This window comes from Dendrobates tinctorius, unplaced genomic scaffold (assembly GCF_039654945.1).
Source record: "Dendrobates tinctorius isolate UK_male_01 unplaced genomic scaffold, ASM3965494v1 ptg000211l, whole genome shotgun sequence".
In the NCBI taxonomy this organism is placed as follows: domain Eukaryota; kingdom Metazoa; phylum Chordata; class Amphibia; order Anura; family Dendrobatidae; genus Dendrobates; species Dendrobates tinctorius.
The window spans coordinates 17,253,493-17,396,648 of record NW_027361878.1 but is presented as its reverse complement, the minus strand read 5'-3'; the positions used below and the strand labels follow the sequence as shown (position 1 = coordinate 17,396,648).

Genomic DNA, 143,156 nt, shown 5'->3' with positions numbered 1-143,156 from the left:
GCTGCACTGGCGAGATGGCTGCACTAGGGAGATGGCTGCACTAGGGAGATGGCTGCACTGAGGAGATAGCTGCACTGGCGAGATGGCTGCACCAGGGATATGGCTGCACTGGGGAGATGGCTGCACTGGGGAGATGGCTGCACTGAGGAGATGGCTGCACTGAGGAGATGGCTGCACTGGGTAGAGGGGTACACTAAGGAGATGGCTGCACTGGGGAGATGGCTGCACTGGGGAGATGGCTGCACTAGGGAGATCGGTGCACTAGGGAGACGGCTGCAATAGGAAGATGGATGCACTAGGGATATGGCTGCACTAGGGAGATGACTGCACTGAGGAGATGGCTGCACTAGGGTGATGGCTGCACTAGGGAGATGGCTGCACTGAGGAGATGGCTGCACTGGGGAGATGGCACGGCTGCACAGAGGAGATGGCTGCACTGGTGAAATGGGTGCACTTAGGAGATGGCTGCAATAGGGAGATGGGTGCACTAGGGAGATGGGTGCACCAGGGATATGGCTGCACTAGGGAGACGGCTGCACTGAGGAGATGGCTGCACTAGGGAGATGGCTGCACTAGGGAGATTGCTGCACTGGGGAGATGGCTGCACTAGGGAGATGGCTGCACTAGGGAGATGGCTGCACTGAGGAGATGGCTGCACTGAGGAGATGGATGCACTAGGGAGATGCCTGCACTAGGGAGACGGCTGCACTGAGGAGATGGCTGTACTAGGGAGATGGCTGCACTGGGGAGATGGCTGCACTGGGGAGATGGCTGCACTGGGGAAATGGCTGCACTGGGGAGATGAGTGCACTGGGGAGATGGCTGCACTGGGGAGTTGGCTGCACTAGGGTGATGGCTGCACTAGGGAGATGGCTGCACTGAGGAGATGGCTGCACTGGGGAGATGGCACGGCTGCACAGAGGAGATGGCTTCACTGGTGAAATGGGTGCACTTAGGAGATGGCTGCAATAGGGAGATGGGTGCACTATGGAGATGGGTGCACCAGGGATATGGCTGCACTAGGGAGATGGCTGCACTGAGGAGATGGCTGCACTGAGGAGATGGCTGCACTGAGGAGATGGCTGCACTGAGGAGATGGATGCACTAGGGAGATGCCTGCACTAGGGAGACGGCTGCACTGAGGAGATGGCTGTACTAGGGATATGGCTGCACTAGGGAGATGGCTGCACTGGGTAGATGGCTGCACTGGGGAGATGGCTGCACTGGGGAGATGGCTGCACTGGGGAAATGGCTGCACTGGGGAGATGAGTGCACTGGGGAGATGGCTGCACTGGGGAGTTGGCTGCACTAGGGTGATGGCTGCACTAGGGAGATGGCTGCACTGAGGAGATGGCTGCACTGGGGAGATGGCACGGCTGCACAGAGGAGATGGCTGCACTGGTGAAATGGGTGCACTTAGGAGATGGCTGCAATAGGGAGATGGGTGCACTATGGAGATGGGTGCACCAGGGATATGGCTGCACTAGGGAGACGGCTGCACTGAGGAGATGGCTGCACTAGGGAGATGGCTGCACTAGGGAGATGGCTGCACTGGGGAGATGGCTGCACTATGGAGATGGCTGCACTGAGGAGATGGCTGCACTGAGGAGATGGCTGCACTGAGGAGATAGCTGCACTGGGGAGATGGCTTCACTAGGGAGATGGCTGCACTGGGGAAATGACTGCACTGGGGAGATGGCTGCACTGGGGAGATGAGTGCACTGGGGAGATGGCTGCACTGGGGAGTTGGCTGCACTAGGGAGATGGCTGCACTAGGGAGATGGCTGCACTAGGGAGATGGGTGCACTGAGGTGATGGCTGCACTGAGGAGATGGCTGCACTGAGGAGATGGCTGCACTGAGGAGATGGCTGCACTGAGGAGATAGCTGCACTGGCGAGATGGCTGCACTAGGGAGATGGCTGCACTAGGGAGATGGCTGCACTGGGGTGATGGCTGCACTGGGGAGATGGCTGCACTGAGGAGATGGCTGCACTGAGGAGATGGCTGCACTGGGTAGAGGGGTACACTAAGGAGATGGCTGCACTGGGGAGATGGCTGCACTGGGGAGACGGCTGCACTGGAGAGATGGCTGCACTGGGGAGACGGCTGCACTGGGGAAATGGGTGCACTGGGGAAATGGCTGCACAGGGGAGATGGCTGCACTGGGGAGATGGCTACACTGTGGAGATGGCTGCACTGGGGAAATGGGTGCACTAGGGAGATGGCTGCACTGGGGAGATGGCTATGAGCACTAGGGGGGTGGAGAATGAGCACCGGGGGGGCAATACGTGCTGGGGGGTGGAGAATGAGCACCGGGGGGAGGGAATGAGCCAGGTGGAGAATGAGCGTAGCCTGCACTGGGGAGACGGCTGCACTGGGGAAACAGGTGCACTGGTGAGATGGCTACACTGGGGAGATGGCTGCACTGGGGAAACGGCTGCACTGGGGAGATGGCTGCACTGGGGAGATGGCTGCACTGGGGAGATGGCTAAACTGGGGAGATGGCTGCACTGGGGAAATGGGTGCACTGGGGAGATGGCTGCACTGGGGAGATGGCTGCATCGGGGAGACGGCTGCATCGGGGAGACGGGTGCACCTGTGGAGACAGTTGCACCTGGGAGATGGCTGCACTGGGGAGAAGGCTGCACTGGGGAGACGGCTGCACTGAGGAAATGGCTGCACTGGGGAAACGGGTGCACTTAGGAGATGGCTGCACTAGGGAGATGGCTGCACTAGGGAGATGGGTGCACTAGGGAGACGGCTGCAATGGGGAGATGGGTGCACTAGGGATATGTGTCACGGTCATGCGTGGCTGGACTCAGCGCCTCCAGCAGGGCAGATTTAGATGACACACGTGACTCTAGATATACTGGCTCCAGAAGGGCGAATTTAAGTAATAACACTTGCAGCTGGATACGCCGCCTCCAACAGGCGAATTTCGGAAATACACGTAAGTCTGGAAACCCCGCCTCGAGTTAGGCGAATTTAAACAATAAAGGGAAAACCTGGGTAACAATAACAATGGTGGCCCTGCGATAGGGAAACTGGGAAGTGGAGACCTCCTGCACTCCCCTGAGTCAGTGTCTCTACACTCCTAACATTCCCTAGGCTGGTTTCACACCGGGCGCCGCTCAGGATACCTTTAAACCCTAGCTCGCCCTCCACCTAAACCCTCACTAGTGAAGTGGACGGTGCAGAAACTAATCCCACCACTGCACTAAACACACATAAGGAAAAGAGACAAAACAGGGGAACACCACTTAGCTTTGCTCTGTTGCTTACGCTCCCAGCAACAGAGCCCACCACCTGCGTGCATCTTTTCCTCCGACCGGGTCCAACATCATAGTGCAGCCTTGGAGCAAACAGAGTCCACCACCTGCGTGCAGCTGTCCAGAAAACAGAGTCCAGCATATGAGTCCAGCTTTCCGCAAAAGAGTCCAGCATCCAGCATCTTGAGTCCAGCTTTTCAGCAACTGAATCCAGCATCATGAGTGCAGCTCTACACAATAGCTGCCACTCCACCAAGCCATGCAAGAACTCCTTGCTGACACCATAACTGCAACTCCACCAAGCCATGCCAGCCCTCCTCGCAGATACCATAGCTGCTACTCCAGGACTTTCACTGAGCTGCCCGGGACTCCCCTTCAGCTCCATCCTTCACCCAGGATTGCATGTAACTGAGGACTAATCACCAACCGTGATTGACAGACCTGACACTCTCTTATACAGCAATCACACCTGTTACATAATTGCATGCACAAACTAAAGTAACCAAGTGCAGTGGCGCTCACTACCACTGGGGGGCAAATTTAGAACAAAAGACACCACATTGCAATAATCCTAATGGCCACCGGGGGCAAAAACCAAACCTTGTCACACAGCTAAAGGAAAAAAAGGTTACTTTGTACATTTAAACTGTCAGATCCAACCTGGATCATGACAATATGGCTGCACTAGGGAGACGGCTGCACTGAGGAGATGGCTGCACTAGGGTGATGGCTGCACTAGGGAGATGGCTGCACTGAGGAGATGGCTGTACTGGGTAGAGGGGTACACTAAGGAGATGGCTGCACTGGGGAGACTGCTGCACTGGGGAGACTGCTGCACTGGAGAGATGGCTGCACTTGGGGAGATGGCTGCACTGGGGAAACGTGTGCACTGGGGAGTTGGCTGCACTTGGGAGTTGGCTGCACTGGGGAGATGGCATGGCTGCACTGAGGAGATGGCTGCACTGGCGAAATGGGTGCACTTAGGAGATGGCTGCACTAGGGAGATGGGTGCACTAGGGAGATGGGTGCACTAGGGATATGGCTGCACTAGGAAGACGGCACTTAGGAGATGGCTGCACTAGGGAGATGGCTGCTCTAGGGAGATGGCTGCACTGAGGAGATGGCTGCACTGGGGAGATGGCTGCACTAGGGAGATGGCTGCACTAGGGATATGGCTGCACTAGGAAGATGGCTGCACTAGGAAGATGGCTGCACTTGGGAGATGGTTGCACTGGGGAGATGGCTGCACAGGGGAGATGACTACACTGGGGAGTTGGCTGCACTGAGGAGATGGCTGCACTGAGGAGATTGCTGCACTGAGGAGATGGCTGCACTGGGGAGACGGCTGCACTGGGGAGATGGTTGCACTGGGGAGATGGCTGCAAAGGGGAGATGGCTGCACTGAGGAGATGGCTGCACTGAGGAGATGGCTGCACTGGGGAGATGGCTGCACTGGGGAGATGGCTGCACTAGGGAGATGGCTGCACTGAGGAGATGGCTGCACTGGGTAGACGGGTACACTGAGGAGACGGTTGCACTGGGGAGACGGCTGCACTGGGGAAATGGCTGCACTGGGAACACGGCTGCACTGGGGAGACAGCTGCACTAGGGAAACGGGTGCACTGGGGAGATGGCTGCGCTGGGCAGATGGTTACACTGAGGAGATGGCTGCACTGGGGAGACGGCTGCAATGGGAAGACGGCTGCACTGAGGAGATGGCTGCACTGGGAAAATGGGTGCACTTAGGAGATGGATGCACTAGGGAGATGGGTGCACTAGGGATATGGCTGCACTAGGGAGAAGGCTGCACTAGGGAGATGTCTGCACTAAGGAGATGGGTGCACCGAGGAGATGGCTGCACTAGGGAGATGGGTGCACTGAGGAAATGACTGCACTAGGGAGATGGGTGCACTGAGGAGATGGCTGCAGTAGGGAGGTAGGTACACTGAGGAGATGGCTGCACTGGGGAGATGGCTGCACTGGGGAGACGGCTGCACTGGGGAGATGGGTGCACTGAGGAGATGGCTGCACTGAGGAGATGGCTGCACTGAGGAGATGGCTGCAGTGGGGAGATGGCTGCACTGGGGATATGGCTGCACTGAGGAGATGGCTGCACAGGGTAGACGGGTACACTGAGGAGACTGCTGCACTGGGGAGACGGCTGCACTGGGGAAATAAGTGCACTGGGGAAACGGGTGCGCTGGGGAGATGGCTGCACTGGGGAGATGGCTGCACTGGGGAGATGGCTTCACTGGGGAGACAGCTGCACTGGGGAGACGGCTGCACTGAGGAGTCGGCTGCACTGGGGAAATGGGTGCAGTTAGGAGATGGCTGCACTAGAGAGTTGGGTGCACTAGGGAGATGGGTGCACTAGGGATATGGCTGCACTAGGGAGACGGCTGCACTAGGGAGATGGGTACTCTAGGGAGATGGCTGCACTAGGGAGATGGGTACACTGAGGAGATGGCTGCGCTAGGGAGATAGGTGCACTGAGGAGGTGGCTGCACTAGGGAGATGGGTACACTGAGGATATGGATGCACTGGGGAGATGGCTGCACTGGGGAGATGGCTGCACTAAGGAAATGGCTGAACTGGGGAGATGGCTGCACTAGGGAGATGACTGCACTGGTGAGATGAGTGCACTGGGGAGATGGGTGCGCTGGGTAGATGGCTGCACTGGGGAGATGGCTACACTGAGGAAATGAGTGCACTGGGGAGAAAGGCTACTTTCACATCGGCGATTTTTGCAAAAGTGTCTGCATTAGTCATACTCACCAATGGGGGAGGCAGCACTAAAAGTGCCTAGGGTAGCATAAACTCTAAATACGGCCCTGGCTGGGACCAAAGTCTGTGCTGAGCAGTTGGGTCGCCCTCCCAGGGCTGTGGGGTACTCGGTACCTGGCTAGTAGTGATGGTCCCCTCCTGGGGTTCTAGAAGCTGCTGATGGGGTACTGCTACCAGATGAAATACTTTGGGTGTCTTCATCCTGTTGATTACTGGCTAATTCTGGTGTGCTGGTGCGTGGCCTAGCACCGAGGGATGCCGCAGCTTGTCGGTGTTGATAAGCGACTATACAGGGGTTCGGCAGCCAAGGGATCCCGAGGTCACTATCCCAAAGCGACTGAGACTCATCCAATCCCCGAAGATGCCGAATCGTGTGCGCCTGTTCTAGCCGTACCCTTCACAGTGGGGACCTCCTCCACCTCCCCATTTTCGACAGTCAAATGCCCCCGGCTGACTCTTCCAACTGCCCCATTTCAAGTTCCCACAAGCCTGCCTCTGACAATGTGAAATCGGAGGGCAACCCATAAGGAGGGCCGGGGTATATACCTGGTGCCTCCTGGCGGTGCGCTCCCTGCTCTGATGCAGGCAATAGCGACAGTGGACGCTGCTTGGTGGAACACCGGGGATGGCGGTGGAGCTACCGGCGTCACCGGGTCCGCGGGGGTCTCTGTAGGGACCTGCGCAGCCGTGTCAGGTCTGGACGGGGGCTTCTCTTCCGCTGCTTCAGCTCCCTGTGTTGTGTACAACTCCTCCGGTAGTAGCGGCAGGGAGGGAACAAAGTACGCTGCCGGTGGCATGGCAGCGGCTCCAGGTTCCACCGGGTCTGCCTGGAAGAGGTCCGGTGCAGCAGCGGTGGTTACTGGTGTCGCGGGTACCGCAGGTGTAGGCCCCTCCTGGGCGCGCTGCAGGTTCAATGTCCATAGTGCTTCCTGCCTCAGTTGCAGGCGGTGCGTCAGCTGGGCAATTTCGTCCTCCAGCTGCTGATGGTTCATCTCTGCTATGGGGTTGGAGCCTTCAGCCATGGCGCTGGGGAGATCCACTTCCCCGCGCTCCGCGGGCCTCCTTCCCTCTCTCTCCAAGATGGCGTTCTGGCATTTGTCTCCCTCCTCTCTCGGCCCCTTTCCTGCTACTGGCTTCTGCCCCTCCTTCCGGGGGCGGCGTCTTCTTCCAGCACCTCCATACCAAGCCAGTATACAAACCCCTCGGGGGTGGGCCATGTTGCTGTTACATAGTAATTCAGGCAGGGGAGGCCCAAGACTCTTCGCGGTCTTTTCCTAGGACCTCCCATCTCTTCACGCCCTTCTTCTCCACGCCAACGGCCATTTTTAAGGTTCATTTCACAGTCTATTAAACTGGGACTTCTGCACTTTCTCAAAAGTTTTAAGTCCAACAAATCTTAGGCACACAGAACCCGATGGCATCGGGTCTCGTCATCCTGTTCGTGACGCCAAAATTGGGTCGCCCTCCCAGGGCTGTGGGGTACTCGGTACCGGGCCGGTATCAGTGAGATGTGTCACAGCAGCGGTGACCCGGACCGTGGCCCTGGGTGCCCAAGTAATTGGAAGATGTGAATGGTGGAATGTAGTTAGATGAATAGTTCGTGACGCCACCTGTGGTGTTCGGCAAGGGAGGTGTTAAGCCGACGCTGCAGACAGATCCTCTGGGACAGATGGTGTGGTGCAGCAAGGATGTTATAGCCCTCCACAGGCAGGGCTGTTGTCCCAGGGCAGTGTAGATGTGGAGACACTTAGATGGTGTAGTGTCCTGCACAGGGGATGTAGCAGTGTCAGGTGGACGGACGCAGGAAGGAATGGAGGATACCAGGGCATGTAGTTCCAAAGCTTTACTCACAGTCTGTAGTGCCCGCTTCTGTGCAGTGTCCTCCTGGTCAGGGACTCAGTCATCCTCCAGGCAAGATGGAAAGCTCCCTTCCACTCTCCGCCAACTTATGTGCCTTTCCTGAACGTCTCCTCTATAGTGCCTTTAAGTGTGAAGATCTCCAGTACCGTGTTACACTGGAGTTCCTCCTGACAGATGTTCCCAAAAACTCTACTTGCACGGCAGACATCTGTAGCCTGCTTCAGGGACTCTCTACTCCTAAGTCCCGGCTCTCTATCCGTATTGCTGTTGTGCCCTCAAGTCTTAGATGGGAGTAGTGCATTTACAGCTCACTACTCCACCGGTGTCTGCTGCAGAACCGTTAGTGTTCATGCAACCTCGGGGAACGGGCCCCGGCCTTGCGCTAAGAACTTCTAGGCAGGGCTCTTCCTCTAACCCACGTCCTCTGTGTTCCCTTTTACTCCTAGGTTCCGTACTTGTCCTTTCCCTTTTGTGGAAGCTCAGGCTTCAGGTCAACGTCCTTCTCCTTCTTTCCTTTTCTTTCCTGTGTCAGCTGGCTCAGGTCACTGAGGCAGCTGCAGCACTCCTTCCTCCATCTCTTCTTCCAGGGATCCCCACTCCTCCCGAGCGGCTTCCTTCCTCACTGACCTTCTGTCAGACTGACCTGTCATCCTAAACCATCCCACTCTTATATATATATTCTGAACTCCACCCACCTCCCAGCACGTCTAGTGTTCCAAGCAGGGAACCACCAAAGGTGCTCTGCCTCTCTCTAAGCAAGGAGCCGCAATGTGGTTATGCTGAACTACTCTATTGTGTGGGGTGCGAGTGTTGGAGCGCGGTCAGGAGCCCCCAACTTACCTGGATGGTGGCGCACCACACCTTAGGAGAAGGTGCAGTGCCTCTGTGGCGACTGAGCCTCAGGGGCGCCACACAGTCATCCCAACAGCCGAGCCTGAATGGGAGATCGCAGCACCAGACAAGGCTTCAGATCCATCCCGTGTAGCGGGAGAATCCCGGCGCATAACACACCCACACACCTTATGTTCGGTTGAACATTCAGATGGCAGCTACCTTGCCCATTTCCTCCATACACAGAAGCGTTCACTTTCTAAAAAAATGCTAACAGACATCTCTGGTGGCTTCTCTCATGGAAAACAAAATGATCTACACTCAAAACATACAAGATCCTTATCTTGCCCGACTCCCTCTGTCTGGGGCTTACATATATAACCCATCAATATCAGTGGGTTCGGAAAACATTATTCTGTTGTGTATGGGGGCTTTTATATTGTGTTGTGTAACACAGGCCTGTTTTTCACTTCTTACAATGTCCTACAGATAACAACTATAACCCAAACTTCACCCTGATTCACTAGGGCTTGTATTCTCCCTCAAAACCTCAATTCATTCAGAATAAGTCACACAACTCAATTAGCTAATTGTCTCAATGTTATTACACCATTTAATGAAAACTACCGTATCTAGCCTCTTACCAGTCCTCCAAGAAACCAGTGCTCAAAACAGCTCCTTCTCAACGCCACAAGGCCGAATAACGCACCACAATCAATCTCCCACAGTCATCGCACATATTCCCACTAGAATGGACCCAGGCCAGCAATCATCTCAGCCTACAATTGTCCAGTTGCAGGCTGAATAGTAATGCTGCGAACCAATCTTAGTCCAAGATGTACAGTACATACAATGAGTATTTGAAGGAGATTTTAATTTGAATTTTGAAGCAGATCTTCTTCAAAATAACCATAAAAAACTCTGTATGAACAACCCTTTAGGCTTCATTCATGTATGCAAAAAATCGACCAACTGTAATCAATGTTTTACATACATTTTTCATCAGTGTTTGGTCAGTGTTTCAGTTTTTGATATTCATGCTTCATCAGTGATTCTCAAGTGTGAAAAAAATTTAAAAATTGTGAAGGTTCTGTTATTTATTACAATCAAAGATGATCAAGCCATTTGAAATTCAAATTCACCGATTTAGCTGAATTTTCCTAAAAAAGTACTACAAAGTTTCTAATTGCCTTGAAAATAAGCATATAACACTTGGATGTCTCCTAGGATGGTAATGAATCCTTTTGAGTGTTTTAATGCAAAATCAGCCCTGTTAACCTCTTACATTTGTGAATTCTATATATATGGTTCCTGCCTATGACACACAAGCCTAGGTTTCAGGATTCTTCTTTACTATCAAAATTAGGACAAAGGGTAGTATACTACCCTCCTGGTTTGCAATTGCAATGTGTTAATATTTTTATTTTTTTAATTTTTTTAAAAAGGCTATTATTAAGGTGCTGTACTAATACTGCTATATATCACAGGTCAATCAATTCATAGTCATACTACGCAGGTGCAGTGCCTACCTATCTCACTTGAATCTTTGAATTGTCATTCACAGAGTGATTACCACTCATGTTTTCAATGTGCTACAACACTAGTGCAGTAATACAACACAATCCAATTTTAGCCTTTTTTTACCCTTCTGATCTACAATTCCTACACGACAAAAAAATAAAATGGTGCTGCTTTGGCTGTCATCTGCTTTTATATTGGCTGTGATAGGCCATGTTACTTGAGAGTTGTAGGGCATTATGGGAGGCCCACCTGGCCATGCCTGACGTCATTAGCCTCCTCTGGGACTATCTTTTGTGTGAAATGGTGCTGACTTTTTGGGGGGCTCAGCTGCGCAAATCGAATTGCAAACTGTTTAAATTCACGGGGACCTGCGAATTTCAGGAAATTCGACTCAATGATGACTCTCTGAAGATGAATAATCCCATATATGTATGAGTAGGGGTAAATAATGCAATACCTACTTAAAAATAGAAGAAAATACTATAAAGAATGAGTGCAAGGCACATGAACATACAAATAAAAATTACAATTTTTATTGAAGACTTAGTTAAAAAGGATGAGACACAAGATAATGAAAATTGGTGAGCTTAAAAATAGTAGAAACAACATGATTCAAACATGAGATCATAACACAGGAGGCACAGAGGCTGCTGTAGATACATAACATAGGAGGCACAGAGGCTGCTTTATATACATCACACAGCAGACACCAAGACTGCTGTATATATATATATCACGCAGGAGGGGCATGCACATGACAAGAGACACCGGGGTTGGGAAATGCACATGACAGGAGACAACGGGGCTGGGGCATGAACATGAAAGGAGACACCTGGGCTGGGAAATGCACATCACTGGAGACGCTACTGCTGTTCTTTTCTGTAGATCAGGAGTGCATTGCATGATAACTCTGCCCACAGAGTAAGCCGTGACCAACATAATCTTTCATTGCACGCGCTACAATGTCCTGTAGTGAATGCTGCATGCATGTGCTCCCAGAGTAATAAGACATTAAAGGGCCAGCAGCCGTCAAAATGCAACTGCTGGATAGAGCACTTCGGTCCCTGGGAATTTACCCTGGAGCTGGAGAAAAGGCAATCGTGGGCTGGAGGTCCCCACCTCTGCTGTAGTGGGTGCATGCTCTATCCATGAAAACCAACTTTAGGATTTTTGTCATTAAAGGTGCTGTCACACTTAGCGATGCACAAGCGATCCCGACAACGATATGGATCGCTGGCTGGTGCATCGCTAAGTGGTCGCTAGTGAGCTGCCACACAGGCAGATCTCACCAGCAACATAGCAGCGGTCTGGGGTCGCTACTTACTTGTCAGGCGAGACGATCCTGACGTCCTCCCGCCCGCGTCCACGCGTCGCTCGTCGGCACCACAGGAAGCCCAGCAGGAAGCCGACGATGAGAAACGGCCCAGGACATTCTCGCACGATCAGCGATGAGCAGCGGGGGAGCCGGTCAGAGGTAAGTATCACACATAGCGATATCACTAGCGATATCGCTGCTGTGTCGCAAAACCAGTGACGTTACAGCGATATTGCTAGCGATATCGCTTAGTGTGACGGGGCCTTAAGTCTTTCAGTTGTAAGAACAATACAGTTTGCAGAGATATTCTTACTGTCAAAAATACAAGAACCTTGATGGATCCAAATAACGTCAAAAGGGTTGAATAATTCATGTCCACTTGTCTCAATCCAAAAAGAGATGCGTGAACAGAGTCTAAGAATGTGAACAAGTCAACAGTCACACAGAATATTAACAGATATTAACAGATAAGCAATTTACACCCAAAAAACATCTAAAGTTAGAGATGTTAGTGAACTTTGAAAATATAGAAAGAACACCGTGAGCACAACTCAAGATGGTGCTAAGGTTAGGTTCCCAAACCGTTAAAGCAACAAATATGAACCTAGCACTCAACTTAAAGGTATTTGTAAGGCGGTTTATTGTAGTACACGAAAAAAGACGTTTCGGTCAATGTGACCTTCTTCAGTTACGTGTGGTATATAGATTGTGTAGAGCTTATAGGCATCTATCAGAAAGGACGGTGGTGCTTTAGGCATTGAGGAGAGTGATCTCTCTAAGGTAATGAGATTGTCAGTATATAGGAGAGGGGTGGACACCGCATCTGGAGGCACGTTTGCCCCTCTCCTATATACTGACAAGCTCATTACCTTAGAGAGATCACTCTCCTCAATGCCTAAAGCACCATCGTCCTTTCTGATAGATGCCTATAAGCTCTACACAATCTATATACCACACTAACTGAAGAAGGTCACATTGACCGAAACGTCTTTTTTCGTGTACTACAATAAACCGCCTTACAAATACCTTTAAGTGAACTTTGAAAGACACACAAGAACTTTTGAATTATTTAATTTTCATTATTACTATCCTTCACTGAACAAAAAATGACTAGGAATGAAAAACATGTGTACGGCAGGGTGCTTGTAGGCTTTTTTGTCATTGATGTACAGTAAGTCAAAAATTGTCCTTTGCCAAATGTTTAACAGGTTTACGTTTAATTATTTTTCTTTAAAGGGAACCTGTCATTAGGTGTGTCCCATATGAGATACAGCCACCACCTTTCAGGCCTGATATACAGCATTCTATAATGCTGTATATCTGCCCCCAACTTGACCTGAAAGGGAAGAAAAAGAGCTATTATACTCACCTCTGGGGCGTCCGGTCCGAGGGGTGTCAGTGTTCTTGCAACAGCGCCTCCCGTCTTCTTACAATCGCCATCCTTCTTCTGTCCTTCTTGTGGATGATGTTTCCCTATGTCATCCACACAGTCTCCAAGGCATCGCGCTCCTGCGCAGGCATACTTCTCTGCCCTGACTAGGTATTGCAATGCACATGTGCCGGGGCTCTTTAACCTTTCCCGGCTCCTGCGCACTGCAGAACTTTGCTCTACCCTCATCAGGGCAGAGAAGTACGCCTGCACAGGAGTACAATGCCATGGAGACTGTGTGGATGATGTAGGGTCACATCATCCACATGAAGTAAGAAGGAGGACGGCATCGAAAGAGAAAAGGAGGGCTGGACCAAGAACATCGACACCCCTTGGACTGGTCTGCCCCTCAGGTGAGTATAACAAAAGCTCTTTTTCTTCTCTTTCAGGTCGAGTTTGGGGCTTATATACAGCATTATAGAATTGTGTATATGAGGGCTGAAAGGCGGTGACCATATCTCATGTCGGCCAAACCTGGTGACAGGTTCACTTTAACTGTATAGGAAATCAATCTGATCCCAAATCTATGTAGCTGTGTACCAGCAGCAAAGTTTGTATGCCAGCTCCCGATCATATACAGCTTTTCATTGCTATGTAGTATACATTTTTTTTGATAATATACAATTGATTAAAAAAAATGAAGAAAAAAAGGAAAAAGATACATAACTGCCATGACAGCCTTTATTTGCCCAGTTTTTTTTCACAGAGATGCCTCTCCTCATAATGTCAAATACATGTAGTCTACTAAAGGATATTACTACCTTCAGGAGAATTTTTTTTTACTTAAATGGGTTGTCCTGTTTTAGAAAACCTTCTGCTATATGCTGATAAAGTTCTAAAAAACAAACTGAGTATTACATACTTTCCTCATGTCCAATGCTGGCATTCCACAACTGCCATGGCCTCTATTGTTTGGCTGCCGCAGTGACATCATGTCAACAGTGCTGCAGTCAATTACTGAACCAATCACACATGTAGAAGTTACGAGCCGCGGGGCTCAGTGAATGGCTGCAGAGGTATTGATGTGACGACACAGCTGCAGCAAGTTACAGAGACCAGAGCAGCAGCGGAGAGCAAGCAATAGACCTGGGGAGAGTAAGTAATAGTGTTCCTGTTCATGACTTGAGAACAGTCAGCATCTGGACTTGGAAGAGGGAGAAGTTCAGGTGGAGGTGGAGGACATGATTAAAATGCATAGCTGTGTTGGTGGTGATATGTTTGGCATTTGTAGCCATGTTGTTGGTAGTAGGAGCAGCTGTGGTTGTAGGGACTATGGCAACCAGGGTTGTCAAGGTGGAATGGACAAAGTCATCATGTCTGTACCTGCATTGTTCTTGATTGTCTCTACCCTGAGATCCTGATTTTCTCCACCCTTAGTTCCTCATTGGTGCCAAACACCCAAACACTTAAATGCCCTATTTAAACCTAGCATTTCACTCCCTTCCTTGCGAGATTCTTGAGCTACCAGCCTCTAGTCAAGCTTTCGGACGGCCCCGGAAGGAGCCATTGCGAAACGCACGTTGGGGTGGAGGAGGTCACGTTGCTGTCTTTACTGCTGCCCTGCCAATTTTTGGTATATATTGTCATTATACTTTATTTGGCTAAATTCCCATTGATATGGTCCTATCACATGCATGCACTTTTTCATGAAGATTGACCGTCTTTCTGCTACATTTGCACATAATGCGCATTTTCCATATACACAGCAGTCACTTTAGTGAATTTTGTGATCTCTAAGCAATTTATTTTCATACATCTGCTACATTTGCACATTAGAGAATTATCCTTCATATGCACAGCAGTCACTTTAGTGAATTTTGTGGTCTCTAAATAGTTTATTTCTATTCATCTATTATATTTGCACATTAGAGTATTACCTCTACATACATAGCAATCACTTTAGTGAATTTTGCGATCTCTATGTAATTTATCCCTATTAAGGCTGAATTGTTATTTGTACTGTGAGATCGCTTATTTATCTATTTAGTCTGTTAGCTGTGCGTGCATTTGAGATCCATGAATTTTTACTAATTTTTAATTGGGATCTAGCCTTATTATTATTTTTTTGGGGGGCTCAGTAATTCATGTGATTAATTTTTGCAAAACAGCATATTTTTGTATTGGGCGTTTCATATCCTCCTACTGGGTTATTTTGTTGTTTTAAATTTATTTTAATATTTATTAATAAAATAATATTTTAATCTTATTTCTGGATCTCTTTATCAGCAACTATATGATATAAGTCCGTTTTTTTGTTTGCTTATGCTTTGAAGTGCCAGTTTATAATAATTTTCTTCATGGACTAAATTGTGCATTTGCATTAAAAAACTAACAGGAAATGGAAAGTGTGCCTGAACCTATGCAAATTGATGTAATCCGAAAACCTCTATCTGCAGTAGAGAAGAAGAGGCGGCACACAGAGAACCTACGCCTCAATTGTGGAGGCTCTGGACATTTTGGCATTAATTGTCCTAATAAAAGCATCATAGCGTTCAGAAATGCCAAAAAGTTAAGCAATTTGGACCTTTCAGAATAGCTAGATCTGGTTATGCAGACCATCTCATCTGTAATGGAGGATAAGGGCAAAGAGCAATCGCCATCTTCTCATTTTGTCGTTCCCATACAGGTAGTAATTGGGAGCCAAAAATACAATGCTCTGCTATGTTAGATTCTGGAGCAGGAGGGAATTTCATGGACTTACAATTCACACTAGATAATAACATTGCAAGTAGGACAAAATCTATGCCAATCGATATGGAATCGGTGGATGGATCACCTTCATCATCTGGACCTGTTACGAGACAATTGATCTTGAAATCTTTATTGAACCAAATCATCATGAAGCGGTTAAGTAATTCCCTGGTTTTCAATCCATAACCCATCTATCAACTGGGCATCAAGGACCATTACCTTTCCCTCTGAGTACTGTAAGAACAATTGCCATGCTAATGTATCTGTTTACAAATGAATTCAAGTATCCGAGATTCCTCATCAGAATTATGATAACCTCTACCACCTCAGTACCAGCAGTTCAGTGAGGTCTGCAGTAAGAAGAAAGCAGATCAACTGCCTCCTCATCGATTTTACAAACTGTCCCATTGAACTGCTTCCTGGAGCGTCCATTCCGTTTGGGCAAATTTATAATCTTTCCAAGCCAGAATTGAAAGTACTAAAAGAATATCTAGACAAAAATTTAGACAAAGGTTTCATTCAACCTTCTTCTTTGCCAGCTGGTGCACCCTTGTTTTTTGAAAAAAAGAAGAACTCAGCCCTTCGGCCACATATTGATTATAGAGAAATCAGTAAGATTACCATTAAAAATCGCTACCCACTCCCCTTAATTCCTGAGTTGCTGGAGAGACTGCGTTCTGCCAGAATTTTTACCAAATTTGATCTAAGGCTGGTTTCACATTAGCGTATTTTACATGCAGCGCACGGCGCTGCTAAGCCCCGCCCCCTGCCCGCCCCATCCAGTCATCGCCTCCTACTATCGCACACGGCTGCATGCGATCTGCGCACCCTATCTTTAGCATAGGGTGCGCAGACCGTGTGCTGGCCGTGCGCTAGTAGGATTTTGGCGTGCGTTGTGCACTTTTGAAGGTGCGCCAGTGTGCCCCAAACGCACCATGTTGCATTTTGGAGCTCTTGGCGCACCTTCAAAAGTGCGTGCCAAAATCCTACTAGCGCACGACCAGCGCACGGTTTGCGCACCCTATGCTAAAGATAGGGTGTGCAGATCGCATGCCGCCGTGTGCGATAGTAGGAGGCGATGACCGGATGGGGCGGGCAGGGAGCGGGCAGGGGGCGGGGCTTAGCGGCACCGTGCGCTGCATGTAAAATATGCTAATGTGAAACCAGCCTAAGAGGGGCTTATAATCTCATGCAAATTCACCAGGGAGATGAGTGGAAAATTGACTTTAGAACTCGATATGGACGTTTTGAATATCTGGTTATGACTTTCAGCCTTAGCAACGCCCCTGCCACCTTTCCGCACTTCATCAATGAAGATTTCTTGGGTCAATTTGTTGTTGTTTATCTCAATGACATTGTTATATTTTCTGATTCCTTGGAGGAGCATCGCAGACATGTCCAGTTAGTCCTGGAACGTCTACAGGAGAAGCATCTCTATATCAAACTGCTGGACAAGTAACAGAAGCATTCTTTCTCTACATAAAAATATTCCTAGAATACAGTAGATTTTGTTTTAGTTTGGAAAAATATATCAGTATAAAATTATATAAACATTTTTTCTGAAATATAAGTAACAAATTTGTGGCGCTCCCCAAAATTATAGATGAATCCTCATGTGAAAGGATGAAACATAGTATATGCAATTGCATTACTAATAATAATATAGTTTTATGACACTGGAATTTTTAAGCAAAAGGGGCGACATTAACAGCTAATTCTAATATTTCTTATGTTTTAAACATGACATACATAAATAAATAAATATGTTATATCCTTGTTTATATTCCATATCTATGTTGGCATCTTTTTGTGATGGCATGGATGTCCTTTTCGTATCTCCTATGAAGCGGCTTATCAGCACAGCAAGGTATTCAGCCATACGGCGTATCGTCAAGTCGCCTTACTAATTAGATGGATGACTCACTCATTGCAAATAAAGAGGCATACAAATTAGCATATTTACTCACGGGAATCATCCTAGGAGTTCATTAAATTTAATTATCAATTTAAAATTGTATTTATTATGAAGTCATCGATTTGATCTACACATTTTTATATACAAATTTGCAATTGTTCTATATTTATGAACAGCATTGCCAAAAAAGGATTCACTGGATGTCGTTTGTATTTGTGACTGACAAAATGGTTCTTGTTCCTTAATAACCGACTATTAAATTTTTTTTAAATAAAAATCAATTTTTCATCAGACTGTTACTAATATGATTTGTGAAAGAATTCACTCAAAATGAGTTATTTGCAGGGCACTTATTTTATTACTAGCTATGAACCCATTCTACGCCCGGGTGGCGAGCATTTTTATTGGTACATGGTCTCCTATCCTGGTATGTGCTGCCCCCTCCTATCCTGGTATTCATGGTCCCCTCACCCCCCAATCCTGTATGGTCCCCTCACCCCCCAATCCTGGTATGTATGGTCCCCTCACAACCCTATCCTTGTATGCATGGTCCCCTCACCACCCTATCCTGGTATGCTTGGTCCCCTCACCCCCCTTTTCTTGTATGCATGGTCCTCTTGCCCCCCCATCCTGGTATGTATGGTCCTCTCGCCCCCTATCCTGGTATGCATGGTCCTCCTGCCCCCCTATCCTGGTATGCATGGTCGCCTCACCCCCCTATCCTGGAATGCATGGTCCCCTCACCCCTATCCTGGAATGCATGGTCCCCTCACCCCCCTATCCTGGAATGCATGGTCGCCTCACCCCCCTATCCTGGAATGCATGGTCCCCTCACCCCCTATCCTGGAATGCATGGTCCCCTCACCCCCCTATCCTGGAATGCATGGTCCCTCACCCACCTATCCTGATATGCATGGTCCCCTCACCCCCTATCCTGGAATGCATGGTCGCCTCACCCCCCTATCCTAGTATGCATGGTCCCCCTCACCCCCCTATCCTGGTATGCTTGGTACCCCTCACCCCCCTATCCTGGTATGCATGGTCCCCCTCACCCCCCAATCCTGGTATGCATGGCCCCCTCACCCTCCAATCCTGGTATGCATGGCCCCTCACCCCCAATCCTGGTATGCATAGTACTCTCACCCCCCTTTCCTGGTATGCATTGTCCTCTCACCCCCCTTTCCTGATATGCATGGTCCTCTCACCCCCTTTTCTGGTATGCATAGTCCTCTTACCCCCCTATCCTTGTATGCATGGTCCTCTCACCCCCCTATCCTGGTATGCATGGTCCTCTCACCCCCCTATCCTGGTATGCATGGTCCTCTCACCCCCCCTTCCTGGTTCGCATGGTCCCCTCACCCCCCTTTCCTGGTATGCATGGTCCTCTCACCCCCAACCTTGGTATGCATGGTCCTCTCACCCCCCCTTTCCTCATATACATGGTCCCCTCACCCCCTCTTTCCTGGTATGCATGGTCCTCTCACCCACAGTCCTGGTATGCATGGTCTCCTCACCCCCCTTTCCTGGTTTGCATGGTCCCCTCACCCCCCTTTCCTAGTATGCATGGTCCTCTCACCCCCAATCTTGGTATGCATGGTCCTCTCACCCCCCCTTTCCTGATATACATGGTCCCCTCACCCACCCTATCCTGGTATGCATGGTCCCCTCACCCCCCTTTTCTGGTATGCATGGTCCTTTTGCCCCCCCATCCTGGTATGTATGGTCCTCTCGCCCCCCTATCCTGGTATGCATGGTCCTCCTGCCCCCCTATCCTTGTATGCATGGTCCTCTAGCCCCTCTATCCTGGTATGCATGGTCCCCTCACCCCCCTATCCTGGAATGCATGATCCTCTCACCCCCAATCCTGGTATGCATGGTCCCCCTCACCCATATTAAACAGCACACATACAAAAAAAAATTATACTCACCTTTCTTCCCTGTGTTCCAGCGCTGTCACATTCTGCTGGAGGCCGGAGGAGGATTGCGGCGCTGGACTCCGCGCATGGCCATACCGCGCTGTCCGGAGCCATATTGCTGAAGACACACTGCAAATGTGTCTTCAGTAAACTGGTGCTGGATAGCGCTATGCGCATGCACGATACTCACTCGCACTCCGGCCCCATTCTCCGGCCGAAGAGAAGCGCCGCGGCAACGCTCCTCGCGGTCAGGTAAGTATGCAAGTATGGCCCCGGAAATCGCGGTATGCAGTGTGTATGGTACCGCCATCTCCGGTGCCATAGATACACACTCCTCACCGCTGGATGCCTCATTCTGTCTGGAGCCAGACTGCGCAGACGCGTCGCGCTTGCGCACTCTATAAAGGCTTCAGACAGAGTGACGCTTAGCCCGTTATATTATAGATTTATATATTATGCGCTACTTATATAGTGCCATCATATTCCACAGCGCTTTACCAACATTATCATCACTGTCCCCATTGGGGCTCACAATCTAGATTCTTTATCAGTTTGTCGTTGGATTGTGGGAGGAAACTGGAGAACCAGGAGGAAACCCACGCAAACACGGGGAGAACATACAAATTGTAATCATTGTACGGTGGCAGTTTTAATAATTTGTCCATTACCCGGCCATCATCAGGATTTCCTTTGTAGGGTCTGAATATTTGGATCTGTAATTGGAATTATAGGGTTTGCCCTGGCATCTGAATATTGGGGACTGGGGTACAGTATAAAGTCTGAATGTTGGGGTTCATTCTTATTAAGTTACAGCTCCAAGATAACATTCAAAATGCTTTATTCAAAAACACAAAAATAGCATGGCACTAGGCTTGTAACGGCAAGACGAGAGAGAAAAAGCAATGCGTTTGAACCGCAATTGCAGTATTTATCTGAGGTGCTCTTGAATCTGTCTCAAGATTGGAGCCCCAACACACATTGCTTTTCGTAAAGAGGGGGATGAAATTCCCATTCATTTGTATAGGAATTCTGACCACCTTTGCACTCACAGGAAGGGGAAACACAGCCCCGTTGTTTAGATAGATGCAGGTTGTGTTGGTGGAATTCGTAACTACTATACACTTATGGCATTTCTTCTGGCTATGCTATATATGTATGAGATAAGTATAAACCTTTGAGAAGGTTGTATGAGTTTACAAGGAAACATCAGCTATTACTTCCCCAAGAAATAGCACTACGCTTGTACATGAACTGTGACGAGTATTGCAGCTAGTGAAGGGACTAAACTGCAATACCAGATGCAGGTGATGAATAGAGTTGAGCGAATATGTTTGGAATCGGTCACTGAATCTGAATTTGCCATATTGGTACCCTATTTGTGCCGAATTTATGTTTGATCATCAGTTCCGAACATATTCGTTCATTTCTATTCCCATTGACTCCAATGACGTTCGGATGTGTTTGGCGAATATTGCAAAAACAATATTCGTAACCGGAACTGGATATTGAAAAACTCTCTCAACTCTAGTGATGAACAAGAATAGCGTCGGTTCTAGGGAAGAATAGCTAGGTTGACCCTTTTTCCCTAAACATATACAATTCTTTTACATTTTATGGGGCAGGTTAGTGACTCCTTAAATAATTCTCACGGACTTATTAAACTTCTGGCAAAAGTCTATGAACAGCACGGAATTCACACCTCTAAGCATTCTGCATTTTAGAAAATACTTGGAAGCTGCCTAGATATGATGTACTGTTCTAATTATTATAAATGCGACTGTGGAGATTCTAAAATTTCCCATAACTTCCCTGCAGATGTGTCAGTAATCTGTATTATTTTATTACCGTCTGAATCACTGAAATCAAATGATATAAAAGGTAATTGTGTATTAGTAACTTACAGAATAAGCCCCCTAAGGTGTCCAAGTCTTCTTTTTATTCCAAGGGATGTACGTTGCTTGCTGTTTTCTTGTTCTGCATGTTTTACCTAGAGTTTGACAATCCTAGTACATTGGTTAATAGGTTATTTTTATGTTTAGCGTTGGAACTTGCCCTATAACAACCATTAAGTGTTGCACTTTATCCCTAATTCAGTAGTAACTCTTTTCTCCACAAGTTAATACTTTGCTGTATCAGTAAAAGTTTAACACGCGGATAGTTGGTCATGAGCCTTCACACCCACAAAATGTGGTGCGCCGCACTCATATATAGGGCTGCCAGCCAGTTTCTCGATGCACCATTCACTGACTTTGGAAATGCCATTTGCATCCAAGCTTCAATGTCCGTAGCTGTTCATGTGGAAATTGGGAACTTTCTGATTAACCATGGCATTTCAGGAAATCTTGGAGAGGTTGGGTGGCATGGGACGATTTCAAATCATACATGTCCTTCTGTTGTCCTTGCCAATTTTCATGTTAGCCAGCCACAACCTCATGCAGAACTTTACTGCTGCTATTCCAAAGCATCGATGCAAACTTAACGAATTCTGGGAAGAAGGTAATTTTACCGGATTTTGGCTACATGCTCATATACCGTTGGCGTCCAACGGAAAATTCTCCAGCTGCTTAAGGTATACGAGCCCCCAATTCAGTTTGCTTAATTTTAGTTCCACAAGCAATACTAGTGACTTGGAGACTGAGACGTGTGCCGATGGCTACATGTACGACGACAGCGAATATTCTTCAACTATTATAAACAAGGTGAGAACTTCTTAATTCTTTACATCATCATCCTGTCCTTCCTTTTTGCTCAAATGATGGTTGAGCAGTTTCACCTTCTAATATTCAAGAGTTAATGTCTTTTTAATAAGTTAGCAAAAAAATGAGACCTCCATGGAAATAAACAATGCTAAAATCCAACAAGCCAGATTTTATCTACTCCAGAAATATTCCACTTGCAATAGATGAGACCCATGCACCACTCTGTTGTCCGTGCACACTTGGTGTAACCCTCCACAAGGTTGTTGCAGTACGGAGAAATCAAGGTTCCAGGGCACCAGACGTTCTCCTTCTCATAACTTTATTAGTACAGAAAAGTCACAACGTTTCAGCCACACAGGACCTTTATCAAGCCATCTCTTTCTTTTTTATGGCTTGATAAAGGCCCTGTGCAGCCGAAACTTTGTAATTTTTTTGTGCTAATAAAAGGAGGACATTTGGTGTTCTGGTTCCTGGATTGCTCTTCTCCTAACATCTTCCATCAGGAAGAGTCTTGATAACTCCATACCCATTAGACAATCAGCAGATGTTACTGAAATTTGCAGGTCCAGCAGTGTATGGCAATGGATAAAATAAAGGGATATGGGTAAACATGTAATTTTTTTATTTCCTGTATTCATACTTTCAGACTGCACCAGAATTATGATTTATCTAAATTGTCTAAAGCAATACCAGGGGCACGTTATAAAGTGCTGAAAACTATGTGAGCATGATATATATAAAACATTACAAATAGTAATACAAGCACAATTATGGTATTTATTACACTATGCAAAATTATACATATAACACACAATAAGTCCAAATAATACCACTATAAAATGCAGAAAACGTACTATAATGCACAAACAACATACCTATATAATGTCATAGTATCATCATGCAATGCCTAAATAAAATACATAATGTCCAGATGACAGTCCTAAGATTTTAAGCCAAAATTTAGATATTTGAAGTTGCGGTGAATAATATTGAGGAGGAAGGTAGAGGCCACTAACTGGCAAATGTGCCACCATTTGCCACTTTTTACCCTTCCTATAAAATCACTCTGATAGTATGTCAGGATTGAAAGAATATATATAAATATGACATTTGAATACAAGAAAGAAAACAGAAAATGAAATGTGTCATGTTTTCATCTTAGTATGTCTGATGCTGTGTTAGATAGGACATAAAGTTCATTTTTAATTATTTGGAAGAATACTGTTCAGGCTACGTGTTCCAGGATGTACAATATGTTTTCATCAAACGTTTTCATGACGGGTGCAGGTCGAGAAGTGAAGCCATTACTAAGGGCTCTAGATCCTGACTTACAGAAAGTGGTCTAGAGCAGAGAAACTTGTATTGCATCCAAATATCCTAATCAGGCTTATCTTTACGATACCCAATGTGCCCACATTAAACTGGGTGAATCCACTTGATGTTATCAGCAAATTATAGATAGATAGATAGATAGATAGATAGATAGATAGATAGATAGATAGATAGATAGATTTTTACAAATGTATTAAAAAAGAAAAACTGATGGTCATAAGTATTCAGTCCCTTTGCTCAGAATTGAATTGAAGCGCCCTTTTGAGCTAGTACAGCCATGAGTCTTCTTGGGAATGATACATCAAGTTTTTCACCCCTGGATTTGGGGATCCTCTGCCATTCCTCCTTGCAGATCCTCTCCAGTTCCGTCAGGTTGGATGGTGAACGTTGATGGACAGCCATTTTCAGGTCTCTCCAGAGATGCTCAATTGGGTTTAGGTCAGGGCTCTGGCTGGGCCAGTCAAGAATGGTCACAGAGTTGTTCTGAAGCCACTCCTTTGTTATTTTAGCTGTGTGCTTAAGTTCATTGTCTTGTTGGAAGGTGAACCTTCAGCCAAGTCTGAGGTCCAGAGCACTCTGGAAGAGGTTTTCATCCAGGAAATCTCTGTACTTGGCCGCATTCATGTTTCCTTCAATTGCAACCAGTCGTCCTGTCCCTGCAGCTGAATAATACCCCCATACCATTATGCTGCCACCACCATGTTTCACTGTTGGGATTGTATTGGGCAGGTGATGAGCAGTTCCTGGTTTTCTCCACACATACTGCTTAGAATTATGACCAAAAAGTTCTATCTTCATCTCATCAGACCAGATAATCTTATTTTTCATAGTCTGGGAGTCCTTCATGTGTTTTTAGCAAACTCTATGTGGGCTTTCATACAGTATGTCTTGCACTGAAGAGAGGCTTCCGTCAGGCCACTCTGCCATAAAGGCCTGACTGGTGGAGGGCTGCAGTGATAGTTGACTTTGTGGAACTTTCTCACATCTGATGGCCCAGGAGGTCCCTTCCAACTCTACGATTCTATGATTCTATGATTCTATGATTCTATGATCTCCCTACTGCATCTGTGGAGCTCAGTCACAGTGATCTTGGGGTTCTTCTTTCCCTCTCTTACCAAGGCTCTTCTCCCACGATTGCTCAGTTTGGCTGGACGGCCAGGTGTAGAAAGACTTCTGGTGGCCCCAAACTTCTTCCATTTAAGGATTATGGAGGCCTCTGTGCTTTTAGGAACCTTGAGTACTGCAGAAATTCTTTTATAACTTTGGCCAGATCTGTGCCTTGCCACAGCTGTGTCTCTGAGCTTCTTGGCCAGTTCCATTGACCTCATGATTCTCATTTGGTCTGACATGCACTGAGAGCTGTGAGGTCTTACATAGACAGGTGTGTGCCTTTAAAACCCGGGAGGTTGATTGAGTCTCTGCCCCGGAGGACACGGCACGGAGGCAGGCACCAGTCTGTACCACGAACTGTGAGTAAAGCTTTGTAACTACAAGCCCTGGTGTCTTCCATTCACTTGTGCCCCAACACCGTCAGCACTGCTACATCTGGGTACCAACATTCCTCACACCACCTGCGCCTATACACCGCCCTGGGGTTACAGCTTCACCTGTGTGGAGCTACACCATCTATGCTGCAACACACCATCAGCCCCAGAGGATCTGCACGCAGCGTTGGCTTAACATCTTGCTTGCCAAACACCACAGGTGGCATCACGAACTATTCCATTACACCATTACATTTCCCCATTACTTGGGCGCCCAGGGCCACGGACCGGGTCACTGCTGCTGTGACACATCCCACTGACACCGGCCTGGTACCGACTACCCCGCAGCCCTGGGAGGGCGACCCACTTCACCTTTAACATGTTTGTCTATAATTTTCTGTAGATCTCCTGAGACGATTCTCTCCTCAGCTTTCTTTGCTCGATGTTCAGTGTAGTACACACCATGATAACAAACAGCAGAATGTCTACTTTTCACCCTCTAAAGTCTAAATAGACAGGCTGACTGATTAGAAGTTTGTAAACACCTGTGATGTTAATAACAAGACATACCTTAGTTTAATATATTTCAGTGACTATTGTGGGTTTTTTCTTACTTTAACAGAAGAGTGAGAACAATTTTATCCATATGTGTGCATTGGGGTTCATTGGACTTCTGTATAGAGTCTGTCACTTTATCAGAAAAAATAAGGCCACAGTAAAGGAATTGTAATTACAAATAAGTTTCTATATATATTTATTTTCCAAATCACTATTGTTTGTTTAGGAAGGTAAGCACTATACAACTAAAATGACCACCATCTTGTTACACTGACAGAAACCAGTTTTAGATTGTTGATATCACTGGTTCCTGTCAGAAGCTCATCCCCTGCACTGAATACAAAGATGTGTTCACTGTGGCTAAACTGATCTAATGCTGGAGATATCAGAGGTGCTGAGGTAAGAAGAGGCTGCTCCCACTGCTGTCCACCTTGTCTATCTGATCTAATACTGGAGATACCAGGGGTACTGAGGTAAGAAGATGCTGCTCACACTGCTGTCCATCCTGTCTATATGATCTAATACTGGAGATACCAGGGGTGCTGAGGTAAGAGACTGCTCACATTGCTGTCCACCCTGTCTGTATGATCTAATACTAGAGATACCAGTGGTGCTAAGGTAAGAAGAGACTACTCACACTGCTGTCCACCCTGTCTACCTGGTCTAATACTGAAGATATCAGGGGTGCTGAGGTAAGAAGAGGCTGCTCATACTGCTGTTCACCCTGTTTATCTGATCTAATACTGGAGATACCAGGGGTGCTGAGGTAACACAAGGCTGCTCACACTGCTGTCCACCCTGTCTGTCTGATCTAATACTGGAGATACCAGGGGTGCTGAGGTAAGAAGAGACTGCTCACACTGCTGTCCACTCTGTCTATCTGATCTAATACTGGCGATATCAGGAGTGCTGAGGTAAGAAGAGGCTGCTCACACTTCTGTCCTCCTTGTCTATCTGATTTAATACTGGAGATACCAGAGGTGATGAGGTAAGAAGAGGCTGCTTACACTGCTGTCCTCCCTGTCTGTCTGATCTAATACTGGAGATACCAGGGGAGCTGAGGTAAGAAGAGGCTGTCTACCATGCCTTTCTTATCCAATACTGGAGATGCCAGTGGTGCTGAGGTTATATAAGGCCGCTCATACTGTTGCCCACCATGTTTCTGAATGACAATTTATGGCACAGGTTATCTTCACGTCACTGCAGTAGAGCTTCCCTTTGCACATGCTCACATGTACCTGGCTGAGCATTCTAAGAAAGGTTTATGGCATTGTAACAGGATGGCTGACATTTTCATTCTACCTAGACAAAACTATTGTGATTTACTAATTAAAAGTATTTAGAATATTATTATTATTATTATATTATTAATATTTAATTTTTATTTATTTATTTTTTTGCAGGAAAACTTTTTTTAAAGAGGTTGTCTTGGACTAAAGTATTGATGAGCTATCCTTATGACATGTCATGAATGTGAGATTGATTGTGATCCAACACCTGGCTCCACCTAATATCAGCTTATCTTTTCCCATATGTATAGAGCAGAACACCGCAGTACTCGTCAGCAAACATTACACAATACATTGTACATTGCTAATATCCGCCAGCTGCCCCAGCAGATATTAGCTGATCAATGGGGAGCCTAGCAACCCCTTTATGACAGTTATGGATGCAACATCTTATGCCATTATATTCTTCTATTTCTTACAGTGGGATTTGGTCTGTAATCAGAGGAGAATGAGGCAGCTTGCTCAGTCCATTTACATGTCGGGAGTCTTGGTTGGATCCATTATATTTGGTGGTTTATCAGACAAGTAAGATTCTTTTTACTGAAGCTTTTGATTTCCAGTTGTCTCATTCTACATGTCACTTCAGCAATGTTTTTAAAAATATGTTCTTTACAATGGAAGACAATTCACAAAAGTAACCTTTAATGTTGAGTTATGACTCCCAGAATGTTGTCCCACATAGTCCCTCTGGTACTCATCAATAGCGTTCTCTGGTTTTGAGTTTAGTTCTTCCCAATCCATCTTGACTCCTCTAAGGGCTGACATCTCTTACAGCCCCAGCAGACTCACCAAAACTGACCTTTTCCCAAAAATCCAATTCTTTTAAACCGCTGAGCAAATTCTTTATAATAGTGGGACTTTCACTAGATTTCACAATAGACACTGCATATGTTATTAAATATACCATTTTTAAAGTCTAAAGTCTCTAAATACAGTTAGGTCCATATATATTTGGACAGAGACAACATTTTTCTAATTTTGGTTCTAGACATTACCACAATGAATTTTAAGCAAAACCATTCAGATGCAGTTGAAGTTCAGACTTTCAGCTTTCATTTGAGGGTATCCACATTAAAATTGGATGAAGGGTTTAGGAGTTTCAGCTCCTTAATATGTGCCGCCCTGTTTTTAAAGGGACCAAAAGTAATTGGACAGATTAAATAATTGTAAATAAAATGTTCATTTCTAGTACTTGGTTGAAAACCCTTTGTTGGCAATGACTGCCTGAAGTCTTGAACTCATGGACATTACCAGACGCTGTGTTTCCTCCTTTTTGATGCTCTGCCAGGCCTTCACTGCGGTGGTTTTCAGTTGCTGTTTGTTTGTGGGCCTTTCTGTCGGAAGTTTAGTCTTTAACAAGTGAAATGCATGCTCAATTGGGTTGAGATCAGGTGACTGACTTGGCCATTCAAGAATATTCCACTTCTTTGCTTTAATAAACGCCTTGGTTGCTTTGGCTTTATGTTTTGGGTCATTGTCCACCTGTAGTATGAAACGACGACCAATCAGTTTGGCTGCCTTTGGCTGGATCTGAGCACGCAGTATGGCTCTGAATACCTCAGAATTCATTCGGCTGCTTCTGTCCTGTGTCACATCATCAATAAACACTAGTGACCCAGTGCCACTGGCAGCCATGCATGCTCAAGCCATCACACTGCCTCCGCCGTGTTTTACAGATCATGTGGTATGCTTTGGATCATGAGCTGTACCACGCCTTCGCCATACTTTTCTCTTTCCATCATTCTGGTAGAGGTTGATCTTGGTTTCATCTGTCCAAAGAATGTTCTTCCAGAACTGTGCTGGCTTTTTTAGATGTTTTTTAGCAAAGTCCAGTCTAGCCTTTTTATTCTTGATGCTTATGAGTGGCTTGCACCGTGCAGTGAACCCTCTGTATTTGCTTTCATGCAGTCTTCTCTTTATGGTAGATTTGGATATTGATACGCCTACCTCCTGGAGAGTGTTGTTCACTTAGTTGGCTGTTGTGAAGGGGTTTCTCTTCACCATGGAGACTATTCTGCGATCATCCACTACTGTTGTCTTCCGTGGGCGCCCAGGTCTTTTTGCATTGATGAGTTCACCAGTGTTTTCTTTCTCAGGATGTACCAAACTGTAGATTTTGGCACTCCTACTGTTGTAGCAATTTCTCGAATGGGTTTTTCTGTTTTTGCAGCTTAAGGATGGCTTGTTTCACCTGCATGGAGAGCTCCTTTGACAGCATGTTTCCTTCACAGCAAATCCTTCCAAATGCAAGCACCACACCTCAAATCAACTCCAGGCCTTTTATCTGCTTAATTGAGAATGACATAACGAAGGGATTGCCCACACCTGTCCATGAAATAGCCTTGGAGTCAATTGTCCAATTACTTTTGGTCCCTTTAAAAACAGGGTGGCACATGTTAAGGAGCTGAAACTCCTAAACACTTCATCCAATTTTAATGTGGATACCCTCAAATGAAAGCTGAAAGTCTGAACTTCAACTGCATCTGAATTGTTTTGTTTAAAATTCATTGTGGTAAAGGCTAGAACCAAAATTAGAAAAATGTTGTCTCTGTCCAAATATATATGGACCTAACTGTATGTTCCGCACCTATGGCCGAGCAGGAACCTAATACCTCACTGCCCCTAGCGATAGGCCTTGGATAGGGAAGGGATGGGGTGAGCACTAGTCAGCCCCCACTACACTAAATACAAAGCAGAAAGACAATCGAGGGAATACACTTAGCTTGAGACGACACATAGATGTTATGAATGAGTCACCGTAGGAGGCAAAAACAGAAATGCTAGCTAAGTCCAGAAAACCAGAGAAGTTGGCAGCTATCGGATTGCAGACCCCTGAACCTATCAACACAACTAGCAGTAGCCGTGGGGGGTTCCTACGATGCCCTAGACCCCTCGATCACAGCCGGAGGACTATATAGCCTAAAGACAGAAAGGGAAATCTAAACTGCCCCAGAGCAGACCCCAAAGCAAAAGGCAGCCCCCAACATATAATGACAGTGAAGCAAGAAGAAAGAACACTAACACAGACAGAAAGATAGACTGAGCAAAGACGGGGCCCAAGCTAACTAGATAGGAAAGGACAGGAAGGCTGCTGTCTGCAATCCATGAAAAACCCTATGAAAATAAGAGCCAACAAACTGACAGTGAAAAAGGCCCTGAAGACGCTAGGCTTCAAAAAGCTATGTCAGTACTCAGGAATATTCTGAAGACAGAGCAACCGGCAAAAGGAGATTCAGCTCACCCCAGCAGGGAATGGCAGAATCCAGAGAAGCAAGGCAAAAAAAAACAAAACACAAATGCTAACAGGCAAAGCAGAAAATTTAGCTTTAGAGGAGCAGGAATCAGACTGGTCTCCTAGGAGTCCACAGAGAAATCACCCGCAGGGCAGAAGGGCGTCGGCAGCCTTATATCCAGTCCGTGACTCCACTCAGCCAGTCATCATCATCAGGCTCAGGTGCCTGATAATCAGGCTCATTACCTTCCTTTACCAGAATAGGGAGTTCACCAGACCTCAGTGACGAAGGGGAAAATGAACTCACAACAGTACCTCCCCCTTGAGGAGGGGTCACCAAACCCTCAACCACGCCACCAGGGCGATCAGGGTGAGCCCGATGAAAGGCATGCACCAGTCTTTTGGCATGAATATCAGAGGCAGAGACCCAGGAATTATCCTCCTGACCATAACCCTTCCACTTAACCAAATACTGGAGTCTCCCTCTAGCCAGACGGGAATCCAGTATTTTCTCTACCTCATATTCCATGTTACCTTCAACCAATACAGGGTCCGGAGGTGCCACCCCAGGAACAACTGGTTCAACAAACCTCTTCAACAAGGACTTATGGAACACATTATGGATCTTAAATGTGACAGGAAGAGCCAAACGAAAAGAGACCGGATTAATAATCTCCAAAATCTTGTAAGGTCCAATAAATCTAGGCTTAAACTTAGGAGAAGCCACCTTCATAGCAATATTTTTTGATGATAACCACACCATATCACCAATCTTAAACTGGGGACCAATGGTCCTATGTCAATTGGAAAACCGCTGGGCCTTTTCCTGGGAGAGAGATAACTTATCCACCACTTGGTCCCAGATCTGGTGCATTCTCTCCACCACAGTGTCAACACCTGGGCAGGCAGAAGGCTCCACCTGCCCTGAGGAAAATCGAGGATGAAACCCAAAGTTACAAAAAAAAGGTGACATCAAAGTGGCAGAACTAGCTCTATTATTTAAAGCAAATTCGGCCAAGGGTAAAAATGAAACCCAATCATCCTGATCAGCAGAAATAAAACATCTCAAATACGACTCTGAGGTCTGGTTTGTTCTCTCTGTCTGCCCATTGGTCTGAGGGTGAAAAGCAGAGGAGAAGGACAACTGAATTCCCAGCTTGGAACAGAAAGTCCTCCAAAATCTAGACACAAACTGAACTCCTCTGTCAGATACAATGTTCTCAGGAATCCCGTGCAAGCGAACCACCTGTTGCAAAAACAGGGGCACCAACTCAGAGGAAGACGGCAACTTAGGGAGTGGTACAAGATGAATCATCTTAGAGAACCTATCACAAATCACCCAAATAACAGTCATTCTTTGAGAGACCGGCATATCAGAGATGAAATCCATTGAAATATGGGTCCATGGCCTCCTGGGGACCGGCAAAGGCATCAACAACCCACTAGAGCGAGAACAAGATTTAGACCGGGAGCAAGTCCCACAGGACTGCACAAAATTCCTGACATCATGAGACAAGGTGGGCCACCAAAAAGAGCGACTCACCAGATCTCTAGTACCAAAAATACCTGTGTAGTGAAACCTCCACCAGGGGGAGCTGGTGAGGGAAGAGAGGTTATACACTAAGAGCAGCAACCCTGAGCAACAGCACAGGTGCCACAGGTAACGAGAGAGAATAGTCAGACGAACCGAGTCAGAAACTAACAGGAGCAGTCGTACCAGAAGGAGCAGCAATACACGTAGTCAAAATACCAAAGCCGAGAGTCAGAAAGCCAGAACATGAGCACGGGGTCCAAAACGTGAGACGAAATACGTGGTCGGGGTACAAGCCAGGGAGTCAGATGCCAGAGATGGAACGTAACAGCAGAGACAAATACCAAGAGACGGAGTCAGAAATCAGTCTGGGTCATACACGTGAATATCAGTCAAAGGCAGGAGGATCAGGGTACAAGGGTCAGCGGCTCTAAACTGCAAGCTTGAGCTATCCCTAACACTGGTCAGCAGGCTGTGAGGGATTGAAATAGCCCAGCTAGCTCCAGAACGAGGCTGAGGAGATTAACCCCCGCATGACCAGTCTGGAGTGAAGACAGCAGAAGATAAACTCCGGACTGGACCATGACAACCTGGATGACCAGCCAATGCAGAGCAATGAACTTCAGACATCACTCTCTTCTTCCACTGGTCAGGAACATACAACTTTCCACTGGGACAACGCTCAGGCTTGTCCTCCTGGAACTCTTGCAGAGCAAGTCTCAAATCGGGCGAGATGGCAGAAAGAACTACCCCTTCGCCTAAGATGGTAGCAGGCTTGGTCACCACAGGAGAATCAGCAAAGAAGCTCCTAGAGAGGGCATCTGCCTTGACATTCTTAGTTCCAGGAAGAAAAGAGACCACAAAATCAAAACGTGTAAAAAACAAGGCCCACCTAGCCTGTCTAGGGTTCAAGCGTTTAGCCGACTCTAGGTAAATCAAATTCTTGTGGTCAATGAGGACCACAACTTGATGTTTAGCTCCCTCCAACCAATGTCTCCACTCCTCAAATGCCCATTTCATGGCCAACAGTTCCCGATTCCCCACATCATAGTTACGTTCAGATGGAGAGAACTTTCGGGAAAAGAAAGCACAGGGATTCATTTTAGATGTTACAGGATCCTTTTGGGACAAAACAGCTCCTGCACCAATCTCAGAAGCATCCACCTCTACCTGGAACGGGAGTCAGGTTGCCGCAAAACCGGGGTGGAGGTGAATCTTCGCTTCAGCTCCTGAAAGGAAGCAACAGCCTCCGGAAACCAATTCAACACATCAGCACCCTTCTTAGTCAGATCAGTCAATGGCTTGGCAATACTAGAAAATTTTGCTATAAATTTCCGATAAAAATTAGCAAAACCCAAAAACTTCTGGAGGGCCTTCAAAGAAGTGGGCTGAACCCAATCATAAATGTCCTGTACCTTGGCTGGGTCCATTTCAATAGTTGACGGAGACAAAATAAATCCCAAAAATGAAATCCTCTGTACTCCAAAAAGGCATTTCGATCCTTTGACATACAGGGAATTCTCCCTCAAGATCCGGAACACAGTCCGAACATGTTCCACATGAGAATCCCAATCCTTGGAGAAGATCAAAATATCATCCAGATAGATAATCAAAAATCTATTGACAAAGTCTCGGAAAATATCGTTCATGAAGCACTGGAAGACAGAAGGGGCATTAGTGAGCCCAAAAGGCATCACCAGGTACTCAAAATGTCCCTCCGGAGTATTAAACGCCATCTTCCATTCATCCCCCTGCTTAATGCGGATAAGATTATACGCCCCCCTGAGGTCAAGCTTGGTAAACCAGCAAGCACCTCTAACTCTAGAGAATAGATCCGAAATCAGGGGTAACGGATACTGATATTTAATAGTAATTTTGTTGAGGGCACGATAATCAATACAAGGCCTTAAAGAACCATCCTTTTTGGCCACAAAAAAAAAAACGGCACTTAAGAGGGAAGAGGATGGTCTAATATGACCCTTCTCCAACGCCTCCTTAATATAGGATCGCATAGCCTCGTGCTCGGGTACAGATAAATTGAAGAGCCGACCCTTGGGAAATTTACAAAGATGCAGACTCATTCTCACTAAATACATCATAAAAGTCCGCCAAATAGTCAGGAATAGTGATGGGCGAGTCCTAAATTACTCGGAATTGCTTGACTCTAGCGAGTCCGAGCCCGGGACTCGCTACTCGTTGCGAGTCTAGCGAGTCCAATGTTAATGAATGGGGAAGCGAGTCTTAGCGAGTAATGTGCGATTTACAAATCGCAGATGTGTCTCGGAAAGCGCTTGCATTGGCGATTTGTAAACCCCACTCGCAACAGTTTGTTGCTGCTGTGTCCGAGTCCAAACTCGCATTTGTTTGTCTTATTTAGTGCCGATGAGGCGAGGGAAGCGATTTTCTCTAGCACACACCATGCTTTGAGCAAACAGGAAATAATCCGAGTCGAGTTGACATACGCACACACACACAGAGCAATACAGAGCAATCATGGCCCGTGTCACTGTCAACATGCTGCAGTTGATTGATCTGGTGGAGGCTCGGCCCCTGCTTTGGCTCCCCACTGACCCTGCCTATGGGCATAACATCCAGCGGACTACAGCCTGGAGGGAGATCGCTCAAGTGATGTTCCCTGCACTGCTACGGCCACGACCTCGTCCCTTTGCAACCTCTTTTTTGGGAAATTGTGGTTTTTGTGACATTGTTGACAAATGCACAGTCACCAAGATGGAGTTAGGTGGTGCTGTAGGCGTCACTTGCTGGCGGGGTAAGTGTGTGTGCTGACACCTAGTAGTGAAGCTGCACACTAGTCCCTGCACTGTGCACTGCACTGTAAGGCTTGATCCTCCCTGCCTGCCTGCCTACAGTCTACACAGTACTCCTCTGTCCTCCTGGTAGCTCTCAGAAGAGCTGTTTGGGTTTAATATAAGGAATCTTGAAGTTTCCCTACACTAACTGACAATCCCTATGATCTGCTCAAGCATCTACCTCACCCTGCTCTATCTCAGATCTCTCAGGAATGTAGAGGAAATGGCGGTGGAAAAGGCTTATATACAGCCTCGCCTCTCATACATGACATAGGCATCACGATGGACAGAAGCCAATCATAGTCCTGCCACAACCAACATTACTGAATATGATTGGCTAACATGCTTGTCCATCTTAAAAAGTTTTCTGACCTAACACGCTAGGCTGTCTCGGAAGCTTTGTAGGAACACAACAGATTCTATATTTGCGAGTCCCGAATCCAGTATACAGGACTCGGGATTCGTAGACTCGCTCAGACTCGCTCAGACTCGCTCACAATCGCTGTGTGTTGACATAGGCTGTCTTGGAAACTTGTAGGAACATAACAGATTCTGTATAAGCGAGTCCCGAATCCAGTATACAGGACTCGGAATCGTAGACTCGCTCAGACTCGCTCAGACTCGCTGTTGACAGCGATGTGATATAGCGAGTCTAGCGAGTGAGAAAAAAAAACTCTGACAAAACTAGGATTGCCATTGACTTGCATTGGACTCGTTACTGTGCGAGTAATCACTGGGAGACTCGCCGAGTAACGAGTCCAGCGAGTCCCTTACTATTCGCCGAGTAACGAGTCCTAGCGAGTAGACTCGCCCATCCCTAGTCAGGAACATCATGCGACTGAGGAGAGGTGGAAAAAACCGGAGCCTCACTAAAGGCACACCGACAACCCCAACTCACCACAGACACAGATTTCCAATCCAAAACTGGATTATGAATTTGCAACCAGGGAAACCCCAGAACAACGGCATCATGCAGACCATGCAACACCAAAAATCTGCAATTTTCTTGATGGTCTGGGGCGACCCGCATGACCACCTGGGTCCAAAACTGAGGTTTATTTTTCGCCAAAGGAGTAGCATCAATTCCCCTCAAAGGGATAGGCGTCTGCAGAGGTGTCATCGGAAATCCACAACGTTTAGCAAAATCCAAGTCCATTAGGTTTAGCGCTGCTCCTGAATCCACAAAAGCCTTGGCGGAAAATGTGGACAGGGAGCAGATCAGAGTAATTGCCAGATCAGAGTAATTGCCAGAAGAAACTTAGGTTGAACACCACCAACAGAAAACGTGTGTGCAAAGCGTTTCTCTCGTTTAGGACAAACAGAAATAATATGTGGCATCTCCACAGAAAAAACACAGCTTATTACGCCTTCTGAACTCCTGACGTTGCGCCCTAGACAAAACTCTATCACATTGCATAGGTTCAGACATCTGTTCAACCGGTGGCAACACCTCTCGTGCAATCCTGCGTTCACGTAAACACCGATCAACCTGAATGGCTAATGACATAGAATCGTCCAGACCAGAGGGAACAGGAAATCCCACCATAGTATCTTTTACGGCTTCTGACAAACCCTTCCGAAAGAGAGCAGCCAAGGCATTATCATTCCAGGTGGTAAGGACCGCCCACTTTCGGAACTTTTGACAGTACAACTCTGCAGAATCTCGACCCTGGTTCAATGCCAACAGGGTCTTTTCAGCCTGATCAATAGCATTAGGTTCATCATACAACAACCCCAAGGCTTGAAAGAATGCGTTCACATTAGTCAGAATAGGATCATCTGGTTTCAAAGAAAACGCCCAATCCTGGGGATCGCCACGCAGCAAAGAGATGACAATTTTAACCTGCTGCGCGGAGCTCCCTGACGAGTTAGGCTTCAAGGCAAAAAATAATTTACAATTATTTTTGAAATTCAAAAATTTAGATCGATCAACAAAAAATACATCAGGTGTAGGGATCTTTGGTTCAACAGCATGCGAACGAGCAAGGTAGGCGGAAATTCCCGGCACTTCCGCAGCGAGCTTCTCCACATGATCAGACAATTGCTTTATCTCCATTGAGAGAAAGAAAATTCCCCCTACGGCCTCAGAGATATAGAGGAAAGAATATACACACTCTTTTTTTTTTTTTTTTTTTAAACACAATTCTTTCCTGCTATTGAGTACCCTAGGATCTGCGGTATGGCGGGTGATTCTGTTATGAATGAGTCACCGTAGGAGGCAAAAACAGAAATGCTAACTAACGCCAGAAAACCAGAGAAGTTGGCAGCTATCGGATTGCAGACCCCTGAACCTATCAACACAACTAGCAGTAGCCGTGGGGGGTTCCTACGATGCCCTAGACCCCTCGATCACAGCCGGAGGACTATATAGCCTAAAGACAGAAAGGGAAATCTAAACTGCCCCAGAGCAGACCCCAAAGCAAAAGGCAGCCCCCAACATATAATGACGGTCAAGCAAGAAGAAAGAACACTAAGACAGGCAGAAAGATAGACTGAGCAAATACGGGGCCCAAGCTAACTAGATAGGAAAGGACAGGAAGGCTGCTGTCTGCAATCCGTGAAAAACCCTATGAAAATAAGAGCCAACAAACTGACAGTGAAAAAGGCCCTGAAGACGCTAGGCTTCAAAAAGCTATGTCAGTACTCAGGAATATTCTGAAGACAGAGCAACCGGCAAAAGGAGATTCAGCTCACCCCAGCAGGGAATGGCAGAATCCAGAAAAGCAAGGCAAACAAAAGCAAAACACAAATGATAACAGGCAAAGCAGAAAACTTAGCTTTAGAGGAGCAGGAATCAGACTGGTCTCCTAGGAGTCCACAGAGAAATCACCCGCAGGGCAGAAGGGCGTCGGCAGCCTTATATCCAGTCCGTGACTCCACTCAGCCAGTCATCATCATCAGGCTCAGGTGCCTGATAATCAGGCTCATTACCTTCCTTTACCAGAATAGGGAGTTCACCAGACCTCAGTGACGAAGGGGAAAATGAACTCACAACACATAGAGCTCACACCAGCAATCCTGCAAGAGGCTCTAAGAAGAAAATTGTCGGCTTCTAGCACTTCAAACAGACAGAGGTAAATAGAGATAACACCAGCACCTAGCTTAAGTGACTCAGGGTATTTAAACATCCAGCAAGGGTGTGTCAATAAGCAGCAGAAGGTGGAGGTTGCTGCTAGGTCCTAAAGCAAGAAGAATATAATTCAATACAGAGATGAAAATCAAGAAGGTGCTTGCAATGCCAAGCACAATGACCTTCTACAGCCCGATCCAAAATGACTGTCTATCGCACCTGGCACACCTGCAACAGTCTTAGAGTGATGGAGGTGCTGCTGATGAAACTGGCGGCAAACTGATGCAAGTGTTAGTAAATTGTAATAATTATCAGCAAGTTGTCACAAGTTCAGATCTTAAGTTGCTGTGTTCAAGTCAACATTTTACATCATGTAAGACTGTTAAAGCAGTCAAGCAAGCTCCAACAAATAGGACTATATGCCACCAAATTATTCAATTGGCTTCTGTGCATCCCAGCATCCTGTATGCAGTGCAGAACCACAATCACTAATTGCCACTACATTGTATAATATTTAGGCTATGTGTACACATTGCGGAAGTTACCGCGGGAATTCCGGATTTCCATTCCGTGGGAAAACCGCATTTTAAATTCCCACGATTTTCCAGCAGAAAAACTAGTGATTTGCAAGCGTAATTAGCTTGCAGAATGCTAGCATTTTCCAAGCGATCTGTAGCATCGCTGAAGCCGGGTGGGTGACGCTGCGAGGGACATCGGAAGGTGAGAAAATGACGATTTTTTATTTGAAATTCTATTTTTTACAGTGATATGGTGCTCGGAGGACAGTCTCATCTCCTCCGGACCGTGGGCACCATCTGCAAATGTTCTGCTTACTTTTCGCATGGTGGGCACAGACACATGCGGAAAGTAAGCAGAACAATGGATTCCTATGTGGGCGGAATCGCCGCGACTCCTCAAAATTAATGAGCATGTTGCGTATTTTTCCATGATGCGATTCCGCCATGGGAAAATCCAAAGTATTAGTACAGCATTGCGGAATCCCATAGGATTGCATGGGATGCTGTTTTTTTGCGTTTTCGCGGCAAAATTGCACATTAAAATCCACCGCGAAAATGCGAAAAAACTGCAACGTGTGAACGCAGCCTTAAAGTGTCTTACTATCCTACGTATCTTCTTATAACAATGTTCTGGTTTCCCCACACAAAACAAATCCAAGCCAACCCCTTTACAAGTACTCAAGACTTTCTCCCTTGGTTAAACACATTTTTGTTATACAAGTATCTAAACTACTGATCTGTTATGTTAGCCAGCAGTAAGATGTGAACAGCTCTGTTAGCACCTATAAGTCATAAGCCTAGGTTCACATGTTGTGGCCACGTTTTTTTTTGAATGATGTGGCTCAAAACCCTTGACAACATGTAAGTTTGTACGATTTTCAAATAAAACGCAGCTATACTTGAAGGACTTAAGACTTGAATTTACCTTTTTGGTGCAAGATACCACTTTTAGTGGGTTTCTGAAATTTGTGATTTGATAGGTCATTGCTTTGGCACAGGAGGGAGGGCTACATAATATTAGTTATCTGATTTTAATGATGTCATAGTTGATTAGTGCATGTATATAGTTAAAGTGCCCCTGTCATTTCAGGTACCTTTTTAGAATGAGCTGTCATGTGTGTGCAAATTATTATTATTATTATTCACTATTATAGCGCCATTTATTCCATGGTGCTTTACGTGTGAATAGGGCATACAAAGACAAGCACAATAGACATGAGCAATACAAGGTACACACAAGTACAAAAGAAGAGAGGACCCTGCCCACAAGGGCTCACAGTCTACAGGGGAATGGGTGAGGATACACTAGGAGAGGGTAGAGCTGGTTGTGCGGCGGTTCAATAGACTGAGGATCACTGCAGGTTGTAGGCTTTCTGGAAGAGGTGGGTCTTCAGGTTCGTTTTGAATGTGTCCATGGTAGGCGAAAGTCTGATGTGTTGGGGAAGAGAGTTCCAGAGTATAGGGGAAGCACAGGATAAGTATTGTATGCGTTTGTGGGAAGAAGAGATAAGAGGGGAGTAGAGAAGGAGATCTTGAGAGGATAGAAGGTTGCGTGTAGGTAAGTACAGTGAGACCATGTCACAAATATATGGAGGAGACAGGCTGTGGATGGCTTTGTATGTCATAGTTAGGGTTTTGAACTGGAGCCTCTGGACAATAGGAAGCTAGTGAAGGGCTTGGCAGAGAGGAGAGGCTAGGGAATAATGGGAGACAGGTGGATTAGTTGGGCAGCAGAGTATAGGATAGAATGGAGTGGTACAAGAGTCTTAGAGGGGAGCCCAGAGAGTAGGAGATTGCAATAGTCGAGGCGGAAGATGATGAGGGTGTGCACAAGCGTTTTCGTAGTTTCTTGGTCAAGGAATGTACGGATCCAGGAAATATTTTTAAGCTGGAGTCGGCAGGAGGAGGCAAAGGCTTGGATATGTGGCTTGAAAGAGAGGTACTGTATATAACAGCGAAAAATCCGAAAAGCAAACGTCCAATAATTAAAATAGAAATTTTATTCATAAAATTAATAACATACAGAAAATGGTGGGAAACACATACCAAACGGAAAAAGGGGCAACAACTAGGAATCCATATAACACCACAATGGAGCATGTAAATATAATGAATGAAAAATGAAGTAATCAATATAAAAAATTGTGCAACTATACCTATAAAGTGTCAAAGTGCTTCAGAATATGCACAGGGTGTTAACCAGGTAAAAGATCAATTCACAAAAATATATAAATAAATACAATAATTAAAGTGCAAATGCAGAAAAAAAAAATTTATATTTATATCCAAAAAAATGATAATATACATAAATTATGTGGTGTCATTTACAAAAAATAATAAATGAGGGCCAGAATATAATACTCAGTATATAAAGTGCAAATGCAAAACAGTGCCATAATAAATGCATATATGAGCATATAAAGGCCTAATAGCCACTTTGGACGCTTAATTTAAGACATATTGCGCCAAAAATAAGGTGATATATACTAGAAAAAGTACAAACATAATAGCCATTTTAAACAACTATTGAAAATAGTTGAACATAGCACGTCCGCGGGCTGCAAGGCAAACAAAGTTGACAACACAGGAACATACAAAATTTTTGTAATGCTAAACAAACATTTCTTATACTAAACTTCCCAATGTGGGAGGCACTTATTCTTGAAGGTTGCAGACACTTCCTAATTAACTATCTAAAATCTTAAGTCAAAAGTGCAATTTTCAATACAATACGTAATTCAAAGTGCTATTGTCTGTTACTCACTATCACTTCATTATTCTTCAACACATTTCTTTCCATCTTTAGTGCACATTTTCTACTTTCTTTTAACTCTGAGTGACAACTGTGGTGCCTGGTTCATCACCTACATTTCCAATTCTTTATTCTTTATTCAAATCTCTCATCTCTCTGTCAAAACATTCCTAATTCTATATAAAAGCCATTTCCTAGTTACCAATACTCTCATAAGACACATCATTATCAATTACGTCACATTAAAACTTTCAACAATTCTTGTAAACGCTGGACACCGCTCCCAGCCGGGATCTCTTGCAGTGTCCTTTGATTGGAGTCATACTCCAGATGAGGTAGACCTTATCTTGGAAAAGTGTCTATGTAAAACCAAGAGAGGGCACCTAAAGAGGTGCAACTATTTACAATGGCAGTTCTGGACCATTCAGCGTTCATGATCTCTATAGTTCAAGTATAAAGGCTGCCAACAAAACAGGGCAACACTGGAAAAACCAAAACTAAAACAGAATAGAAAACAAAGCACAACTGTGCATATACCCTCCTGGGTAACGAGATTTACTAATGGTTGTTGTTTCCTCTTGGGGTTTCTGGACTGGAACCGCTACCAGATGTGATGCTTTGGGTATCTTCATCTTGTTGCTGGTTGCTGGCCAAAGGTCAGGGTTGTGGCAGCTGATGTGATTGCCGCCTAAGGCCTTGTAGCTGTGGTAAAGGGAACCCATGATGAATATCGATACCCATCAACGGTTCCTCATGGGTGAGGATGACGCAGCTTGTTGGCGCTGATCGGCAACTACATGGGGACTCGGCAGCCAAGGGATCTCGAGGTCACTATCCCAAAGCGGCCTAGGCTCATCCGATCCCCGAAGATGCCGGATCGTGCAAGCCTGTTCCAGTCGTACCCTTCTCAGTAGAGACCTCCTCCAGCTCCCCATCTTCGACAACCCAGTGCCCCCAGCTGATTCTTCCAACTGCTCCATTTCGAGTTCTCGCAAGCCAGCCTCTGACAACGTGAAGTCGGAGGGCAACCCATTAGGAGGGCCGGGGTATATACCTGGTGCCTCCTGGTGGCACGGTCTCTGCTCCGGTGCAGACGTAGTAACGGTGGGCGCTGCCCGGTGGGACACCGGGGATGGCGGTGGAACTAACTGCTGCTCCGGGTCCGCAGGGGTCTCTGGCGGGACCTGCGCAGCAGCGTCAGGTCCGGGCGGGAGCTCCTCTTCCTCCGCTTTGGCTCCCGAGGTCTCATACAATTCTTCCTGTGGCGGCAGCGAAGGGGCTACGGATGCTGCCGGTGGTGTAATGGCGGCGGCAGGCTCCATGGAATCTGCCTGGGGAAGCTCCGGTGCAGCAGCGGCAGTTACAGCAGGTGTAGGCCCCTCCTGGGCGCGCTGCCAGTTCAGTCTCCACAAGGCCTCCTGCCTCAGTCGCAAACATTGGGTCAGCCAGGCAATCTCCTCCTGCAGCTGCCGTCGATTCAGCCTAGAAGCAGGGTCCGAGCCTTCAGCCATGGCGCCGGGGAGATCCACCTCCCCGCGCTCCGCAGGCCTCCTTCCCTCTTCTTCCATCATGGCGTTCTGGCGTTCTTCTTCCTGTCTCGGCTCTTTTCCCGCCACTGGCTTCTGCCTCTCCTTCTTGGGGCAGCGTCTTCTTCCAGCGCCTCCATACCAAGCCAGTATACGAACCCCTCGGGGGGTGGGACATGTTGCTGTCACATAGTAATTCAGGCAGGGGAGGCCCAAGACTGTTCGCAGTCTTTTCCTAGGACCTCCCATATCGTCACGCCTTTCTTCTCCGCGCCAGCGGCCATTTTTAATGTTCATTTTACAGTCTATTAAATTGGGTCTTCTGCACATTCTCAAAAGTTTTAAGTCCAACAAATCTTAGGCACACAGAACCCAATGGCATTTGGTCTCGTCATCCTCTTCATGACGCCAAGATTGGGTCGCCCTCCCAGGGCCGTGGGGTACTCGGAGCGGGCCGGTGTTGGCGGGATGTGTCACAGCAGCGGTGACCCGGTCCATGGCCCTGGGCGCCCAATTAATGGGGGGAGTTTGAATGGTGGAATGTAGTTAATGGAATAGTTTGTGACGCCACCTGTGGTGTTCGGCAAGTGAGATGTTAAGCCGACGCTGCTTGCAGATCCTCTGGGGCTGGTGGTGTGTTGCAGCCAAGATGGTGAAGCTCCCCACAGGTGAAGCTATAGCCCCAGGGCAGTGTAGATGTGGAGTTAGAGGAGAGGCACAAGCAGTGTGGAAGTTGGTACCCAGATGTAGCAGTGCTGGGTGTGTTGACGCAAGAATCAATGGAGGACACCAGGGCTTGTAGTTCCAAAGCTTTACTCACAGTCTGTAGTACACACAGGTGCCTGCTTCCATACTGTGTCCTCCGGGTCAGAGGCTCAATCAACCTCCAGGTCAGATGGAATGCTCCCTTCCAATGCTCCGCCAACATGTACCTTTCTGAACGTCTCCTCTTATAGTGCCTTTAAGTGTGAAGATCTCCTAGTACTGAGTTACACTGGAGTTCCTCCTGACAGATGTTCCCAAGAACTCTACTTGTACGGCAGACAGCTGTAGCCTGCTTCGGGGACTGGTGTCTGCTGCAGGACCATTAGCATCCATACAACCTCGGGGACCGGGCCCCGGCCTTGCGTTTAGAACTTCTAGGCAGGGTTCTCTCCTAACCCACATCCTCTGTTCCCTTTTACTCCTTTGTTCCATAGTAATCTCTCTCTCTTATGGAATATCAGGTTTCAGTTCAATGTCTTTCTCCTTCTTTCCTTTCCCGTGCCAGCAGACCCAGGTCACTGAGGTCTGCTGCAGCACCTCCTTCCTCCATCCCTCTCTCAGGGATCTTCTTTCCTCACTCCTCTCTGAGTGGCTTCCTCTCCCAGACTGACCTGTAATCCTAAACATTCCTGCTCTTTTATGTATTCTCAACTCCACCCGCCTCCCAGCACGTTTCGTGTTCCAAGCAGGGAGCCACCAAAGGTGCTCTGCTACACTCCAAGCAGGGAGCCGCAATGTGGCTTTGCTGAACTACTCTGTTGTTTGGGGTGCGAGTGTTGGAGCGTGGTCAGGAGCCTCCAACTTACCTGGATGGTGGGGCACCACACCTCAGGAGGAGGTGCAGTACCTCTGTGGCGACTGAGCCTCAGGGGCGCCACAATAGTCTTTGATGGGTACACAAGTTCATGCACTCACCTGATGGAGGATTAACCCTTTCGCGCCAGAGCCTGTTTTTGCCTTCGTGACTGGGCCAATTTTTTCACTTCTGACCAGTGTCACTTTATGAGGTCATAACTCTAGAACGCTTCAATGGATCCTGGTGATTCTGATATTGTTTTCTCGTGATATATTGTACTTCATGACAGTGGTAAAATTTCTTTGCTATGACTTGTGTTTATTTGTTAAAAATATGCAAATTTTGTGAAAATGTTGAAAATTTTGCAATTTTCAAATTTTAATTTTTATGCCCTTAAATCATAGAGTTATATCACACAAAATAGTTAATAAATAATATTTCCCACATGTCTACTTTAAATCTGCACAATTTTGGAAACAAAATTTTTTTTGTTAGGAAGTTATAAGAGTTAAAAACTGACCAGCGATTTCTCATTTTTACAACAAAATTTGCAAAACCAGTTTTTTTTAGGGACCACCTCACATTTGAAGTGAGTTTGGGGGGTCAATATGACAGAAAATACCCAAAAGTGACACCATTCTAAAAACTGCACCCCTCAAGGTACTCAAAACCACATTCAAGAAGTTTATTAACCCTTCAGGTGCTTCACAGAAATGAATGGAATGTGGAGGGAAAAATAAACATTTCCTTTTCTTTCACAAAAATTTTCCTTTAGACTTTTTTTTTTTTTTACTTTCGCAAGGGTAACAGAAGAAAATGGTCTATACATTTTGCTTTTCAATTTCTCCTGAGCATGCCGATACTCCATATGTGAGAGAATAATACTGTTTGGGCGCACGGCAGAGATTGAAAGGGAAGGAGCGCCATTTGACTTTTGGAATGCAAAATTGGCTGGAATCGATAGCAGACGCCATGTTGCGTTTGGAGAGCCCCTGACATGCCTAAACAGTGGAAACCCCTAACAAGTGACTCCATTTTGGAAACTAGACCCCTTAGGGAACTTATCTAGATGTGTATTCAGCACCTTGAACCCACAGGTGCTTCACAGAAGTTTATAACATAGAGCCGTGGAAATAAAAAAAGCAACATTTTTCACAAATAAATTGTTTTAGCTTCATATTTTGCGTTTTCATAAGGGTAACAGGAGAAATTGCTCCATACAATTTGTTTAGCAATTTCTCCTGAGCACGCTGATACCCCATATGTGGGAGAATACTACTGTTTGGGCGCATGGCAGAGCTTGGAAGGGGAGGAGTGCCATATTGGAGAGCAGATTTTGCTGGAATTAGTGAGGAGGTGACATGTCACATTGTCAGAGCCCTTGATGTGCCTAAACAGTGGAAACCCCCAATAAGTGACCCCATTTTGGAACCTAGACCCCCCACGGAACTTATCTAGATGTGTAGTGGGCACTTTGAACGCCCAAGTGCTACACAGAAGTTAATAACGTAGAGCCGTGAAAATAAAAAAAATCATATTTTTTCCACAAAAAATGATCTTTTCGCCCTCAATTTTTTTTTCCAAAGGGTAACCGGAGAAATTGGACCCCAACAGTTGTTGTGCAATTTGTCATGAGTATGCTGACACCCCAAATGTTGGGATAAACCACTGTTTGGGCGCATGGCAGAGCTTGGAAGGGAAGGAGCGCCATATTGGAGTTTAGATTTTGCTGGAATGTTTTGAGGGTGTCATGTCACATTGTCAGAGCCCCTGAGGTGCCAGAACAGCATAAACCCCCAAAAGTGACTGCATTGAATGTCAAAAAGTTTAAAAATGTGGTTCTGTATGGAAGATTTTAAAGCAGTCATGGAGACATAAGGCTGGCAATGATGGGCATTGTGGGCAATAATAGCAGGTATCATGCCTCATTCCTCTCTTGGAACATACACGACATCTTCTCTGGGGGTTCTTTCTTGTTTCAGTTGCAGGAATGAGTGCAAATAAATGTCGCTCAGTGAGTCTTGTAACATCTTCAGATTCTAAAGGATTGGCGGGGACAAAATTTTCAAAAACAAGATGTTCAATGACCTTTTCCTGATAATCAAGGAAAGTATCTGTATTTCTGGCTTTTCTGTACAACACAAAGGAATTATATGTGGCCACCTGAAATAAATAAATTACTAACTTCTTATACCAGGTATATGATTTTCTTGATACCTGGTATGGCTGTAGAACCTGATCTGCAAGGTCCACACCCCCCATATATTTGTTGTAGTCAATGACAGACACAGGTTTTGGAGTAGTGGATCCCTGATGGTCTGCAGTGGCCTTTGTGGCATCTGTGTAGATCGAGCTCAGGATAAAAATATCTTTTTTATCCTTATACTTAAGGGCAAGAAGCTCTCCACTGCGTAAAGCCCCTGACTGCCCTTTTCGGAACTTTTCGTTGACCAACGATTGTGGAAACCACTGACGGTTTTTGTGAATGGTCCCACAAGCCCCTATGTTATGGTCAACCAGACTTTTAAATAGGGGTATGCTGGTGTAGTAGTTGTCAACATACAGATTATAGCCTTTTTGTAAAAATGGAGTTATCAGCTCCCAAACAATTTTTCCAGATGTCCCCAGAGAAGTAGGGCATCCTGGTGGGTTTAGTTGGCTATCTTTCCCCTCATGAATGCGAAAAGCAGCTGTGTATCCGGTTGAACTCTCGCACATTTTATAGAGCTTTATTCCGAACCTTGCTCTCTTAGAAGGAATAAATTGCTTGAGGTGCAGTCTTCCTTTGAATTTTACAAGGGACTCATCAATGGAAATGTTTTCTGTTGGGGTGTAGAGCCTCAAGAACTTTTCTGTTAAGTCTTTGATGATGGGTCTGATTTTGAATAGTCTGTCATGTTCTGAGGCATCTCTGAGCAGGGATTGACTATTGTCGTTAAAATGCCAAAACCTTATGAGCATTTCATAACGGGTCCTAGGAAGAACGGCAGAAAACATAGGGGTGGCTTGAACAGGGTGGTTGGACCAATAGGACCGAATACTTGTTTTTTTTTACAAGCCCCATAGCGAATGTAAGTCCTAAAAATTTTTTCATTTCTAGGACATTAGTTAGTGTCCATAAATTTGACCTAGCATAATAGGATCGTGGATTCTGGCTGATGAATTGGGACGCATATAAATTTGTTTGTAGGACAATATGCTATGCTCTAGCAAGTTATCTGTCATAAACAAATTAAAAAAATTAATTGGTCCAAAATTTTCCACCTCCACATTTATACCAGGAATGGCATTAAAATTAGGGATGAAAGGAGTAGCCAAATCCGAAGCCTCCCATCTGGGAAATGCTACATCAAGAGGCAAAGCCCCTTGGACACTGACGTGTGCCAATTCACGAGCACTAGGGACAGCGCTAGTACTGGGCATTGTTCCCTGAGTTGGAGACGTTTCTCTAGAAGCGCTATTTGTCCTTCTTGTTGTACTGGTCCTTGTGTGTGACGATGGACCAGAATCACTGCTCATTTCTGAGCTATCACTGTCGCTGCTAGTAAAGCCCACGAAATCCACATCGCCATCTGACACTGCACTTTCTTCACTGTCAGAACATAAAAATGCATAAGCTTCCTCTGTACTATAATACGGACGGGCCATTTTATTAGTTTTCATTTTTTTTTCCAGAAATAGAAAACTCTGGCGTGACGTGACTGACTGATGTGACGTGACGTGATTGATGTGACTGACTGATGTGACGTGACTGACGTGACGTGACGTGACTGACTGACGTCATGTGACTGACTGACGTAACCCTAACTTTAGCCTAACAGTAACCCTAACTGTTACTAGCCCTAACCTGCCTTATCTGTGTTTTTAACTGTTTTTTTAACTTTATAGCACAATTGCTGCCTGGCACAGCTGTTGCCAGCAGCACTTGTAACACTGTTTCTCCTGAAATCTCTCACTGACAGGAGATCTGAGGAGAAACAGCATTTTTATAAGGCAGATCACTGGGAAAGTTTGTTGCTACAACAAACTTTTCCCAGCGAGCTCTCTCATTGGCTGCTGTGATCTGACGTCATCAGGACCTGAACCAATCAGGTCTCGATGAGGTCAGGGGTCGCAGCATGCATTGTGCGCCGGGATCCCTGCATTATAAGGTACGTGGGGGTCCCGGGGGGCACTAAACAGCCGACAGTAGATAAACGTCGGCGCTGCACAAAGCCCAGCAAGCGCCGACGTTTATCTACCGTTGGCGGTCGGGAAGCGGTTGATATGGCTTTAGATCGTGTATCCTCAAAAGATTTTCTTGGGATACTTTTCAAAGGGCAGAGCTTGCACCTTGCATTGGGTGAATCCAAGTGAAAGAGCCAAACACAGGCTCACACAGGACAAGTAAATCAAAATGAACACATCCAGCCCATGAATAGTAGCGCTTCCCAGAACTCACATCCAAGGATATTTTGAATTTTTTTTGTTATTTAATAGGAGGAGATACAACGCGTTTCGGATACAGTATATATCCTTCTTCTAGTATCATAAAAACACAATACAATTCCTACTAATAAAAATTCAATCACACTTATACGTATATAGTGGCAAACCTCTGACCCAGCCTCAGGAGTTTTATTTGGGGTGGGGAACAGGTTCAGGAGCACACCCACTGATTAGTCCAGCCTTTCAAACCACATTCTGATCAACATGGATGCAAAAAGATAGAAAAATCAAAACAAAAAAAAAAATTTCAAAAAACTTTTTTTTTTAAAATTTAACTTCTCTCTATGATATCATTCAAACCATTTGGCTATAATGTTCCCATACGAAATATCCAAAACGTTTCTTTTCAGTTTAAAAGAGCATTACTGTTTGTAACACCAGAGGGTATCTGTTCCACCGGAATTACTTTTATGTTAAAAATTTTATTATGTTTAATTAGCGGATGCCTTGAAAGATTGTGCTTCAGGAAGCCATTTTTTGCTCCACAGGTCAAACATTTTTTGGAGTTGCATTTTAACCTGCGGGATGCTAGATCAAGGGGCTAAAATTATCACTGTGCAGACACTGCGGTCCTGTATTAATGGACACAGAAATAGAGCAAAAAATGGCTTCTTGAAGGTCCGCACCCCAAATAAAGCTCCTGAGGCTGGTTCAAGAGGTTTATATTTATATTTATTTATATTAGAGACTCTATAAAGTGCAAGTGTTTTAAAAGTAAATTTGAGCCATAAAAATAAGGCGTTAAATAAACTACCGACCTGGATTCATGCTGTGCATGTGAACGCTGTGGCCTCTCACTCCAACGCACGTTTCACACGTTTGCTTCCTCAGGGAGTGATCACTCAGTTTATTTAACCCCTTATTTTTATGGCTCAAATTTACTTTTAAAACACCAAAAATGCACTATGCACTTTATAGAGTCTCTAATATATAATGATAATATTGTGTCACTTGATATATATTATATGATATCTCCATGAGTGTAGATGAAGTATATTAGTAATAGATTGCACATGAGAACTGCACTTTTTCACAGATAGTAATGTTATTTGTCCTCTAACCTCGTGGAGATATCATTTAGCCTGGGTCATGATTTATTATATCTTTACAGTGTGTGTTGACCTGTTTCCTCTATTGTATTTTAACAAATTTAAAAAAAAATCTCTTGTTGGTGTCCGCAATTAATAAAAATTGTTTATTTGAAGAGCATTATGAAAAAGTGTGATTTTTAAGTAGTTTCTTTTGGGTATATGATTCTAGTGTGTCTACTATTGATAAAAAATTTTTAGGGTGGATATATATATTTTTTTCTCCTTTTGTTTGGAATAAGTATATTGGTTCAAGAGGTTTGCCTCTATATACAAGTGTGATTGAATTTTTATTAGTAAGAATTGTATTGTGTTTTTATGATACCTGAAGAAGAATATATACTGCATCCGAAACGCGTTGTATCTCCCAATAAAATAATAAAAAAGAAAAAATTAAAAATATCATCATTGGAGGCGAGTTCTGGGAAACGCTGCTGTTTATGGGCTGGATGTGTTCATTTTGATTTACGTTTCTCAACAGTTAGCCCCTCTATAGGCTATACTATATGTCTAATTTTCAGTTGTCTCTGAGCTAGTTAGTGAAAACAACTAGTTGCTATGATGTCTCCTGTTTAGTGATGGGCATATCAATTTGTGAAACTCCCGTCCATTAGTCAGATCAGTAGTCTCTGGCCACTGATTGGGAGCTCTATGAATCTCCTTTTTCCGAGATTCCCGATGCTGCTTTTGACTAGGCAATCTGGCACAAATCATCATTGCGGCATGATGCACAGATGATTTCATGCCTGCCTGGATAATCAACGTTGCATGAAAGATCACAGAAGTTAAGAAATTCACATAGCAACCATCCAGTGGCCAGAGGCTACTGACCTGGATGGTTCACCAGAGTCCAAAAAATTGATACACCCATTCCTTTTCCTGTATACAGGACATAAAAAGATGGATTTCTGCTCTTTTTTCTCTGAAGCACAAATACGGAAGAAGCAATAGCAGCATGGAGGACATTATACAGCAGTAATGTAATGAGCTATGTGGCTGTGAATCCAGCACTTAAGTGCAATAAATAAGCCAGAAGCTGCAATTGCTCCTTCCTTGTATACTCTTGATAGAATTTAATTAAAAGTTGTAAATTAACACCTCTCTGTGCCGGCAATCTGATTTGCTTTAATCAAGAAAGATCTGAGCTGTTTTTTTTCTAAAGTGCAAAGTGAATAAGACTTGACTTGCCAAAAAAGGGGAGCAAGAGTAGGGATGAGCGAGCATATGTGTGGGTATTCGGTACTCGGCGAGTAATGCGGTACTTGCGGTATTCGAATCAAGCGAGTTTGAGCAGCTGCTAGGGAGAGTTGTGTTTTTTGGTTCAAATCAGCCAGAAATCCTCTGTGAAACCCAAAAGCTCTTTTCAGAGCTGAAAGTATAAGGTCAGGGACCGAGTAGTGACTGTTTTCCCAGCTTTTTTTTAGGTCACTTTTACCCCTGCAGGGCAGATTTTTTGTGCTGCTGCCGTGCTGCATTCACAGAGAATAGCACACACGATACTGCACAACTGACACGCAGCCAGCACCGCTCTCTTGTGTGGTGTCTGGGCTGCGTATTCTTGCCTTAAACCTCAGGGCATTTTTTTTTGTGCTGCTACCGTGCTGCATTCACATAATAACAGCAAATAGTTTGCACGCACGGTACTGCAAAACTAACACGCAGGCAGCACCACTGTCTTGTGTGGTGTCTGGGGTGTGCATTCTTGCCTTAAACCTCAGGGCAGTTTTTTGTGCTGCTACCATGCTGCGTTCACATAATAACAGCAAATAGTACGCACAGTACTGCACAACTGACACGCATCCAGCACCGCTGTCATGTGTGGTGTCTGGGGTGCGTATTCTTGCCTTAAATTTCAGGGCAATTTTTTAGTGGCAGCACCGCTGTCTTGTGTGATTACTGGGGTGCGTAATCTCACCTTAAACCTCAGGACAATTTATTTTTGCTGCTGCGGTAATGTTTGTAAAACACAAAGCAGTACTAGGCTGTAGTGCTACCTTTCACAAAGCACTAATTGCTCCTTGTTCCCCAATATCTGCATCTGAACATCTGCAACTATGGCAGAAAAATCCAAAGTTGCTAAAAAGGCTGTTGTGAAGGGACAGGGACGTGGACGTGGGGTCATTGGTGCCCAACAAGGCACAGAGTCTGGGAGATTTAAGAAGGTTGATGCATCTAGTTTCCTGGCGAAATTTCCCGGTCTGGAACATAAACGGGCCTGGAAGCCAGAAGAACAAGAGCAGATACTGTCTTGGATGGCTGACAAGGCCTCCACGAAATGTTCTAGCAGTACCCAATCGTCCGTCACAAAACAGTCTACTGTCCATACAGATAACGCTGGGTCATCCTATTGTCAACCTGTTCCTAGTTCATCACCCGGTCAGGAGTCAAAGGAAACATTTGACCCCAACCTTGGTCACTCCGAGGATCTGTTTGGTCCATTTTCTTTCGTTCCTTCTGGCCTCTCACTGCGTGACATTGAAGAGGAACATGAGGGGGTATCATCTGTTGAAGATGGCCAAATATTTGAAACCCCACGTCCAGAAGAAAGCCACTTTCATCCACATGATATACCGGGTGAAGAGGTGGAGGCTGATGGTGATGACACACAGGTGCCATCTGTCCAGTCGCCAATATCAATACAGAAGGAGGATGACATGGACGACGAGGTGGTCGATGATGAGACCACCGATCCGATCTGGGCCGTTGGCACGCATAGCCAGCACAGCAGCACAGAGGATGAAGGTGGATACATAGCACCAACAAAGGCACCAGGGGCTACTGGTTTGAGCAGAGTGCGAAGTGTGTCAACTGTTGCCAAGAGCAATCCCTATGTGCCCCAAGTCGAGGCAAGGGTGCGTTCAGCCGCTGTCCGGAAATTTTTTTCCGATAGTTCTTCTGAACCAAATGTTGTCATCTGTTGCATCTGCCATAGGAAGCTGAGCAGAGGCCAGGGCAAAGGCAACCAAAGCACCACCAGTATGCGGAAACACATGGCAGCCAAGCACCCTAGTCGGTGGGCTGAACAACAGGGTGCCAAATCAGTGTCTGCGACTGCGGGTCAAACCACTGCCATGTTGCCTGTGATACTGCCTCACCAATCTGCTGGGCAGGAAGCAGGTGATCATCATACCTCTTGCTCACAAGCGGCGGTTGCACAGACACAGGCCACAACAAGCTCATCCACTTGTTTGTCCCAGGAAAGCGTCCAATTGTCCGTGCCCCAGATGTATGAAAGGAGGCGTAAATACCAAGCCACGCACCCACAAGCACAAATACTGAACGCGCACATTGCCAAGTTGCTAGCCGTGGAGATGTTGCCATTTAGGCTTGTGGGGACACAGTCTTTCCGTGATCTTTTGGCTGTGGCTGCCCCACGATACTCGGTTCCCAGCCGGCACTATTTTTCCCACTGTGCCATCCCCGTGTTACACCAGCACGTCTTAAACAATCTAAAGCGTGCTCTCACTAACGCCGTAACCGGGAAGGTCCATCTTACAACAGACACGTGGACAAGTACTTGTGGCCAGGGACGATACATCTCTGTCACGGCACACTATCTGAACCTGGTGAAGGGTGGGAAAAAGTCTCAAACTGGACAATCAACGCATGTCCTACCCACGCCACGAATAGCAGGCCCAACCTCAATCAGGGTTTCCGCCTCATCGTATACGTCCAGTCACCCTTCTTCCTCCTCCTCCGCCTCGTCATCCTATGCTGAATTACCCTCCACATCACTCCCAAGTTGGGAGCTGTGCAGCAGCGCATCGGCGGAGCGGCAAAACGCTCTGCAGAAGCAGATCTGCTTAGGTGACACACCACACACTGCAGCAGAGCTTTGGCAAGAAATAAAACAACAGAACGATCAGTGGCTCTCCCCACTGCAACTCCAACCTGGTCTGGTTGTCTGCGACAATGGGCGTAACCTGGTGGCGGCTTTAAAGCTCGGGAAGCTGGTATACGTGCCATGCATGGCTCACGTGCTGAACCTGGTGGTGCAGAAATTTATAAAAACATATCCTGACTTGCCGTACCTACTTGAGAAGGTGTGCCATATTTGCACCCATTTCCGCCACTCCTCAACCGCTGTTGCCGGTCTTGCAGCGCTTCAAAAGCAATTTAATTTGCCAAACCACAGACTGATTTGCGACCTGCCAACACGGTGGAACTCAACATATCATATGTTGGCAAGGGTGAGCAGCAGAGGGCACTTTCTGAATACCAGCTTAAACATGCCCATCACACTGAGACTCAGCCAAGACACATAACAACTGTCGAGTGGGTGTGGATCGCTGATATTTGTGAGGTGCTTGATAACTTTGAGTACTGCTCCAAGCTTGTGAGCGGTGATCAGGCTATTATCAGCGTAACCATCCCTATGCTATGTCTGCTGAAAAAAATCGCTGCAGAATTAAAAAATGTAATCTTTGCGTGCCCAGCAGCTGGGTATGGAGCAAGATTTCACAATGGGTGATCCTACCCAGCCCAGCCAATATCATCAGGTAACATTGGGGGATGAAGAGGATGATGAAAATGAGGAGGGAGAGGACTTCTTTTTCAGTGGTACCGAGGGGACACTGACGAGCGTCAGTTTACGCTGAGTCATTTTTCTTCTTAGAGTGGACCCTCTGGGCCGTGGCACCCACCCACCTAGGGCGAGCTGACCTAGTGAGAACCCACCCCCTGTACAGGGAGTGTCAGGGGCAAGACCAAGGGGGTGAGCCACCACGGCAACTGGACCAGACGGCCGGCTCAGGGAGACACTATTGAGTGTCTAGCAACAGGACGGACAGGATACGAAACATAAAGCGAGGTCTCAGGGTTTCTTCAACAAATGTGGTTTCACACTTTAATCAGGTGCAAGGCATAAACAGAGAATCAGGTGCAGGGCACAAACAGTAAAACACGGCAAAACGCATGCAAGGGCACGCCAAATGTTCCGGACATAACACGTGCTAGAAAACATACCAGGGTCCAGGGCAGGGTACGTCTTAGGGGTCACACCAGAGTTCCTAGGAAGGATGCGTGCTAGGGCACGCCAGAGTCCAAGACAAGGTGCGTGCTAGGAGGCACGCCAGAGTCCAAGACAGGGTGCGTGCTAGAAGACACGCCAGGGTCCAAGGCAGGTGCGAAGGCATCGGACTCAGAAGACTGGCAAGGACTGACAGGATCCAGGCATCAGGATGTAGTCATCTGGTTCCGGACCTCTGGCAGCGGTCGGCAGGCTTCGGGAATCCAGCAGACAAACCAGGATATGAGGCAGGGTGCGTGCTCGGAGACACGCCAGGGTCAGGTTCAAGGACGGAGGCCTGCGCATGCAGTGGGCACGCTAGGGACAGGTACAAGGACGGATGCCTGCGCGTGTAGAAGGACACGCCAGGGACAGGTACAAGGGCAGAGGCCTGCACGTGTAGAGAGACATGCCAGGGACAGGTACAAGGACGGAGGCCTGCACGTGTAGAGGGACATGCCAGGGACAGGTACAAGGATGGAGGCCTGCGCGTGTAGAGGGACACGCCAGGGACAGGTACAAGGATGGAGGCCTGCGCGTGTAGGGGGACACGCCAGGGACAGGTACAAGGACGGAGGCCTGCGCGTGTAGAGGGACACGCCAGGGAAAGGCAAGGACCTGTACGTGCGAGAGGGCACGACAGGATACATGGCAAAACCTGCACGTACTTTTACAGAAGCACAGGGAGGTATGCCATGGGACAGGCGAGGGCCTGCGCGTGCTAAGAGAAGCACGGAGAGCACAGTGCTGAGACAGCATAGGTGCAAAGAAGCACAGAGAGCACGGCTGGGCACTGGCTAGCTGGACGGGCTGCAGCACAAACAGGCGGGTAAGACTCCAGCGAACCCGGCTGGGGCAAAGCAGGCGACACAGCTGTCACTGACCGACGAGCACGGCTGAGGCACAAGAAGGCGGGCACGACTAGGGCGGCCACGGCTGAGGCACAAGCAGGAGGCTAGGAAGGCCAGGCGCATGCAAAAGGCACACGAAGAAACAAGGCAAGGCAAAGCAAGAAACAAAGCAAAGCTATCCAGGGTATGGAAAACCAGGCAGAGACAAGAAACATGAGAAGTACTACAAGGCTCAGAATAGCAAATAGTGAAACAGGCTAAGGCAGAGAACAGCGGAAGTACTACAAGGCAAAGCAAGGCAAGGACAAACATGGCACGAGAGACAACACAAGACATGGCATGAGACAGGAGACAAAGTACAAGCACAGAGCGTGTGCAGAGACGCACGACAGGGCAGAGTGCAGGGGCACAGAATACAGAGAGCGACCGAGCAGACCAAGCAGCCATTCAGGGAAGCAACACGATACTCAGGCCCTGACCATAGGGAAGGGCGGTCTGATATAGTACCATAGCACCAGTACTTCCGGGTCAGGACCAGGGAGGGACTTTGGGTTCAGATCCTCCAGGATCATAGAGAAGGTCACATTATCAGTGGTTCCAGGAATACAGCGGATTGCAGAACCAGAGCAGGGCTGGAACATAGGAGAGGTCACATGATCAGGGGTTCCAGGAATACAGCGGATTGCAGAGTCAGACAGAGACGGATGGTTACCCAGCAACAGCATGCAGCCATGAGGTAAGGCGCGCATGCACACTGCTCCAGGCATCTTGCGGCATGACAGACATGGCGGACATGACAGACATGACAGTCACGTCATGCTACAGAGGGGAATCCAAACCCCAGCTTCATGTCTGTCCAGCATGGGTGAGCTGAAGAGGAGGAGGTGGAGAAGGAGAATCAGTGTGAGGAGAGGATGGGTATTGTTCCTCCTTCAGGGGTCACAGAACATTTGCCTCTTTGCAGTTTGGCACACATGGCACACTTCATATCTGACTGTCTGTGAAAAGACCCTTGCGTAATCCACATTTTCAATAGCAACCTATACTGGTTGGCCGCCTTTCTAGACCCACGGTACAAGGACAAATTTCCTTCGCTACTGTTGCAGTCACCAAGGGGTTTCACAATTAAATCCTTCAAGAAGGCCGTTGTCGATAATTTGATGGCAACAACACCCTCAGACACCACTGCTAGCAGAGATGCCAGCTCTGTGCAACAGCATGCATTAATGGGGAGAGATACGCCAAGCAGGTCCAAAAGAGGTGGTGGTAAAATGTCCACAAACTGGGCCATCTTCAATAAGCCGGCTCATCACCAAGGACTAGCTGCAACAGTAGCAATGTCAAGGAGGGAGAAGTTGAACAAGATCGCTATCTAAGTGACCATACCTGCGTCCTTCCTGACGCTTCTGTACCGTTTAATTACTGGGTATCCAAGCTGCATAGTTGGCCCGACCTCTCCTTCTATGCCTTGGAGGTGCTGGCCTGCCCTGCTGCTAGTGTGATGTCAGAGCATGTTTTCAGTGCCGCTGGGGCAATCATCACAGATACACGCACGCAGTTGACAGCAGAGAATGCAGACAATGTGACTCTGATAAAATTTAACAAGGACTAGATTTCGCAACAGTATTTAAGCCCTCCAGATGACAGTATCCCAACCTAAAGTCACCGAACACATTTCTTTTTAAAATTGGTGCTCACATCCATCCCATTCCCTTCCCATACAAGCCCATTTTCTTCTTCTTACACATGTTTTCAAAACCTGCTTCTGACATATGTACCTCATGGTCAATAAGCTAAAAACAATGTTACGTTAATTAATATTTCCCATTCGAGGCACTTGTGATGAGAGTGAGACCCTTCTTCCTTCATCAACCATGCTATCATGCCCCTTGGGCTAATTTTTGGAGACACTATTGCTATGCCTGGACACTGAGTACAGCCACCTCTATGCTAGTAGTCCGACTCCTAGTTTCATCATAATTGTTTGGCCCTTCAGACCTGTCTTGCTTCCTTCTTGAACTATGATACAGCCTCATGGGCTAATTTTTGGAGACACTATGACTACGCCTGGACTCTGGGCACAGCCACCTCTATGCTAGTAGTCCTGGCTTTATGATAATGGTTTGGCCCTTCAGACCTTCCTTGCTTCCTTCATCAACCATGATACAGCCCCTTGGGCTAATTTTTGGAGACACTATGGCTATGCCTGGACACTGAGCACGGCCACCTCTATGCTAGCAGTCCTGGCTTTATCATTATTGTTAGGCCCTTCAGACCTGCCTTGCTTCCTTCATCAACCATGATACAGCCCCTAGGGCTAATGTTTGGAAGACACTAAATCTATGCCTACACATTGGGCAGTGGCACAACAAGGACAGTAGTCCAAGCTTTATAATTGTGAATCCCTTGTGATGAAGATGATGATGATGATGGGTGGCTTCTTCCTGCGTTAACCATAACACAGCCCCTACCCCTAGGGCAGATTGATCTCCTTACACCACTTACACACTTAGGTGTCGGTAGATTGCCTCCATCATCACTCGCTCTTACGGTACTTCTGATACATCACTGGCACTGCGTAAGTGGCGTATGAGTCCCGCTCTTCCGGCAAAAAAACAAAGGACTTAAAATAGTGTTTGTACATTCTAGTGAAGCAGTGGTGTAAAAACAATTGTGCAGCCCCTGACCAGGTGCCCCCATGTTATCTACATTTGTTTACAGCATACATTTTTTAACATTTACACATTTTTTAGTGTTTTCCTCAGCCCCCAGACCGCTTTGAAGGGTCCAGCAGACAATTACTTGCATTTTCCATTGACTATCATTGGACTCGCTATTCGTACCGAATACCCGAGTATTAGGGTATACTCGGTACGAATATAGCGAGTCCGAATACTTCAGTACTCGCTCATCCCTAAGCAAGAGGCTACGATGTGTAAAGAAGCAGATTTCTCTGACAAATTAGAAAGTTTCTTATGTTCACTTAGACTATAGATTTATGTAAAGATTGTTCAAATTACAGTGACCATTTCAGAATTTTATAGTCTCATACATAGCAGGATATGATCATCCAAATGTATGCATATTCTAAAATATTATCTCTATTTGTTATCCAAGGTTTGGGCGCAGACCATTGAATATTTGGTCAAACCTTCAGATGTTTGTGGCTGGAATTTGTGCGGCTTTTGCTCCTAACTACGTTGCGTACTGTGTCTTTCGCTTCCTGACTGGGGCATCTCTCTCTGGGATTGTGCTCAATTCCTACTCTCTAAGCAAGTATAAAAATCCAATCATCCGTGATTAAAATTAAATTTACACAAAAAATGTAGATTACAACATAAAGGAACTTGCGATTCAATTAATTTTGAATGGGTGAATAAATAGCAATCTGTGATGTGTGTGTGTCAGCTACTATAATTTGTTTTTAATCTAATGTTTGCTATTACACTCAAGTAGCATTTAAAGGGTCAATAACCTTAAACTTTTAGATACAAACCAGACAGGCCCAAATGCATCTGCACTAATCCAGGGCGCAGTGGACCCAAGTAAATGGCAGCTGCACAGGTGCATAAATACCAAATGAAACAGCCAGCCTACAATCAGGGATTGTGGTACACCAGTGCAGAAGAAATAATCCGCATGTGCAGCTGCCATTTTACTTGGGTCCGCTGCACCCTGTATTAGCGCAGATGCATTTAGGCCTGTCTGGTTTGTATCTGAATTTTTGGGAGGATTTTTTCCTCTTTTTGAGGTTTTAACCTTAAACTTTTGTAGATTATGTCTCAAAGTGATTTCTGAAGCAATATAATTCGATATGATACCTTTCTAGAGACTATGATTTAAAAAATGACATTGTACTGTATTAAGTCATTGCTGATAATTGCCCGATATAACATCTAAAGATTAATTTTAATGGCGTTGAATATCATAGGAATTTCAAGATATGAATTGGTTTTTATTAAAATTTTCAAAAATGATCTTCTCTTAACTATATGCTCTCTCCTTATATAGTTGTGGAATGGATTCCCACCGAGAGTCGGGCTTTGACCAGTACAGTCACTGGGTACTGTTATACAACTGGCCAGCTGGTGCTGGTGGGTCTGGCATTTCTGATTAAAGACTGGCGTATGCTGCAGATGGCAGCATCCATTCCCTTCTTTATCTACTTTTTATATTCTTGGTATGTATACATTTTTTTAGTTTAATAGTCATGTTCCATTTTAATATCGCTAACTAAATAAACAGGTCTACAATTTTTTTATTATAATTTAGGCTTTAAGATTTGGAATTGGAGTATTCTTCTTTACATCCATAAGCTATAAACCCATACATACCTATTCTTACAAACCCTCTTTGATCCCCCTATATCCTGCTTGTGCTCCCATAATCAGCAACTTTTTCCAATGCAGTATTAGTTTTTTCACTTTATAACATGCTTAAAGGGGTTTGTCACATGAACAAAGTACATTTCAATCAATAGATCTTGGAATAACAATAAGTTCCAAAATTGAAGGTCTTTAAATAAAATGTTCCTGTGCCGAGATAATCTTATAAATGTGACCCAGCTATGTCTGACTTTGCACAGCCACTCCAGTATATTGTGTGCAAATCCCACTGCTCTTGGCCAAGGGAGTAAGCATAAAACGCTTAAATCACTTATGATAAGGGATATAACAGCAGGGGCTTCCAGCTGCTGTCTGCTGAGGTAAAGGCACCATCACACACAGCGAGATTGCTAGCGAGATCGCTGATTTTGTGACGCATCAGCGATCTCTCCAGCGATATCGCTGTGTGTGACGGAGATCAGCGACCGGCGCCCCTGCCGGTTATCGCTGATCGTGCTCAATCGGCCTGAGCCATTTTTTTATCGCTGGTCTCCCGCTGGCCAGCATGCATCGCTGCGTGTGGCAGCGAGAGACCAGCGATCAGTGACGCTGGACGCTGGTTTCTAATGTAAACATCGGGTATCCATGAGTCACTCGGCTCTTAGATACCCGATGTTTACCTTGGAAACTAGCATGTACTCCGGTTTCCAAAGTAAACAGCGGGTATCCAAGAGCCGCGGCTCCTGGATACCCCCATGTTTACATTAGAAACCAGCGTCCAGCGTCGCTGGTCCTGATCGCTGGAGGGGCTGTCTTGTGACAGCTCACCAGCGATCAGCCTAACGATGTCCCAGCAATCCCATCATGTTGGATTGTTGGTGGGATCGCTGGGACATCGTTATGTGTAACGGGGCCTTAACACGTTTCGATGCCTGAGGTTAAAGATGTCCCTGCCTGAGATAACACATATTACTGCCCAAGGTAACAAATTTCCCTGGCTGAGGTAACACATTTCCCTGCTAAAGTAACAGATTTCCCTACCTGAGGCAACACATTTCCCTACCTGAGGCAACACATTTCTCTGGCTGAGGTAACACATGTCCCCACCTCCTACCTGAGGAAATACGTTTCTCTGGTTGAGGTAACACATTTCCCTGCCTGTGGTAATACATTTCCCTGCCTGTATTTCATGCAGGTCACCAGCCCTCTCAGCTCATCAAATAAGTCAGTGACTTAAGTGCTCAGGTGGCTACTGAGCTTATGTGCCACTGACTTAATTTTTTAATGATCTCACATGATTGGTGAGTTGCCAGAAATACTAATGCCTCTGATAAATCAGGCAGGGAAACGTTACCTCAGAAGCAGCAGTTGCTAGCCCCTGCTATCTTGACCGAATACTCATCTATCATAAGTGACTTATTCTCCTCTCCCTGGCCAGGAGCTGTGGTATGTGCTGACCATGAACTGGAGCAGCTGTGCATGGCTGGACACAGCTATTACACAGTACACAGCAAAGGTGCATTTATAAGATTATCCCATCCAATTGTAGAACTTATTACAATTCCAAAATTTATTAATTAAAAATTATTTTGCTTGTGGGACAATATCTTTAAGGTTGCCACACATATGGGATAATGATGGTTGAACCCATGTCAGATGGGAAAAAAAATCAGGCATGTTTGAATGTTCAATGTGCCCGATCCTTTTTTCCCTCAGGTGCGATAAACTTTTCCCATAGATGTCTGGCAGCAGAATATTTTCATCTTCCTGTTGAAAGCATAATTAGGGAAGGGAGCAAATTAGCTGTCATATTTAGCTGACTACCACAGTATCTAAAGCTTATGGCTACTTTTTACTTAACGTGACCCAGTTTCAACTACAGACCTCTGTTATCTTGGAAGCCTTGCAGATAAATGCATACCATTGGTAGAAAGATGTTGTCCCTTTCTTAGAGATATTTGCCCATCTTGATAAGTTTCTTTTTAAACATGAAATTATCAGTAAGATCACAGATTTCTGTACCAAAGTCCTGAGGGTCTGGAGACCATCAATTAAGCTTGTGCAAGTTTCTTGCACTTTTAGACCCTTTTTGTTTTCCTTGTACACCTTATATCTTCTTCATACTTCATGCTTTTATGATAAGACAAGCATAGGGCAATATCTTATGCGAACAACTTGGATTTTAACTTTGGTTTTATTGCCTTTAATTCATTGACACATGGTAAAAGTTATCTAATTAGGACTTTTTTAACAAATTATTAATTACTTGTTTTTGCATTGCACTGAATATTTTCTGGTTATATGGTTATATTTTAATTGTATAGATTAATTTTTCCATTTACATCTTTTGGAATTACATTCCTTTTTATGTATTCATATGAATTGTATATCAGATAATTGTACAGTAAGTTCATGGTGCTGTACAAAAGCTTATATGTTGCACTGTTTGTGGACTATAGGTGGATCCCTGAGTCTAGCCGTTGGCTCATTCTAGGTGGGAAATATGAACAAGCAATCAAAGACCTAAAGAAAGTGGCCAGAATTAATAGGAGGATGGAAGACGGGGAAAAACTTTCAGTAGAGGTAAATTGTCCACATAGTTTTGAAGATTATTATTATTATTATTATTATTATTATTATTATTATTATTAATGCTAAGCCTCTATGAACATACATTACTGAAGGAAAAGTCACAGATAATCCCAATGAAAATGTCCACCATGTCATTCAAAAAACAAACAAAGAAAAGTAGGAAAAATATTATCAGAGAATCAAACAAAAGTCCTTCATAAAATGGCTTTCTATTTTTGCACATGACGGAGATAATATAAACCTGGGCAATCTGTGGTGGTGGCCGGCATCCGGCCCTCTGCCTGTTCTTGTCCGGCCTGTGGATCGAGACAGCAGAAGGGCTGATACAGTGGCTGGATCCATCTGCAGCCACAGCTCACTGTCACCGCTATCTGCATCCTCAGACAGAATATAGAATGCTATGTGGAGGGTTCATACTGTATATGAGAGGTTATGTGGGGCTCATACTGAATATAGGAGGCTATGCAAGGGCTCATACTGTATATAGGAGGCTATGAGGGGCTCATACTGAATATAGGAGGCTATGTGAGGGCTCATACTGCATATAGGAGGCTATGTGAGGGCTCATACTGCATATAGGAGGCTATGTGAGGGCTCATACTGTATATAGGAGGCTATGTGGGGCTCATACTGAATATAGGAGGCTATGTAGGGCTCATACTGAATATAGGAGGCTATGTGGGGCTCATACTGAATATAGGAGGCTATGTGGGGCTCATACTGAATATAGGAGGCTATGTGAGGGCTCATACTGAATATAGGAGGCTATGTGAGGGCTCATACCGCATATAGGAGGCTATGTGAGGGCTCATACTGCATATAGGAGGCTATGTGAGGGCTCATACTGCATATAGGAGGCTATGTGAGGGCTCATACTGTATATAGGAGGCTATGTGGGGCTCATACTGAATATAGGAGGCTATGTGGGGGCTCATACTGAATATAGGAGGCTATGAGGGGCTCATACTGAATATAGGAGGCTATGTGAGGGCTCATACTGAATATAGGAGGCTATGTGGGGGCTCATACTGCATATAGGAGGCTATGTGGGGCTCATACTGAATATTTGAGGCTATGTGGGGGCTCAATCTGTATATAGGAGACTATCTGAGAGCTCATATTGTAAATAGGGGCCTATGTGGGGCTTTTACAGTATTTAGGGGCAGTGTGTGGGCTCATACGGTACATACAGGGGCTGTGTCCGGGCTCATACGGTGTATAGCACTATGTAGCATACTTAATTCTGCTCAATATTAAGTGCTGAAATTAATATTAACAGAAATAATTATAGTTAATATTAATATTGTGCAGAATAAATTTTGGCCTATTGGTTCTCACGGTCTTTCTTGTAGCCCCTTAAAATTAATTGCTCATCCCTAGAGTTGAGCGAAACAGGTCGAAAAAATTCAAAAGTCGCCGACTTTTGACAAAGTCGGGTTTCATGAAACGAAACCCGACCCTAGGATGAGGTCGGCCACGAGGTCGGCGACTTACGCGCCAAAGTCGCGTTTCAAAAGTTTGTTTTGCGCTCTTTTTCAGCCAATCAGGATCCACGGACACTGTGGGCAACGTGATGACATAGGCACGGGTCACCACCATCTTTCAGAAGGGCATGCAAGTGATTGGCTTGCTTTGGTGGGCGTCACAGGGGGTATAAAAGGGCGTGCACGCCGACCGCCATCTTACTTCTGCCGATCTTAGTATAGGGAGAGGTTGCTTCTGATTCTGTAGGGAGAGCGTTAGGAAGGGAAGAAGACAAAAAAACCTGCTTCTGCTGCTAGCGATTTGGCCTGCACAACACACAAGTCACTGTGTGTGCAGTGCAAGGGGAGGCTATATTGTGGTGTATCAGTGGTGTTGGTTGTTGGGCTGCCTTTTAAGGCTTCCTGACACGCTGGCATTGCTGTTTACCCACTGCTCCGCAAACTGCTTTTTTAAAAGCAATCCAATCTCCCTTATCCTCTCGTCACTTTGGTCACAGGCAGCTGTGCCATCGAGCGTGTCACATAGCGCTCAGATATCAGTGGGCCGCACACAATCCACAAGTGTCCACTGTCCACAAGTGTACGCAGAGATTCAAAATCTCCATTATCCTCTCGTCACTTTGGTCACAGGCAGCTGTGCCATCGAGCGTGTCACATAGCGCTCAGATATCAGTGGGCCGCACACAATCCACAAGTGTCCAGTGTCCAAAAGTGTACGCAGAGATTCAAAATCTCCATTATCCTCTCGTCACTTTGGTCACAGGCAGCTGTGCCATCGAGCGTGTCACATAGCGCTCAGATATCAGTGGGCCGCACACAATCCACAAGTGTCCAGTGTCCACAAGTGTACGCAGAGATTCAAAATCTCCATTATCCTCTCATCACTTTGGTCACAGGCAGCTGTGCCATCGAGCGTGTCACATAGCGCTCAGATATCAGTGGGCCGCACACAATCCACAAGTGTCCAGCGTCCACAAGTGTACGCAGAGATTCAAAATCTCCATTATCCTCTCGTCACTTTGGTCACAGGCAGCTGTGCCATCGAGCGTGTCACATAGCGCTCAGATATCAGTGGGCCGCACACAATCCACAAGTGTCCAGTGTCCAAAAGTGTACGCAGAGATTCAAAATCTCCATTATCCTCTCGTCACTTTGGTCACAGGCAGCTGTGCCATCGAGCGTATCACATAGCGCTCAGATATCAGTGGGCCGCACACAATCCACAAGTGTCCACTGTCCACAAGTGTACGCAGAGATTCAAAATCTCCATTATCCTCTCGTCACTTTGGTCACAGGCAGCTGTGCCATCGAGCGTGTCACATAGCGCTCAGATATCAGTGGGCCGCACACAATCCACAAGTGTCCAGTGTCCAAAAGTGTACGCAGAGATTCAAAATCTCCATTATCCTCTCGTCACTTTGGTCACAGGCAGCTGTGCCATCGAGCGTGTCACATAGCGCTCAGATATCAGTGGGCCGCACACAATCCACAAGTGTCCACTGTCCACAAGTGTACGCAGAGATTCAAAATCTCCATTATCCTCTCGTCACTTTGGCCACAGGCAGCTGTGCCATCGAGCGTGTCACATAGCGCTCAGATATCAGTGGGCCGCACACAATCCACAAGTGTCCACTGTCCACAAGTGTACGCAGAGATTCAAAATCTCCATTATCCTCTCGTCACTTTGGTCACAGGCAGCTGTGCCATCGAGCGTGTCACATAGCGCTCAGATATCAGTGGGCCGCACACAATCCACAAGTGTCCACTGTCCAAAAGTGTACGCAGAGATTCAAAATCTCCATTATCCTCTCGTCACTTTGGTCACAGGCAGCTGTGCCATCGAGCGTGTCACATAGCGCTCAGATATCAGTGGGCCACACACAATCCACAAGTGTCCACTGTCCACAAGTGTACGCAGAGATTCAAAATCTCCATTATCCTCTCGTCACTTTGGTCACAGGCAGCTGTGCCATCGAGCGTGTCACATAGCGCTCAGATATCAGTGGGCCGCACACAATCCACAAGTGTCCAGTGTCCACAAGTGTACGCAGAGATTCAAAATCTCCATTATCCTCTCGTCACTTTGGTCACAGGCAGCTGTGCCATCGAGCGTGTCACATAGCGCTCAGATATCAGTGGGCCGCACACAATCCACAAGTGTCCAGTGTCCAAAAGTGTACGCAGAGATTCAAAATCTCCATTATCCTCTCGTCACTTTGGTCACAGGCAGCTGTGCCATCGAGCGTGTCACATAGCGCTCAGATATCAGTGGGCCGCACACAATCCACAAGTGTCCAGTGTCCACAAGTGTACGCAGAGATTCAAAATCTCCATTATCCTCTCGTCACTTTGGTCACAGGCAGCTGTGCCATCGAGCATGTCACATAGCGCTCAGATATCAGTGGGCCGCACACAATCCACAAGTGTCCAGTGTCCAAAAGTGTACGCAGAGATTCAAAATCTCCATTATCCTCTCGTCACTTTGGTCACAGGCAGCTGTGCCATCGAGCGTGTCACATAGCGCTCAGATATCAGTGGGCCGCACACAATCCACAAGTGTCCACTGTCCACAAGTGTACGCAGAGATTCAAAATCTCCATTATCCTCTCGTCACTTTGGTCACAGGCAGCTGTGCCATCGAGCGTGTCACATAGCGCTCAGATATCAGTGGGCCGCACACAATCCACAAGTGTCCACTGTCCACAAGTGTACGCAGAGATTCAAAATCTCCATTATCCTCTCGTCACTTTGGTCACAGGCAGCTGTGCCATCGAGCGTGTCACATAGCGCTCAGATATCAGTGGGCCGCACACAATCCACAAGTGTCCACTGTCCAAAAGTGTACGCAGAGATTCAAAATCTCCATTATCCTCTCGTCACTTTGGTCACAGGCAGCTGTGCCATCGAGCGTGTCACATAGCGCTCAGATATCAGTGGGCCGCACACAATCCACAAGTGTCCACTGTCCACAAGTGTACGCAGAGATTCAAAATCTCCATTATCCTCTCGTCACTTTGGTCACAGGCAGCTGTGCCATCGAGCGTGTCACATAGCGCTCAGATATCAGTGGGCCGCACACAATCCACAAGTGTCCACTGTCCAAAAGTGTACGCAGAGATTCAAAATCTCCATTATCCTCTCGTCACTTTGGTCACAGGCAGCTGTGCCATCGAGCGTGTCACATAGCGCTCAGATATCAGTGGGCCACACACAATCCACAAGTGTCCACTGTCCACAAGTGTACGCAGAGATTCAAAATCTCCATTATCCTCTCGTCACTTTGGTCACAGGCAGCTGTGCCATCGAGCGTGTCACATAGCGCTCAGATATCAGTGGGCCGCACACAATCCACAAGTGTCCAGTGTCCACAAGTGTACGCAGAGATTCAAAATCTCCATTATCCTCTCGTCACTTTGGTCACAGGCAGCTGTGCCATCGAGCGTGTCACATAGCGCTCAGATATCAGTGGGCCGCACACAATCCACAAGTGTCCAGTGTCCAAAAGTGTACGCAGAGATTCAAAATCTCCATTATCCTCTCGTCACTTTGGTCACAGGCAGCTGTGCCATCGAGCGTGTCACATAGCGCTCAGATATCAGTGGGCCGCACACAATCCACAAGTGTCCAGTGTCCACAAGTGTACGCAGAGATTCAAAATCTCCATTATCCTCTCGTCACTTTGGTCACAGGCAGCTGTGCCATCGAGCGTGTCACATAGCGCTCAGATATCAGTGGGCCGCACACAATCCACAAGTGTCCAGTGTCCAAAAGTGTACGCAGAGATTCAAAATCTCCATTATCCTCTCGTCACTTTGGTCACAGGCAGCTGTGCCATCGAGCGTGTCACATAGCGCTCAGATATCAGTGGGCCGCACACAATCCACAAGTGTCCACTGTCCACAAGTGTACGCAGAGATTCAAAATCTCCATTATCCTCTCGTCACTTTGGTCACAGGCAGCTGTGCCATCGAGCGTGTCACATAGCGCTCAGATATCAGTGGGCCGCACACAATCCACAAGTGTCCACTGTCCACAAGTGTACGCAGAGATTCAAAATCTCCATTATCCTCTCGTCACTTTGGTCACAGGCAGCTGTGCCATCGAGCGTGTCACATAGAGCTCAGATATCAGTGGGCCGCACACAATCCACAAGTGTCCACTGTCCACAAGTGTACGCAGAGATTCAAAATCTCCATTATCCTCTCGTCACTTTGGTCACAGGCAGCTGTGCCATCGAGCGTGTCACATAGCGCTCAGATATCAGTGGGCCGCACACAATCCACAAGTGTCCAGTGTCCAAAAGTGTACGCAGAGATTCAAAATCTCCATTATCCTCTCGTCACTTTGGTCACAGGCAGCTGTGCCATCGAGCGTGTCACATAGCGCTCAGATATCAGTGGGCCGCACACAATCCACAAGTGTCCACTGTCCACAAGTGTACGCAGAGATTCAAAATCTCCATTATCCTCTCGTCACTTTGGTCACAGGCAGCTGTGCCATCGAGCGTGTCACATAGCGCTCAGATTTCAGTGGGCCGCACACAATCCACAAGTGTCCACTGTCCACAAGTGTGTGCAGAAATTCTAAAACTCCCCTGTCCTATAGACACCTTGTACCTTGTTTTACATTACTATATAGTTTGTTGGATTTTGTCTACATTTCTACCAAAAATGAGGAAGGCTGGTGGAAGAGGCCGTGGAATTGGGCGGGGGTTGGCAGCTGGTAATGATGGTGTTGGTGGTGGATCTGATGGTAGTGGCAAGAGCAAAATAGGACCGAATGCAGGAGGTGCTGACCCTGCGTCATCGTCTGGCTACATAAGGACTCGAACGCTTAGTTTTCTAGGAGTTGGCAAACCGCTTTTAAAGGCAGAGCATCAGGAAAAAGTTTTGTCTTACATTGCTGACTCAGCCTCCAGCTCTATCGCCTCCTCTTCTTCAGTTGTAAAAAGTAAAAGCACTGAGTCGTCATTGGAGGCTCATGTTCATGAACCACACCTTTCCTTGTGTCCTTCACCACAACCAAGATTGAAGGATGACGCAGGCCATACTACTGATTACTCCATGGAGCTGTTTTCACATACCATGCCTGGTTTATCAAGTCAAATGGTGAATTACCCAGGCCAAGATGAATCTGACATGGAGTGCACTGATGCACAGCCGCTGATGGATGATTCTGCTGGTACATTCACTCAGAGCACTACATTGTCCTCGCAGTGTACAGAGCCAGATTTTGACCCTGATGAGACTCAGGTGTCCCTTCCCGCACACTATACCACCATACATGGTGACACAGAGAAAGGTGCACATGACATAGAAGAGGAGGTGATGGATGATCCAGTTGTTGACCCAGATTGGCATCCATTGGGGGAAGAGGGTGCTGCTTCCAATAGCTCAGATGAGGAGCATCCACAGCAGACATCGACATCGCAACAGCTGTTATCTGGCAGGCCCGGAGCACTCCAAAGACAGGTTCCAAACATCAAAAGAGTTGCTGGACAGCTTGTCCAGAGGGTCAAAAGATCACAGCGTGCTAGGCCGCAAAATGTCTGCCAAAGTAGGAAGAGTGCAGTGTGGCACTTTTTTGAACAAAATCCTCATGATCAGGCCAAGGTTATCTGTAAGAAGTGCGCAAAGACCTTTAGCCGAGGGAAAAATCTGAAAAATTTGAATACCAGTTGCATGCTTAGACATTTAACCAGCATGCACTTGCAAGCGTGGACACAACACCAAACCTCAAGTGCCACATGTGCAACTGATCACAACGAAGGTAGTCAGCAACGCTACATTGTTTCCCCCACTGTAAGCCCACCGGTTAGCACAGCAGCAAATGTTGAGGTGTCGTTGCAAGGCCACAGCAGTCAGGGAATCCCACTGTTATATCAACGAAAAACTGATTCTAGGCCATCAGAAAGAACACCAACTCCATCACCATCATCAACCCTCTCTCAGTCCGCCCTGTCCACCGCTACTTCCACCATATGCAGCTCTCAAGTCCAGCTCACCCTCCCAGACACTATGAGTAGGTCAAGAAAGTACTCAGTCTCTCATCCGCGTACACTGGGTTTGAACGCCCACATTGCCAAACTAATCTCGTTTGAGATGATGCCCTTTCGGTTGGTGGAAAGCACAGCTTTCCGCGAACTCATGGCCTATGCAGTACCACGCTATGACCTACCCAGTCGCCACTTCTTCTCTCGCAAAGCCATCCCAGCCCTCCACCATCATGTGAAAGACCGCATTGTCCATGCACTCAAGCAGTCAGTGAGCGGAAAGGTGCACCTCACAACTGATGCATGGTCCAGTCGGCATGGCCAGGGCCGTTACGTGTCCATCACTGCGCACTGGGTTAATGTAGTGGATGCAGGGTCCACAGGGGACAGCGGTGGTGGGACAGTGCTGCCTAGCCCACGGTATAGGAAACAGTTGGCTGTAGGCGTTCGACCCTCCTCCTCCTCCTCCTCCTCCAGAAGCGACAGCTCGTCCACAGAGCGCAGTCGTACGAGCACTCCATCTGCAGCTGCCACTGTTGCACACGATGTGTCCCCCTATCTAGCAGCTAGTGGAAAGCGTCAGCAGGCTGTGTTGCAGATGATGTGTTTGGGCGACAGACACACCGCCGAGGTGCTGGCCGAGTACTTGAAGCGACAAACTGAGTCATGGCTGGGCAGTGTACATCTTGAGGCAGGCAAGGTAGTTAGTGATAACGGCCGTAATTTTGTGGCAGCCATAGCCCTTTCAAAACTCAGCCACATACCTTGCTTGGCTCACACCTTGAACCTGGTGGTGCAGTGCTTCCTCAAACATTATCCAGAGTTAACAGCCCTGCTCCAGAAGGTGCGAAGACTGTGCGTGCACATCCGCCGGTCGCCTGTACACTCCGTTCGTATGCAGAAGCTGCAGCGATTGCTCCACCTTCCCAACCACCGCCTCATTATCGACATTGCAACAAGGTGGAACTCCACCCTGCACATGGTGGAGCGGCTGTGCGAGCAGAGGCAGGCCATAATGCATTTGTGGGAGGATACACGGCCAGGCACTTTGAGAGCAGACATGGAGTTGACAGGCGTGCAGTGGTCGAAGCTGAAAGACCTTTGTAAAGTCCTTCAGTGTTTTGAGGAATGCACACGGCTGGTAAGCGCAGACGACGCCATCCTAAGCATGAGCATCCCACTTATGCGTCTGCTCATGCAAGCTTTGACGCACCTTAAGGAGCAGGCGTCTGCAGCCAATGTTGATGAGGAGGAAGAGGAGGAGGGAATCCTTGATGACATTCAGCCATTGTCTGCTCAGGGACCTCTCCTGGACGAGGTGGAGGAAGAAGAGGAGGAGGAGGAGGAGGATGATGGGGATGATTACTTAGGGGAGGAGGATGCATCTCGTGGGGCAAGTCAAAATGTTGGCGTGGCAAGGTCTGGTACAGGGTTTGTGCGTGACTGGAGGGATGTGGATTTGCCAGAAAGTGCTCCTCCACCCAGCACTCGCAGTGCATCATTGACACCGGGAACATTGGCCCACATGTCAGATTATGCCTTGCGGATCCTAAAAAGGGACCCCCGCATTGCCAAAATGATGAACGATGACGACTACTGGTTGGCCAGCATCCTGGATCCACGCTATAAAGGCAAATTACAAAACATCATGCCACAGGAGAACCTTGACCTAATATTGGCTAATAAACAAGCAACTCTGGTAAATCGGTTGCTTGAGGCATTCCCAGCACACAGCAGCGGTGATGGTTCTCACACGAGCCGTACGGGCCGGGGGCAGCTTGGCAGAGGTGTTCGTGGTGCACACAGCAGAAGTGGCGTTGGAGACAGGGGTTTCATGACAATGTTGTGGACTGATTTTTCAAATACCGGTCACACAACTGGTAATACTGCATCGATGGAAAGTGACAGGAGACAGCAGTTGTCAACTATGGTTACAAACTACTTTTCCTCCCATATCGATGTTCTCCCACACAGGTCATTCCCCTTTGACTATTGGGCCGCTAAACTGGACACCTGGCCTGAATTGGCCCAATATGCCTTACAGGAGCTCGCTTGCCCAGCTGCAAGTGTGCTATCGGAAAGAGTCTTCAGTGCAGCTGGATCAATCCTGACAGAAAAAAGGACCCGTCTGTCAACCCAAAATGTGGATGATCTAACCTTCATTAAAATGAACCACGCATGGGTTTCCAAGGATTTTGTCCCACCTTCCCCTGATGACACATAGGGTGACAGAAAAATGGCTTGCTTTGGTCCACCTCTTCCTGGTACTTCACCTATTTCGCCTTTTGCATCAGTTGAATGTCCAACATCAACATATGCCACTTTCTAAAACTCCCTAACTGTGCTGCCTCCCCCCCCATGGCCGGGGTCACCACCTAGCGCACGACACCGTGCAAGTGCCGTTGCCCTGGACAGGTGGGTAGGCCGACTCTTGGGCGCGGGCACTGGCACAGGGTCCCTCATAGTGCAATCAAGTGTCTCTGACGGTGGTGGTGCACACCCGCCGTCAGACACACCGCTGTACTATGAGGGGCCCAGTGCCAGTACCGATGCCCACGAGTGGGCCCCCCTTGCTTGGCCAGGGCCCCAGCATTTGCAATCTTTACCTCTCCCTGCTCCTCCGCTGTGTAATCTGGGCCGTCAAATCCATACTGTGCCTGACACCGTCTGAGCCTGCCTCCTGAGACATATATTTTGAAAGTGTACGCTATCCATACATGTTATCCGGGGATACGGTACCCTTTCTAACCTTTGTGCAATGACGTGCAATCCATACTGGGCCTAACACCGTCTGAGCCTGCCTCATGCTGTATAGACATATATTTTGAATGTGTACGCTATCCATACATGTTATCCGGGGATACGGTACCCCTTCTAACCTTTGTGCAATGACGTGCAATCCATACTGGACCTAACACCGTCTGAGCCTGCCTCATGCTGTATAGACATATATTTTGAATGTGTACGCTATCCATACATGTTATCCGGGGATACGGTACCCCTTCTAACCTTTGTGCAATGACGTGCAATCCATACTGGGCCTAACACCGTCTGAGCCTGCCTCATGCTGTATAGACATATATTTTGAATGTGTACGCTATCCATACATGTTATCTGGGGATACGGTACCCCTTCTAACCTTTGTGCAATGACGTGCAATCCATACTGGGCCTAACACCGTCTGAGCCTGCCTCATGCTGTATAGACATATATTTTGAATGTGTACGCTATCCATACATGTTATCCGGGGATACGGTACCCCTTCTAACCTTTGTGCAATGACGTGCAATCCATACTGGGCCTAACACCGTCTGAGCCTGCCTCATGCTGTATAGACATATATTTTGAATGTGTACGCTATCCATACATGTTATCCGGGGATACGGTACCCCTTCTAACCTTTGTGCAATGACGTGCAATCCATACTGGGCCTAACACCGTCTGAGCCTGCCTCATGCTGTATAGACATATATTTTGAATGTGTACACTATCCATACATGTTATCCGGGGATACGGTACCCCTTCTAACCTTTGTGCAATGACGTGCAATCCATACTGGGCCTAACACCGTCTGAGCCTGCCTCATGCTGTATAGACATATATTTTGAATGTGTACGCTATCCATACATGTTATCCGGGGATACGGTACCCCTTCTAACCTTTGTGCAATGACGTGCAATCCATACTGGGCCTAACACCGTCTGAGCCTGCCTCATGCTGTATAGACATATATTTTGAATGTGTACGCTATCCATACATGTTATCCGGGGATACGGTACCCCTTCTAACCTTTGTGCAATGACGTGCAATCCATACTGGGCCTAACACCGTCTGAGCCTGCCTCATGCTGTATAGACATATATTTTGAATGTGTACGCTATCCATACATGTTATCCAGGGATACGGTACCCTTTCTAACCTTTGTGCAATCACGTGCAATCCATACTGGGCGTGAGAATGGCTGGCGAGCTGTTAAGCAAGCTACAGCACCTGTCCAGACAAGTACAGGGATTCCCTAGCGAGGAGACTTATTTGATTGTTTTCTATGTTGGGACAGCAATTTTTGGGGAGCACTATACTCTGGAGAATGATAGATGGGGCCCACCATACACTGGAACATTCCAAAGGTGGACATCAGACACTGGAGCAGCATTTACAGGGCCCATTATACACTAGAGCAGTAGAAATGGGGCCCATTATGTTTGGAGCATTATTTGGGCCCATAAGACAGTGGAGCTTCATCCATGGGGACCAACATATACTGTAGCATTATGTGGAGCTCATCATATACTGTTTCAAACATTATATGGGACCAATGATTTTGTATGGAGAAATAGATGGGCCTCGTCATGAGATGTAAAAAGTGAGGTATTTTTCATTGTACTATACCGCTATTTCTCTGCCGTATCGGAGCATGATGAGTTGTGGTATGTGTTAAAGGGGCGCTCTTTCGCCCAGGGCACATGAAAACCTGCAGCCAGCCCTCCCCCCCACAAATTTAGCCAAATAACCCCCATTTTTCAGTGCGTAACTTGTATTATGAAGTTAATTAAGTTTGACAAGCTTAAGTAAGAAGAATTGATGCTTTTGGCATTCAAATGGGCACTGTAGGTGTGTTTCCTGTCCTCCTCTCACTGCCGACTTTTATTCCCCATTGACTTACATTGGGTTTCGTGTTTCAGGACGACCCCGACTTTTCCCTATAATCGGACGATCTTGCTCGACCCGACTTTTGGAAAAGTCGGGTTTCACGAAACGAAACGCGACCCTAAAAAAGCAAAAGTCGCTCAACTCTACTCATCCCTGCTATAAACCATATGGAGAAGAATTGCCCTGTTGAGTGAACCGCTTTTAAAGCTTTTACCTTTGAGATATAGGAGAAAATCAAGTGTAATTTTTGCTATAGACCGGAAATAATCCAGCTGAAATAATCACTGAGAAAAGTAAATTAGGCAAAAAAGGAGAAGGCAATAGAAATGGACATTTGAGACAAAAATCAAACTATAAACAGAATGCTGGTTATTCTCCAGACAACTGGTCAGTCCAGAGCCCAGACATTAACATCATTAAATGTGTGGGATTACTTGGATCGTAAAGGGGTTGTCCAACGAACAAAAGTTAATTTTAATCAATAGATCTTGGAGTAATAATAACTTCCACAATTGGATGTGTTCAAATAAAATCTTCCTGTGCTGAGATAATCTTATAAATGTGCCCCTGTTGTGTACTGTGTAATGGCTGTGTCTGATGGTGCAGGAACATGGTCTGATTGTCCACAGCTCCTGGGCAAGGGGGGGTAGAAAGCAACAAAAGAGTAAACCTATATTACAGCAGGGGATCACAGGGATTCTTTCTTTGAAGTAAAACATTGTTTAAAAACAGGCAGGGAAATGCTTTGTCTCACAAGAAGAATCAGCTGTGATCCCCTGCTGTAATGTCTGTTTACTCTTTTGTTGCTTTCCCCCCTGCCCATGAGATGTGGTATGATCAGACCATGTTCTCGCATGGTCAGACACAGCCATTATACAGTAGGGGCACATTTATAAGATTATCTCAGCACAGGAACATTTTATTTAAACACATCTAATTGAGGAACTTATTATTATTATTCCAATATTTATTTATTAAAATGAAGTTTTGTTTGTGGGACAACACCTTTAAGTAAAAGGAGATGTATTTATGTACCAAACACTGGAGGACACAGACAGAAGAGGACCTTTTGCAAGAACAATATATTGGCCCTTTGCTGTCCAATAGCTCATTATAATGTACAATTCCTCCTGCTTTGGAGGTTGTAGTGGTCCCCAAACCTCTTGGGCCCCTCTGTGGCTGCTCCGGTTGCACCAATGCTGCCCGGGGTGCTATTACTGAAATGTACAAGAAGTAGATAGATATTTCAGTAGAAAAACAGATTGCAGAACTCCCCCAAAAACAGTAAAAGTTGGTAGAAAGAAAAAGAGAAACGGAAGACAACAAATATTTTGCTTATGGGTAATATCAGCTTTTCTTCAGTATGCTGAAGAATGAATTACTTCTAGAGGTATGTTGTAAGGAAGTGGAAGTGTTGCCCACGTTCCCCTTTGAGAATGTGTAAAATGATGCTATGCATTATGGTGTTTGAAATGTCTAATGATTAATATTGTTGGTGATGGAGTTGTGTTCTGTCCAGCATTAGGTAATTGACAAGAATAGTTGGAGATTACAGTTGGGACTAGCCCAAGGAGCGTGGGTGGGTACAACAGAGAGATTCTAGGGAGAATGCCAGATGGGGAGAAGCCTGCAGCAGTAGCAGACCTGAAGTCTGACTAAGAAGCAGAACCGCATGCAGTGGGTGTCCTGTGTCAAGAGAAAGACGACCAAGCAGATAGTAAAATCCTACAGAGAAGGGAGGCACAGTCCGGAGTCGGTCCAGAGTGTATGAAAGGAAAGTAGGAAGTATCGGGGCCTGGAGCAGGAAGCCTAGCGGGACGGTATGGAGTTGTCAGTCAGTCGGGTAATAGCACGAAGAAGGAAAGATAAACAAGCAAGACGAAGAGGAAATGAGATGAAAGACGTAGAACTCCAGGTGGAAGTATAGGACTCTTCCTTGTTGGACTTTAGTGCCGTTATTGGGGACGAGGAGGCTCCCGGGATAGTGTACTGAGCTGTGTTGAGGCACAAGAGCTAAGTGAAGTGGAAAGTGAGAGTGACTCCAGGAAATGGAGGAAGAAATGTGTGACAATCTTCCATGTAATAACAGAAACGTACATGAAAATGAATACCTACCATCTGATGTACATAGCTCCTCAAAAGTTATTGTTGAGTAAAAATAAGTTTACTTATGAACTATGGTCTCTGTCATTGAACTCTGCAACACCTGTGTTAGGCGTCAGGATTCTCCCGCTGCGTGGGATAGATCCCAAGCATTATCTGGTACTGTGGTCTCCCATCGAAGCCCGGCCACTATGATTGCTGACGTCAGTCCCAGCATCTTGCTCAGGCTTGTGGTATACGTTTGATTACTGCTGGCTCTTCAGCCAAGTCTATGGTAATCAGCGATATGCAAGTGCAGCCTTGCGCTCTTGAGTCTAAGTCTAGAGACCACCTTACTGAGCATGTCCCTGATGTAGCATCTTCTGATTTATGGTCGGACGTTAGCTGGTGATGTGAAACAAAAAAACTGAACTGGAGTGGACTTGAATGACTTGCATGATGTAAAAGCATGTTCACACTGGCTATAAAAGCAAGCAAAACCAAAGGAAAAAACAATGTGTGCATATATCCTAATGAAAATAAATAAGTACGAAAGCAAGTGCATTAAATAATTAGCATAGGCACATATATGCATACTTTGCTTTTTCCTTTGGATTTGCTCTGGTGATGTGGCAGCTTTGGATTGGCCCGCAGGCGATGTGTCGACCGACTGGGCATGCATGTTTGAGGTGGAGCCTAGCATATAAAAGGCTATCAGTGGCTCACGCGGGCACGCTGTCATTTATGTTTTGGTGTGAGTGGGTGGTTACTCTACTACTCTGTCTGCAAGTTTGTGTGTGACTGTATATATTGGCAGGCAGGTAGCTCACTAATCGGGTTTTGCACCCATGGCTCAACGCCTGAGTCTCTAGTCTGCTATATGCTTAGGGTGCCGATTTGGCACAAGTCTAGTAGCGTCAGGACTGGGGTAACTAGCCGCTTGGCTTAGCATCTGTTTCGTTCATGTGTGCGGTTAGCACAGTTCAGTTACAGAGCAAGCTTCCTCCCTGTGAAGGTAACAGGGTATAGTACTTAGCTTTCTTGTGCAGCACCACTCTGGGAAGTCACTGAGCTTGGTACTAAGTGTTCACACAGATCACACTGTGTGGCATTAACACAGTGTGTTTAAAGGTAACGCTCGCTGTTTTGTATCCATCATTGTTTTTACTAGCAGCAGGTTCATCTTTGCACCCCGGGTTGCACTTGCACTTTTTTTTATATATTTTATTTAGTGCAATCCGCCGACCTTATCAACCTCCAAAAACAACGGCACCATGATGTATGAAAGGGCATTTTGCCATCACAGCTAAAGTCCATACACCCAGCCAGGACCCCATTTTCATGCAGTATGGTGGGGCGTGAACCACAAGTACCTCACCCACAGCTACTGCCCCGTGCCATGTTACAATGTAACAATGAATTGTGGATCCCTATAGCACAATTAGGGTTTTTGTCACCACAACCACCAACCGCATCAAGTTGGGGTCAATGATAGCAGAATTCTTCTTTTCGTCTTGATTGGATTGTGTTATCTCCCAATAATCAGCATTCAGTGTTCCTCTATTTCTCTGCTCCTTCTCTTGAACACTGTCATATAACATCATTCACGCGATGGACAAACTTATAAGTAGAAATGTTTCCCATTTTCTTTGGTGTCCCCAAACAGTTACTGTGTCTGCTATCATCATAGTTATCAGATCATAGAATATTAGATCAAACTCGGACATGAAGCAATTCTTTTCGTCGAATAGACCTTGTCGGGGGGAAAAAAAATCAGACATTTGCACGGCCCCATAGACTCACATTGATACAAGTGTGATTTAATGTTTTGTCCGGTCGCTCTCAGACGATAATACGGCCGTCTGCCCTTACCCGCCCTTAGATGAAACAACACTGAGTCTTAAATAATGTAGTGTAGTGTGCACGGTTCCATGTACTTGGGGTCTCAAAATAAAGCGAGAACTGATGAACACTTTTTTTCAAACTTTAATATCCTTAAATCGGCCCGACCAAGAAAAGTTGATTTTGAAAAAGCCCTTGGAAATGAGATATTGAGTCATCTCATTTTTCTTTTCTGTATTTTTTAATAAACAGAGAATAGGAAAGCAACTCGATCCAATAACGTTGCTTCCGATGAAAAAGTGCACCTTAAGGCAGCAAATCTTCCCACATTTTTACTTCCATTGTATATCCAAAATTAACTCTATTCCCAATAAAATTAAAGGGGTCTTCCAGCTAAATGTATATGTTTAAAATAGTGCAATAAAAAACACATATACAAAAAAAATACATATTAGTTGCAGTGCTTGGTATTCATGAGCTAAGGGTTAGCCCCAAAAACCCTTATTCCGGTAGACTGTAAGGCCACAAGGGCAGGGTCCTCTCCCCTCTGTACCTGTCTGTCACTAATAGTTTGCTCATTGTAATTTATATTTGCATTTTGTGTGTAACCCCTCCTCATGTACAGCAACATGGAATCAATGATGCTCTAACAAGAAATATTTAATATCATTTATAATAATAATATATAATAATAATATTTTTGTGCACATGTCCATGTAATATAAATATGCATGCTATACATGTTTAACCTGGTAAAGTATAGTAGAAGCTTTGTAATTTCCTTTTCTTTTGTGCCATACTGGAAAAACACTGATGACACACAGATAGCACACTGAGGAAACACTGATGATACCGGTACTATTTTTTCTGCTACCAATTTTATACGGATATGTGAAAGGGGCCTTAGAGTTAGTGGAATAAAGCTGCTGAAAAATTCCATTTAAACCTAGAAAGCCTAATAATAATAAAGGGGTTTTCCACTACATTTTAAAAGTTTATGTAAGGTAGAGACATCCGGAAAAAAAAAATAAAATCAAATTTACAGTAAGGATATGTGTACATGTTCAGTATTTGCAACAGAAAATCTGTTATAAATACTGATGTGCTGGCAGGAAAAATACAGGATAAAAGAGTAAAAAAAAATTTGCCTTTTTGACAATTTTTTTAACATGAATTTTTGATCCGTTTTTCCCATTCTTTAGTATGGGTGAAATATGCAGTGAAAACGTTGAAAGAATTGACATGCTGCAGATTTAAAAAATGAAAAAATGAGCACTGTGTGCATAAGACTTAGGCCAGGGTCACACTAGCAACTGCAATGCGAGAAATTCGAGCGAGTCTCTCGCATCAATACCTGGCACTGCCGCCAGCACTCGGACCGGAGTGTATGGCTGCATAGAAATACATGTAGCTGCACACTCCGGTCCCGAGTTCCGGTGGCAGTGCCGGGTATTGAAGCGTGACCCCTGCCTTAACAAATTTTTTGTCACAAATCTATTCAGAAAAAAAATGAGAAAAAAAGGGGCAAAACTGCAAACTGTCTACGGACCCTTACAAGCCCGCGTCCCTCTCCAGTACTGCCTCTACGACAGTTTCTATCTGGAGTCTGATCAGTGTGGGCAGGGTGAGGTGACTGGAGGTTGAGACATCATCACTTCCAACATTGGAAGACCATCAGATTTCAGTGGGAACTATTGCGTCTTTCTTTTATAAGTGTAATAAGGTGCAGGAGGAATATATGTCACCACGGAGCAGGCAGACCAACAGTAAAAGGGGAGGTTTATTTACAGGGAGTAATACTGGTAAACATATAATATTACAGAGAAAATGCTGTAAAGGATAATATCAGAAACTGGAACAATAACAGAAGTGCAAAACAACAGAAAGTTATTCTCTTATGGGGGAAAGAAACTTTCTGTCTTCGTGTGACATCCAGCCGACTACACCAAGTGTAATAAGGTGCAGGAGGAATGTATGTCACCACAGAGCAGGCAGACCAACAGTTAAAGGGGAGGTTTATTTACAGGGAATAATACTGGTAAACATATAATATTACAGAGAAAATGCTGTAAAGGATAATATCAGAAATTGGAAAAATAACAGAAGTGCAAAACAACAGAAAGTTATTCTCTTATGGGGGAAAGAAACTTATCAGTTCCTGGAGATCATAATTGAAGAGATCACTCTTCTCCCACGTAGGCACCCAGGCACAAGGGGTGCTTGATGTCTTCTGTCTCTGGGGTCCTAGGTATAGTCCAACTGGCGTATGAGGGGTTAACGTGGGAGCCCAAGGGGTATGGGGATGGCGGTATCCCCCTGTATTCAAGGTCCTTCCCTCTGCTGCAGCAGCGGCGTTCCCTCACCAGGGTCAGGGGCTCTGCTTGGGACAGTCTCTCTTGGCAGGTCAGTGTCACATTGCGTTATGCTCCTTGGTTGCAGGGAAGCATCTCACGGTAAAGCAGGGTCTCACTGCAGGGGAACATCTTGTCAAGGGATGTGGTCTGTCGGTGTGACAAAGTTTCTAACAGGAGGGGAGCGACCAGCCCTTCAAGCGGTGCAGTGACAGGCTTCTCGTACTCAGTCTCGTGCTCAGTGCTCACCGCCTGTGTCTGCGGTCCCTTAGTGTTCAGTCGCTACACCTGTCTCCTCTCCTCTCCTGTGTCAGCGTCCTCTCTGCTCCCGTCCCTGAGCTGCTCTGACAAAATCCCGCACTTTTCTCCCACCCTTTGCTCTGCAGGCTTCCTGTTCCTGGTTCTAGTACAGTCCCCTAAAGCATCACCCCGGGGAATCTAATGCCCTGCCCGATGGTTCCGGGCACAGAGCTAGGAAGGCAACTCCCCTCGGCTCCTTCAGTGTTTCACCCCCATACATTCCCCCTCTCTGTGAGCTCGCTATTCCACGGGCGAGAGTTTCTGGAGTTTTTGCTGACAATCGTCCAGACCTCGTACAATTTTCTGCCAGATGAATTCGTCCTGATTGTAGCGTCTGGGGGGCACACCTGCCATTGATCGTTCAGAATGTCTCAGATCAGTGGAGGTTGTGGAATCAGCCACCGGAAAAGTGGAAGTTGGAGCCTCCTCAGTTACTTCCGTCGTTTCAGGCACCAGCCCAGATTCCGGGTCTCCCTGAAGGAGTAGAGTCTCCATCTTCTTCGTCCTCAGGAATGAACACGGGTTCAGCCACCGGGGGAGCTGGGACAGATGGCACCACTGGAGGATCTTGAGACAAACTGGGATGCAGCATATTATGATGAAATGTACGAGTGGGGAGTTCTTCACCTGTTTCAGGCTGAACTTCATAGACGGGTCCTCGCCTACCGAGCCGTCGCTTCACCCTATAACGGCTCTTCTCCCACCGACACTCCAATCTGCTGTTAGGGTGCTTCTCTCTGACTAAGACTCTATCCCCTGGTCGTAGGACCGTCCCCTTCTGGGGAGGGACCTGCGGGTGTTCCAACCCTCGGAGCCGGTTCTGCCCCAACCATTGAATGGTCCGTAGCCGGCAACGATGTTCTCGAACCCAGGAGTACACCCCCGTCCGCTGGTAGACCTCCTCAGGTTCTAACGCCAATTCAGTCAGTCCCTTCCCGGGTCAGCCGAAGAACAGCGAATAGGGCGTGAACCCTGTGGTACTGTGTTGACGGTTATTATATGCCCACACCAATTCGGGGACGGACTCAGTCCAGCGTGCTTTTTTATCTTCTTCAAGTGTCCTCAGCATTTGGATCAGAGTGCGGTTGAATCTCTCACAAGCTCCATTCCCCTGTGGATGGTAAGGGGTGGTCCAAGACATATCGATTTTGTACAAGTGATGCAACTCTTCCATCACCTTTCCCAGGAAGCAGGCCCCTTGATCCGAATGAATTCGCTTGAGACACCCGTATACTTGAATGAAATGTTTACAGATAGCATAGGCCGCAGATTCTGCAATCTGGTCTCGAGTAGGTGTAACCACAGCAAATTTGGAATAGTTGTCGATCATTACCAGGCAATGTTCATAGCCCTGGTGCGCTGGGCCAATCATCAAGTAGTCTATGGCCAGTAACTCCATGGGGGCAGAGGACCTCACCGTTTCTGTAGGGCCCGCTGTTCCAGCGGCTTAACTAGTTCACAATTTCGGCACTGCTGACATACTTTCTCCACGATGGTCCTCATGTGGGGATGATAGAACAACCGTTGCAGCCACTGAAATGTTTTTTGCGTCCCGAAGTGTGCCCCCTTCTCGTGTGCTTCCTTAGCCAACTGTTCTACCAGTGACAAGGGGATGATCGTTTGCCAAACTAAGCTCAGTTCAGATTGAAGGTACACTTTCCTGTACAAGATTCCATCCCGTAACTGTAGCCGCTCCCACTGGCGCAACATTTTCAACATCTCAGGAGGCATGGCTGCCCGCTCACTCTGGCCGGGAACCTGCTCGGTTACGAGCCACCACCTCAGCTGGGCTATCTCTCGGTCTTCTTGCTGTATCCGGACCCACTCATCACGGGGTTGTTCCAACAAATTCTCGGGTGTACTTCCTTGAGCTGTCTCTCGCGTCGCTGCCACCGTCCTGGCAGTCCCTCCAAATTCTGGAACCTCTATAGCCTCCAACTCTTCATCCCGGCTGGGCGCTGGCGGGCAGTAGTCTACTCGCAAAAGGGCATCCGTATGAGTATTCTCCACTCCTCTCCTGTAGGAGATCCTGTACCGGAATTTTGCCATTCGTGCTACCCAACGTTGTTCTAAGGCCCCTAGCTTTGCTGTTTTGAGGTGGGCCAACGGATTGTTATCCATACACATGTGGACTTCCGAGCCGGCCAAATACTCTGCAAACTTCTCAGTCATTGCCCACACCAGCGCCAACAACTCCAGCTTGAATGAGCTGTAATTTTCTGGATTTCTTTCTGAATCATGTAAGGAGCGACTGGCGTATGCAATGACACGCTCCTTCCCATTCTGCATCTGTGAGAGTACTGCCCCGAGTCCTTGTAGACTTTCGTCAGTGTGCAAGATGAACGGCTGCGTGAAATCAGCGTAGGCCAACACCGGGGCCTCCGTCAGGGCCTTCTTCAGGGCCTGGAATGCCTTCTCCTGTTGCTCTCCCCAGTGTACATTCAGGTTCTTCGCACATAGAATCATAGAATCATAGAATCGTAGAGTTGGAAGGGACCTCCTGGGCCATCTGGTCCAACCCCCTGCTCAAAGCAGGATTCGCTAAATCATCCCAGTCAGATGTCTGTCCAGCCTCTGTTTGAAGACTTCCATTGAAGGAGAACTCACCACTTCTCGTGGCAGCCTGTTCCACTCATTGATCACTCTAACTGTCAAAAAGTTTTTTCTAATATCTAATCTGTGTCTCCTCCCATTCAGTTTCATCCCATTGCTTCTAGTCTTTCCTTGTGCAAATGAGAATAAAGTTGATCCTTCTACAATGTGACAGCCCTTTAGATATTTGTAGACAGCTATTAAGTCTCCTCTCAGTCTTCTCTTTTGCAAACTAAACATTCCCAAATCCTGCAACCTTTCCTCATAAGACAGGGTTTGCAGACCGGTCACCATTCTGGTCGCTCTTTTCTGAACTTGCTCCAGTTTGTTGATGTCTTTTTTAAAATGTGGTGCCCAAAACGACACAATATTCCAGATGAGGTCTGACCAAAGAGGAGTAGAGGGAAATAATGACTTCACGTGATCTAGACTGTATGCTTCTGTTAATACATCCTAGAATTGCATTTGCCTTTTTTGCTGCTGCATCACATTGTTGACTCATATTCAGTCTGTGATCTATTAGTATACCAAAGTCTTTTTCACATGTGCTGTCACTTAGCCCTATTCCTCCCATTCTATATATGCTTTTTCCATTTTTATTGCCCAGATGTAGTACTTTGCATTTCTCCCTGTTAAAAACCATTCTGTTAGTTGCTGCCCACTTCTCCAGTTTATTTAAATCTTTTTGAATCCTCTCTCTCTCTTCTCTAGTATTAGCTATCCCTCCTAGCTTTGTGTCATCAGCAAATTTAATCAGTTTACCCTCAATTCCTTCATCTAAATCGTTGATAAAGATGTTGAACAATACAGGGCCCAGGACAGAGCCCTGTGGTACCCCACTTGAGACATTCTTCCAACTGGATGTGCAGCCATTTACGACCACTCTTTGGGTCCGATCACTAAGCCAGTTATGAATCCACCTAACAGTTGCCTTGTCCATTCCATACTTAATCATTTTTTCAATAAGGATTGTATGAGAGACTTTGTCAAATGCTTTGCTGAAGTCAAGATATACTATATCTACAGCATTTCCTTGATCCACCCAATCAGTGATACCGTCATAGAAGGAAATTAAGTTAGTCTGACATGACTTATTAGTTACAAACCCATGCTGACTCTGTTTAATCACTTCATTCTTATCCAGGTATTGACATACATGTTGTTTAATAATTTGTTCAAAGATCTTTCCTGGTATAGAAGTCAGACTCACCGGCCTATAGTTGCCTGGGTCCACCTTCTTCCCCTTTTTGAAGATAGGAACAACATTTGCTCTTCTCCAGTCTTCTGGCACTTCTCCTGTTCTCCAAGAATTTTCAAAGATTATAGAGAGGGGTTCAAAAATTTCTTCTGCTATCTCCTTCATGAGGGTGCTCCTTTCAGCAATTCCAGGAGGGGGTTTGCGATGCGGGTGAAATCCTTCACAAAGCGCCGGAAGCATCCTGTGAGTCCCAGGAATGCTTGTACATCCTTCACGGTTTTTGGGGTCGGCCACTCCTGCACCTCAGCGATCTTCTCCTGCAAGGGCTTCACTCCCTCGGCAGAGACCACATGCCCCAGATAGTCAATTTGTGTTCGGAAGAGGTGGCACTTTTGGGGTTTCACCTTCAAACCAAATTTTTGTAGCCGACTCTGAACTTGCTCCAGTCTCCGGAGATGTTCTTCAACGGTGGGAGAAAAGATGATTATATCGTCCAGGTAAATCAGGTTGGCTTCGAAGTTCAGGTCCCCCAGACACCGTTCCATAAGACGCTGAAATGTTCCTGGGGCGTTGGCCAGCCCGAAGGGCATGCGGTCGAACTCAAATAGTCCCATCGGGAGAATGAAGGCCGTCTTGGCTCGGTCTTGTTCAGACATGGGTACTTGCCAGTACCCGCTGGCCAGGTCCAGTGTGGAAAAATATCAGGCATTTCCCAGTGCTGACAGGGACTCCTCTATCCGTGGTAGTGGATATGAATCTCGCACTGTGCAAGCAATGAGCCGGCGGTAATCCACACAGAAACGTAGAGTTCCATCTTTTTTCTGCACCAAGACGATGGGGGCAGCCCATGGGCTCTGGCTCTCACGGATCACTCCCTTCTTCAGCATCTGTGACAGCATTCCCTTAACCTCTTGATACATTTGTGAGGGTATCTGGCAATATCTCTCCCGTATCGGTACCGCGTCCCCAGTGGGTATCTCATGGGTAATGGCCGTCGTGCGCCCAAAATCATCGTCATCCTTTTCAAACACCTCCTGGTACTTCCCCAGCAAGGCCTCCACCTGGGGAACATGATGAGAGGGCATTTCTGAGAGTTCTGCCCGCATTTGCTCTCGTATCCGTCGGCCTTCTTGTAACACCCAGGGATCTGGGGCGACCTCCGCCTTCACCGTCACCAACCATGGGTCTTCTGCTTTGGCAGTCAACTGCACTGTTTCGGAAGGCACCAGCTCATCTGGTACGCCTAGAATGTGGGCCAATTCTTCTCTGGGAGCCAGGGTCACATCAGTCTCTCCCAAGTTCACACAGCGCACGAGGGTGGTGCCGTTTCGCACAGTGGCGAGGGTCCATGCGACTAGTATCCCTGATGGCAATTGGTCGGCTGGGCTAGGCTCCACCTGCACCTCCGCTCCTTCTAGTGGGACTCCTGTTCGCACCGGCAGGGGAAGTACGGTCTGTCCAAGGGGTAGCATTCGGTTCACAGAAGCAGGGATGATGACTTTGCCTAGTTCTTTTCCGCCGCTGCAGATTTCCCGGACCCTTGCTGCCCGGATCAGTTGTTGGAAGACCTTCTTCTGTGGGGTCTGGTCACTCCACTGTCGTAAGAATTGATCTGGGGTCTCGTTGAGTCGTAGGCTTCCGAGGTCTTTAAGCACGTTCATACCCAGGGTTACAGTATGATCCCGAGCGGCTTCTCCATCTACCAATACTACTCCTTTTCTCCCCACATCTTTTCCACAGACTTCTATGTTCAGCCACACCACCCCTGCGACCGAGATGGGTAGGTGATTGGCCGCCGTAAGTTTAATGACTGGGCCCCACTCAGGCCGCAGCGCCTCTGTGAAGTGTCTACGAAAAACAATTTCGGGCATAGAGGTCACTTGTGAAACGGTGTCTACCAGGCATCACACAGCTCTCCCGTTGATTTCGGCCCATACCAAGGTGCACATGGAAACAACGCTGGTGGGACTATTTTCACTCCTCTGTTCTTCTCGCTCCGGCGGTGTCCCTCGTGCTCAGAGTCCCCTAGTTTAAGGGGAGCCGTGGGGATGGTCGGCTCCTCTGGGGACACCACCAGTCAATAAGACCGGGCTCTCCACAAGTATAGCATGTGAGGGGGCGTCTTCTCGGGGTAGCTGTAGCTTCTCTTCGGGGAACAGCTCCTGTTACCCGCATCCGTGGTTCGGGCCCCTCTGCCTGGGTTCTCCTGGAAGTCGCCATTTCTTCTCGGAACTGACTGATCTCCATCCTCAGGTCTTCCACCCATCAGGGGACTTTGTCTTCAGTGCTAGTTGCCTCCCTGCTCCGCACCTTTCCCACCGAGCCTGTCACATCCTGCTCTTGCTCGCGCGTGCGCACCTCACTACCTACTTCTGAAAAGGTCATGCCTGGCTTCACCCGCAGGCGCTCTCGCATAGCCTGCTTCATCATTCCGTCACGTAACCCCGTCAGCATCTGGTCTCTGAGCACCACGTCTACTAACCCTACACCTACCCCGTCCTTTCTTTTGATAGCAGCGTGAAGCTCTTGTAGGGCATTCATAAACTGGGTCACGGTCTCCCTCTCTCTTTGCACCCGATGGAACAGTCGCATCCGTAGTTCCCCTACGTCAGTGGGTCCCCATGTGTCTCCTCTAGGATACATAACACTTTCTGCAAAGTATTTCTTTCTAGGGGGGTCTATGCATGACAGAGTCCCATGCCTCCCCCTCTAGGGCCATCAAGGCTAGTTCTGCCTTTAGTGCTGGTGCCAGGGGGTGCATCCGCAGTAACCCCTGAATTCTCTCTGTCCAGTTCCATAACATCACATTGTTCCCCGTAAACCTCGGCAGATTATTCAACATAGCTCCCAAGGAGATGCTAGTCTTGGGGCATTCCCTGACTGCTTGGTCCGCTCTGTCCGTGTCTTCGTGTGACATCCAGCCGACTACACCAAGAGTAATAAGGTGCAGGAGGAATGTATGTCACCACAGAGCAGGCAGACCAACAGTTAAAGGGGAGGTTTATTTACAGGGAGTAATACTGGTAAGCATATAATATTACAGAGAAAATGCTGTAAAGGATAATATCAGAAACTGGAAAAATAACAGAAGTGCAAAACAACAGAAAGTTATTCTCTTATGGGGGAAAGAAACTTATCAGTTTCTGGAAATCTTAATTAAAGAGATCACTCTGCTCCCTCGTAAGCACCCAGGCACAAGGGGTGCTTGATGTCTTCTGTCTCTGGGGTCCTAGGTATAGTCCAACTGGCGTATGAGGGGTTAACATGGGAACCCAAGGGGTATGGGGATGGTGGCATCCCCCTGTATTCAAGCTCCTTCCCTCTGCTGTGGCAGCGGCGTTCCCTCACCAGGGTCAGGGGCTCTGCCTGGGACAGTCTCTTTTGGCAGGTCAGTGTCACATTACGGTATGCTCCTTGGTCGCAGGGAAGCATCTCAGGGTAAGGCAGGGTCTCACTGCCGGGGAGCGTCTTGTCAAGGGACGTGGTCTGTCGGTGTGACAAAGTTTCTAACAGGAGGGGAGCGACCAGCCCTCCAAGCGGTGCAGTGACAGGCTTCTCGTACTCAGTGCTCACCGCCTATGTCTGCGGTCCCTTAGTGTTCAGTTGCTGCACTTGTCTCTCCTGTGTCAGCGTCCTCTCTGCTCCCGTCCCTGAGCTGCTCTGACAAAAGCCCATACTTTTCTCCCGCCCTTTGCTCTGCAGGCTTCCTTGTTCCTGGTTCTAGTACAGTCCCCTAAAGCATCCCCCGGGGAACCTAATGCCCTGCTCGATGGTTCCGGGCACGGAGCTAGGAAGGCAACTCCCCCTCGGCTCCTTCAGTGTTTCACCCCCTTACATATAAATCCTTACCGTTTGTAAATTTTGAGAGCTTGTAGAATGGTAGAAATGAAATCTTACATACATGTACGCTACTTTTCATACTTGTTGAAAAACTCTCATTTTAAACTGAAAAGGTCACATTCCATCCTTAGCAATCAGGTATTAATACCTCTTTTCTATATTGTATCAGGAGGTTGCAGCCTATGTCAGTGTTTTGTTCCTGACCTATCCTTGATGCTGCAAGTAATTTAATAAAGTTAATGTGAAAATATATATATTTTTACCCTGTGTTGTCTCGTGTCCTCCTCACTTGAAAAGCATGCAATACTGGAAAGTAACATGTGATCAACTTTCTCTTTTTTTCTAGACCATTAAATATGACATGCAAAGAGAAATAAATGCTGCTCATGGAAGTAAATATTCGGCGTTAGATCTGATAAAGACACCTGTGGTGCGTCGGATATCTTTTTGTATATGTTGCACTTGGTAAGTTTGAGGCTCAATTTTAACCTTACCTTATGATTAAGTACTGTAATAGAAACTGCTGTAAAGTTATTCAACATGGTTAATTTGATGCTAGAAGGTGTGTTCCTAATTTATTATATAATGTTAATTAGATTGCATGAAAATAAGTAAGCTTGCAATTGACTTGATTTTTTAAATCTGCTGTCATTCTCCTGCAATGACAGCTTTTATCTTTCATGGTGTACAACTGGTTTCTATGCAGCTGGGCCACCAGAGCCTGGCAAGACCCTGGCTCAGAGTGGGCAATAGTTACATTCCAGGAGAGTAGTTAACTCCAAGCCACCTCTCCAGCCCATTGATTTTTATACAGCTATAGCTGCTCACCTCCCAACCCTCCCTCTCAGCTCCTGACAAGCTGTTGTTATCAATCTTTAAAAATTACCAGACAGCAACTTTCAGTGCAGGTCTCCTAATCACTGATTTCAACTCTCGCTGTCCAAACCTGCATGCATGTTGAAATTCCCTGTTATTTCTATACGCAAATATACTTATAGCAATAATGTACAGTACACACTCCAGAAGAAATCACTGATTGCTGAATATGCTACAGCAGAACTTGTGCTGGCTTTATAGAATCATAGAATCATAGAATCGTAGAGTTGGAAGGGACCTCCTGGGCCATCTGGTCCAACCCCCTGCTCAAAGCAGGATTCGCTAAATCATCCCAGTCAGATGTCTGTCCAGCCTCTGTTTGAAGACTTCCATTGAAGGAGAACTCACCACTTCTCGTGGCAGCTTGTTCCACTCATTGATCACTCTAACTGTCAAAAAGTTTTTTCTAATATCTAATCTGTGTCTCCTCCCCTTCAGTTTCATCCCATTGCTTCTAGTCTTTCCTTGTGCAAATGAGAATAAAGTTGATCCTTCTACAATGTGACAGCCCTTTAGATATTTGTAGACAGCTATTAAGTCTCCTCTCAGTCTTCTCTTTTGCAAACTAAACATTCCCAAATCCTGCAACCTTTCCTCATAAGACAGGGTTTGCAGACCGGTCACCATTCTGGTCGCTCTTTTCTGAACTTGCTCCAGTTTGCTGATGTCTTTTTTAAAATGTGGTGCCCAAAACTGGCACAATATTCCAGATGAGGTCTCACCAAAGAGGAGTAGAGGGAAATAATGACTTCACGCGATCTAGACTGTATGCTTCTGTTAATACATCCTAGAATTGCATTTGCCTTTTTCAGTCTGTGATCTATTAGTATACCCAAGTCTTTTTCACATGTGCTGTCACTTAGCCCTATTCCTCCCATTCTGTATATGCTTTTTTCATTTTTATTGCCCAGATGTAGTACTTTGCATTTCTCCCTGTTAAAAACCATTCTGTTAGTTGCTGCCCACTTCTCCAGTTTATTTAAATCTTTTTGAATCCTCTCTCTCTCTTCTCTAGTATTAGCTATCCCTCCTAGCTTTGTGTCATCAGCAAATTTAATCAGTTTACCCTCAATTCCTTCATCTAAATCATTGATAAAGATGTTGAACAATACAGGGCCCAGGACAGAGCCCTGTGGTACCCCACTTGAGACATTCTTCCAACTGGATGTGCAGCCATTTACGACCACTCTTTGGGTCCGATCACTAAGCCAGTTATGAATCCACCTAACAGTTGCCTTGTCCATTCCATACTTAGTCATTTTTTCAATAAGGATTGTATGAGAGACTTTGTCAAATGCTTTGCTGAAGTCAAGATATTCTATATCTACAGCATTTCCTTGATCCACCCAATCAGTGATTCCGTCATAGAAGGAAATTAAGTTAGTCTGACATGACTTAATAGTTACAAACCCATGCTGACTCTGTTTAATCACTTCATTCTTATCCAGGTATTGACATACATGTTGTTTAATAATTTGTTCAAAGATCTTTCCTGGTATAGAAGTCAGACTCACCGGCCTATAGTTGCCTGGGTCCACCTTCTTCCCCTTTTTGAAGATAGGAACAACATTTGCTCTTCTCCTGTCTTCTGGCACTTCTCCTGTTCTCCAAGAATTTTCAAAGATTATGGAGAGGGGTTCAAAAATTTCTTCTGCTATCTCCTTCAGTACTCTGGGGTGTAATTCATCTGGACCGGGAGACTTGAATTCATTTAGGTTAGCTAAGTGTTTCCTCACTATCTTTCTGTTTATAGATATCCTGGATTCTTCTATTCCCTTAATAGGACAGTGAATAACAGTTGATGTTACATTTCCTTTCTGAGAGAAAACAGATGCAAAATAGGAATTTAAAAGTTCAGCCTTCTCAACATCCTGTCTTACCATTTCATTATTTTCATCCTGCAAAAATCCTATAGCATCTTTGACTTTTCTTTTACTTTTGACATATCCCCAAAATCCTTTATTATTGCTTTTGACATCTCTTGCAAGCCTCAATTCATTTCCAGCTTTAAATAATCTGATTTGTGCCCTGCAGGTTCTGCAGACAGCATTATATTCTTCTTTAGATATGCCTCCCTCTTTCCATTTTATAAACATTTTTTTCTTCCTTTTTAGCATGTGCTTAAGTTCTGTGTTCATCCATCCTGGTTTCCTTAAATGCTTCCTATTCTTCCCTCTTCTCGGAATTGTTAACAACTGTGCTTTGAGAATTTCATTTTTCAAGATTTCCCATCCTTCCTGGACATTTTTGTCTTTAAGGATATCCAGCCATTGGATCCCTCCAATTCTCTTTCTGAATCCCTTAAAATCTGCCTTTCTGAAATCTAACCTTGACGTCTGAGTCGTCACAGGTCTTCCGCCTCTAGTTATCCAAAATTCTAAAATAGCATGGTCGCTACCTCCTAGGGTCCCAGCCACTTTTACCTCCTCAACCATTTAATCCCTGTTTATAAGGATTAGATCCAAGGTAGCAGTTCCCCTTGTTTTCTCCCCTACCTTTTGGAAGATAAAGTTGTCAGCAAGAGAGGATAAGAATTTCCTTGACCTGTTAGTTTTGCCTGAGAGAGATTCCCAACAAATGTCTGGATAGTTGAAATCTCCCATGACAACTATGTCATATTTTTTGGAGAACTTGGCTATTTGATGCATAAAGAGTTCATCCATATCTTCAGCTTGCACAGGCGGCCTGTAGTAAATGCCTACAATGGTGTCCTTTCCATTGTTCTGTCCTTGTATTCTTACCCAAACAGTTTCCACAGAACTCCCAGTCTCTGAAGCTTCAATCTCTGTGCAGATATACGCGTTTCTAACATACAGTGCGACACTCCCTCCTCGTTTATCAAGTCTGTTTCTTGCAAATAAGTTGTATCCTTCTAGTCTTGTATTCCAATCATGTGTATTGTCCCACCAAGTTTCAGTGATTCCAATGACATCATATTTCTTTTCCTGTGTTAGTAGTTCCAATTCTCCTTGTTTGTTGCCCATGCTTTGTGCATTAGTATAGAAACATTTTAGTTTGTGATTGGTTTCTCTTTCCCCAATATTTTTATTAATTAGATTCTTTTGTCTTTGTTCTTCCTTTCCACTTCTAATAGCAGAGTTCTCAATAGCATTTGTCAGGTGTATGGCTTTTTCTGGTCTTTTGCTTCCCTTCCCATGTTGTTCTAGTTTAAAGCTCTCCTTACAAGTGTAGCAAGGCGACTTCCAAATACATGCTTTCCAGTCTTTGTAAGGTGCACCCCATCTCTAGCAAGTAGTCCATCGTAGTCCAGCTGCATTGTCCTGACGTGTCTGGCTGTGACAGGCACGGATCGCTGTATACTCCTGCTCCACAGGCTTCCTCACCTCTGCCTGTGACATCGCCGTTGATTGCAGCCTGTCTGGAAGCTGTGGGGGACTGCAGTCGCCACCTATGGTAGCTGCCATTTTATTGGTGGGTCTAGTGTCGCAGCTGCTGGAGGCGGCCATTTTCTTGGTGGGTTTGAACTCAATATTTGATGTTGCTTTATTTGCTGTTCTTGCATTAAAAAGTGTATACACATGCTTCATCATACTGATTGGTATAGGGGATTGTTGCTCATTTAATATATAAATAACAAATATACTATATAATTAATATTAATTATTTAAAACTAAATAATAAGTTTATAAAGTATAATTATAATATTTAATATATAAATTGGAGGGAGAGGGGAGAGAGGAAACAGAAGAAACAATAATATTAGAAATAATAAATAAAACATAATAAAATACAAAAAAACAAAAAATAAATAAAACGATAAATAAATAAATAAAAAAATTTAGTAAAAATTGATGTTGGGTAGCGGTGGTCCCTAGCCGGTCACCTCAAAATAACACAATCCTATACACGTCTGTGACATTATCACCCGGGTTAATTTATTTAATATAAAGTTACTATTCTACTCTTTCTCAGTTCTTGGTTATATCACTTGGCAAAATGAGTCATTTCAACTCAAAATTACCCATGGCTAAAACTACAGGTGTCTCTAGAGGACAAAAGCAAAATAAAGAACCCAAGTCTCCTCGTGGTTCTTCCAGAGACACGGTTAATCTATTGAGTCCGCTTAAGTCCCGTTCTCCCATTGACAGAGACTGTTCGCAGCTTTCTACCAACAATGTGTCTCTCTCGTTGTCCACACATGGTGCTTGTTTGAGAACATTAAGTGGAGATCTTCCTTCCTCAAATTCTCATACTGAGACAATGGATCTTTCTTCCTCTTCAAAGAGGAAGGGTCCCTCGGGTGGGGGGAGTACACGGTCTTCCAGTGCCAATTCCTCGGTGGAGGATTGTAGTTCTTCTTTCCCCAAACCTACTCCAAAAAAATCCAGGCCAAAACCTGAGGAGTTATCCGAGGCCTTCCCTGGTGCTACAACCCTTGAGGCATATATGAACACATTAGTTGAAAAACTTAGTGCCAGGATGTGTATCAACATGGCTAACCAAACAAAGCTTTTTCAAGACACTCTTGAACACTTTACTGCTCGGTTGGATAACCATGACTCTAGATTGGGGGAATTGGAAAAATCGCAAATGGTATCTCTAAGACACCATTCGGGAGTCCAAGTCCGAGATAAACCAGTTGCGACTTAAATTGGCGGATCTGGAGGACCACTCCCGCCTCAACAATATTAAAATCAGGGGTATATCAGAAGATATTTCACCCGTCAAGCTTTCTGACTATGTTAAGGGATGATTTAGCGAATCCTGCTTTGAGCAGGGGGTTGGACCAGATGGCCCAGGAGGTCCCTTCCAACTCTACGATTCTATGATTCTATGATTCTAAGGGAGTTTTTAGGAGGATGATTCCCCATCTTTCGGATACGAATCTTATCATTGATCGTATCCATCGTCTTCCTAAGCCTCCTTCCATCCCTAAAGACCTACCCAGAGATGTACTTACGAAAATTCATTTCTACCACATAAAAGAGAAAATTCAGAATCTGGTTAGAATTAAGGGAGGCTTCCCGGAACCATATCACCATCTAAAGTTGTTTTCTGATCTATCTAAAGCAACTATAGAAGGTCGGAAACACTTTCGATCACTGACCTCCGTGTTGCGGGAGCGAGGCCTTCCTTATAAATGGGGCTTTCCTCTACGCCTCTTTTTTAGTTACAAAGGGAAGAATGCAACTTTTCTTTCACCTGAAGAGGGGTTCCAATTTCTGAAATCTCAGGGTGTCTTGTCCTCTGTTCCTACAGTTTCTTCTGCTGGTCCAGGACATGTCACCTGAGCCTATTGTGATGTGTGTCTATGGGTTATCTGATATTATATTATTTAATATTGTGTTTAGCTTGTATATTTGTCTATTTGATATAGGTGTTAATGAGGGTTTCCTCAGCCTTGCGCTGCATGGACTTTTCCCCCGGCACAAGTAGGAGAACCATTTTCTGTGGTTTCTCTCTTAGGGTTCTAACACTGTACAATTTTAAGTTTGTACTTATTCTTTGGTTATTTAATTTTGTAGTGTTTTCTTTTTTTGACACTTTCCAGCTGGTGATTGTTTTTTAACGCCAATTTTTCTCTTTTTTTATGGTACTTACATTAGTTATTTATATCGTTAAGGGGCTTAATAGTCCAAATAGGCATTTTTCCTTTCAGAGAGAAATTAATAAATCTGCAGCAGATGTCATCTGCCTCCAGGAGACTAAATTTAAAATTAATAATCATCCCACGTTTTCCCTAAAAAATTACCCTCATGTTTTTGAGGCCTCGGGTCCCTCTAAAAAGGCAGGTGTCATGACCCTAGTCAGGGACTCCTTGTCGTTCGAACTGCTGGAGGAATTGGTTGATGTGAACGGTCATTTTTATGTCCTTGTCTGTTCTATAGACTCCCAAATTTATACCATTGTCAATATCTATGCTCCTACTAAAGGTCAAATTAGGTTTTTGAACAAATTACTAAAAAAAACTTGAACCGCTAAAGAGAGGCATTCTTTTACTCTTAGGTGATTTTAACTTGGTACCCGATAATACGCTTGATGCCTCTTCTTCCAGTAGACTTAATTTCCCTTCTTTAAATAATTGGCTTTTCACTAATGAATTTTATGACGTTTTTCGTTGTCTCAATTCCACCTCAAAGGAATATATTTTTTTTTCTGACTCTCATTTATCTGCCTCTCGTATTGACCTCATTTTGTCAGGCGTATTTTCTCTCCCTAGATTTTCCTCAGTTTCAATTGGAAATAAATATATTTCAGATCATGCTCCTGTTATTGCCAAGTTGGTTGAGGGGCACTCTGTTAATAATCAGCAGTTGTGGAAGTGTAATGCTTCTATTTTTAAAAATCCTACTTACCATGAGGAAATATCTAAATCTCTCAAATTTTATTTTTCAGAAAATATATTTGATCCTTCCAAACCATTCCTCCAGTGGAATGCTCACAAGGCGGTTATACGAGGCACTCTTGTTCGTATTTCCTCCCATATAAAAAATTTTAACCGTCAAAAATTTAAAAATTTGCAGGCTTTGATTAAGGAAAAAGAGTTGGAATTGTCCTTATCTAAGAATCCTCCCTCTAGCTCCACATCTCTAGTTGATTTATCCCATCTTCGAAATGAATTAAGGGCCACAATTTTTTCGTTCTATGATTCAGCAGTAAAGCAATCAAAATTTCATCATTACATGTCCCTTAATAAACCCACCCGTTTTATGTTTAATCGAATAAAGAAGCTTAGAGTACGCAACCGCATTGACAAAATTATTTCTCCTAAGTGATTATCCCTCACCCACCCACAAGACATTGCAAATTAATTTGCGAAATATTTCAATCAACTGTATAATTTGAGGTCTGATCCCTCTCTTCCCGCTCCAGATGTGGACTCTATTAATAATTTTTTATCTTAGGTTAACCTTCCAAATCTCAACTCTGTGGACGCAGATTTTTTATCTGCTCCTTTTACTGCTGAAGAGATTAATTGACTAATGGTGTCACCAAAGTCATATAAAGCCCCTGGTCCCGATGGTTATAGTAACAATTATTATAAGTCTTTCCGCGACATTCTTGTCCCCCATTTAACTAAACTTTTTAATGCCGCTGCGTCCGTTGGTTCCTTCCCTAGAGAAAATTTAGATGCTACAATCGTACTAATTCCCAAACCCAATACTAATCCTGATCAAATTCTTAATTATCGTCCCATTTCGTTAATAAATACTGACCTCAAAATTTATTCTAAAGTTTTAGCTAATCGTCTTAATATTATACTGCCTAAATTAATTTCCACGGACCAAATTGGCTTTATCAAACATCGTCAATCCATTGAAGGGACCAGACGGCTGATAAATATTATAAAGTTAATCAATTCCCAAAAACTTCCTTCTGCTCTAATTTCATTAGATGCAGAAAAAGCGTTTGATTGCTTGAATTGGACCTTTCTCCGATGCTCCCTACTAAAATTTGGATTTAATTTTGACTTTATCACCAAAATTATGACCTTATATTCTGACCCTCAAGCAAAAATTTACATTAATAATCACTTTTCCTCCCCATTTCCAATTTCTAATGGTACCTGGCAGGGTTGTCCCCTCTCTCCATTGCTTTTTGCCCTTGCAATAGAACCGCTAGCCCAATTAATCAGAGATCATTCCTCCATAGAGGGTGTTCGAACAGATCGTCAGGAGTTTAAGATCAGTCTATATGCTGATGATGACCTCCTATCTCTCACTAATCACTGCTCCTCTATTTCACATTTACAATCCCTTCTTCAAAAATTTTCCTCCTTTTCCTATTTTAAGATTAATGAGTCCAAATCCAAAATTTTCCAATTTAATCTCACCAATTGTCAAATCAGGAGTATAAAGGCTGTCTCTTCTTTGGGTTGGGCGGAGAGAGAAATTGTTTATTTAGGTCTGCGGTTTTCTAGAAACCTTGGATCTCTGATTTCCACTAACCTAGATTCCCTAATTGCCTCTATTTCTGAAGGCTTTAATTTTTACGCGGACAAAGAATTATTCTGGTGGGGAAAATGTCTAGTAGCCAAATCTTTACTCCTTCCCAAAATCCTTTATGTTTTTAGATCCCTTCCCCTGCTTGTTTCCACTTTTTATTTAACTAGTCTGCAGACACGCCTTAATCTATTTATTTGGGGAAATAAAAAGGCCTGTATTGTTTCGAATCAGTTATACAAACATAAGTTACGTGGAAGTATGGGACTGCCTAACATCTCAGCTTATTATTACTCTAATCTTATTAAGCAAAGTCTATGTTGGTGGTCAACTGGCCATATACCTTCATGGGCGGACTTGGAATTTTATCTTAATAAAAATTCCCCTCCTTGTTCTCTTATATTGAATCTATTGACATCTAAGCATTTATCTCAGTCTAATCATCCAGTTTTTATGGCTGCTATTGTGGCTTGGAGGAAGTTTTTTAAATTTAAGAGTGTTTTTTCTAGGATTCAACTCCTGTTGAGGCTTCCTCTCTCTTTTCTGGCCTCTGTTTATTCATTCGATTTGCATTCTACTTGGGCTGACTGGGGTATTTCTAAATTAAATGACATCTTTGATGGTCATAAATTTGTATCTTTTTCTCATCTTAAGAGCAGGTTTGGGGTTCCCCCCTCTTCTTTTCTACACTTTACTATGTTGAAAGAATTTTTGACTCCACTGGTGGCTCGCTGCCCTCCGCTATCGGAGCCAGCGATCAATATTTTATGCAACTCAGGCCATAATATTTTTTGGTCCACTCATTATATCTACCAGTGGTTCAACAATGATTCTGCATTTATAAAATCCCCATATATGAAAAAATGGGAATCGGTTTTGAATTTTTCTGTTACCCCAGATGTTTGGGAACTGACCATGTCTCTAACCTACTCTGCTACCATGTCTATGGTTTTCCAGGAGTCCTACTTTAAAATCATATTGAGATGGTACTATTCGCCATCTCGTCTAGCTTTTATCAACCCTTAGACCTCCCCTCTCTGTTGGAGGGATTGCGGGCATCATGGTAGCCTTTCCCATTTATTTTGGTTTTGTCCACGTCTTCGGCATTTTTGGGACGACACCTCCTCTCTTATTTCTCATATTCTAAATCAATCAGATTTTTCACTTACTCCTCAGTTCGCCCTGCTCTCGTTGGATGCAAGTCATTTGAATCCTTCTGTTAGGAAATTGGTTATTCATTTACTTTTGGTATCTAAAAATGAAATTGCGTTTTATTGGAAATCCACTCGAGTGTCTTTTCACTCGATATTATTGCAAAGCTGACTTTACATAAGTCATATGAGCAAAAATTGGCATTGCTGAATGGCTGTCTTCCTTCCTTTATAAAGAAATGGTCTCGCTGGCTGGAAAAGTTTCCATGAGTTCTTATAATTATTATTTATAGTCTGGTTGTGTTTTTGTATTTTTTCTTTCATGTGTCATGAATGCCTCATGATATTGCATTTATGTATGCTCTGGTATAAAATGTTAAGAAAATTGTTTGGAAAAGAAAGGATGCAGTATAGTTTAAAGAACAAATTGAGCACTGGAAGAATAGTCCCCACTAGACCCTGACCACCCACTTCATCTTAATTAATAGGTCTCTCTATGTAAATTAAAAATAACCAGGCAGGAAGAGGACAGAAGAAATCTCATAATGGACACTTCTTCTCATGGCACGTTTCTTTCTATCTTCTTTGCTCATTTGAGAATATGTATTTGTATGAAGGGGACTTGATTGTGCCCTTCATGATGCTCCGTATGGGGCCACAATGCCTGACTGGTGTTCTTTAAAACCCATCAGTCTTTCATATTTAATGGTCTTTTTCTTTAGGTTCTCCACCAGCTTTGCTTATTATGGCCTGGCCATGGACCTTCAGAAGTTTGGGCTGAGCATCTATATTATTCAGATTATCTTTGGAACAGTTGATATCCCCGCAAAGTTTTTTTCCTATTTTGTGATGACATACATAGGACGTCGTGTTCTTCAAGCTGCTAGCTTGATCTTAGCTGGGATTGCAATTTTTGTGAACATTTTTGTTCCTGAAGGTAATTCATTTTTCATACTTCGTATCTTTGCGTTCTATAAATTGCTTAAAGACAAGAAGGTTTCTCAGTCAATTTTCTATGAGTGTGAAGGGTCATATCCATTGAATTGAAGTTTTCCTGCCAGCTCAGCAGCCATCATTCAATCTGCATCTCCTGATGTTTTAAAAAACTTTGGAAAAAGCTTTCGGAGACAGGAAAGAGTCATTGGCCATTTTAAGAGTGAATTTAGTGTTTGCATATACAGGTGCTTCTCACAAAACTAAAATATCATCAAAAAGTTAATTTATTTCAGATCTTCAAAATAAAAAAAGAGAAACTCATGTACGGTATTATGCAGAGTCATTACAAACAGAGTGATCTATTTCACGTGTTTATTTCTGTTAATGTTGATGATTATGGCTTACAGCCAATGAAAACCCAAAAGTCATTATCTCAGTAAATTAGAATACTTTATAATACTAATTTACAAAAATATTTTCAAATCCGAAATGTTGGCCTACTGAAATGTTTGTTCAGTAAATGCACTCAATACTTGGTCGCAGCTCCTTTTGCATCAATTACTGCATCAATGCGGTGTGGCATAGAGGCGATCAGCCTATGGCACTGCTGAGGGGTTATGGAAGCCCAGATTGCTTTAATAGCAGCCTTCAGCTCATCTGCTTTGTTGGGTCTGGTGTGTCTCATGTTCCTCTTGACAATACGCCATAGATTCTCTATGGGGTTAAGGTCAGGTGAGTTTGCTGCCAATCAAGCACAGTGATACTGTTGTTTATAAACCAGGTATTGGTACTTTTGGCAGTGTGGACAGGCGCCTAGTCCTGCTGGAGAATGAAATGTCCATCTCCAAAAAGCTTGTCGGCAGAGGGAAGCATGAAGTGTTCTAAAATTTCCTGGTAGACGGCTGCGCTGACTTTGGTGTTGATAAAACACAGTGGACCTACACCAGCAGATGACATGGCTCCCCAAACCATCACTGATTGTGGAAACTTCACACTAGACCTCAAGCAGCTTGGATTGTGGCCTGTCCACGCTTCCTCCAGACTCTGGGACCTTGACCTGGGACTGCAACACAACTTTGATCATTATATTATAATTGCCCAGCCGAACACGTCAGTATCATGATGCTACACTATAACATAAAGAACTCTCATGATGCAAGACTGCGATACACAATTGGCAATGTTTTGATTTCTTGTGACTTAAAGGGGTTGTCTACCATCTAGAAAAACTCATCTTAACTAAAATTGTCCCCCTTGTACAATAAAAATAACAAACTCATATACCTCATTCCAGTGATGTTGTCACCTGGTATCCTAGGGCTTACATGATATTGTTGCGTCACTTGAGCCCTGCAGCCAATCAGCAGCTACTATTGGGCAGCTTCACTCTCACTTCCTTAGTCCAAACTTCGGACACATAGAAGTGCTGAGAGTGCAGCAGCCTAATAGCAGCCGCCGAATGGTTGCAGGGCTCACATGGCATAACAATGTGACGCAAGCCCTGGGAGCCACAGCGCCAACACTACTGGAACGACGCCAATACAGGAGGTGAGTAAAAGTTTTCTTTGTTTTTTTACAAGGGGGAATACTTTATTTAAAAAGGAGTTATCCAAATAGTGAACAAGCTCTTTTAGTTTCACAGTCATGACAATACATTTTCATTATGTTGCAATGTAGCATTGCATACTGCAATCTTCAGCCATGCAATAACTGTCATATCCAAAGATGCCATGTAGCCCTAGCTCAATAAATGGTTATTAGCAACTGCAATTTTTTTTATTTTTTAGTAAAACATAAAACTATAAAAGAATATATAAATTAGGATATGTGCAAAAATTCAGTATTTGCTGCACAAAAATCTGCTGCAAATACTGAAGGATTGGCAGGAAAAACGTTGTGTACAATACATGCATTTTTTTGCCATTTATTTGAATGAGTGAGAAATGCTGCAAAACAGCTGAAAGAATTGACAAGCTGCAGATTTTAAACTGCTTCAAATCTACAAGGAAAAATTAGTTGGCAACCCTGCCATATGGGCCAATAAAACCCTTTAGGGATCCCCTAAGCTCCAGGGTCCAGATGTGACGGCAACCTCTGCACCCACTATAGTTATGCCCCGTACTGCTGCCATATATGACCTCCACCTTGACTTGATGAATTTCTAATTATCTTTTGCTTGAGTTAATGTTTTAGTCTACATTAGGATTATTATTTGGGTAACTTACATTGTTTTCAGGCCAAAATTTAGACTAAGATGTTGTCTTTTTAGACTTTCAGACAGTCAGGACCTCAATGGCTGTTTTTGGTAAAGGATGTCTTGCAGCATCTTTCAACTGTCTATTTCTTTATACTGGTGAATTGTACCCAACTGTCGTCAGGTAAGCAAACAGCAGCATGAGAAGGAAACACTAAGGCTTTGTGCACACGTTGGGTATTTGCTTGCAGAAATTTCTGCAAGGTTTCTGCATCTCTAGGCAGGTAAAACGCTGCGTTTTTGCCCCGTTTTTGTATGTGTTTTTGCACAGCAGAGAAAGCTTTTTTAAGCTAAATAAAGATATTTAAAAAAAAGTTTTGTGATGTAATTTCTTGGCTCAACACCACCTTTTTCATGCTGCTGCAGTGGCATAAGGGTAATGGAATTAGAGCAGCAGCTGTCATTGACACCTAGCTCTAGGCTTAGTAATGAAAAGGTGTCAGCCCGACATTCTCATTACTATACCGATAAGTAAACACAAACACACACAAACCTACACACACATTGTCACCAGCCTATGTAGGAGAGTTAACAGAACGATCGTACATAGGCTGTAACCAGAAAGGAACTGTTAATTTTAAAGAGAAAGAAGAAAAAAAAAATGCATGGGCTCCTGCATAATTTTAATAACCAGGAGAGGGAAATCTGATGGCTGGGGGCAGATGTTTATAGCCTAGGAAGTGGGTAATACCCATGGAGCTTCCCGGGCTTTTAATATCAGCTCAGACCTGTATAATTTAGCCTTTATTGGTTATTAAAATGGGAGATCCCAAATTAAATTATGTAGGGTCACCTCATAATTAATAGCTAGCAATGGCTATGCAGACAGCTATGGACTGATATTAATAACCTAGGAAAAGGCCATGGATATTGGCCCCTCCCATTCTAAAAACATCAGCTCTCAGCCGTCCCAGAAAAGGTGCATCTATAAGATGTGCCAAATCTGGCGCTTAGCCTTGCTCGTCCCACTTGCCCTGTAGCGGTGGCAAGTGGGGTTCATATTTGTGGGGTTGATGTCACCTTTTTATTGTCGGGTGACATCAAGCCCGCAGGTTAGTAATGGAGAGGCGTTTATAAGACACCTATCCATTACTAACCCCATAGTGATATTGTATAACAACACAGACACCCAGAATAAAGTCCTTTATTAGAAATAATGACACATACTCCTTTAATAATCTTAATTAAAGGGAATCTGTCACCTCATTTTTGGCCTATGAGGTGCGGCCACCGCCATCAGGGGCTTATCTACAGCATTCTATAATGCTGTAGATAAGCCCCAATGTAATCTGAAAGATAAGAAAAATGAGTTAGATTATACTCACCACGGGGTCCGGTCCGATGGGTGTCGTGGTCCGGTCCGGCACCTCCCATCTTCTAGCGATGACGTCCTCCTTCTCACTTCTGCCGCAGCTCCTGCACAGGCGTACTATATCTGCCCTGTTGAGGGCAGAGTATTGCAGTACGCAGGCGCTCGGAATGGTCAGAGAGGTCATGCGCCTGCGCACTGCAGTACTTTACTCTGCCCTCAACAGGGCAGATATAGTACGCCTGTGCAGGAGCCGCGGCAGAAGTGAGAAGGAGGACGTCATCGCTAAAAGATGGGAGCCGCCGGACCAGATAGCGACACCCACCGCACTGGACCACGTCCCCTGGTGAGTATAATCTAACTTGTTTTTCTTATCTTTCTATCCTAATGGCGGTGGCCGCACATCATAAGCCAAAAATGAAGTAACAGTTTCCCTTTAATTAAGATTATTAAAGGAGTATGTGTCATTATTTCCACAGGTGAGAGTCACAGCTGCGAGATCACACTGACATATAACAGTATGACCCTGCAGCCAACGGTCTTACGACGCATTACCACCAATAAGAACCACCGCACTGGTGTATCCCACGGGGTCACACAGATGACAGCGTGGGAAACACCATAGAAAGACAGTGAAACACAATACAAAAACTCAGCAAATCCGCAAACATTTTATACATGCATTTTTGCTGTGGATTTGACTGACAAAATTGAAGTCAATGGGTACTGAAACGCAAAAAGAATTGACATGCTGCAGAAAAAAACGCACTGCAAATACGCATGGAAATTTACTGATCATGTGCACAACAATTCAGGATTGTCCTTGAATTACCTGGCATAATTATTCCATTGCGTTTTCCGTGCTGAAAAAAATGCTGTGAAAACGCATAAAAAATGCATTGTGTGCACATAGCCTTAGATATCTATAAATCCCACCCAACCGGTGATTCCCTATGACTTTTATTGTAGGCAGTCTGGTATGGGACTTGGTACCATGGTGGCTCGGCTCGGGGGAATAGTTGCTCCACTTATTCAGATGACAGCTGATTATTACATTCGTCTCCCAGTCATTATTTATAGCCTTTGCCCAATGTTTTCTGGCATTATGGCATGTTTCCTTCCAGAGACACTTGGGGTGCCGCTGCCAGAGACAATACAAGACGTAGAGAGGTTGGTACAATATATTATATAAAGTTTATATATAAAGACTTTCTTTTATTTTCATACCTATTAATATCCTGTTTTTATTATTTGTTGCTGTTCATGAAAATGGGTCTATATTCAATAATTTCATGTAGTAAAGGGGTGCATTTTATGCATCCATAGCCTCTACAGTGCAGCTTTAGATTTAGCCTGAACTAAAAAATGTCACTTTATGGGTAGTTTCACTTTTGCGTTTAAGGCCGCAGTGACGGCCTGTGCACGGCTGCCACTAAGCCCCACCCCCTGCCACGCCTCCTCCAGTAGCTCCGCCTATGGGCGCACGACGCTGCATGCGTCCTGCGTCCCCTATCTTTAGCACTGGGGACTCAGGCCGTGCGCAAGTATGTGTTTGGCGGCACATGCGTCCTTTTGACACTGCGCCGACCGCACCAAATTGCAACAGGTTGTGTTTGGCGCTGGTCGGCGCAGCATAAAAAGGACGCATGCGCCGCCAAACGCATACCTGCGCACGGCCTGCGTCCCCAGTGCTAAAGATAGGGGACGCAGGACGCATGCAGCGTCATGCGCCTGCAGGCGTTGCTACCAGTGGAGGCGCGGCAGGGGGCGGGGCTTAGCGGCGGCCGTGCGCAGGCCGTCGCTGCAGCCTTAAGCGCAAATGTGAAACTACCCTAACTTATGCATCTCAATGCTTACAAATAAAGATAAGTGAACTTCCGAAATTAGTTTTTTCAGATTCACTCAATTTCATTAGCAGAGTCAATTTGCCGTGAATCAAAAGTTCCCTTATTTCATTAATTATTCTCTGAGGTGTCTTAAGATTGCAAATCATAATTAAAATGGACCTTTTACCAATATTAGCATGATAATCTGGCCACATCCTGGAATAGAGTCCGCAGTGCTAAATAAAACATACTTTAAAAAAAAAAAAATACATTTCTCCGTTGCAGAGCTTATAAAGTTTAGATTCTGTTTTACAATAGGTCCTACCAGAGAATCCTCTCAGGTGGCATTTACTTTTTCCCCTGCGTAACATTCCCCAAATGGAAAGTGTCATGCAGGGAATGAAAGAATACATGGTCAGAAGATCATGCTTTGTCCTTGAAAATGTTATGACACACAACCCTTATCTCTGCAGCTAATGTGTAGTAAAAAGCAGATGAGTGTCCTTACAAACACATTCAGCTTGCATTTCATGGCAGTCACTCTGGGGGAGGGAGAGATGAGTGTCATTACAAACACATCCAGCTTTCATTTCATGGCAGTCACTCTGGGGGAGGGAGAGATGAGTGTCATTACAAACACCTCCAGCTTTCATTTCATGGCAGTCAGTCTGGGGAGAGGGGAAGTAGAGCTGAGATGAGTGTCATTACAAACATCTCCTGCATTCATCTCATAGCTGTCAGTGTGGGAAAGGGGGTACACTCAGCTCAGTTGTACTCCATCTACTTCCTTGGTCTGGCCTCATCTAGAATACTGTGTCCAGATCTGGGCACCACCTTTTAAAAAGACATTGAAAAACTGGAACATGTTCAGAGAAGAGCTACAAGAATGCTGAGCGGACTGCAATGTATGTCCTACGGGGACCGGTTAAAGGATCTGGGAATGTTTAGCTTGCAAAAAAAGCTTAGAGGAGATTTATTAGCTGTCTATAAATATCTGAAGGGCTATCACAGTGTAGCGGGATCATCCTTATTCTTATTTGCACATAGAGACACGAGACACAATGGAATGAAACTGAAAGGGAGTAGATACAGATTAGATATTAGAACAGACTTATTGACAGTGAGGTGGTGAGTTCTTATTCAATGGAAGTCTTCAAACAGAAGCTGGACAGACATCTTTCTGAGATGGTTTAGTGAATCCTGCATTGAGCAGGGGGTTGGACACGATGACCCTGGAGGTCCCTTCCAACTCTACCATTCTATAATTCTATGATTCTACCCCCACACTGACTGCTGTGAGATGCGAGCTGGAGGTATTTGTAATCTCACTTGCCTCTGCCATCTAATGTGATAACTGCAAGGCATTATGGGGAAACCCAACAGGTCGCACCTGAGGTCATGTGATTTTTCTCTGGCTTATGTAAACTTCTGCATTGTGTAAAATGGTGAGAGCCAAAGTGAATTGCATTGTATTAAAATTTCAGAAAAATCCTAAAAATTCAACATGAATTTAATTACATTAGAATTGATTGGCTCATATCTAAAGGTGGCCTGTGAGGAGACAAAAAGTAGTCTTTCTGATATAACTTCCTCCCTGAAGTTGCTTTCTGTTTGCAGAATATGTTATGCCAAGGAAATCACTGGTCCTTACCCCTGAACATTTTGCCTGTTAATCAAGGGCTCATCAGAATTCATTAGATTTTTGGCTATGCTGCTGGGTCACCCCCAGGGTCTCGCCAGATTGGCCGGGTACTCGGAGCCGGGCCCGGTGGATTTCAATGGGAGTTGTCACGGTAGCTGTGACCCGGTCCGTGGCCCTGGGCGTCCATTGTAAAAGGGGAATGTTGAATGTGCGGATGATGATTAAAGTTTATTAGTGAATGATTCGTGACGCCACCTGTGGTGTTCAGCAATGAAGATGTTAAGCCGACACTGCAGACAGATCCTCTGGGACAGATGGTGTGGTGCAGCAATGATGGTGTAGCCCTCCACAGGCAGGACTGTAGTCCCAGGGCAGTGTAGATGGAGATTTAGTGAGGAGAGGAGAGCAGTGTGGTGTTAAGCACAGAGATGTAGCAGTGCTGAATGGGTTGGCACAGGAATAAGCGGAGGACACCAGGGCATGTAGTTCCAAAGCTTTACTCACAGTCTGTTGTGCATAAAGGTGCCCGCCTCGGTGCCGTGTCCTGCAGGTCAGGGTCTCAGCCAACCTCCAGGCAAGACGAAGTACTCCGTTCCAACACTCTGCCAACATAAGTGCCTTTTCTGAACGTCTCCCTTTTGCGTCTATAGTGAAGTACTCTCAGTACTGAGTTACACTGGAGTTCCTCCTGTCAGATGTTCCTAAGAACTCTACTTGTACGGCAGACAGCTGAAGCCTGCTTCGGGGACTCCTTGTTACTAAGTCCCGGCTCACTCTCGTTGCTGTTTTGCCCCCAAGTCTTGTGTGGGAATAAAGTGGTGACAACTTCTATTCCTCCGCTGTCTGTCGCAGGACCATTAGTATCCATACAACCTCGGGGACCGGACCCCGGCCATGCGCTGTGAACTTGGGAAGGGTTCTGCTCTAACCCTAATCCTTAGTCCTCCTCTCCTTACGTTCTGTACTAATCCTTCTTTCTTATGGAGAGTCAGGCTTTCCATCAATGTCTCTTTCCTGTGCCAGCGGACCCAGGTCACTGAGGTCGGCTGCAGCACTTCCTTCATCCATCCCACTCAGGGGATCTTCACTCTTCCACTGACTCTGTCAGACTGACTAAATCCTAAACTCTTCCCGCTCTTTTAGTGCCAACTAACTCCACCCGCCTCCCAGCACGCTTCGTGTTCCAAGCAGGGAGCCACCAAAGGGTGCTTTGCTACACTACTATGTTGTGTGGGATGCAGGTGTTGGAGTGTGGTCAGGAGTCTCCACCTTACCTGAATGGTGGGGTACCACATCTCAGGAGAAGGTGCAGTACCTCTGTGGCGACTGAAGCCTCAGGGGCGCCACATACCCCCCGTTAAACACAGCACGTCCGCGGGCTGCAAGTGAAACAAAGGTGAAACAAATATAAGGAACATACAAAATTTTTGAATGCTGATAAACAATTCTTATCTAAACTTCCCAATGTGGGAGGCACTGATTCTTGAACGTTGCAAACAATTTAACAGACTATCTATAATTACCTAATTTTAAAGCTATATTACCTAATTTAAAGTGCTATGGAAGTAAATTCACTACCAGTTCAAGTACTATCATCAACACATTTTTCTTCTCTTTATCTTTCACATTTTCTTTTACTGTCTCTACTAGACTTGAGTGACAACCGCTGATGCCTGGTTCGTCACCTGCATTCAAATCTTTATTCAAAATTTTTCATCTTTATTAAAGTAAAATATCCATTCCTAATCAACTACCTAAATATTACTATCAAGTAAGCTCTCTATAAAATCTGTCAACATTTTTATAAGACACATCATACAATACTTCACATTAAGACATCAATAATTCTTGCACGTGCTGGACACCGCTCCCAACCGGGATTTCTTGCAGTGTCCTTGGGTTGGAGCTATGCTCCCTGATGAGGTAGTTCTTATTCATAAAAGATCTATGTAAAACCAGGAGAGGGCACCTTAAGAGGTGCAACTATTTACAAACACAGTTTGTGGATCATTCATTGTTCATGATCTCTGCAGTTCAATAAAAAATATGCTGCCAAAGTAACTAGGCAAAAACTTGTAAAACCAATGAAAACATGATAAACAAAAAGAAGGCACAATGGTGCAAATACCCTCCTGGGTAACAGTTAGTCACTGGAGTGTTTCTTTATTGGGGATCCCCTCCTGGGGTGGTGGAAGCGGGTCGCTTGGGCTGCTTCCAGGGGAGAACTGAAGGGCATCCTCTTCTTGCTGATTGTCCACAAATTGTAGGTATTCCTTCTCCCAAGGGGTTAGGTTGGTGGTTGCCGGTGCAGATGGAATGGCAACGGGAGTAACTGCTGCCTGTGAGGCTAGCATTTCAGATGCCAATGATTCCTCAGGGGTTGTAACGGGTACCAATAGATGTTGTTCCCCAATTTCAGGTGTTACTACAGTTAGCACTGCTGCTGCCGATTGCTGCGGGCACGGCGCAATTTGGGTGCTGCCACTCGATATCCTGGAAATCATGTGTCCAATTCTGTCCATGGGAGCAGTCCCTAATACCAGGATGATGGCGGGGCTGTGATCCTACCTGGTATTTCCCACGGATGTTCTATGTCTTGCGCAGGTGCCATTTGGGGAACACTGGTAGCGGCAACCTCCGGGGCTGCCTTGTAGGTGAGCGGCAGTGGTGTCCCTCCCCGTACAGGATTGGGGCACGCTGGTAGGATCCTGCGCAGCCGTGCCAGGTCCGGGTTGGGACTCGGTCCCTGCCCCACAGTCGGCTCCAGGACTCTCATATACTTCCTCCTGGCAGGCCGCATCCAGTGGCAGTATCGGCTTGGAGGGGGAGGTGGGCGCTGTAGATGGTATCGCAGCGGCCGTATGCCCCGCAGGGGTTGCTTAGGAGCAAGTGGTTTCTCTCCATTGCATTCTCCCGGCCTCTGTCCTCCTTCCATCATGGCGTCCTGGCGTTCTTCCTCCTTCTTCCCGGGCTCTTTTTCCGCCACCGGCTCTCGCTCCTCCTTTTGTGGGTGGCGTCTTCTTCCTACTCCTCCATACCAAGCCAGTATACGAATCCCTCTGGGGGTGGGCCATGTTGCTGTAGCATAGAAGTTTAGGCAGGGGAGGCCCAGGACAGTTCGCTGTCTTTTCTTAGGACCACCCATGTTGTCACGCCCTTCTTCACCGAGCCGGCGGCCATTTTGAGAGTCCATTTTACAGTCTATTAATTTGGTTATTCTGCACATTCTCAGCAATGTTTAAGTCCAATAAATCTTCGGCACACAGAACCCGGTGGTACCGGGCTTTGTCATCCTGTTCGTGACGCCAGAAATGGGTTGCCCCCAGGGTCTCGCCAGGTCGACGGGGTACTTGGAGCCGGGCCCGGTGGATTTCAATGGGAGTTGTCACGGTAGCTGTGACCCGGTCCGTGGCCCTGGGCGTCCATTGCAAAAGGGGAATGTTGAATGTGCGGATGATGATTAAAGTTTATTAGTGAATGATTTGTGACGCCACCTGTGGTGTTCGGCAATGAAGATGTTAAGCCGACGCTGCAGACAGATCCTCTGGGACAGATGGTGTGGTGCAGCAATGATGGTGTAGCCCTCCACAGGCAGGGCTGTAGTCCCAGGGCAGTGTAGATGGAGAGATAGTGAGGAGAGGGGAGTGGTGCAGAGTTAAGCACAGAGATGTAGCAGTGCTGAATGGGTTGGCGCAGGAATAAGCGGAGGACACCAGGGCATGTAGTTCCAAAGCTTTACTCACAGTCTATTGTGCATACAGGTGCCCGCCTCGGTGCCGTGTCCTGCAGGTCAGAGTCTCAGCCAACCTCCAGGCAAGATGAAGTACTCCGTTCCAACACTCCGCCAACATAAGTGCCTTTTCTGAACGTCTCCCTTTTGCGCCTATAGTGAAGTACTCTCAGTACTGAGTTACACTGGAGTTCCTCCTGTCAGATGTTCCTAAGAACTCTACTTGTACGGCCGACAGCTGTAGCCTGCTTCGGGGACTCCTTGTTACTAAGTCCCGGCTCACTCTCGTTGCTGTTGTGCCCCCAAGTCTTGTGTGGGAATAAAGTGGTGACAGCTTCTATTCCTCCGGTGTCTGTCGCAGGACCATTAGTATCCATACAACCTTGGGGACCGGACCCCGGCCATGCGCTGTGAACTTGGGAAGGGTTCTGCTCTAACCCTAATCCTTAGTCCTCCTCTCCTTACATTCCGTACTAATCCTTCTTTCTTATGGAGAGAGTCAGGCTTTCCATCAATGTCTCTTTCCTGTGCCAGCGGACCCAGGTCACTGAGGTCGGCTGCAGCACTTCCTTCATCCATCCCACTCAGGGGATCTTCACTCTTCCACTGACTCTGTCAGACTGACTAAATCCTAAACTCTTCCCGCTCTTTTAGTGCCAACTAACTCCACCCGCCTCCCAGCACGCTTCGTGTTCCAAGCAGGGAGCCACCAAAGGGTGCTTTGTTACACTACTATGTTGTGTGGGATGCAGGTGTTGGAGTGTGGTCAGGAGTCTCCACCTTACCTGAATGGTGGGGTACCACACCTCAGGAGGAGGTACAGTACCTCTGCGGTGACTGAACCCTAAGGGGTGCCACACTGCCACATGCTTTAGTTACAATTTTTCATAATTCAAACTAGGAAAAAATACCAAAATGGCATCTAAGAAGAAGTTAGAATCCACCGTAGAACAATGCAAGAACACATTTCATAGAATTTCTTTTAAAAACTGTTGCGGCAAAACCATTTGTACCAACTCGATTTTTGCATCATGTTTTGAATTGCAATAGTATTGTGATAATTTTCTATTTCATTACAGCTGTTCACATAGGAAGAAGGTTTCTAAGTACAGCGAAGAAATAGCTTTAAAAGATAGAATTTAATCTCATGAAAACAAAATGATAGAGCTACTACACTTTTCATCAGTTCTACAAGTCACACTAACAGTTACAGAAGAAAAGAAGTCCACTGAAGCCATCATTTTATACTGGAAGCAGTTTCAGCTTCATCGTATTATGTAAGAATCTGGTTAACAGCAGAAGACTTGTTTTGTTTTTCCATAAAATGATTTTACATTATCAGAAATAAAATGTACTGCCTTTTTAACTTGTCGTTCCTGCACTCACCATGCTGTACACAGGAGTTGTATTTTGTGCAGGTAAAACTGGGAGAGGGCCTCTACATAAACTGGCGCATGCAACAAGTGACGTATTATTTTTCACAGATAGATCAGAAAACGCAAATTTATCCTAGATTATCTTTTATTTCAAAGTAAACTTAAGTTAAAACGTGGCTTTATAGTATTGGATCCTCAAGTCTACATCAATCTTGGCCAAATAAGTAGATTGTGGTCCACTGGTGGACACAGACAGAAAATGACCCCAGTGCAAGAACAATATATTAGCCCTTTGCAGTTTGCTAGCTCATCATAATGCAAAATTACACCTGCTTTGGGGTGCAAATGGGCCCCGTTACCTGTAGGGCCCTTGTTTGGCTGCACCACTGATAAGTGGAGTAGTAGATTTAACTGTTAATCCACCAGGTGGTTTCTTTTCTGCAACACTGGGGGGAAACTGTTTTATGATAAGTTTATGTTTAGGGACCTGTTGCCAGTAAAGGTACACCTAGGAAATAGGGAGAAGAGGTATTGCCATGCATGACAAAGACATGACTATATAGCAAGTGCAATAAGAAACCATAAATGATGTCAATATCTAGGAGACAGTGGGACATCAGACGTAGCGTAAAAAACTTTGTAGCAGTAAACCTCATGAAATGTTTCTCTTGATTTTAAGTAAGTCTCTCACTTAAAAGAGTATTTCCTCTATTCACCCAGCCATCCCAAGAGCAAGACTCCGCAACCCTGGGATCTGGTCTCTTGACTGGAGCAGATGTGCGCATGCCCGCCCTCTTCTCCGTTTACTGTCAATAGCGACGCGCTGTACTCTGCTTTATCTGAAAATTCCCAAAAAATGAATGGCACAGAGATTGAGATTGTGCAGCCTTCACTCCAATCAAAATGGCGCTCCACAGACCCCTGTTCTCAGGGTTACAAAGCACTGTTCTCAGACCCCCCACAATAACAAAGTTATCCCCAATCCAATGGATAGGTGATAAAGAGATTTTCCCAAAAATGCAAGTTAACTTTGCATAAAGTATATTCCAATTGAGTCAAGTGGGCATGGTGCCAGAGCCCCCCGCATTCAACTGTGTCAGCGGCATTTCATTGTATGGGGGGGCTGCACTACATTCTTTGGAGGCTGCATTACATTCTATGGGGAGTGCTTTGCATTCTATGCGGGGCTGCATTACATTCTGTGGGGGGCTGCATTACATTCTATGGGGGCTGCTTTGCATTCTCTGGGGGGCTGCATCACATTCTATGGGGGCTGCTTTGCATTCTATGGGGGCTGCATTACATTCTGTGGGGGGCTGCATTACATTTTAAGAAGGGCTGCATTGTACTATATGGAGGACTATAAGGTGTGTGTTATACTGTATGGAGCACTATGGGGTGCATTATACTATGTGGAGGACTATGGGGTGCATAATACTAAACAAGCAAAATGCTGCCTATTCATCAACTGATTGGCTAGGTTATGCCGGATCAAAAATAATTGTTCTCAGCAGCACATCGCCAGGTGAAAACTGAAGATATGCTGCTGATGACATGATGCTATATGGGGACAGACTGATCTACTAGTGACAGACCTGTGTCCGTCATTGTTCCTCAGCCGATATAAAGAGGCCAGGAAACAAGCGTTGAATGACTTCAATATTGAAATGTTTCTGTGTGATGGTGCAATATATCAGCATTTGGGGCCCCACTTTAAACTTTTGCCCAGGGGACTTTGTTTAAAATCGGCCCTGTGTGTGAGACTTTAATATAAATTCTTGTTGCAAATTTACATTTTGGTTGTATTGGTGACATTTATAGAAACTGTTTAGAGATCAGAAACATTCATGTACTGTACATTACATATAATACACGGACAATACGGTATCTGCACATGGTTTTATAAAGTAAAAAAAAATCAAATGAAGTCCCTAGGCACTGTCTTATTTCTAACACCGTGATAGGATATGACTAGTGTTGAGCATTCCGATACCGCAAGTATCGGGTATCGGCCGATACTTGCTGTATCGGAATTCCGATACCGACTTCCGATATTTTTTCAATATCGGAATTCGGCATCGGAATCGGAAGTTCAGTTGATTGACGGCCTGACGTCATCATGATGCGCGGTGTGTGCGCATCATGATGCGCCGTCATTTCGGGCCTTCCGGGGGTCTCTGCCGGCCTGCCGGGGGGCTGTGTGGACTGCCCGGGGTCTCTGCCGGCCTGCCGGGGGGCTGTGCCGGCCTGCCGGTGGTCTGTGCACCCTGTGGGGGTCTGTACCGGCCTGCCGGGGGGCTGTGCCGGCCTGCCGGGGGGCTGTGCTGATGTCCGGGGGTCTGTGCAAGCATCGTCCGATGGGACTACAAGTCCCATCGGGCGATGCCTGCTACCATGACAGTGATTGACACATTAGCCAATGATGGGACAGTAGTAGTCCCATCATCCGGCTAATGTGTTAAATGTTAAAAAAAAAAAAAAAAAAAATACTACATACATACTACATGCATGCTACATACATACTACATGCTACATACATACTACATATATACTACATGCATGCTACATACATGCTACATGCTACATACATACTACATATATACTACATACATACTACATACATGCTACATACATACTACATGCATGCTACATACATACTACATGCTACATACATACTACATGCATGCTACATACATACTACATATATACTACATACATGCTACATACATACTGCATGCTACATACATACTACATACATACTACATACATACTACATGCATGCTACATACATACTACATGCTACATACATACCACATACATACTACATGCATGCTACATGCATGCTACATACATACTACATGCTACATACATACCACATACATACTACATACATGCTACATATATACTACATGCATGCTACATACATACTACATATATACTACATGCATGCTACATACATACTACATACATACTACATACATACAATACATACATAGACATACAGTACATATAACATAGAGTAACATACTTACCAATACTTGTCACATTGTTCCCCGAAGCCATTGTCTTTCCGGAATAAATATTAACATAACAAACCACAAAAATACTCACCCACGATCCGAAGCAGTCCACGAGTGTGTCCCACGACGATCTTGGGTAGAGAACTGCAGCATCAGATGATGCTGCCGTTCTCTACGGGCTGCAGGAATCCAATGACGGAAGGTAGGTATCCTTCCGCACTGTATTCCTCCGCCACTTAAAAAAAAAAAAGTCCCTAGTCTCACTTTATGCCATTGCTGTGTGGGAAATTCCCACACAGCAATGGCATAAAGTGAGACTAGGGACTTTTTTTTTTTTAAGTGGCGGAGGAATACAGTGCGGAAGGATACCTACCTTCCGTCATTGGATTCCTGCAGCCAGTAGAGAACGGCAGCATCATCTGATGCTGCAGTTCTCTACCCAAGATCGTCGTGGGACACACTCGTGGACTGCTTCGGATCGTGGGTGCGTATTTTTGTGGTTTGTTATGTTAATATTTATTCCGGAAAGACAATGGCTTCGGGGAACAATGTGACAAGTATTGGTAAGTATGTTACTCTATGTTATATGTACTGTATGTCTATGTATGTATTGTATGAATGTATTGTATGTATGTAGTATATATGTGGTATGTATGTAGCATGCATGTAGTATATATGTAGTATGTATGTAGCATGCATGTAGTATATATGTAGTATGTATGTAGCATGCATGTAGTATATATGTAGTATGTATGTAGCATGTAGTATGTATGTAGCATGCATGTAGTATATATGTAGTATGTATGTAGCATGTAGTATGTAGCATGCATGTAGTATATATGTAGTATGTAGCATGTAGTATGTATGTAGCATGCATGTAGTATATATGTGTTATGTATGATGCATGTAGCATGCATGTAGTATGTATGTAGTATATATGTAGTATGTATGTAGCATGCAGTATGTATGTAGCATGCATGTAGTATATATGTGTTATGTATGATGCATGTAGCATGCATGTAGTATGTATGTAGTATATATGTAGTATGTATGTAGCATGCAGTATGCATGTAGCATGCATGTAGTATGTATGTAGTATATATGTAGTATGTATGTAGCATGCAGTATGTATGTAGCATGCATGTAGTATATATGTAGTATGTATGTAGCATGTAGTATGTAGCATGCATGTAGTATATATGTAGTATGTAGCATGTAGTATGTATGTAGCATGCATGTAGTATATATGTGTTATGTATGATGCATGTAGCATGCATGTAGTATGTATGTAGTATATATGTAGTATGTATGTAGCATGCAGTATGTATGTAGCATGCATGTAGTATATATGTAGTATGTATGTTGCATGTAGTATGAATGTAGCATGTATGTAGTATGCATGTAGCATGTAATTTTTTTTTTTTTTTTTTTTTTTTTTTACATTTAACACATTAGCCGGATGATGGGACTACTACTGTCCCATCATTGGCTAATGTGTCAATCACTGTCATGGTAGCAGGCATCGCCCGATGGGACTTGTAGTCCCATCGGACGATGCCTGCACAGACCCCCGGAGCCTGCACAGACCACCGGCAGGCCGGCACAGCCCCCCGGCAGGCCGGCACAGCCCCCCGGAGCCTGCACAGCCCCCCGGCAGGCCGGCACAGCCCCCCGGCAGGCCGGCACAGCCCCCCGGAGCCTGCACAGACCACCGGCAGGCCGGCACAGACCACCGGAGCCTGCACAGACCCCCTGGCAGGCCGGCACAGCCCCCCGAAAGGCCCGTACAGACCCCAGAGAGGCTGTACAAGGGCAGGAAAGGGTTTTTCTTATTCCGATACCGGAAGTCCCATAGACTTGAATGGGACTTCCGGTATCGGAATCGGCGATACCGATACTTTTTTTAAAGATCGGCCGATACCATCCGATACGATACTTTGAAGTATCGGACGGTATCGCTCAACTCTAGATATGACTTCTATGCATCTGGAGAATCGCTGCTAAGGGATGCAAACATATGTGATATAGCATCTATACAACATCTGTCCATCTTTTTCCACCTTCTTTCTCTTGGTCAATGGTTTCCGCGCCTCATTTACAGAGCACATGTCACATTTTCTACTTCAATGGTTGACCATCTAACACTAGATAAGGCTTGGCATTTACTACACAAGTGTTTATGATCAAGGTGAAATGGATAAGATATGACATTTACTTCCTATCATGCTTCATATTTCACACATCTTGGTAAATGAATCTGGAATTATGAATATTACTGCTCTACGTTGTTACATTTGCAACATGCTACATCCCATATGTCAATAATTTAAATTGACCATTGTATACGAATAGCTCCTACTTGCTTTGAAAACTGCCTTCAGGGAGAGTCACGACTGCAGAGCATACGCTAGAAAACTTTTTGGAACAAACCATGGCTCTTTTGCAGACCTCACCTCAACTTGGAGAAGACAATAGCAACAACAAACATTTGTATTGCGATATTCTCACTATGGACTTAAAGGGAATCTGTCAGCAGGTTTTCCCAATATAAAATATGTCACCACCTATCAGGCCACTCTTACAGCAAGCCCCTCTGCATGGCACTAAAAGAACTTTTATTGTACTCACAGATGGCGTGGTCCTATGTCCCCCACACAGTGTCCCTCAATTGTGCTCTTGTGTTGGTGCACTTCGCTCTACCCTGCCGAGAGTGGAGCAAAGTACTCTAATGCGCATGTGCAGACTTATGGGTCATCGTCGCTCTTTGGGCTTTCCCGGCTCATGCGGGCTACAGGACTCTGCTCTCAGAAGGGCAGAGAAAAGTGTGATTAGGGAACACTGTGTGCATGACATAGGACACATCATCAACATGAAGCAGGTAAGGAGGATGGCAATCGCAAGAAGAGAGGAGGTGCCAGATCAAGACCAGAGACACCCATCAAGCAGGACCGCGCCATACGGGGGGAATATGACTGATCTTTTTTGTGATATGCAGAGGGGCTAGGGGACATATATACAGCATACTAAAAGTCTGTAAAAAAGGCCTTAAGATGGTGGCCATATTTTATTTTAGGAAAACCTAGTTACAGATTCCCTTCAAGTCCATACCACATCCATTTACATGCTCCAATCAAAACCTTTCGGCAAATTTAACAGTAAATGTCTTTGTAGACCTATGTAGCACCACATATGTTAGGAACGGCGGAACGCACTAAATAAATAAATAATAAAGTGTGTTCGCCGCTCGGGGCCCACCGTGCAGAAGGTGTTAAAACTGCTGCTAATTAATGGCAGACGCGCTATATGGCGGTATAATGCGCACAGGTTCAACGTCACCCGACGTGCACAGAGCGGGCTCTGTTAACTCACAGAGGCACTGTAACATAAACATAAACACCGAGCCTGTTAGACTCACAGGTCTCAGTGAAATAGCACGCACGGTATCAGGTCACAGGACAGGGTCCAAGACAGGGGACGGTGTCTGTCTAGACCTACCATGCGTGCGGCGTCGCAATTGCGGACGCCGGTAAGTGCTGCTGAATGCAGAGCGGCGGCAGACACAGCCGCTATGCGATAGTGCCGTGAGAGACGTGACACCACCGGACGCTAGTATAGAGGTGTGGTGTGCACAGTGGCCTATTGCTTGCCACTGACTGGCGCTGACTCTTTCTATAGTTCCCTATCCACATGCGTAATATCAGAGGGAGGGGAATCTTAATAAGTCAGTCACCAGAAACATACAACCATCACCATTCACACATCTAGCAAGAAGAGTCTATACTAGCGCATGGCCGAGCGGCCATGCGGGCCTTTTATAGCCATGCACTGCCGGGACCGTCCAGATCTCTGAGATGGACCAATCAGATCTGGAGAAGGACCTGAGCATGTGAATCCCGACCTCCAATGGGAGATCGTCTCGTGAGCATGCTCAGTGGAGCAGCAGAGGAACTTAGCCTCAGGAAAGGCTTGCAGAGCAGCATGTGAGGCTCTGGATTCCTGTTGTGTCGCTGCAGGAATCCGACGCCTAACAACATATTACACAGTGATATCTCACTGACCACAGATAATAAAGTTGATGCCACTTGCAGACCTATTTGACACTAATATTACCACCATACATTGACCCTATAGTGGTGGATACCAGTTTTACACAGGTGTATTTCTCTCTGATCTTCGCTGTACACTTTATTTATTTTACTCACTTACATACCACTATTAGTTTCCGCAGCACTTTACAGACATCAGAATCAATGTCCTCATCGGAGCTCACAAATTAAGTTCCCTATCAGTATGTCTATGGAGTGTAGGAGGAAACTGGAGAACCTGGAGGAAACCCCACAAACATGGGGAGAACATACAAACTCCTTGCAGATGTTGTCCTTGGTGGGATTTGAACCCAGGGCCTCAGTACTGCAAGGTTACAGTGCTAACCACTGAGTCAATGTAAGGGGGTGGGATATGATGTCTTTTATGCCTCCCTTCCCTCTGATTGTTTTCCAGCCCTTTAATGTTTACCAACATGCCTATATAATTATTGCCTGTAGTACTGCTACATGTATAATTATGTATTACCGCTTATTACTTATGGTATTGCCACTTGACTGTGTCTCCATTGATATGAGCCGCCTAGAAGAGAGACCGTTATGGCCTGGGAAGTGCCCGGGGTGAAGATGTATCTGGAGATGCAGGTATGCCATAGTATTATTTCATGTAGGGCTTGGCGCAGCTGCCACCAGAGTACAGGTCACGACCACGGTCCTGACCCTCCCTTACACTTGGCGTAGTCGGCAGGATGTCAACACCGTGCAGCGAGGAAGTGCTGCAAGTGATGAGCTTGAGAAAGATGAAGTTTGGCAGGATGCAGTTGCCTTGCCATGTGAAGAATTTGCTGAAAAAGATGATAAAGAAATATGTGCGATGGCCGCCTCCCTGGAAGATGACCAGCAGAAGGAACCAAAAATTGCTGATGATGAAGAAACGCTGAAATTATCTACTGTTAATTGTTTGACCTCTGCATCAAATTTGACTGATTGGAGAAGAAAAACGAACACTTTCACAGTAACTAAGATGACGGTGTTGAGAATGACGTGAAAAGATGGAGAAGAAGTAAACAACGAGAACCACGTCCTTCGTAGGCGTTGCCGTCACTCTTTGGCGCCGAACTGTGACTGTAAACATGGCCGGGTCCGCCCCTTGTGGGAGCGGCTGAAAAGAAGGAGACCTTTCTCCTTGCTACTGAACTGTGATGGAGGGAAGAGGCTTTTGGTGGCGGTCCCCCCGGTGATAGGCGGGACCCTGAAGAGAAAGCGGTTGTAAGCGGAATATAGTTATGGCCTAGAGGACTGCGAGCTAGGCATTATACCTGGAGTCTATGGACTCTTTGTTTTTTGTTGCACCTGTCCCAGTCTGCTGGAAACAGGAGAGACTGTCTCTTTGATTAGAGACCTCTGGAAAGTCTGTACTCCCTTCCAGGAAAGGGGGAGCATCTCTCCTAGGACAGACTATCTTTGCAACCCTATCCACAGAGAAAAGATGATTAAAAGGCTTTTTTTACTAATATGAAAAAAGACTTTATTGTTTAGAACCATAGATAAAATACTACACATCACCAATTAGGGGAATAAGGGGAAGTAAACATACACATATGTATATTGTGATTACACATCTAAAAAAGACGCACACATCCAGCACCTGGAAAATGTAGGCTGCTATACGACTCCAATTATATGGCTATCTAGAAATGGCAGTTTTACTCAAAATAGTACATCAGCCTCAAAGGGAATGAGTAATTGACAATACAATACTATATCCTCACATACTGCAACATAATATAAAGAGCCCATATTATAGATGTCTATTGTATTAAGCCTCCACCGCTAAAAAATAGCCATTACAAATAATAGACGTTATCATTTATAGCAATAAACATTTATAGGGTGATGCCTAAATGCAGCCACTTATCCTAACTAATCACCCATAATGCTGTCTATATTACCGCCAGCAAGTGGCCACTATATGTACAGAGAACAACGTCCATACTATAATAATTACCGGCAGTGGTGGTCAGGAGGTGCTCCGGTGTCTGGATAGCGCGTCCGCCCCGACGCGCATTTCGGACCTGCCTTCTTCAACCCTGAAAGGCTGGGAACCTGGAGTGTTATTTGTGCACATTGGACTGCGGTGCGTACTGGACATGGCTTAAGTTAAGCCCAATAACTGGCGGTTTTCTTGCATTTTTTTACTACTGATGATTTTTGTATCGTGCCTTGGTCGGGGATGACCAATTTTAAGGAAAGGAGAATGTAAGGGGGTGGGATATGATGTCTTTTATGCCTTCCTTCCCTCTGATTGTTTTCCAGCCCTTTAATGTTTACAAACATGTTTCTATGATTATTGCCTGCGGAACTGCTACATGTATAATTATGTATTACCGCTCATTACTTATGGTATTGCCACTTGAATGTGTTACCATTGTATGGATAAATGTATATATTGCCTCATGTTCTTGTATGATAATATTGCATCCATATTATATGTCATTTGTGTATGTAAAGTTAGGGAAAGCTAGTGCATCCTTTATTAGGACATTAGCGGAGGGCACTCTTAGAGCATAGTTTCCCAATAGGCTGGGTAGTTGTAATTGTGTTGCGGGCCACTAGGTGGAGGTATATTAGTGGGGCCTGATAGTAGTTTCTTAGAGGGTTAATTGTAGGAGGGGCTGCTGAGAGTAAGGTTAGCGAGGAAGAGTCGTTTAGTCAGACGGGGCCAGGGTGCCTAAGAGTCCAGATGGGCTATAGGCCCGGACAGCTTGGCAGTCATGTAACGTTAAGTAGTTATTGCCCACATTACCCACGGCCACTGCAGGTCTTAGCAGTGGGTCAGAACAGAAAAAGGAAGATGTGGAGTCTCACCGCCTGGACCAATGCTATTGGGGCAGAAGTTGGCTGGACTAAAGAGATGAAATGAGTTGGCACTTCGACGTGATCGGTACAGATGGGCCAGAGGCTTCACCGTGGGTCACAAAACTTAGTGATTGATGAATTCATGTCTAGGGCGAAACAGGCTGAAGGAAATGTCATAGTAGTGAGGTCAGACCTGGAAGGAACTTGGAAGCAGTCTAGTATGGTTCGGTCTGGGCGTGTACTGCACAGAAGTGACAGCAAGCAAGGGAAAGATCAGGATGTAAGTAAATGTGATGATGTACCAACTGTAGAGGTAACGTGCGAAATCCTAGGTAAAGAAAGTGTAAAAGTTGTCTCAGACTGTGTCTCCATTGATGTGAGTCACCTAGAAGAGAGACCGTTATGGCCTGGGAAGTGCCCAGGTGAAGATGAATCTGGAGATGCAGGTATGCTGAGGAGCATAGTATTGTTTCATGTAGGGGAAGGGCTGGACGCAGCTGCCACCAGAGTACAGGTCACGACTACGGTCCTGGCCCTCCCTTACATCACCATACTACCAACTCTGACTTTTATATGGCAAGCTTTTATGCAATTTCACTTTGCCTTTTCTTCTACATCTAGACCAGACGACCATGACGACTTCCTCCATCAACAGCCCACCACTGCAGTCTGTAATACACAGACTTTTATGACTACTTTCCTCCACCTTTGAATAAAACCAGATAGTGCTAAAACCAATCCAAAATGCCCACTTTGCCCTATAGATTGCTAGCACCCTCCTTTTGTACCACTCACAGCAGGAGTGCCCTCAATAGTAACAGTGAACCTTTTCTACATCCCCAAGATAATAACATCTCTGTGCCACCACATGTTAATAAGGCCCGTGATGTGCCTCCACATTATAAAACTGATCTCCCTGTGCCTCCACATGAAAATAATGACCTTAATGCACATTCATATGCTAACAGTGCCTCTGCGGTGCTGCTATAGAGTGATAGTGCCCTTTTTATGCCCCAACACAATAATAATAGACCCTCCACACGGTAATGTTATTTACTTTTGACTCATAAATCTTTCAGAATTTTTGGGAGAGTTGCCTATATGTAGGAAAAATGTGCACATTTTTTCTGAGCTGAGAACCACTTTGTAAATCTATTTGCCCTTCTTCCACTACTGAGCAGCTATCTCAGACAGGCACCAATTTATTTACATCTGAAAGATACAAATGCATTTCAAAAGCAATGTCTTTGTTATGCCCTGGTAGGTAACTACCCAGAATGGAATCATGGGCTAGATTGTTACTCTTGACACAGAGATTAAGCTCCGCGGCATACAGTAGAACATACTGGATGAGTAGCAAAGCCACGCTTTTGGACCCTTTCCATTTAGGCAAAAATATTCACTTGATTTTCTGACTTGCAAATCATAATCTTGGCCCCTCTGATCCTGAATACCTACGAATAAGAGCTGAGAAATATACAAAAACTTCTTGAAATACACCAGTCCGTCCATCCTGTCCGCTGAAGGGAGCAGGCCCACACTGGCCACAGCAGGTTTTAATCCCTTTACCCCACAATCCTGTTTTTACCTTCATGACCAGACCAAATTCTGCAATTCTGACCAGTGTCAATTTATGTAGTAATAACTCTGGAACGCTTCGGAACGCTTCAACGGATCCCACTGATTCTGAGATTGTTCTTTTTCATGACATATTGTACTTCATGATAGTGGTAAAATTTGTCATGACATGTGTTTATTTGTGAAAAAAATTGGAAATTTGGTGAAAATTGTTACATTTTGCAATTTTCAAACTTTTAATTTTTTTATGCCCTAAAACCATAGAATTATGTCACTCAAAATAGATAATAAATAACATTTCCCACATATCTACTTTACATCAGCACAACTGATTAAACATTTTTTTGTTAGGAAGTTGTAAGGGTTAAAAGTTGACCAACAATTTCTCATTTTTCCAACAAAATGTAAAAAATTATTTTTTTAGGGACCACATAACATTTGAAGTGACTTTGCAGGGCCTGTATGACAGAAAATATTCAAAAGTGACACCATTCTAAAAACTGCACCCCTCAAGGTGTTAAAAGACACATTCAAGCAATTTCTCCTGAGCACACTGATAGCCAATATGTGGGGGAAAACTACTCTTTGGACTCGGAAGGGAAGATCACTGTTTTTGAATGCAAAATTGGTTGGAACCGAAAGAGGACACCATGTTGTGTTTGGAGAGCTCCTGATGTCCTAAACAGTGGAAGTTCTCCACAATTGAATCCATTTTGGACACTAGACCCCTCAAGGAACTTATCAAGATGTGTAGTGAGCACCTTGAACCCCCAGGTGCTTCACATAAATTTATAACATTGAGCCGTGAAAATAAAAAATCACTTTTCTAAAACGATTTTTTTAAGCCCCACATTTTTTATTTTCACAGGGGTAACAGGAGAAAATGGAATCCCAATTTGTTGTGCAATTTCTCCTGAGTATGTAGATACCCCATATGTAGGGGAAAACTACTGTTTACATGCACGGCAAGGCTCAGAAAGGAATGAGTGACATTTTGGAACCCAGACGGTGATGGTATGGTCTGCAGATGTCATGTCACGTTTGGATAGCCTGTGATGTGCCTAAACAGTAGAACCCTCACAAGTGACCCCATTTTTTTTAAACTGGACCCTTCAAGGAATTTATCTAGATGTGTGGTGAGCATATTGAACCCCTATGTGCTTCACAGAATTTTACAATTTTGATCTTTGAAAATGAAAATGAAAAAAAAAAATATTTTTCCCACTAAAATGTTGTTTTAGTCCTAAATGTTCTCATTGTCATAAGGATTTATCCTAAGTACACCGATATCCCACATGTGGGGGGAAACTACTTTTGAGGCACAGTGCAAAGCTTAGAAGGGAAGATGCGCCATATTTGAGTTCAGATTTTGAAACTGCCATGTTAAATTACACATTTAACAATAAAATTCAGCACGGTCACAAAACAATATATAATGATAATTCATATGTATAAATATTATATTATAATACCAGTGGAGCTCCGCCAGCTTGCTCCTTTACATACATCCTCCAGGGGTGTTGGATGATTACCATGTTGTATACATGTTTTAAATGTTTTCATGTATCTCATTTTGTTCAGTATGTCTGAGTTTCCCAGTAAAGCTATATGTCCTACATTGTCATTGTTAGTACATTGCATCAGCTGTGCACATCAACTTTTTTTTGGTCTTTTTCTTCTCAATATCCGTTGCCCTCCCAGGCAAGGTGTGGCACCCTGTTATTTATGTTTAACTAAATGGAGGTGCACCCTACTTTTTCTTTTTTCTATTATGCCCTGTACAATCCCCATCACAGTTGGGGGTGGATGAGTAGCCCCTGTGCATCCTTGCTGGCAACAAGGATGAGACGGTGACCCATGAGGCCGAGATTCCTTAGTTAAGTGTTTCTGGGGGGAATTTTGGGACTGCTGAAATGGAGGACTTTACCTTGAAACGGGCATGGGACACTGTTACTGTGATATATGGAGTTGCCCATGAGCCAGGTGCAGACACCAGGTTTCCATATTTCACAGTAAATGAGGATTTGCTATATTGGGTCATAAAACTGAAAGAGAAAGTATTAAAGCAACTGTCTGTACCGGGACCCTATAGGCGTTTGGTATTAGACCTGTCTTATTCTCATGTCTTGGGTGGGCATCTGGGCATAGCCAAAACCCAAAAGCGGGTGTTAGGCGTCAGGATTCTCCCACTCCAAAGGATGGATCCTGGGCATTATTTGTTCCTGTGGTCTCCCATTCAGGTGTGGCCGCTGCAATTGCCGGTCCCAGTGCTTTGCTCAGTTTCCTGGTATACGTTTGGTTTCTGCTGACTCTCCAGCCAAGTCTATGGTAACCAATGATATGCAGGTGCAGCCTTGCGCTCTGGAGCCTAAGTCCAGAGATCACCTTACTGAGCATGTTGGTGATGTGGCGTCTCCTCATTGGTGGTTGGACGTTAGCTGTTCTTGTGATGTGGCAGTTCCGGATTGGCCCACGGGCGATGTCTCAGCCAACTGGGCATGAGTCTTTGGGGTGGAGCCTAGCATTTTAAAGGCTCTCAGCGGCGCACACAGGCGCACAAGTGGCATTTATGCTTTGGTGTGTGTGGGTGGATACTCTACCACTCTGTCTGCATGTTTGCATGTGTCTGTTTATGTTCTGAGACTGTACACATTGGCAGGCAGGTTGCACACTTATGCGGTTTAGTACCCAAGGCTCTCCTCCTGAGTCTCTAGTCTGCTACATGCTTTGGGTGCTGGTCAGGCACAGGTTCAGTAATGTCAGGACTGGGGTAACTAGCCGCTTGGCTTAGCATCTGTTTCCTTCTTGTGTGCAGTTAACACAGTCCAGTTACAGAGTAAGCTCAACTCTTATGCTATACCTCTCAGTTAAGGCGACAGGGTATCTGACCTAGCGTCTTAGGCCTCTTTCACACATCAGGTTTTCGCCGTCAGGCGCGATCCGGCGCTTTTGACAGAAACCGGATCCGGCGAAATGCAATGCCGGATCCGGTTTCCCCCCCATTGACTTGCATTTGCGCCGGATCGCGCCGGATGGCCATGCGTTTCATCCGGTTTTCGCCGGATCCGGCAATGTGTCGCGATCCGGCGTCTGGAAAAAACGGCTACTGTAACGTTTTTTGTCTCCGGCGAAAAAGCCGGACACGCCGGATCCGGCGCGTCCGGCTTTTTCACACAATGAAAGCCTATGAGCGCCGCAATGCGCCGGATCCGGCGAAAGCCGGATCCGGCGGCCGGATCCGGTTTTTTGGTCTGAGCATGCTCAGTAGCTCTGCCCACAGGAGATATATAAAAGCAAGACAATGGGACCCTCAGCCACACCCAACATGCCACCCAAGCCAAGAACCAGGAGCAGGAGAAGGCAGCAGACATCTGCAGCAGCAGCACCATCAGCACCACCCCAAATGGAGCAGCAAATGGAACATGCTGAGGAGGGGAGTCCAGCAGCAGATGAGAGACTGTAATTATCAAATCCCCCATTCCTCCAAACTAGGGCCATGGAATATCAAGATATTCATTGGCCCTTTGTTTCTCTTTATTCAACAGCCGCCAAAGAGATGCAGCAGCAGCAGCAGAAATGGCATCACTGGCAGCAGCAACAGCAGCAGCAATACCCACAGCCATGGAGTCTGGCCATCAACAGGACAGCACATCTTCTTCTGGGAGCCCTCCCTCGCATCGTCAGCGTTTGACGGTAAGTTTTTATTTCCAAAATCCATCATCTCTGTAATATATGTCTATTCATTGCCTTTTATTTCAAAACAGGAATCACAAGATGAAGAGGAGCTCCCAGAAGAAGAAGGAAGGGGTGGACAGACACCTGGAGTGGGCTCACAATTGGTAAGTTTTTTGCATCAAACGCAGAAACACAACATCACACTACACACAACACATAGAAAACAATGTTCTGCAGACCACACACAGCAAACAAATGCCTACATCCAAAGACATAACATTTTTTGTTTTCTTCTCTAGTCTTCCCAATCTGGTGCTCGGCCAAGAGGTCCTCGCAGTGCCTCCCAGGGTCGTCGGCGACAGCAACGCGGCGGTCACCAGCGTGTAAGTATAAATATTTTTGCTTTGTTTTTTTGCACTTTTTATTTCATTTCTTTTGTGGAGGCTAATTATGTTATTTTTGTCTTTTTCTTTAACAGCCTTCACAGCGTGCTCCCGACTCTGACGGTGAGGATGGAGGGATTGATGTGGACCGCCTCATCGATCTCGTCAGAGAAAGGGAGCCGCTATGGAATATGGCTGACCGCCGCCATGCTGACCTGATCGTTACCCGACGACTCTGGGAGGAAATCTGTTCGCTCCTTGTGGGCCGCTGGGAGGACCTCGATGTTCGGGCCCAGATTAAAGAGCGTAAGTATATACAGTACCGGTTGCTTGATGTAAACCAGTGTTTCCCGAACTCCAGTCCTCGTGGTCCCCACGGATCATGTGTTCAGGATTTCTATTTACTATGGAAATCCTGAAAACATGACCCCTGGGGACCATGAGGACTGGAGTTTGTGAAACACTGATGTTGTATACTAACCACTCCTTTCTCGTTTCAGGGAACAGAATTGTGAATCGGTGGCGGTCTGTGAGGGATCGTTTCAAGAAGGAGTTCAATAAAGAGATGCGGGCCCCGAGTGGATCTGGAGGACGCAGGAGCAAGTACAAGTACGCACAAGCCCTGTCGTTCCTCCGGGAAACAATGCTCACCAGAAGGTAAATATTACACACCACATGTGAAAAAAATGTTAGATGTAACTTTTTTTTTTCAGCCAGGGCCATACCATGTCAGTATTTTAATTGTTTTTTTTTCTCTTTATTCCACAGCACGGTGAGCAGCACTCGGGAGCCTGCACGATTGGACCCTTCTGAGGCGATCCCTGAGGAGACCGGCACCGAGGGACACTTCGACCGCCCCGGTACATCTGCACCTTCCCAGCCTTCCCACACATTCGACCCATCTGTCCCATCCACCAGCACAGGAGCATCGTGGCCGCCTACATTACATGAAGCTGCTGGTGAGGAGATCGCTTTCCCTTTACCCCACCCTTCTGCCCCTGCCACCTCTAGTACACCTGCGGGTACTGGGCGGCAGCGGCAGAGGGGTCAGGAAAAGAGTTATGCGCAAGAGTTCTTGCATCTGAATGCATCTTTCCAGAACTGTCTAAAAGTCTTGTCAGAGCAAATCTCCGCAGGCTTTCAGCAGATCAACTCCAGCATTCTGGAGGTGAAGACACTTCTGCAAACCATGCATTCAGAATCAAGATCTTCGCCAAACCACACCTTTTTCAGGTCTGTTGTGGAGCGCATGGCAACACTATCTCCTACCCAGCAGATGCATGTAATGCATTCGTGCCACGGTGCTCTACAGCAGGTTACCTCCCAACCTCCACCTCCCACCACTGTAGTTCCTCCACCTGCACCCCCTCCAGCCACTTTCCATCCTCCCCCTCCTATTACATCTGCACCCCCTCCAGCCACTTTCCATCCTCCCCCTCCTATTACATCTGCACCCCCTCCAGCCACTTTCCATCCTCCCCCTCCTATTACATACCAGCAACCTCACCAGTACCAGCAACCTCCCCAGTACCAGACATCTCCCCACTTCCAGCAACCTGCCCCGTACCAAACTCCTTCCCCGTACCAAACTCCTTCCCCGTACCAAACTCCTTCCCCATACAACTTTCCATCAACATCATCTGCTCCTACAGTCCCTGCCCAACCCTCCACTCCACCGCCCACCACCTCTTCTGCCTCCCACATGTCCACCCATTCTGTAGCTTTTTCCACACCTTCACCTCTAACTCTTCCTTCCCCACCACGATCCCAGTCCTCTCTCCACACACCCAGTGTCGAAGTGTCCCGCAGCCCCTCCAGCAGTATTTCCACCCCACAGTACACAGATTTGTAATGTGTGTTTTTTGTAATAAAAATGCCCATTGGGTTTAAAACCTTTATTAAAAAAGTTTTTTGCACTTTAAAAACATTTTACAAAAAAAAAAAATTTTAAATAAAAGTTAAATTATCGTTTCACAATGGTTGTCTGTCATTTCTTTCTGCGGCGAACTATGTTTAAAAAAAAGGTTAAATACAGGGTATTTCAAAGGTAAAAAGGTATTCAAAACCAGGTATATAACTGTGGGTAAATTTTAGCTTTTTGCCACAGTTGTGTTCCTGGTTGTGTTTGAAGCAAAGTATTTCACCTAAAAAGTTGTGTTTATTGTTGGTGATTTCCTACCAATGTACACAACTTTTGTTAAAAGGTGAAATACTTTGCATAAAACACAACCAGGTACACACCTGTGGCCTAAAGCTAAAAATAGTAAGACCATGACAAGATAGCCAACTTTGGTTGGCAAAGGTATATACTGTTGGTCCAGAAGGTACACAAGTTTGGTTAGGGCACAAATCTTTCACACTCTGTCATCCTGCCAGTGTACTCTGCCTTGAGGTGACATAAAGTATAGTGGAAAATTGTCCCTGAAACCGTCACAGAACTTCTAGTGGTAATATTTCCAATGACAACATCCATCTTCGCCAGTAACTTGCTCTTCTCTCCAACCTGCACTTTCTTCTCTTCAACCTGTCAAAGAAGGGCTGTAGGAACATGCTATATATAGTTTTCCAGTAGCCAATCCCGTTCGGAAGGCCACAAGGGTCAATTTTAAAAACCGGATCCGGCGTAATCCGTCGAAAAACGGATAGAAAAACGGATGAACCGGATGAGACGGATCCGGTTTTGTCTGTCAAGAACAAGACGGATCCGGCAGAAAACCGGATCCGGCACATCAGGTTTTACAAAACATTTGCCGGATCCGGCATTCCGGCACGACGCCGGATCGCGCCTGACGCCGAAAACCTGATGTGTGAAAGTAGCCTTAAGAGTTCTTTGTACTGGCTCAGCATCTGCTTCAATCGTGTGTGTGGTTAGCACAGTTTAGTTGCAGAGCAAGCCTAATCCACGTGCTAGCGTCCCTGTGATGTGAACAGGGTTTAGCACTCAGCGCACTTGGTACAGTACCTCTCGGTGGATTAACTGAGCTTGTTCCCCGCATTCCGATCACACTGCGTGGCGTTAACACAGTGTGTTTAAGGTAACGCTCACTGTTTTGTTCTGTCATTGTTCACACTAGCAGCAAGTTACATTTCTGCACGGTGGACCCTGGGTTGCGATTGCACTTTAATTTATTATTTTATTTAGTGCAATCCGCCAACCCTAACAGCGGGTACTTCAAAGGTTTTACTGGCCCGGGTGTAACCAAGAGATTGTTAATTATTGTCTATTCCGTGCCACCTGGCACCTAACTGCTCCGGTCTCCCACTTACGTAGTCCCCAAGTGCCATTACCTGTTATAGAAGACCCATTTGACTGGAATGCCATGAAACTTGTCAGTCCCCTAGTTAAGTCCGCCAGAGGGCACCAATATATCCAGATGGTCATGGACCATGCAACATGGTACTCGGAGGCGGTACCACTGAGAAACTCCTTCACAAGGAGCATAGTCTGTGAGCTAGTTCATATTTTCTCATGGACAGGCCTGCCAAAGGAGTTCCTGATGGACCAAGAAACGCCGTTCATGTCCAAGGTAATGAGAGAGTTATGAAAGACTTTTCAGATTTTACAACTCAAGATGTCAGTGTACCATCAGCAGACAGACGGCGTGGTGGAGAGGTTCAACAAGACCCTGAAGTCAACTTTTCAAGGGAACCAGTCAGCAGGATTGTGCTGAGTAACCTACAGACACTGTCAGGCTGGTACCGTTATACTGATTAAAATTATACCTTGGTTGATGTAATCCATCTTGTGGTTGTTGTTTCATCTTTACTTGTAGTTTTCAGTTAAGGAGATTCTCGTGCTCTGGGTCGGGCCTGTGGGGGGTCTTCATGTGGTGCTCTACTTAGGTATTCATACTGATGGCTTATGACAGGTCACTGATCTCTCAGTGACCTGCCCCCTATTTTACATACCAAATATAATATATATTGAAAAAAAATCACACTCAGGAGGCAGGCGGCAACGACTGCACGGCAGCATGATCGCATATATAATATGCATTAAATTATTTTAATTAGTGATACACATTTATCCTGAAAAAAAAATTCTCAAAATGGCGCCGGCTGCGCCTGCATAGTAGCATCTATTGGCGATGCTATAGATGCTACTGCGCATGTGCCGAAGGTGAGGAGAATGTTGAATGTGGGCATCATCTAGGAGTCAAAAAGCCGCTGGTCCAGCCCCATTGTCATGCCGAAGCCGGATGGACAGCGGCATTTCTGTAATGACTACAGGAAACTCAATGAGGTGTCCAAATTAGATGCATATCCTATGCCCCTCATCGATGAACTCATTGAGAGGCTTAGGCCAGCCAGATACATCACCACCCTGGACCTAATGAAAGGGTACTGGAAAATCCTTCTCTTCCAAATTGACAAGGAGAAGATGACCTCTACATCTGATGGGTGCTTCCAGTATACCAGACTGCCCTTTGGGCCACAAGGAACCCCAGATACCTTCCAGATCCTAGCCCCTCACAAAAAGTACACCACAGCTTATCTTGACGATATTGTGATATTCAACCCGGATTGGGGAAGTCATCTGCCGAAGGTCCAGACCGTACTGGATGTGATGAGGAAGATGGTTGTACCCTGGGGAAAGAGGAGGCAAGATACTTGGGCTACATCGTCAGAAGAGGTTAAATAAAGCCACAGGTGAATAAGGTGGAGGCAATCCAAAATTGGCTGCAACCTGTCTCCAAGAAACAGGTTCGGGCAATTCTGGAAATTGTGGGATACTATAGGTTATTTATCCAGAATTTTGCAATGATAGCCACACCCCTGACCGACTTTCTTAAGGAAATCAAAAAATGTGGACTAGAACAATAACCATAGTCCAGAACACACAACAAGAACCATTGAAACAATTGGTTTCATTTTTATTAATCAATATTAAAAAATGAACCAATTAGTGAAAAAGTCATGTACAAGGTGCCTCAATTTAATAAGGGGAATACAGCCACCACAATAGAGTAAATTAATGGACACATCCAGTATAAAATTTTCCAAGATAATAAAATTACAATAAAAGTAAGTATAACATACACATTGATGGTATGAATTATACTGGATATCTATAAGGACCTTTCACAATTAAAGCAAGAAAAAATAATGGGATCAAGTATGAATACCTTTACAAATGAATTTTCCCATAAGCTCACTTGCTAAACAGATCTAAATTGATGGTGCAAACTATACTAGCTCTCTATAAGACCCTAAGCAAGTATGGCATAGGTACTATTGAAAATCAGTGCAAGTGCCTGCTAATACATTTTCTCATAGAATTACCTGCCCAGCAGGTCTGTGTAAAGAGATCACAAAGTATAATTACCTATCAAATAACAGGTCCGTGAGGGTCCAAGAAAAGTGCTAAGTGCTAGTGGCGTTTCCCCCACCGCAACGCACGTTTCGTTACTTCTTCCTCAGGGGGAGTGGAATCCTCCTTCGGGGTTTTATCTGAATCATGTATTTCAGAGATTTACCAGAAAACCCTGGTGCAAGCGTTCAGTGTAGAGTGCAGGATAAATGTGTACCAAGCCATACTGCGATCTTTGGGAGGCAGTATGAAAAAAATCAACAGCTGAAGAATAATTGGTTTTATTTATATTTTACATCATTCCTGGCATGATATAAGTAATTAGACAACTTTAATCTTTGGGCGGTGAGATTACACAGATACTAGATTTATATTTTTTTTCAGGTTTGGCTGCTGTCACACACTAAAAGATGCTTTTGTTTGCAAAAACGAGTTTTTGCGTTGCCATTATTTTGATAGCTATAAATTTTACATATTTCAGCTCACAGTGTCATGTAAGAGCTTGTTTTTTGTGGGACAAGCTGACGTTTTTATTGGTACTATTTTCGGGCACATGAAATTTTTTAATTGCTTTCTATTATGATTTTTGGGAGGCAGAATGAACAAAAACCTGCAATTCAGGAATTGTTTTTTTTTATGTCGTTCCGCGTGGGAAAAAATTGATAAGGCAGCTTCACAGCTTCATTCTTTGGGTCAGTACGATTACAGCAATACCACATTTATTTATTTTTTATGTTTTGGTGCTTTTAAACAATAAAAACTATTTTATAGAAAAAAATAATTATTTTGTCATTGCTTTATTCTGAGAGCTATAACTTTTATATTTTTTTGCTGATGAAGCTGTATGGCAGCTTGTTTTTTGCAGGACAAGATGACGTTTTCAGAGATACTAAATTATATTTACATTTGTCTATTTGATCGCGTTTTATTCCACTTTTTTGCCTTGTTTTCTTTTTACGGTGTTCACTGAAACGGTTAACTAGTGGGACAGTTTTATAGGTCGGGTCATTCCGGATGCGGCAATACCAAACGTGTATTTTTTTTGTTTTGTTTTTTTCATAAATTATTCATATATACAGTATATTATATATATATGTAATTTTTTTTAAAACTTTTTTTTAACTTAGTCCCTCTAAGCGACTTTCACTTTTTTCACTCTGATCGCTTATAAAGCATAGCAATGCATGAGCACTTCTATACAAAAATAATCTAACCTCTAATGTGGGAATAGACATCACAACCTTCTGTGAGAGGAACTTCTTTTTTCAGAGCAGCAACTAAAGGGGTCCCAATTGCAAGATGGTCGTTAAAGAGTTGATCAATTCTGTTGGCGTGCTTTTGAAGCAGAACACCTTGACACTATGAAAGCTACCACCAGGCGTGTCCTACTCTACCCATCATCTGGTGCTAGGTCGCTGCCATACCAAAGAACAAAGTTCAGCTTGCAGGAATCTGTATTTGTTCTATGGGAAGGACAGCCACCTAGGAACAGAGACCATCACAAATTTCCCCTCATCAAAGTTGTTACCTTGTTGGCAATGAGGGTTTTGGTCTCTAATTCTTAGTTTATCTCTAAAGGTCAAATAAAGAACCAGAGACAAGGGTTTCAAACACAAGCCAAATCCAGGAAATAGAGACCATCCTTGACTCTACTCTTGTGTCTGTGGTTATCCGTGGAGAGGATACTTCGAAAAATTGGGGAAACTGAAGAAGACCTAAGAAGAATTTTGTATTACAACAGTTATCTAATCTGCAAAGGAATCCCAGGATTAACCTGTTTATCATCATACTATTACGTTGTGATTCACCCTTCTTTCGTTCGTTCTGGGTCTCTGATTTCAAGTAGGTCAACAGGGAGAAGGGCTGGACATCAAGATTGCTTGAAAATATTCTGATAAGAACACAAGAACTCTCATGAGTCTTCCTCATCACATGACCACCATTAGCAGCTGTAATTGCTTTCAGGATAGCAGTAGACAGGCTGCTGCCCACACCCCCATCACCTGTTTCTAGATGGCTGTCGTTTCCTCTAGAACAATGTTTCCAAAGCTCCAGACCTCACAGCTCCCAACATGTCATGTTTTCAGGATTTCCTTAGCATTGTACAGGTGATGGAATTATTATTATTAAGGCATCAGAAATTACAACAGATTCTCTCACCTGTGCAATATTAAGGAAATCCTGAAAACATGATGTGTTGGGGTGCAGTGAGGACGGGTTTTGGGAAACGCTGCCTTAGAACAAATACTCTTTGCCACCTGCAGTCTCAACTTGAGTCACCTCAATGTTTGGAATTTAATGGTTGTCTATCATCTAGAATAATGTTGGTTTCACACGTTATTTTTTTTTCCCCGTATGTAAAAGTAGACCATCTTTCTATTGTGTTGGACCCATTTGTGGTCTATGCTTCAGTTTTTAGAATCCTTTTTGCATCCATTTTTCTTTTATAAAGAAAAACATCACTTACTTTCTCCAAGTCGTAGTAAAACACAGATAGAACATGGATGACTTCAGGCTAAAATCCGTTGATTTGTTTTTTTTATTTCCATTGGCGAAAGTGATCTGCAACACGGATCAAAGTAAAACATGGATCAGTTTTCCTATTGCAAACAATGAGTCTGCCAAAAAAAAAGAATAGATGTGAAAAAGCACATTAATTCTAATGGAGTCTATCAGTAAAAATAACAGCACACTTTTTTTTAAAGAAAAAGGATACGTGAAAGAGCCCTTAGGAAAAAATTGAAATTCCATGAAATTGGTAATGTATCAGGCATTTCCTAGATATTCTGTTCTTGATGAATCTTTGTGAAGTGATGAGAGGTATGCTTTTGAGGGGACAGAGCCAATTTTTGCTTTAAACGTGTAAATTTGGAATGAATTGTGTATAAGTCTTTAAAAAAAAACACAGGACAAAGTTAAAGAATCAGGAAAGTTACATTAAGGCTGAAAAATCAAGAAGCAGAACACGGGAGGTGCAGACTTTTGACCCGTCAGTGCTGATTCATGATGAGTCCGTGGAGACTGGTTAATTGTTAAGGTGTTAAAAGAAGTCGGAAAAGGAAATGCTGAGCATGAAACCAACTCGCAACCGCTCATCTCAGCCATGCAGAACATTACTTATAGAAGCCTATCCTCACCACTATCCAATGCATTACATAGCTTTCCTTCTTTAGGTGCAGAACATTACATAGGCTTCCTCTTCATATCCATAGTTTCCAATTTAGGTCCCTCCATCCTCGGCCTCATTTGGAGCAGTATCATGACTTTCCTCTTTATATGCAGAGCATTACCACCTTCTCCTTAACCCTATTGAGAGCATTACACAGTTTTTTTCTCTTTGCATGCAGAGCCTTGCATGGCCTCTGAGCACCTTCATTCAGCAGCATTAAAGAGCCTTGCTGCAGAGCATTACACAAACTCTCCTCCTCCTCCACAGCCATTCCAGTTCACATGCAGAGCATTACCACCTTCTCCTTAACCCTATTGCGAGCATTACACAACTTTTCCTCTTTGCATGCAGAGCCTTGCATGGCCTCTGATCACCTTCATTCAGCAGCATTACAGAGCCTTGCTGCAGAGCATTCCATAGCCATTCCAGTTCACATGCAGAGCATTACAAAGCTTCGGGTTTTTTTTACATATTTAACCCATTTCCTCATGGAAACAATTGCATAGCCTATCTTTCACACATGCGGAGCCTTAAGGAGACTTACAATACATTCAGCCGTTCCTGCGACTGAAGAATTCTGCTTTGTCCTGTATTTCATGTGCGGTTGTGTTATTGCTTTCAATCTCTTTTGTTCTCTTATGTAATAAACAAACAATATTACTGAAAAAAATATATATATATTATGTAGCTACTGTAATCCCCAGGCATGATTTACACATTGACTTGTGACTCCCAGGGCAACTAAGTAATGGCAGGTAAATAAAGGAAATACACCACAGGGTCGCTAAGCATAGAGTTGAACTGAACCTAACATTCATTTACAAGACATTGCATAAGTATTAACACCATTTCTAACACCATGATTATATAGCAGGCCCAGATTATTACATGGTACCTGAAAGCAATGTCCCAGTGTTATCTGCCAGTTAGGGAATATTCTTGTATCTTGCAATCTATCCCCTCTGAGTAATCCAAAACACACTGAATAAAATCAGTTTTCTCAAAATCATATATGGTTATTGTTAAAACAACCAAATTTGCAATTTACCTCTTATTAAAAATCCTGTTTGTTCTCAAGAGCAGACGTTTTTTGTTTACTAATTGTTGCCTTAGTTTCCAACCACTTATGCACTCTATCAGCGGTGGCCTGTCTCCTAGACATGGAGCATATCTACTGGCCTTCGGCTCAATCTTGAGCTATGGGGACTTGATGTCTGAACAATCTGTAGGAACAACTATCTTGTGAAAGTCTAGATAGTAGGGATGAATGAACCCAAATGTAAAGTTCGAGTTCTAGTGTTCGGTACCGAACCCCAAGCATGGACTTCTTACTGTGCATCTGGTTTACTGTTCAGGTTTGGCAGACTAATAAAGCTTGTTCAAAGGCTGCAAGCTTTTCCGGTGTGGGCACTTCCGGCACCATCACAGCCCTGCCAAGTATTGCCATGTCGGTGATTGGCCAGCACACCATGTGAGAAAAATAATAAAAAAAAGACATGGGATCGTTAAAATTTTTGATAACAAGAGCAGATAAGCAGACAGCTGCGGGCTACAGTACTCAGCTATCAGCTTTATCTCAATCAATCAATCAAATGTATTATCGCCAAGTACATATTACATATATACAAGGAATTCTTTGTGGCAAAGAGGCAACATAATATATAACAACAGATACAACAAGTAACATCTAACAAGACAGATACAGTATATAGTCTACACATGACGATTTAATTGTTGAACAGAGAGTGGATAGAAGCTGTTCATATGGCGGTTGGTGCTGCATTTGGGGACTCTGAAGCGACGTCCTGAAAGGAGTAGTTGGAATGAGGAGTGTCCCGGGTGAGAGGGATCGGATGAAATTTTCAATGCGTGGGATCGAATACTCTTATCATAAAGATCCTGGATTTTAGGCAGGGGGGAGCCTATAATTCTCTCTGCTGTTCTGAAAGTCCTTTGTAAGCGGAGTTTGTCATGCGCAGTGGCTCCCCCATACCAGACTATCAGAGAGGAACAAATCACAGATCTGATGACAGCATTAAAGAATAAGATCAGCAGATTCTTAGACAAACCATATCTTTTCAGCTGACACAGGAAGAACATCCTCTGTTGTGCTTTTCTTATAACAGCATCCACGTTTTTCCCCCATTTAAGATCATGAGAGATGATAACACCAAGGAATTTGGTCTCTGTGACCCTAAGAACCACTTTGTCATGGATGCAGATTGGAAGTATCTCATGTTGATCTTTCCTAAAATCCACAACCATCTCAGCAGTTTTTTTAGTGTTGAGTAGAGTTGAGCGACTTTTGGTTTTTTAGGGTCGCGTTTCGTTTCGTGAAACCCGACTTTTCCAAAAGTCGGGTCGAGCAAGATCGTCCGATTATAGGGAAAAGTCGGGGTCGTCCCGAAACACGAAACCCAATGTAAGTCAATGGGGAATAAAAGTCGTCAGTGAGAGGAGGACAGGAAACACACCTACAGTGCCCATTTGAATGCCAAAAGCATCAATTCTTCTTACTTAAGCTTGTCAACCTTAATTAACTTCATAATACAAGTTACGCACTGAAAAATGGGGGTTATTTGGCTAAAGTTGTGGGGGGGAGGGCTGGCTGCAGGTTTTCATGTGCCCTGGGTGAAAGAGCGCCCCTTTAACACATACCACAACTCATCATGCTCCGATACGGCAGAGAAATAGCGGTATAGTACAATGAAAAATACCTCACTTTTTACATCTCATGACGAGGCCCATCTATTTCTCCATACAGAATCATTGGTCCCATATAATGTTTGAAACAGTATATGATGAGCTCCACATAATGCTACAGTATATGTTGGTCCCCATGGATGAAGCTCCACTGTCTTATGGGCCCAAATAATGCTCCAAACATAATGGGCCCCATTTCTAATGCTCTAGTGTATAATGGGCCCTGTAAATGCTGCTCCAGTGTCTGATGTCCACCTTTGTAATGTTCCAGTGTATGGTGGGCCCCATCTATCATTCTCCAGAGTATAGTGCTCCCCAAAAATTGCTGTCCCAACATTGAAAACAATCAAATAAGTCTCCTCACTAGGGAATCCCTGGACTAGTCTGGACTCCTCGTCGTCCCCATCTTCCATCTCACTGCACAGTATTTCAACCTTGCAAGTGCTGTGATCCTGAGCAAGCAGGGGGGGCCCACTCGTTGGCGACGGCACTGGCACAGGGCCCCTGATAGTACGGTGGTGTGTCTGATGGCGGGTGGGCCGAACCTGCACTTTCATCTGCAGCTTCCTCTTTGTCACCGTGTAAGATGGAACTGTATATGGGAAGGGTAACCTGAGTTTCATCAGGGTCAGATTCAGGCCGTGTAGCGTGAGAGGGGAATGTAGTGGTCTGGGTCAATGTACCAGCAGATTCATCGAGCAGTCGCTGGGCATCAGTGCACTTGTGTCGCCCCCAGGAGTACGGTCGCCACAGTGGCATTACCTTCCTCCTAGGGAGTGTGATGTCATGCTTGGGAGCAACGAAGGATCTCTCTAGCAGGTTAACTGATTGGGCGGCGTTATTCCCACGAGTCATGACCCTCCAAACAGCGTTCATGAAGGCAAAGTGTTTGTTTTACGTGGGCAGTATGGTTGCAAAGCTGAACCTTAAAGGAATGTCCAGAAGGGCACCACCAGGAGTGGAGCCTACAGTTAAATTCGACTCCACCTGGGAAACCTCAACCATGCCAGCTACAGAACAGATGCACACATTGCAAGCTTAATTCCGTTAACGAACGAGACTCCGTCATGCCCCGCGGTCCGAGTCCGGCTTACTAGAGGGACACGTGAGGCTCTGGAACATGAGATTGGCCAATAACTGGTGTGTCATGCCCTTACATGTCCGTGGCTGCATGTGCGCTACACTGAAAAGGCCAGCGTTTGTCGCTTACAGGTGCAGATAACCCGCTGAACAACGTTAGTGATGGGGATCACTGAGTGATTACAATTATTACCCGCGAACAATGATTTCCCAGTAAGTGCAGGTCAACTGCAGTTCTGGAATTAGGCCTAACCGTCATTCCTGAAAAAATGAAAAACTTACGTGTGCAAACCACAGGTGCTGTAGCTTGCCAGCCGTTCTCACGCCCAGTATGGATTACACGTGATTGCACAAAGGTTAGAAAGGGTACCGTATCCCCAGATAACATGTATGGATAGCGTACACATTCAAAATATATGTCTCAGGAGGCAGGCTCAGACGATGTTAGGCCCAGTATGGATTGCACGTGATTGCACAAAGGTTAGAAAGGGTACCGTATCCCCGGATAACATGTATGGATAGCGTACACATTCAAAATATATGTCTCAGGAGGCAGGCTCAGACGGTGTCAGGCCCAGTATGGATTGCACGTGATTGCACAAAGGTTAGAAAGGGTACCGTATCCCCGGATAACATGTATGGATAGCGTACACATTCAAAATATATGTCTCAGGAGGCAGGCTCAGACGGTGTCAGGCCCAGTATGGATTGCACGTGATTGCACAAAGGTTAGAAAGGGTACCGTATCCCCGGATAACATGTATGGATAGCGTACACATTCAAAATATATGTCTCAGGAGGCAGGCTCAGACGGTGTCAGGCACAGTATGGATTGCACGTGATTGCACAAAGGTTAGAAAGGGTACCGTATCCCCGGATAACATGTATGGATAGTGTACACATTCAAAATATATGTCTCAGGAGGCAGGCTCAGACGGTGTCAGGCACAGTATGGATTTGACGGCCCAGATTACACAGCGGAGGAGCAGGGAGAAGTAAAGATTGCAAATGCTGGGGCCCTGCCCAAGCAAGGGGGGCCCACTCGTGGGCGTCGGTACTGGCACTGGGCCCCTCATAGTACAGCGGTGTGTCTGACGGCGGGTGTGCACCACCACCGTCAGAGACACTTGATTGCACTATGAGGGACCCTGTGCCAGTGTCCGTGCCCAAGAGTCGGCCTACCCACCTGTCCAGGGCAACGGCACTCGCACGGTGTCGTGAGCTAGGTGGTGACCCCGGCCATGGGGGGGAGGCAGCACAGTTAGGGAGTTTTAGAAAGTGGCATATGTTGATGTTGGACATTCAGCTGATGCAAAAGGCGAAATAGGTGAAGTCCCAGGAAGAGGTGGACCAAAGCAAGCCATTTTTCTGTCACCCTATGTGTCATCAGGGGAAGGTGGGACAAAATTCTTGGAAACCCATGCATGGTTCATTTTAATGAAGGTTAGATCATCCACATTTTGGGTTGACAGACGGGTCCTTTTTTCTGTCAGGATTGATCCAGCTGCACTGAAGACTAGTGTTGAGCATTCCGATACCGCAAGTATCGGGTATCGGCCGATACTTGCTGTATCGGAATTCCGATACCGACTTCCGATATTTTTTCAATATCGGAATTCGGCATCGGAATCGGAAGTTCAGTTGATTGACGGCCTGACGTCATCATGATGCGCGGTGTGTGCGCATCATGATGCGCCGTCATTTCGGGCCTTCCGGGGGTCTCTGCCGGCCTGCCGGGGGGCTGTGCCGGCCTGCCGGGGGGCTGTGTGGACTGCCCGGGGTCTGTACCGGCCTGCCGGGGGGCTGTGCCGGCCTGCCGGTGGTCTGTGCACCCTGTGGGGGTCTGTACCGGCCTGCCGGGGGGCTGTGCCGGCCTGCCGGGGGGCTGTGCTGATGTCCGGGGGTCTGTGCAAGCATCGTCCGATGGGACTACAAGTCCCATCGGGCGATGCCTGCTACCATGACAGTGATTGACACATTAGCCAATGATGGGACAGTAGTAGTCCCATCATCCGGCTAATGTGTTAAATGTTAAAAAAAAAAAAATACTACATACATACTACATGCATGCTACATACATACTACATGCTACATACATACTACATATATACTACATACATACTACATACATGCTACATACATACTGCATGCTACATACATACTACATATATACTACATGCATGCTACATACATACTGCATACATGCTACATACATGCTACATATATACTACATACATACTACATACATGCTACATGCATGCTACATATATACTACATGCATGCTACATACTACATACATACTACATATATACTACATGCATGCTACATACATACTGCATGCTACATGCATGCTACATACATACTACATACATGCTACATACATACTACATATATACTACATACATACTACATACATACTACATGCATGCTACATGCATGCTACATACATACTACATATATACTACATGCATGCTACATACATACTGCATGCTACATGCATGCTACATACATACTACATACATGCTACATACATACTACATATATACTACATACATACTACATACATACTACATGCATGCTACATGCATGCTACATACATACTACATATATACTACATGCATGCTACATACATACTACATGCTACATACATACCACATATATACTACATACATACAATACATTCATACAATACATACATAGACATACAGTACATATAACATAGAGTAACATACTTACCAATACTTGTCACATTGTTCCCCGAAGCCATTGTCTTTTCCGGGATAAATATTAACATAACAAACCACAAAAATACTCACCCACGATCCGAAGCAGTCCACGAGTGTGTCCCACGACGATCTTGGGTAGAGAACAGCAGCATCAGATGATGCTGCCGTTCTCTACGGGCTGCAGGAATCCAATGACGGAAGGTAGGTATCCTTCCGCACTGTATTCCTCCGCCACTTAAAAAAAAAAAAGTCCCTAGTCTCACTTTATGCCATTGCTGTGTGGGAATTTCCCACACAGCAATGGCATAAAGTGAGACTAGGGACTTTTTTTTTTTTAAGTGGCGGAGGAATACAGTGCGGAAGGATACCTACCTTCCGTCATTGGATTCCTGCAGCCCGTAGAGAACGGCAGCATCATCTGATGCTGCCGTTCTCTACCCAAGATCGTCGTGGGACACACTCGTGGACTGCTTCGGATCGTGGGTGAGTATTTTTGTGGTTTGTTATGTTAATATTTATCCCGGAAAAGACAATGGCTTCGGGGAACAATGTGACAAGTATTGGTAAGTATGTTACTCTATGTTATATGTACTGTATGTCTATGTATGTATTGTATGAATGTATTGTATGTATGTAGTATATATGTGGTATGTATGTAGCATGTAGTATGTATGTAGCATGCATGTAGTATATATGTAGTATGTATGTAGCATGCATGTAGCATGCATGTAGTATGTATGTAGTATGTATGTAGTATATATGTAGTATGTATGTAGCATGTATGTAGTATGTATGTAGCATGCATGTAGCATGCAGTATGTATGTAGCATGCATGTAGTATATATGTAGTATGTATGTAGTATGTAGCATGCATGTAGTATATATGTAGCATGCATGTAGTATGTATGTAGTATGTATGTAGTATATATGTAGTATGTATGTAGTATGTATGTAGTATGTATGTAGCATGCAGCATGTATGTAGCATGTATGTAGCATGTATGTAGCATGTATGTAGTATGTATGTAG

At 45.2% G+C, this 143,156-nt stretch overlaps 1 protein-coding gene across 1 annotated transcript; it reads left to right on the top strand.

The window, feature by feature from the left end:
• Positions 1 to 21,811: 21,811 nt before the first annotated feature.
• On the top strand, positions 21,812 to 111,348 carry LOC141058319 (solute carrier family 22 member 6-B-like). The gene is made up of 10 exons (XM_073554524.1): positions 21,812 to 22,231; positions 27,316 to 27,419; positions 58,447 to 58,601; positions 59,341 to 59,509; positions 62,114 to 62,237; positions 88,924 to 89,042; positions 99,231 to 99,445; positions 101,714 to 101,822; positions 103,977 to 104,177; positions 111,285 to 111,348. The coding sequence occupies exons 1-10, from the start codon at positions 21,857 to 21,859 to the stop codon at positions 111,346 to 111,348; spliced, it is 1,635 nt and encodes a 544-aa protein (XP_073410625.1). The 5' UTR covers positions 21,812 to 21,856.
• Positions 111,349 to 143,156: the final 31,808 nt, after the last annotated feature.

What these genes read in the sequence shown, in the direction of transcription:
- LOC141058319 (XM_073554524.1), top strand. Translation starts at nt 21,857, where the DNA reads ATGGCATTTCAGGAAATCTTGGAGAGGTTGGGTGGCATGGGACGATTT. An exon ending in GGGAAAAACTTTCAGTAGAG is followed by an intron (nt 62,238 to 88,923) that starts GTAAATTGTCCA and finishes CTTTTTTTCTAG; the next exon opens with ACCATTAAATATGACATGCA. An exon ending in TTTTGTATATGTTGCACTTG is followed by an intron (nt 89,043 to 99,230) that starts GTAAGTTTGAGG and finishes CTTTTTCTTTAG; the next exon opens with GTTCTCCACCAGCTTTGCTT.